The sequence below is a fragment of the Balaenoptera physalus genome (genome assembly GCF_965194825.1).
Source record: "Balaenoptera physalus genome assembly, chromosome: X".
Lineage (NCBI taxonomy): Eukaryota > Metazoa > Chordata > Mammalia > Artiodactyla > Balaenopteridae > Balaenoptera > Balaenoptera physalus.
This window is the reverse complement of record NC_138903.1, coordinates 43341690-43479355: the sequence shown is the minus strand read 5'-3', so window position 1 is coordinate 43479355 and position 137666 is coordinate 43341690. Positions and strand designations below refer to the sequence as shown.

At 48.7% G+C, this 137666-nt stretch overlaps 9 protein-coding genes and 1 long non-coding RNA gene across 30 annotated transcripts; 5 read left to right on the top strand and 5 right to left on the bottom strand.

Annotated features, from left to right (window-relative positions):
- Positions 1 to 256: 256 nt before the first annotated feature.
- PIM2 (Pim-2 proto-oncogene, serine/threonine kinase) lies at positions 257 to 5719 on the top strand. The gene is made up of 6 exons (XM_082446677.1): positions 257 to 542; positions 678 to 787; positions 1602 to 1652; positions 3547 to 3919; positions 4357 to 4533; positions 4631 to 5719. The coding sequence occupies exons 1-6, from the start codon at positions 482 to 484 to the stop codon at positions 4792 to 4794; spliced, it is 936 nt and encodes a 311-aa protein (XP_082302803.1). The 5' UTR covers positions 257 to 481; the 3' UTR covers positions 4795 to 5719.
- Positions 5720 to 5819: 100 nt separating this feature from the next.
- Positions 5820 to 15301, top strand: SLC35A2 (solute carrier family 35 member A2). Of its 5 annotated transcripts, none has more exons than XM_082446613.1 (5): positions 5820 to 7570; positions 9085 to 9267; positions 11830 to 11981; positions 13494 to 13640; positions 14999 to 15301. In XM_082446613.1, the coding sequence occupies exons 1-5, from the start codon at positions 7480 to 7482 to the stop codon at positions 15167 to 15169; spliced, it is 744 nt and encodes a 247-aa protein (XP_082302739.1). In that variant the 5' UTR covers positions 5820 to 7479; the 3' UTR covers positions 15170 to 15301. The 5 variants fall into 5 exon arrangements, with proteins under 5 accessions (XP_082302739.1, XP_082302736.1, XP_082302735.1 ...); XM_082446610.1 differs by having other exon boundaries at positions 12904 to 13640; XM_082446609.1 differs by lacking the exon at positions 14999 to 15301 and adding an exon at positions 14772 to 14847 and having other exon boundaries at positions 12904 to 13640.
- Positions 15302 to 15360: 59 nt separating this feature from the next.
- PQBP1 (polyglutamine binding protein 1) lies at positions 15361 to 19054 on the bottom strand. 3 transcript variants are annotated; one of them, XM_082446664.1, is made up of 7 exons: positions 18902 to 19054; positions 18411 to 18495; positions 16773 to 16884; positions 16464 to 16576; positions 15998 to 16282; positions 15742 to 15805; positions 15361 to 15575 (listed from the first exon to the last, which is right to left on the bottom strand). In XM_082446664.1, the coding sequence occupies exons 2-7, from the start codon at positions 18475 to 18477 to the stop codon at positions 15419 to 15421; spliced, it is 798 nt and encodes a 265-aa protein (XP_082302790.1). In that variant the 5' UTR covers positions 18478 to 18495; positions 18902 to 19054; the 3' UTR covers positions 15361 to 15418. The 3 variants fall into 3 exon arrangements, with proteins under 3 accessions (XP_082302790.1, XP_082302791.1, XP_082302792.1); XM_082446665.1 differs by having other exon boundaries at positions 18908 to 19032; XM_082446666.1 differs by lacking the exon at positions 18902 to 19054 and adding an exon at positions 18678 to 18697.
- Positions 19055 to 19096: 42 nt separating this feature from the next.
- On the top strand, positions 19097 to 32494 carry TIMM17B (translocase of inner mitochondrial membrane 17B). 3 transcript variants are annotated; one of them, XM_082446684.1, is made up of 9 exons: positions 19097 to 19265; positions 20064 to 20163; positions 21250 to 21313; positions 22233 to 22361; positions 22448 to 22558; positions 22649 to 24636; positions 26160 to 26500; positions 30115 to 30166; positions 32310 to 32494. In XM_082446684.1, the coding sequence occupies exons 1-6, from the start codon at positions 19240 to 19242 to the stop codon at positions 22735 to 22737; spliced, it is 519 nt and encodes a 172-aa protein (XP_082302810.1). In that variant the 5' UTR covers positions 19097 to 19239; the 3' UTR covers positions 22738 to 24636; positions 26160 to 26500; positions 30115 to 30166; positions 32310 to 32494. The 3 variants fall into 3 exon arrangements, with proteins under 3 accessions (XP_082302810.1, XP_082302809.1, XP_082302808.1); XM_082446683.1 differs by lacking the exon at positions 30115 to 30166 and having other exon boundaries at positions 26364 to 26500; XM_082446682.1 differs by lacking the exon at positions 30115 to 30166.
- A 9705-nt stretch (positions 32495 to 42199) lies between these two features.
- Positions 42200 to 47117, top strand: PCSK1N (proprotein convertase subtilisin/kexin type 1 inhibitor). Its single transcript, XM_082446630.1, has 3 exons — positions 42200 to 42411; positions 45919 to 46391; positions 46779 to 47117. Exons 1-3 carry the CDS (start codon positions 42298 to 42300, stop codon positions 46969 to 46971), a joined length of 780 nt encoding a protein of 259 aa, XP_082302756.1. The 5' UTR covers positions 42200 to 42297; the 3' UTR covers positions 46972 to 47117.
- A 945-nt stretch (positions 47118 to 48062) lies between these two features.
- On the bottom strand, positions 48063 to 51785 carry ERAS (ES cell expressed Ras). 2 transcript variants are annotated; one of them, XM_082446673.1, is made up of 3 exons: positions 51650 to 51672; positions 51325 to 51382; positions 48063 to 49070 (listed from the first exon to the last, which is right to left on the bottom strand). In XM_082446673.1, the coding sequence occupies exon 3, from the start codon at positions 49024 to 49026 to the stop codon at positions 48325 to 48327; it is 702 nt and encodes a 233-aa protein (XP_082302799.1). In that variant the 5' UTR covers positions 49027 to 49070; positions 51325 to 51382; positions 51650 to 51672; the 3' UTR covers positions 48063 to 48324. The 2 variants fall into 2 exon arrangements, with proteins under 2 accessions (XP_082302799.1, XP_082302798.1); XM_082446672.1 differs by lacking the exon at positions 51325 to 51382 and having other exon boundaries at positions 51650 to 51785.
- On the bottom strand, positions 49640 to 71056 carry HDAC6 (histone deacetylase 6; the record flags this gene model as incomplete). 12 transcript variants are annotated; one of them, XR_014258755.1, is made up of 31 exons in its annotated part: positions 70921 to 71045; positions 69758 to 69880; positions 69523 to 69651; positions 69299 to 69387; positions 67286 to 67370; positions 67157 to 67197; positions 66330 to 66426; positions 66086 to 66183; positions 64990 to 65094; positions 64797 to 64865; positions 61062 to 61188; positions 60900 to 60965; positions 60748 to 60807; positions 60580 to 60669; positions 60173 to 60279; positions 60016 to 60083; positions 59599 to 59770; positions 59378 to 59506; positions 59038 to 59206; positions 58587 to 58720; positions 57985 to 58053; positions 57683 to 57875; positions 56037 to 56186; positions 54539 to 54713; positions 53962 to 54428; positions 53773 to 53877; positions 53493 to 53639; positions 53263 to 53395; positions 52670 to 53051; positions 51650 to 51819; positions 49640 to 51382 (listed from the first exon to the last, which is right to left on the bottom strand). XR_014258755.1 is itself a non-coding variant. In XM_082446376.1 (29 exons), the coding sequence occupies exons 2-29, from the start codon at positions 69848 to 69850 to the stop codon at positions 52983 to 52985; spliced, it is 3432 nt and encodes a 1143-aa protein (XP_082302502.1). In that variant the 5' UTR covers positions 69851 to 69880; positions 70921 to 71044. The 12 variants fall into 12 exon arrangements, 10 of the variants coding, with proteins under 10 accessions (XP_082302502.1, XP_082302496.1, XP_082302500.1 ...); XR_014258756.1 differs by having other exon boundaries at positions 53267 to 53395; positions 69740 to 69880; positions 70921 to 71043; XM_082446376.1 differs by lacking the exons at positions 49640 to 51382; positions 51650 to 51819 and having other exon boundaries at positions 52625 to 53051; positions 53267 to 53395; positions 70921 to 71044.
- A 1786-nt stretch (positions 71057 to 72842) lies between these two features.
- Positions 72843 to 80905, bottom strand: GATA1 (GATA binding protein 1). Its single transcript, XM_082446707.1, has 5 exons — positions 80545 to 80905; positions 79657 to 80034; positions 79403 to 79548; positions 78745 to 78870; positions 72843 to 78322 (listed from the first exon to the last, which is right to left on the bottom strand). Exons 1-5 carry the CDS (start codon positions 80762 to 80764, stop codon positions 77951 to 77953), a joined length of 1242 nt encoding a protein of 413 aa, XP_082302833.1. The 5' UTR covers positions 80765 to 80905; the 3' UTR covers positions 72843 to 77950.
- A 9251-nt stretch (positions 80906 to 90156) lies between these two features.
- GLOD5 (glyoxalase domain containing 5) lies at positions 90157 to 117892 on the bottom strand. The gene is given in 6 exon segments (XM_082446713.1): positions 90157 to 90493; positions 91784 to 91814; positions 91816 to 91934; positions 96327 to 96464; positions 100632 to 105319; positions 117770 to 117892. Coding segments are annotated over 5 exon segments (480 nt in total). The 5' UTR covers positions 100695 to 105319; positions 117770 to 117892; the 3' UTR covers positions 90157 to 90364.
- LOC309652646 lies at positions 117884 to 122826 on the top strand. The gene is made up of 2 exons (XR_014258845.1): positions 117884 to 118013; positions 122529 to 122826. It is a non-coding gene; the product is annotated as an uncharacterized lncRNA (long non-coding RNA).
- The last annotated feature ends 14840 nt before the right edge of the window (positions 122827 to 137666 follow it).

Below are 137666 nucleotides of genomic sequence, written 5' to 3'. Positions count from 1 at the left end.
ACACATATATAAAAACAACTCCGCGCAACAACCAAAACAAACGCGCTTGCTGCAAAAGGGATTCCCAAAACCAGTTTCCTCTTCGCACGCGCCCCCTCATTTGCATGCAGACCCCGCCCCCGCGGAAGATCCGGGCATGTATTTGCATAAGGGGGTACTTGAAACGTTGAGGGTGGCATGCATATAAGAGCTGGCTCCGATTGGCTGGGGTACAGCAGGTGCTGCGTCCGGATTGATCAAAGCCAAGTGGGCGGGGCCGTCGCCCGGGGCGACTCTCTCGGGAGGCTCGTGCCCTGTCTCAGTAGCGTCGGGGCTGGCGCGCGCGGCTAATCTTCACGTTGCGCTGTTTGCCGGCTCTTCTGGGCCACCAGTTTCCTTACCTTCCACCCTGGCGCCCCCCAGTCCTGGTTCCCCGGCCTCGCTGCCCCGGGCGTCCACGCCTTGCGGGCTCAGCGGGCTCAATCTGCGCAGCTCCTCCTCCATGTTGACTAAGCCTCTGCAGGGGCTCCCGGTGGCCCCCATGACCCCCACGCCGCCGCCAGGTGAGAGAGGCTCCCCTACCGCGCTACCAGGCCGGGCGGGCTGAAGTGGTTGAGGGCGGCGTGGGGGGAGGGGGAGAGGGTCGCGGCCGGCCTCAGCACGCCGCCACCCTGACTTCCTCGCCTCCGCCTGCGTAGGAGGCAAGGATCGGGAAGCGTTCGAGGCCGAGTACCGACTCGGCCCCCTCCTGGGTAAGGGGGGTTTTGGCACCGTCTTCGCAGGACATCGCGTCACAGACCGACTCCAGGTATCCACCACGAGGGTCTTGGGAGGGCCAGGTGTGTGTGTGGCGGCGGCGGGAGCCCTGGGGCTGGGATGCTAATTGAGCAGGGAATGAGCCTACAGTGTGCGAGTGGTAGGGTCATGAGGGCCGGGATCCGGGTTGCTGAGGGTGTCTGAGTGCGCGCGCGCGCGTGTGTGTGTGTGTGTGTGTGTGTGTGTGTGTGTGTGTGTGTGTGTGTGTGTGTGTGTGTGTGTGTGTGTGTGTGTGTGTGTGTGTGTGTGTGTGTGTGTGTGTGTGTGTGTGTGTGTGTGTGTGTGTGGCGGTCCAGGTGGGTATGTGGGGGAAGGGGGGGTTTCAGGGCAAGGATTCTGGAAGTCCAGGGAGTGAGACTGGGGAGTGGGGGGTCGTGAGGACTCTAGACCTTGCGATCCAGGAGAGGTGGTATATATGTGGGAAGGTGGGGACCTAGAGTTGAGATTTTTGGGATTTTGGAGGCAGGTGTCCAGGGTGGAGCCGTGAGGACCAGGACTCCCCCCTACAGGGTTGGGGTGTCCTGGGGCTGGATGGGAAGATCGAGGGCTTGGGGTGTTAGGAAATTCAGAACTCGTCACGTGGAGTGAGGGGTCCTGAAGCCTTGAGAAGGAAGAGCCCAGGGCCAAAGATGGTGGGAGAGGTGTACTTGGTTTTGGAGACTTGGAGGGCAGGGGAGAAGCTCCAGCTCATTTGGGGTTGTGGTGTGGAGTGGTTGGTTGGGACCAGAAAGACTAGGGTGAGGGTCCAGACTGGGAGAGGTCTGAGGGTCATCTGCTGGTCCCCTCACCTCAGCCCGCTTCTTCAGGTGGCCATCAAAGTGATCCCCCGGAATCGCGTGCTGGGCTGGTCCCCCTGGGTGAGTATCCTTGGAGTCCTTTTTGACCTGGCGACGCCATCTCTGACGATGGATTTCGCCTTTCTATGGTTTGTATGACTCCTTGGGCCCTGTAACGGTGAGAGGAACACTCCTACCAGCCCATGTTTACTCCCCTGTGGTGATATCCACACCTCCATACAGTTCTGACTCACCCCAGTTCCCCTAGAGCCCTGGATTCTCCCCTCCCACCCTCCTTTCTCGCCTCCAAACATTGCTTCAGGGGCTGCCCGCAGGGCATGCTGGTGAGGAAAGAGGGGCAGAGGTCATTGGTTGCCATGGTGACGGTGGCTGCTTCTCTTCTGCCGTTAGAGCGCTAACGGACAACAGGGCGGGTCTGGGCAAGTTGTAGGGGCGGGAGCGCCCCCTGGCGGGCTCTGGGGAAACTGCGCCTGAGCAGGCTGTGGGACCCAGAGGGAGAAGGTGCGCCTGCGCAGTAGCGGAATTTTCATCACCGTGAGAAAACCTGTCTGCGGCTGTGCAAGTCAGCGCACTGGCCGGCAGAGGGCCCCAGCTCAGGCAGGAAGGCTGCTTCTGGCAATCCGTGTGCCCGCGCAGGGCTTCGAGAGTGGGGCGGGTTTTGTGACCACTAACATGTGTGCCTTTTATTGAGCACCGACTGTATGCCTCAGACTTTGCTTCATCATAAAAGCTTACTGTGTTCCAAGTTCCACTAAGTACTTTCATTCAACACGGTTCTAGATGCTTGGTGACAGTGACAAAATATCACATAATGACACTATTGAGTTCTCACTTTGTGCCAGTTCCTTTGCAGTTAATCACTTTTAGCTATTTAACAACTGTATATTAGCACCTAGAACGTGCCAGGTACAATTCTAGGCACTTGGCAAAATACTACATTTATTGAGAGCTCTTTTTGTGCTAGTCCTTTTCTACTAATTGCTTTCACCTATTTAACAACTATGTATTGAGCTCTGCTCTATTACCAAGCATTGTTCTAGTGTTTGAGCTATGGCAGTGAACAAAGCAGACAAACCATCACACAATAATAGTATTTATTGAGTGCTAACTGTGTCAGATTCTATGCTATAAAGTGCTTTTATCTATTTAACAAACATCTATCAAGCAACACTGTGTGTAAGGTACTATTCTAGTCTCTTTACAGATGTCAGTGGACAAAACAGATAAATTACTACATAATAGTGTTTATCAGTTGCTTCTGCTGAAGGCCTTTTGTTAAGAACCACCTTCATTTATTCCTCAAACATTTCCTGAGGGAATTCCCTGGTGGTCCAGTGGTTGAGATTCGGCACTTTCACTGCTGTGGCCCAGGTTCAGTCCCTGGTTGGGGAAATAGGATCCTGCAAGCGGCACAGCCAAAAAACAAAAAACAAAAAAAATGAACTGAGCTCCTATTACATGCCAGATGTGCAAAGGCTTTGGCTTTTTTAAAATTAATTTTTATTGGAATATAGTTGATTCACAATGTTGTGTTAGTTTCTGCTGTACAGCAAAGTGAATCAGTTATAAATATACATATATACACTTTTACTTTTTTTAGATTCTTTCCCAATATAGGTCATTACAGAGTATTGGGTAGAGTTCCATGTGCTATACAGTAGGTCCTTATTAGTTATCTATTTTATATATAGTAGTGTTAACATGTCAATCCCAATCTCCCAATTTATCCCTCCCCACCCCATAGCCTTAAGCTTGAATCACCTTCCCAATGGCTATGTGAGTTTAAGCCCTTAAGATGAGAGAACTGAGGCCCAGGGAAGGAAGTGGGTTGCTCAAGGCCACACAGTCAGGAGGCTGAGGAGCTATGATTTAAGTTCAGGCGAGAAGTCAGCCTCAAAGCTGCTAGCCTGACGTCTGTATTCTCTTTTCTCTCCCTGCTTCCCCCCCACCCCAGTCAGACTCAGTCACATGCCCACTGGAAGTGGCACTGCTATGGAAGGTGGGTGCAGGTGGTGGACACCCTGGTGTGATCCGCCTGCTTGACTGGTTCGAGACACCAGAGGGCTTCATGCTGGTCCTTGAGCGGCCTCTGCCTGCCCAGGATCTCTTTGACTACATCACAGAGCAGGGCCCGTTGGGTGAAGGCCGAAGCCGCTGTCTCTTTGCCCAGGTAGTGGCAGCTGTTCGGCACTGCCATGCCCGTGGAGTTGTCCATCGTGACATCAAGGATGAGAACATCCTGATGGACCTCCGCCGGGGCTGTGCCAAACTCATTGATTTTGGTTCTGGCGCCCTGCTTCATGATGAACCCTACACTGACTTTGATGGTAAGGCTTCCCTAAATCTCTGTGGGGGGAGTTTTCACCTTTTATCTTTTTGGCCTCTTGACATTTGATCTCCAGTGCTGGGGTATCCTGTAACCCTTGATCTATAGTACACCTTTATAAGGTTCTTGAATTTTAATATTAGGGGCTTTCAAGCCTTGCCCTCTAATAAGTCCATCTTCTGACAGTGCCCTGATCTTGTTCTGGGCTCTTATTCTGATGAGGGGATCCTGCTATTATCCTGAGTCTTCTTTTTCTGGTAAGGAGGTCCTACTGTACCTTTTAAGTGCTTTTATTCCATTGAGCTTCTATTCTGGTGAGGGGACCCTGCTCATACAGTGAATTCTCTTAATTCTAGTGAAGCAACCATACTTCCTGGGGGGGGTGGGATGGGAGAAGGGCATTATCAGAGAATGGTCTAACCTGTGGCTTGTGTGCAGGGACAAGGGTGTACAGCCCCCCAGAGTGGATCTCTCGTCACCAGTACCACGCACTCCCAGCCACTGTCTGGTCACTGGGTATCCTCCTCTATGACATGGTATGTGGGGACATTCCCTTTGAGAGAGACCAGGAGATTCTGGAGGCTGAGCTCCACTTCCCTGCCCACGTCTCCCCAGGTGAGGCCCCACCCGCCCTAGCCCACCAAACTTCATCCCTCCCAGGGATTGGTGCCCCCAACTCACTGCTAATCTCCTGTGTGCTTCTGATCTGCAGACTGTTGTGCCCTAATCCGCCGGTGCCTGGCCCCCAAACCCTCTGCCCGACCCACACTGGAGGAGATCCTGCTGGACCCCTGGATGCAGACACCAGCCGAGGATGCATCCCTCAACACTCCCAAAGGGAGTTCCACCCCTTTGGCCTGGTCCCTACTGCCCTAGTCCTGGCCAGGGCCCCCATTAGGTGGAATAGCCATCCCATGGCCACACCACAGGGATAGATGGACATCTGTTGATCTGGTTTTACAGGTCATTAAAAATCCAGTGTTACTAGGGTCAGAGATTGGGGATCAGGGGTCAGAAGACATAAGCCAAGTTTACCTAGTCCCCATCCCAATCCTGCTAAGGAGCCTTCCTCCCAGAACGTACGCTCTCTTATTCTGGAGGGGGTCCTTCTTTGCTTCTTGTTTTGCTAAGGGTGTTTATTTGGTTGAAATTACTTACATTCTGAGCCTGCAGGGCTCTTATTCTGATGAGCAGTAACCCCTACACTGGCACCTCCTGCTACCACCACACAAACTTAGTTTAAATGCTCTGACTTGGGCAAGGGTGCTTTCCTTCCAAATACCCCAGCGGCTCTTATTTTAGCAAAGGGACCCTTTCCCCTAGCCTAGGGTCCCATATTCAGTCAAGCTGCTTGCCTACCTCAGCCCAGGGTTGTTTATTCTGGGGGAGGTAAGCCCTATTGTTGTCCCAGGGCTTCTGTGTGTGTGTGTGAGGGGACCCTACTCTGTTATCCCAAGTGCTCTTATTCTGGTGAGGAGAAACCCCACTTTCATGATTTGGGAGGGGATGGGAGATGGACACTACTAGAGTCCACTAGAATGGGGTGGATGGTTTTTGGGGGGATGGGGTGGGGGAAATAAGTCTTGTTGTTTGTTCTCCTAGAGCCCCACCCTCCACCTTTTTTGGATTCTTGCTGCCTCCTTCTGAGCCAGGGTTGTCCAGTTGCTGAAATGTAAATACTTATGTATTGGGGAAGGAGAGCTCCAACTGTATCTTCCTCTTCCTTCTCCCCCGCCTGGATTATTTAAAAAGCCATGTGTGGAAACCCACTATTTAATAAACGTAATAGAATCAGAAGCGACTGGCCATTTGTAGATGTGGTGAGGCATTCGTGGAGCATCTACTGAATGCTGAGCCAAGAGGGAGATGGATTGGACCTCTCTGTCCACGGGAAGCCTCAGTCTTGTGGTGCCATCCTGAAGATCTTTTATGGGTTCATTTAAGGTGAAAGAAAAACTTGATTTTCCCCTCAGCTCTTATGTAGCACCCCGTATGTGCAGAAAGGCTGCTTTGGAGATACCGTAGACATTGAAGATGTCTGGGACACACTCCCAAATCAAAGATGGCCAGCTCAGAGGCAGAAAAAAACTCCTTTCCCCCAACCCCAGGGGAGGAAATACCTTCCCCATGGGAGAAGAAAAGCCCTTTCTGGGGCTTGGTGAGGGCAGGGTGGGGGTTGAGCGTTGACAGGAATCTTCCTAGCCCTTCCTTGTTTTCTAATAACGTCCAAGGTGGAGTCACCTGTTTTGCCCCTACCTTTTCACCTCTTCCTTGTCTTCTTACCTGTTCATCCCGCTCACTTCAACTTCCTCAACTCTTGACTTACCTGCCCTGCCCTATTCTATCATAGTTTCACTTGTCCCGACCTCAGCTGTACCTTCTCTTGCCCTGCTTTCAACAGCTAACCTAGGGAATTTCCTGGCGGTCCAGTGGTTAGGACTAGGCGGTTTCACTGCGGTGGCCCGGGTTCAATCCCTGGTCGGGGAGCCAGGATCATGCAAGCCAGGCAGCGTGGCAAAAAACAAAAACAAAAAACTAACCTGTAAACCTCTCACCTGCTGGCTTACCTACCCCCTTCTCACTTTTCCATTCATTTTTTTTTTTAAACTAGCCAAGGTATTTTTTTTTAATTTATTTTTATTTATTTATTTTTGGCTGTGTTGGGTCTTCGCCTCTGTGCGAGGGCTCTCTCCAGCCGCGGCAAGCGGGGGCCACTCTTCATCGCGGTGCGCGGGCCTCTCACTATCGCGGCCTCTCCCGCTGCGGAGCACAGGCTCCAGACGCGCAGGCTCAGTAGTTGTGGCTCACGGGCCCAGTTGCTCCGCGGCATGTGGGATCCTCCCAGACCAGGGCTCGAACCCGCGTCCCCCGCACCAGCAGGCAGGCTCTCAACCACTGCGCCGCCAGGGAAGCCCCATCACTTTTCCATTCTTAATGGTGACTCACTTGTCCTCCCTTCTCAGTCTAAACTCTCCTGTGCCATTTCATTAGTATATCCTCAACTGCCCTGCCTTTATCTGCTCGCTTACCTGCCTGACCCTCACCTGCCCTGCTCCCTCAAAGTCTCACTTCCCTCCCAGATGCCCGCTGTCTCTCCAGGGGGCGGGGGTTGGCCTCGCCGACAGAAGGGAAAAGAACTTCAGTCCAACCCGGAAGGACCCAGGAGTTTTGATGCAGAAAGGGCGGTGCCATCAGAAGGTGGCAATAAAGAGCCGAGATAGGAGACGGACAGCGGAACCAAAGAGACGAGGAGACAGAATGGGCGGGCGATATGGAAAGCGAGATCAAAGGGCGGGTTTAGTAACGGGAGTGGGCTAAAGAGGCTCTCTGAAGACGGCGGGAGACTGAGCCGGCTGCGTGCCCTGTCTCCGGATCCTGACGGAATTTGGAAATCCTGAGGCCGCTCTTAAAGTAGCGTTCAGGAGCGAACGAGGAGAGCCACTGCTCCGGGCAGCGTCTCGCTCGCCCCATCCCCACCCCACCCCGGGGTCCCGGAAGCGGAAGTAACGGACACGGAAGTGGCCTACTGTTGCCGAGGGGACGGGCCAGGCAGATGCCAACATGGCAGCGGTGGGGTCCGGCGGTTCCCCCGCGTCGGCCGGGCCAGGGGCGGTCTCCGCAGGGGCGTTGGAGCCTGGGACCGCGACTGCGGGTGAGACAGGCTGTGGCTGAGCAGTCGGCGGCGGGCCGGGGGGCGGGATCGCTGGGGGGTCAGAAAGGTTCCTCACTGAGGCGAGAGGGAGCATCCCGTACGGACCAACCTATGTGTGGCAGTGGCGGGTGGGAGGAGGACGTGTGTTTTGGGGGCGGGGAAGAGACCATTCTGAGGGTGATGGGGAGGTCCCTTCTGCAAATGGGGAGTAGAGACCATTCTGAGTTGGAGGCGGGTATTTCCTTTTGGGGAGGCTAAGACCACTAAGACCATTCTGAGTGTGCGTGGGGGTCCGTCCTTATACAAGGGAGAGACCATTCTGAGAGCGGGAGAGTTCTTCCTTATAGAAGGGAGGCGCTGTTCTGAGGGTAGTGGTTTCTTCCTTGTAAAGGGACAGGGGTATTGTGAGTTAGGGTGGGGCGGGTTCTTCCTTATGTGACTTAGAATATTTTGAGGATAGGGATGTCCATTATATGGGGAGAAGACCGTTCTGGGGGTCCCTTCCTGATGGAGATAGTTCATTGTATGTTGCAGTGGGAGGGGCCTTCCTTATATGGCGGAGAAAGGACGTTCTGAGGGCGCCAGGCCATTCCTTATAACGGGGAGAGTTCATTGTGAGTGTGAGCAGGACAAGGGATAATTCCTTGGCTGGAGGTGGGGGTATGCGGTGGTGGGAGGATGATTGGTGTATAGGGAAATATTTCCTTATATCGTTAAGGGACCCAGACCATTCTTAGTGGAGTAACCATTTACTACATGGGGTTCAATCCTTTGGACAGTGAGGGAATCATTTCTTATATTTGTTAGACCATTCTGGGGTTAGGGAGGAATCAGTCATCATAGGCGGGAGGGGTTGGAGAGACCATTCTGAGTGTAAGGGAATGGAATAATTTAGATGAGAGAAAGTTCCTTAGGGGATGGACATGCCTTATACAGTGGTCTCATTCCTTGTATTAGGGTATCATTTTTCACATGAGACAACCCTTCACTAAATAGAACCATCATTTCATATAAATCTTTGGTTGTTCATCCATAAAATGGGAACACTGATAGTTCCTTCAGAGGTCAGAGCCATGTAGGGGTCTGTTGAGGTGATCCATATAAATCCCTTATCCCAGTGATAGGCACACAGTAAGCACTCAATAAATGTCGAGGATGCAGTTGGTATTCTGTCCAGGGCAGGGTTGCTTCTCACTCAGGGGAGGGAGAGAGAGGGCTGAGGTGGGTGTCCAGGACCTGCCCCACCCATTTCCTGACACCTCAGCAAGGATTCCAGGTATGGGCTGGACAGGGAGAGGCCCACTTCTCCCTTTCTGGCTCTTCCTGCCTGTGGCTGAGGCAGTGGAAGCTGGCAGGGATCAGACTCACGTTGGGTCAGGATAGGCAGGCAGAAGGAGGAAGTAGCGGTGGCTAGGAGGATCCTGGTCAAGAAGGGAGAGGGGAGGGTGGTAGTGTGGTTATGCCACAGCAGCTTTTGACCCCTTCTTCCCCCTTACTCCTTCCATTCCCCACAGCTCACCGGCGCCTCAAATACATATCCCTAGCTGTGCTGGTGGTCCAGAATGCCTCCCTCATCCTCAGCATCCGCTATGCCCGCACATTGCCTGGGGACCGCTTCTTTGCCACCACTGCTGTGGTCATGGCTGAAGTGCTCAAAGGTCTCACTTGCCTGCTGCTGCTCTTCGCACAGAAGAGGGGTATGAGCCAGGGAGGGGGGCTGCAGGGAGGGGGGCTGCATTGGAGTCGGTGGGTGGCAGTGTGTGTATGTGTGCGTGTGTGTGTGTGTGTGTGTGTGTGTGTGTGTGTGTCTGTGTACATACCCACACCCACGTGGAGGGTTTGGTTGGTTGTCTATGAAAATGCCTGGGGACTGTGTAAGTGCGGCTTGGCCGCCTTGTACCTCCAGCTATGAGTAGCTGCATCCACATGTTTATACCCCTAACTCCCCAGGAGCTGGCCAGTAAACACTGAAGGAGTGAGACAGTCTGTGCCCATAAGGTAGCAGGTGACCCTTACATGATGATTTATTGATTTCTCTCTAACTTTTCATTATGGAGAATTTCAAACACAAAATCAGAGAAAATAATAAAATGGTAAAATATCCATGTCCCATCACCGAGATTCAACAATGATCAACTCATGGCCACTCTGCCATTAAACAGCATCAGTGATTATCCACTCACTACCAATTATGTGTCTGTTTACCTAGTCCTGCACCTTGTTATATTGAAGTATGTCCCACATGAAGTATGATTTTGAAGTAAATTCCCTCTTATTATCTTGAGTAAATATTTCGGTACATTTAAAATAATGACTTCAATCAGTCATGACTGCTAGAAATCATACATCAAAAAATTAACAATAATTTTTTAGTTTTAATAAAATAATCAAATATCCAGTCAGTGTTCAAATTCGTAATGATTTCTCAAATGTCATAAAAGTTTTAAAAATTCTGTTTGAATCAGGTTTATATAAAGTCAGTGCTTTGTAATTGGTTGGTGTCTTCTAGGTCGGCTAGCCTCTAGGTTCCCCTCCAACTGTTTTTTTTTTTCTCTCTGCAGTTAATTTCTCGAAGACATAAGGTTGTTTGTCTTGTAGACTTTGGGTAGCCTGGATTTTACTGAGTGCCTCCCAGTGGTCTCATTTAACATGTTCTTCTGTCCTCTATATTTCCTATAAGTTGAATTTATTTACTAATTTAAACACCTCCCCCAAAGGCCTTCTTCTTTAAAATGTTGCCCAGTCATTTCTCTATAAAGGCCTCGCATGCGGCTCTGCCCTAGGTATTTACAGTGAAGAAAACATTCTCACCCACTCATTAGCTCCAGGGCCCTGGGAGGCAGCAGTTTAGGAACTCATCTGCTCTGTTCTAGATTGATTCTGAGACGGTGCGAGTGAACACTGTGTGGCAGGCCGTGTTCTGGCTGTGGAGGTGGACATGTTAGCGATGCAGACGTGCATCTTGCCCTCAGGGGGCTGATATTTTAGATGGGGAGAAACAAATAGCTACAGGTTAATCACAGCTTTCATCTCTTATCTACAATTTCAGCAACCCCCCCGTTTTATTTTTTTAGTTTTCTCATTTGGTGTGAATGTGTCCACGAGTCACTGCAGAAATATGAATGTGCTTGATTACAGTGTGCAGCCCCATATACGTGATGTGTGTTATGTGAAATATATAGCATATATGCCGTGTTACCTTTCTAACACCTGGACATTTTTGAACACCCAAACCCCTGGGTCCAGGGAATTTGGGTAAAGGGTTAGAGATTGATAATTACTTCTGGGATTAATGCCATGAAGGGCAAGGGCAGGGTTTTGTGAATGAGCATCAGCAGGAGTTCCTGCAGTAACCTTGTGCAGTGGTTGTGGGCTTTTCCCTGAGGAGGGACACTCAGATGAGTCTTAAAAGATGAACTGCAAAAAAGTGGGCTGAGATTTGCAAAGGTCTTATTATATAGGAAAGTATTCTCATTTATTGATTGGAGCAGGTCCCAGCCAGACTTTCTGCTTTAGAGTCAAGCCTGCATTCTTCCATGTGACAGGGGCAAATGCTTGGTGTGTGTGGGGCTGACAGAAGGAGGCGGCCAAGTGGAAGATGGCCCCTGCCCTCAGGCAGCTCTCAGGCTAGGAAGGAACTAGGAAAAGTCTAAAAGTTGAGTCTAAGGGACTTCCCTGGCAGTCCAGTAGTTAAGACTTCGCCTTCCAATGCAGGGGGTGTGGGTTCGTTCGATCCCTGGTCAGGGAGCTAAGATCCCACATGCCTCGCGGCCAAAACACCAAAACGTAAAACAGAAGCAATATTGTGACAAATTCAATAAAGACTTTAAAAATGGTCCACATCAAAAAAAATCTTTAAAAAAAAATAAAATAAAAAAATTAAAGCTGAGTCTAAAACTTTCCCTCTGCTTGGTAAACAGCCTTCCACCCACACTCCTAGAGCTTCTACTTCACAAGCTCCTAGTTAGTGCTGATTATTTCATTGCACAAACTGTACTGAGTGCTTGCCCTGGGGCTTTGTGCCAGAGAGGTGGGCTCTAAGATGAGTGAAATGTGGTCTGTGATTCTCAGACTGAGTATCCGAAAGGCTTGCTGGAGACATGGTTGTACAGTAGAGAAACCGAGAGCGCAGACCTCATTCTAGCCCTCAGGGAGTCGAAGTGTGGTGGGGAGACACAGGACCAGGCGCAGTCGTGTCCTTTAGAGGATCCCCATCTTTGGAAGTCAGTGCTAACCAGGGATCTCCTCCCTCCACCTAGGTAACGTGAAGCACCTGGTTCTTTTCCTCCACGAGGCTGTCCTGGTGCAGTATGTGGACACACTCAAGCTCGCAGTGCCCTCTCTCATCTACACCTTGCAGAATAACCTCCAGTATGTTGCCATCTCCAACCTGCCAGCTGCCACTTTCCAGGTGAGCCCCAAGCCCAGGAACTGGCTGGGGTGGGGGATATAGGATGTTGGGGAGGGAGGGCTGCAGAGAGCAGGGGCTGTGTTTCCTCCAGAATGTCCTTGGATCTTCCTCAACCTCGGCTTCCTCATCTGTGAGAACTGGGAATGGAAATGGTAATAGTAGCTACTCACTGAGATTATTAAAAGAAGTAATATCTGGGAAGAGCCCTTGGTTGGTGATGGATAAGCTTTAGGCTATTTACAGGCAACCTGTAAGATGGTTAAAGAGCCTGGATTCTGGGGCCAGGCTGCCTGGGTTCAAATCCCAGCTCTGCTACTTTCCAGCTGTGTGATATTGGGCAAGTCACGTAACCTCTCCATCTCATCTTTAAATTGGACATTACAATAACACACTTCATATGTGAGGATTAAATGAATGCATGTGAAGTGCTTAGACCCACACCTAGCACACAGTAAGCTCTATGTAAATGTTTACTGACGTCATTTCATGGCTGATTCATTTGTATCAACACATACTTATCAAGACCTCCCTCATCAGGATGTTTACCATTCATTCATTACCTGCTGTGTGAGGTGCTTCACATACATCAGTTGTATTTACAGATGGTATGTCAGGGCTCAGACAGGGCAAGTGCTTTGTCCCTCATCACACAGCTAGGACATGGGGTTGGGATGTGGACTTGGGTGTGGCCCAGGACATCCTTGCACAGCCATCCTCCTGTGTACTTTCTGGGAGGCACCTCAGAGCTATTTAGCCGCATCTCAGTCAGTGGCCAGTGGCTGGATATTTTTGCTGTTTTTATGGTTATCTACCCCACCCTGTCCCTCCATTGTGCCTGGGGGCCCACAGTGGGTGCCGTCCCCCACATGTACATGTTGGGGGTCGGGAGCAGCCCTCAGTGTCTTCCACATACCACTCGCAGGTGACGTACCAGCTGAAGATCCTGACCACGGCACTGTTCTCCGTGCTTATGCTGAACCGCAGCCTTTCCCGGCTGCAGTGGGCCTCCCTGCTGCTCCTCTTCACCGGAGTCGCCATTGTCCAGGCACAGCAAGCCGGCGGTGGGGGCCCGCGGCCACTGGATCAGAACCCTGGGGCGGGCCTAGCAGCTGTCGTGGCGTCCTGTCTGTCCTCGGGCTTTGCAGGTGTCTACTTCGAGAAGATCCTCAAGGGCAGCTCAGGCTCCGTGTGGCTGCGCAACCTGCAGCTGGGCCTCTTCGGCACAGCCCTGGGCCTGGTGGGGCTCTGGTGGGCCGAGGGCACTGCTGTAGCCCACCGCGGCTTCTTTTTCGGGTACACGCCTGCTGTCTGGGGCGTGGTGCTCAACCAGGCCTTCGGCGGGCTACTGGTGGCTGTTGTCGTCAAGTATGCCGACAATATCCTCAAGGGCTTTGCCACCTCCTTGTCCATTGTGCTGTCCACTGTTGCCTCCATCCGCCTCTTTGGCTTCCACGTGGACCCTTTGTTTGCCCTTGGCGCAGGGCTGGTCATCGGTGCCGTCTACCTCTACAGCCTGCCCCGAGGTGCAGCCAAAGCCATAGCTTCCGCCTCTGCCTCCACCTCTGGGCCCTGCACTCGTCAGCAGCCTCCGGGGCAGCCACCGCCATCGCAGCTGTCTTCCCACCGTGGAGACGTCAGCACGGAGCCCTTTCTGCCAAAGTCAGTGCTGGTGAAGTGAGGGCTGGCGGTGGCGGTGGGGGGAGACAGGGAGGGACACTGGTTGGAGGGTGTTGGGCATCTGCAGGACCCAAGTTGCCCCCGGGGCCTGGCTCCCCTGGGGTTGGGTCTTTTCTTCCAGGTTGTCGAGACTTCCGGAAGCTTGTGGGACTAGGGCAGGGCATCACGTGAACCCTTCCTTGTAGCCAGGGGTTTTTAGAGCTGCCTCCTCTGTCTCAGTCTAACCCCTTCGGGGACCAGGTTGGGGGTGTTGTCATTCAAGGCTTTTTTTGTCTGCCTCCCTCAGCCAGAGGCGTCCTGTCTCTCATGCCTGGGAGAGTCCCTCCCAGCAATCCCTCCACCTTTGTAGGGACAAATTGGACAAAAATCCTACAGCTCTTTACTAATGACTGATGCCTACGTGTGGGTTTCCGATTCTGATAGCTTGAGGCCTTCTCTCCTCCCTGACAACCACACTGGATCGTATTAGTAGCTCTTTTTGTGGCCTTGGGGCAGCTTCCCTAACACAGGGACTTGAAAATGGGCCTCTTGTGAGCACCCAGGGAGAGAGGAAGGGGGGCGACAGCTGAGATTTTTGCATCAGCCCATTCAGGGGGAGGGTGCAGTAGGGGCCATTTGTTTGTGATTTGGGGGTTTGTGGTGTAATCAGATGAATGATCCAGGGTGTGGGAAAAATGGAGAAGGGAGGTCCTTGAAGTGGCCTAATCTCATGGAATCTAAGACACCGTCAGTTGCTGGATGCAGGGTTATTTTCTAAGATATCCTGAGAGGAAAAATAAAGCTGCCAGCCACACTCGTGATACCCAACTGGCTGTACGAGGCACCCTTACTTCATGGGGAGGGGTGTCTTTAAATTGCTGAAATGTGGAACCTGCCCCCTGCACTCCCCAAAGACCCCTTAACTGTCTCCCAGGGTGTATATGGTGTGTGTGTGTGTGTGTGTGTGTGTGTGTGTGTGTGTGTGTGTGTGTGTGTGTGTGTGTGTGTGTGTGTGTGTGTGTGTGTGTGTGTGTGTGTGTGTGTGATGCCTGGGCTGTCTTTGCTATATGTACATAGGGCCGTTGGATCTTTATTTTTGATTAATTTGTTCTGATTTTTTGGTTTGTTTTTAAGGAACTGTAATGAACAAATGTCAGGATACCCAATGCCAAATAAAGATATTGTATTTATTTAGTCCACGTGTAGCTTTCTGACCCAGGGGACCCGCTCTCTCCACGTGGGCTCTGTTACTAACCCTGGGGACTACCAGCCTCACTAGTCATCCTCGCTTGCTCAGGACGTCCACCTGCCAGCCCACCCCAGCTTTCTGTGTTTTTCTTTCCTCCCCGTTCCCACCACAGGTTGCTCACCAAGGTGAAGGGTTCCTAGCCGCTGGGATTGAAGACGCTGGCCTGGCCTCGCTCTCCCTTCTTGCCCTGGTCCAGCCAGGACCAAATGCTCTGATCAGTATTGGGGGTGGGGGTAGACACCGAACCCCCTGTCCCCACACCCCCTCTCCCACACAGGGCTGACATGACTAAACTCTGGCCCAGACAGGACCCAACCACCTCAGCCTCCAGCCCCTGCCACCCCCATGTCCCTGCTACCCCTACGGTATTATTTCTTAGGTGAGTTTTTGTAAATAAAACGTGTTTTGCATCTTGCTGGCTTGGGTTGGGAAGTCTCAAAAGTGTGAGAGAAGGAAGCACTCAGGTCTCATGGGCATGATCCACCGAAAAGCTTTTATTAAAAACCCCAGAGTGGGTGGGGGTGGGGAAGGTTCAGTCCTGCTGCTTGGTTCGGGAGGCCTCGGCATTGGCCCGGAGCACAGCCCCCGGGGATGGGTAAGGGCGCTGCTGGAAGAGGGGCCCGGCTGCTGTCGTGTCTGCACCCGTCTTGGCCTCATTCCGCTTGGGGAGTCCTGTTGACCACGTGCCTCTGGGGGTGACAAGGGGTGGGAGCGGGAATGTATAATATGTGTACTGTGGCAGGCACCTCCCACCCACAACTGACAAAGGGGGAAAGGAGACAGGAAGAAAGGAACGGTCAGCGGTGCAGTGAGTCAAGAGGAAAAAGGAAGGGCTCTTGAGGGGTGGTCAATTACCGGGGTGCATCTGAGTACGAGCTGGGGTCCATGGGGTCTAATTCTTCATCCTTCCGGCTTGCCACTGCAGAAGTAGGTGGCAGAGTGGGGTCTTCGACGGGGGCACAAGGAGTCCCGGATCACCGAGCTCTCCCATCCCCGGAAGAAATGGAGCCCGAGGCTGCCAGGCCCCAGGCTCAGGCACTCGCGTGAAGCCAAGCGAGGGCTTCCTTACACTGTGCACCCCTGGTGCCCCCCTTGCCTCACCCCAGCTTACCCTTCTTGCTCTTGGGGTAGGGAGCCAGCTCCTCCCGGCGATGGTGGCGCCGTTCTTTGCCCTCTTCCCGGTCCACCTTGTCATACCCGCGGTCCCGGTCCCGATCCCTGTCCCGCTCTCGCTCTCTGTCCACCTTGTCATAACCACGCTCCCGGTCTCTGTCAGACTTCTCGTGGCTCCGTTCTGACTTCTCATGGCTGCGTTCTGACTTCTCGTGACCTCGGTCCGATTTCTCATGGCCCCGGTCCGATTTCTCATGGCTCCGGTCCAACTTCTCCTCAGTATCTGGGGACACGAAAGCCTTGTGACCTTCCTGCTACCACCTCAGGACCCAGCAGCCTCTGCCTTCAACAGCCTCCTTTGCCTGGGGCTGGGCCTGCCTGGTCTTACCTGCCCCGGTCTTTTACCTGACCCCTCTCGGAGAACTGCTAGAACACTCGAGGCACCCTTGTATCTGCCAACTCACCTGCATTACTGCTCCTGAGCTTCTTGGCAGATTTGGAAACAACGGAGTTGGGATCATGTGGGGACAGCCAGGACACGAGGTCTGTGTCCGCATTCCAGTAGTAAGGGAGCCCGCTGCAGGGCAGTGGGAGGGAGGGAGGGAAGGAATGTCAGCACGGATTATCATCTCCTTGTAGCCTCAACTCTTGTCTCCCCAATCTCTGCCTGTACCTGCCCCATGCCAGGACCCTACAGGGAGGGCCCCCAGATCTCTTCCCTTGTGGCCCCCATTTACCCCCAGCCCGCCCCCCCCCCACGTCCCCAGACTCACCAGGAAGGGTCAAACACCTTATACCAGCTTGGCGGCAGGCCCTCCAACCGGGTAGCCTCATAGTCCACAGGGTCATCATCATAGTCCTCGGCAATGATCTCTTCCTCCGGTTCTGGCAGGACAAGGAGGGAAGGAGGACAGCAGTAAGGACCAGAGGGATCCCCATCCTGCAGTCAGGGCCTGGGGAGACACACTCACATTCACGTGGACCACGTGTGTGTGCCAGGTCTCAAGTGCCCTAAAAAATATTGCTCACATTCCAAATCCAAGTATCTGAGTATCAGGATTTACCAAAACATTTACCCAAATCTGTTCTGTTTCTGGGTTCAGATATGACATACTGTTACCTGAACTTATCTGGTTTCAGACTTTAGACAGGGATTCATTAAAAAACATGTATCCATATTTATTCCGTTCCTGAGTTCAGATAGTATGTGACACCATACTATCCAAATCTATTTGGGTAAAATTAGTTTCAACAAGGGGTTTATCTAAAAATATGTCCAAATCTGTTCAGCTCCCAAGCTTGGCAAATATGAGGTTTCTGACTCCGGTATATTGAGTAGCAAGTTTGGATAGCACAGGATTTATCCAAACACTTCTCTGAATCTATTCAGTTCCCGAGGCCTACAACTGTTGTCATTTACTATCAACAGAGTAAAAAAGGTGTATGAGTACCTGGACCTCCGTAGGTCTATCACAGATTTCACCTATGGATATAGCTAACAATGAAATGTATATGTCAGCAACAGCAGAGTGCCTGTCACACAATAGGCCCAAAATAGATGTCAGCTATAATCATCAGTATTGTTAGTAAGATATATACAATCAGCACAGGGCCTGGTACCAACAGCCTTAAAGTAAATATCATATCAATGATCATTATCAGTATTATTAACCAAAGATCTATGCTTGGCACACAACAGGCTTGTAATAGATGTCACTTATCAATAAAGTGAAAATAAGATGAGTTTTCCAGTACCTGGAACACCTTAGCCCAAACTAGATGCCAGCTTTTACTATTATTTACAATAAGTTAGAAATACTAGCAACAGCAGCACAGTAGGCCTAAATGATAGATCCTATCATTATTTTATATACTGTTCATCATAATGTGTATGACAGACACTTAAGAAGACCCAAAATACATGTCAGCTATTGATACGTTGAACAATAAGGTATATATCACCGGCACAGTGCCTGGCTCCACAGCAGGTCTAAAATAATGTTATCTACTAGTATGGTAAAGAACAAAGTATTAGCATCCTGCCACTGTGCTTGGCCCACAGGAGGCTGCGGTAGATTTCAGCTTCTGTCAACTGTTACTATCCTTACTATTAGATACTTTGTAACCACTTCCAGGGACTGATGGGTGGATTAAACTTGGGATATAGAAGACCCAAAAATACACGTCAGCTGTCAGTATTATTATGGATGAAATGTCTATTTCCCGTCCCCACCCGCCTCCTCATACGGTAGGAATGGGTGTCAGGAATACGCATTGTTAACAGTGAAATGCCTGCCACCCCACTGCTTGGTGCGAAGTAGGTCCACGCTAGGTATCAAGTGGCAGTATCAACAACAAAGTGCCTGTCAAGCCTGGCACATGGTAGGCCTATCTGCTCTTAGCTCTCTCACCGGGCTCCAGATGTTTGAGAATGCCTCTCTTGGCCAAGCGGGTCTGCAGCGCAACGGGCAGCGGCATAGCGGATAGCAGACAGACCTAGGGAAGAACAGACCAAAAAACAGCTCAGATGAGGACTGAATCTGGATCTTGTAACCAAGCGCCTCCCCCCAGCAAGTACTCATCTGGACCCCCACCTACCCACCTACACTAGGAGCTGGGCGACAGACCCTACGCTAAAAGGTGGAAGGGATAAATGGCAATATCACCAAAACTCTCACCAACCCTCCTCTCCCGGGCCGGGTGCTCCAGGACCGGGTTCCTCTCCCAGGCCCAGGCTCCGCCCATTGCCAAAGGGGCCAAACGCGGCTGCCCCTCGCCCCAGAAATGGGCTCACCCAACTTCCCCCGAAGACTACCGCGTGGAAGGAACCAAAGCGCTGGGATGGGGGAGCAGAGTGCAACACCTCCTCCAGCTCCAAAAAATGCGCCCACCCCGACATTACCAATACAGTCACGCGGGTAGTGGAAAGCTGATAGACTGGCCGTCTCTCTCTCTCTCGTCGCTTCTATGATTGCCAGGACTACACGATTCTCTTCTCCCAATGCCCAGAACGACGTCCTCTCTCTCCGAGCCTGGAGGAAACTGGGCTACGACAAGACTGCGTCGAACAGATGACACAAACCTAGCTGGCCAATGAGAGTGCGCCTTGGTCTGACTTCTGGCGAAACGACCCAATCGTTGCCCTGAAATAGGCAGAAAGCTCGGGCGTCTGCGTGTGTTAACGGTGGGGGTGTGGCCTGGCCGGGGTTTAGCCAGACTGCGCGGCCGGACGCCGGCGCCATGGAGGAGTACGCTCGGGAGCCTTGGTACGGCGAGGGGCGCAGGCCTCGGGACTGTTGCTAGGGCGCCACGGCCAGCGGTGGGAGGCGGGCGGGGGAGGCACCGGCCACACAGCGCCACGTCCCAGACTCGGGAGACTCTTAGACGTTTGTTGTCTCCTTCTGCTCCCCTCCACTTGCTTCCTCCTACTCGGGCTCCGTTAAGAGGGGCCACAACTGTGTGCCTAAAGGAGAAGATGCGGTGCAAGGACGAACCACTCCACGTTTCCCTTGCCTTCGTACCTCCCAGTCTCTCTTTGTTAACGAAAAGACACGCTGGTCGAATCCATTCCAGCCGAGGGGGTGGTGCGGTGTTGAGCGGTGCTGGATCATCCCCACGGTCTGCGCTTGGTTTTTCCCAGTTGTGCGGGTTATAAAAAAAAAAAAAAAAAAAAAAAAAAAGAGGGCGTGGCTTGGTTGGACGTGCTCACTGTGGGAAAAGGGGGTGCGAGCCCGTTCTGCTTTAGTAACAGTGCTAGCTTAACACTTCTGTAGCGCTTATTTAAACTTGCCAACTCTTTGCTTGTTATCAATTCATTTAATAATTGGTAGTAGTAAAGCGGTTGATTCCTTGGTTGGCTGCGAAGGGGAGGGGCGGACAGGGCAAAGACTAATATTTTCCCCCCTTCGCACTATTTCTTGCTTAAATGAGGGGGAAAATAATCTATTATCTGAAATTCTGCTTCCCATTTGGGTGACTTAAGTTTCTCCCAGTTGGAAAGAGTCCTCGTGACATGGCAAGAGGGAGGGCTGACATTAACCCCATCCTCCCCTTCCCGCTTGCAGCCCATGGCGAATTGTGGATGATTGCGGTGGTGCCTTCACTATGGGTGTTATCGGCGGTGGAGTCTTCCAGGCCATTAAGGGCTTCCGCAATGCCCCTGTCGTGAGTCCTGGCCTTCCCTGGGTGGTGCGGGGGTCCTGCCCTGTCCACATGGGATACTGTTCTGAAAACTGCTTGGAGCTGCCAGTCACATGCACTTATTCATTCTGGTGCCTGCTCACCTACTATATGCCAGGCCTGGCTCCAGGATCTGGAAGTTTGGAGGAACTGCAAACATGACCGCTGTCTGCCCCTCACCCCCCCACCCAACTGGAGCTCCTCTGTGGAAATGCTGTGATGTCAAAAGGGTCATCACCAAAACCTAAATGTGTGTGTGCAAAGCCAGTCAGATTTTACCTAGAGGCAGATTCTGGGTTGGAAGCCTGGATAGAGGGAAGTGACAGGAGTTTAATTGGCAGGAGGAGGACAGCCTTAAAGCTGAGAAAATACTTTTAATTTAACGTAATCGATTCCCTCTCTCTCTCTCTCTCTCTCTCTCTCTCTCTCTCTCTCTCTCTCTCTCCATCTCTGAGAACCCCCCTCCCCTTCCTGGGAGACCTCATCAAATGTCATGACTTTAAATGCCATGCATTTGTCAAGGTCTCTGCAATTTCTCTGTCTAGCCCTGTCCCTCCCCTCATCTCCTGGAGCTCTCTTTCCTGGATCTTTGTCCAGGTTTCTCCCTCTCATCCTCAAGGTCTCAGCATAAATGCCCCCCTCCTTAAAGAGGTCTTTCCTGACCCTTCAGCCACTGTTACAGCTCTTTATCCTATTTCCTCTAGGGTTCTTATTGCTGTCTGAAGCTATCTTATCTGTACCCTTATTTAGGATCTGTCTCCCCCACTATAATGTGAGCTCTGAGAGGGTAGGGGCCAGGTCTACCTTGTTTACTGCTGTATCCCTGCATACAGCATGGTGCCTGGCACATAGATGCTAAGTAATGAATGAATGAATGATTTCTCATCCCAGCTCTGGGAGCACCTATATTGGGGTGCTCCCCAGCCCCCTAGTTCTTGGCCACTTCCCCACATCTCTACCTCTGATACCCCTACAGGTTTCCTGCCCCCATCCTTCTCTTAAAAGCTAGAAACCTTGTCTGCCAGTGGCCTCAACCGGGCTCTGATTCCCTTCCTCCCCACTTTCCTCCAGGGAATTCGGCACCGAATGAGAGGCAGTGTCAACGCTGTGAGGATCCGAGCCCCTCAGATTGGAGGTGAGAGGTTTGGGGAGACAGATGTGATAACAGAGTTGAGGCGGTTGCTCCTTTGAGTCTAGACTGCAAGTTGGGGGTCCAGATTCTAGTCTCAACTCTGCCTGGGACTTCCTGGGGGAGTGACGTTTCCCAACAATTTCATATGGGTGAGTTCTGGAGTTTAAATCCAGGCCCTGGCTCTTCCCTGATGTGTGACCTTGGGCTAGTGGCTTAACCTCTCTGAACCTCATCTGCAACATGGGGATGACAAAACAGTAAGTTTTGTAATTTATGTAACTTAGGTAGTACTTACTAAGTGCTGGTTGCTCTGTTAAGCGCTTTGGTAGTATTAACTAATATAAATTTTCAGAAGTCAAGTAACATGCAGTGCGTAGATCAGGTCCTGGCACACAGTTAGACTTGAGTAAACATTTTAACTATTGTATTGTTAACTGGCTTTGCTAACCCCTTTCCTTCTCCCTGAAACCAAGGTCAGAATTCCAATTCTGTGTGGTAGTTACGAAGATCAAAGTTGCTCTGTTAAAAGCCATATAGAAGGGAGTTCCCTGGTGGCCTGGTGGTTAGGATTCCGGGCTTTCATTGCCGTCACCCGGGTTCAATCCCTGGTCAGAGAACTGAGAGGAATGAGTGCATGGCGGGGCCAAGAAAAAAGCCATATAGAAGCAGATAAATCTGCCCGTAAACACTTGTCAGCCCCCCATGAAGGTGAAGGGAGTGCGATGGCAATTACAGACAGATTGAAGGAGCTACCACAGAGACAGATGGGGGCTATCCCCTAGGAGTTTGCCATCTGCCCTTGCCTCTGGGTTTTTCTCCCCGTTCTTTGCCAGAGCGTTCAGGCCTTGGGAGTCCCTGGACCCTGAGCCGTATATTCTGGGGATTCCCCACAAACACTAATTAGGCCGTGATCCCCCAACAGGTAGCTTCGCAGTGTGGGGGGGCCTGTTCTCCACCATCGACTGCGGTCTGGTGCGGCTGCGGGGCAAGGAAGATCCCTGGAACTCCATCACCAGCGGAGCATTGACCGGGGCTGTGCTGGCTGCCCGCAGTGAGTGCCCCATCCCCAGGCCCCAGCCCCTTCCACCCTGTTCTGCCTGCTCTCACCTCTCTCCCCGTGCCTCCTCATTCCTCCAGGTGGCCCATTGGCCATGGTGGGCTCGGCAATGATGGGAGGCATTCTGTTGGCCCTCATCGAGGGTGTTGGCATCCTCCTCACTCGCTACACCGCCCAGCAGTTCCGCAATGGTGAGTTCCTGGTGAAGCTGGCCAGGGAGAGGTGGGAAATGCACTGCCTTGCCTCCTCCGCTCATCTTTATCCAATTCTCCCCGCTCCAGCACCCCCATTCCTGGAGGACCCCAGCCAGCTGCCCCCTAAGGAGGGTACCCCGGCCCCAGGCTACCCCAGCTATCAGCAGTACCACTGAGGAAGTGACCGCCTGTCATCGCCACCGTGGGAGCTCCTCCTCGGTTCCCCCCGCGATGATCTACCTCGAAGGGAGGGCTGGCTCCCAGTTGGCCCTGGGACCCTCCAGAGAGGGCCTCTACTCTGTTCCCTTATCCCAGGTTGGGGGTGGGGCACCCCAGCTGCCCTGATGGATGGGTCCCTTCTCTCTCAGGCACCCCAGCCCCCACTCATATGTAACAAGCTCTCACCCCAATCCCTTTGCATGGCGCCCTGATCAGTATTTAAAGCCAGTTTTGAAATGCCTATGTATGTACTCCTTGAGCCACCCATTGGAGCTGCTCACTAGGACAAGGGGTAGAGCCCTCTTCAGGGACTTGGGAGCCCTAGGATTTGGAGTCCCACAGAGAGTGGGCTCTAGTAAAGGTTTGTGGGATGAATGTGTAGGAGGGGGAATGAATCAAGATGTGAATAGTACATGAATAAGGGGGCCAAGTGTTGACTCACAAGCAGACAGAAGAGGAACAGGTTTGGGAAAGAAATGAGTGAGCACAGGATTGCTGGGGTGGAGGGGGTGGTTCCACATGGGGCACCTCTGACCCCTCTCCCCCATGTCCCCATTGCAAAGACTGGGAAATCTGACCTCACAGTGAACTCTGTCTTTCTGGATACCAGTCACCCCGTTTGTGAAGATAATTCCCCCTCCATGTGGCCTCACCAGGGACCTGGGGTGGAAGTAGGGGTCGGGGAGACCCAGCTTCCTTGAAGAAGGTACCCTTAATCTTCTCTTCTGCACTACAGAGAGATTTCTGCTCTGCGATGCTCAGTGTTGTCAGTATTTAAGGGTACCGGATGAGTTTTCGTTTTGGGGGTGGAGTGGGGGTTATGGGAAAGAGATTTTCTCGGATGGACATCGGCTCCAAACACTGTCTCTTGCATGCAAACACCTACATGTGTGGGGCAGACGCCTCCACTGGGGTGCAGATGGCCTCATGGGAGACACACCAACTGTCCCTTTTATGCAAGCCATTGCGAAGAGGTGGAAATGCCCTCTCTCTTATACAAACTCGCTCCCTGGGGGTGCAAATGCTGAGTTCTCAGGCCTCCCAAGGCCCCAACGAGGTCCTAGTGGTCCTCGGAGGTAGTAGAACTGCAACACTGCTTGATGGACTCAGTGGCAGGCGCGGGTAGCAGGCCCCGTGCACACAGCTCTCTCAGTGCCCCAGCAGGGCCCTGGCCTCGAACTTGCCGATTCCATGGCCACGCCAGCAGCAGCAACACACCTGCCTGGGTAGGACCGGGATGCCAGTCAGACCCTGGGTATCCCAGGCTGCAACCCTTGTATTTCCAGGCCACTTCCTTTGGTCCCGCCCATTCGGTACACCTAGGCCGCACCCTTCCTCACCTCCAGGCCCCGTCCCCGCTGTGTTTCCAGATCCCACCCTGCTCCTGTCAAACACAGGGCCGCTAGCTCTTCTGAGCCTTTTCCTTCCTTGAGCCCTCAGGTTCCGCCCGCCTCAGGCTGCTGTGATGTCCACAGACCCTTATGTCTCCAGGCCCCGCCCCCAGGTCCACCCCCTCCCTATCTTTCAGCCGTGCCCTCTAAGCCTCCTGCAGGCCCTGTCTTTATATATCGACTTGGACTCTTCCGAGGCCCTGTCCCTACTGTGTCTCCCTGGCCCCTTCCAAATAGGTTCCGCCCCGACAGGCCCCCTAGATCTGCAGGTTTCTTGCCCTCAGCAGCCTCTACACCCTACCTCTTCCCGCCTTCAGACCCCGCCCTGTCCTGCTCCTTAAGGTCCCGCCCCTTGGGGAACCTCAAACGCCCGGGCGCCCCGCCCTCCTCCCGCCTTTGGGAGCCCGCTCATGGTCTCCGGGTCTGGAAAGCTGTTGGAGCCGTGGGGCCGTGGAACGGTTCATGGTGAAGTTCAGGGCCTTGTGCTCTGGCTCCTGGGGCTGCTGGCTGGGCCGGGCGGGACCAGTACTGGGTTTAGTAGCGGAGGACTGGGCTTCGGCTGAGAGTTGTAGAGCGGCATCGAGTGGTGGTGGGGCTTCGTGGGAGCCTAGTGCCGCGGCGTCACCCGGCTCCTAGGTGGGGCTGGGGCGTCCGGTGTCGTGCAGGTCTCCGGAGTTGGGGGGAGTTGGGGCCAGGGCGAGTCCTCAGGCCCCGCCCCCTGACCTGACCGCGGGCCTGCTGCTCTTCCCAAAAGAAGGGAATGCGGGGTCAGACCCCGGATGGTTTCTACCGGGGGTGGGGGGGATTGCAGAGACCCAGAAAAGGCAGGAGACGGAGAAGGCAAGAGTGAGACAAACAGATGGCAAGAGTGAGACAAACAGATGGCGAGAGAAATAGGAATAGAGGGACATAGAGACACTAATGGACACGTAGAAAGACAGAGATAGAGGCTGAGAGACATACAAGTAATAAAGGAAAAGAGACAGAGACGAGGAGAAAGGGCAGAGACAGTAAGAGGAGCAAGAAGAAACTGTTTGAGGGTCAGTAATGCAGGTGGGAAGACCCTCAGCGTCAAGTGGAGGCCAAGGCGGGAGAGAAGGCGAGGTGGCGGTGCAGAGTTCTGAGCTGGTTTGAGGGGCTGAACCGACAAGGGTTGTCAGGCCAGGCCTCCTCAGGCTGCCTACCCACTTACCCTCTAGCTCAGGGGCCTCAGAGAGTCAGAGACATGCCCAAACTGCATTCTCTCTCTCTCTCTCTCTCTCTCTCTCTCTCTTTTCCAACTTAATCCCATCTGTTTCTAATAAGGATTTCAGTGGCTCTCCCTCAGTTTCTTCCTTCCTGTCTCCCTCCCCGCCTGAGCCCCAGCTCTGCCTCTATGTCTTGATCTGTCTCTCAGCTCTTCTTCCTCATTTCTCTGCTTTGATTTCTCTGGCTGGTGGCTCTCACCCTCCCTGAGTCCTGGGGTTTGCCATCCACCTGTCTGCATGCGGTGGGGAAGGGAAGATATTTGGTGGATGAGGAGGGGTAGAGAGGTGGACAGAATCAGAGAAGAGCAACAGGTTCCAGCCCTGACAGTGGAGTGGGGAAATCCCTTTGTCCACTTCCTCAGGCAGAGACCCTGAGAGGCTGGGGAGAGAGACAAGGGGAAATCAAAGACAGACAGACAGACAGAAAAGATAGGGAGAGAGACAGATAGCCAGTTTACAGAGACATCAAAGGAGAAATGGAGATGCAGAGAAAGAGATACCAAGAGAAAAAGCAGTACACATAAAAAAAAAGACAGGGAAAAGGGGGAATGAAAGTGAGGAGATAGAGATAGATATTGGGAGAGACAGAGATAGCAAAGAAAAAAAGAGAAACTGAGGGGCAGAGAAAGAAAAAGAGAAGTGGGAGAGAGAGAGAAAGTAAGACAGAAGAGTTGGGTGCATACCTTACTCTAAGTCTGGGAGTTGCCGGTCTGAGTGTTCTCATTTCCTCTGTTCTCTTAGTGGCAGTTGGAGAACGGGACCTGGCTGGGCAGGACAGCCTTGATAGCTCCACCCCTACCATCCCAGGTCCTCCAGGGGGGTGGGAGGGCTGCCTTCCCCAGGGATACACCTTTAGAGATCTACGCTCTGATGTTGGGACCTGGCAACCATCTCAAGGAGCTCATTTAGGGCCAACCTCTGGAACTGACCGATCGGGGCCATCAGGGGATCTGCAGTGTCATCAGATTACCTGCAAGCCTGTAGAAGAGGAAGGATATGCCAGTGATCACTTCGGAGGTGACAGAGGAACCTTCCTTTCCTTACGCTCATTATACATATGAGGAAACTGAAAGCACGAAAAGGTAAAGCAGCTTGCCCATGGTTATACTGCCTGAAAGTGGCAAAGCTGGGATTTATAGTCTTATTTACGGTGTATAGAGTTTCAGAGGTCACTTGCAACATAATTTCTGGGACAACACATTATCCATCCTAATTATGGGTGTTACTTGAAGGTTTTCATGGATGGTGTGAACTATTTTTTTTAATAAATTTATTTATTTTTATTTATTTATTTTTGGCTGTGTTGGGTCTTTTGCTGTGTGCAGGCTTTCTCTATTTGCGGCGAGCGGGGTCTACTTTTTGTTGCAGTGCATGGGTTTCTCATTGCGGTGGCTTCTCTTGTTGCGGAGCACGGGCTCTAGGTGCACAGGCTTCAGTAGTTGTGGCACACAGGCTTCAGTAGTTGTGGCTCGCAGGCTCTGGAGTGCAGGCTCAGCAGTTGTGGTGCACGGGCTTAGTTGCTCCTCGACATGTGAGATCTTCCCGGACCAGGGCTCGAACCCGTGTCCCCTGCATTGGAAGGCGAATTCTTAACCATTGCACCACCAAGGAAGTCCTCTAGAGTGGGTTTCTTGAGTGGAGTTAAACAGTAGCAGCAAAACAGGCTAGAGTGTGTCTGAAGAGAACAAACTGCCCCAACTGTTAGCTCCCATTCCTGATGGGCTGGGTCTTGCTGATAGGGTTGTAATGACTTCAGCAGAAGCATTACAATCTGAGACCAACAGCCAATTTTTACAAGATCAAGGTCTGGGATTATTTTTTTAAGGGAAATGTGAGAGGACCTATAGAAAGAAAGCTACCTTCTGAGGTATTTAAAAGAAGAGCTATTACATTTTTGCCAGTTTCAGGTAGGCGTGTGAGTCTGCATGAGAGAGAGAGAGAGAGATCCAGCAATCAAATTCATAGTAGCTGTAGTCTGAGAAGACACACAAGCTAGTTTCGTTTTTTCCGTAAGTGACGGAATCCATAGCAGGTCAAAAGTAACAGGGTGAGAGATATTTTACTTGGTTACTAGAAGGTGTCAAGGTACAGTAATAGTCAAGATTAATAGTGAAGTAAAAAGAAAAAAAAGGTGCTGAAGAATCAGAAAATTAATCTTGTTCTGTCACCTTGAGCAGAAGCCGTCCAAGTCTGCAGTCATCAGCTTCTGGAGAATTCCTAAGAATCCTCAGTTTGAAGCCTATTAATAAGGTCTTTTCCACTGAGGCTCAAGGGCAGTTTTCCCTTTGATCATGCAGACTTTTTTGGAAATGCAGCTTGAACATATTATGTAACCATCTGGAGGCATCACACGAGTCTCTAGTAGTATGAAGTCACATTGGCCTGTAAGAGAGTAGAATCTAGGATTTGAGGTTCAATTACAAAACACTTAGGGTAGTCTGTTATTAACTCAGAAGTAGCTAACTATAGGTGGTCCCCAGAGGGGTTAGAGCTTATTGCCATCAAGGCTAATGGCAATACTTTAGTCCCTGGAAGTTTGAGGGTTAGGGTTAGAAGTTTGTTGATTTTACTTTCCAAATTCCATTAGGTCTCTCTACTTTTTCTGAAGATTATAGGTGATAATGGTTGTAGAGTTTCTGAGGAAGTTAAAACTTTACAGAGCTTTTAAATAACAGAGTTCTTTAAATAAGTGCAATGCCTGTCCCTGCTACTGGAGAGGTAAGTTGAGTCGGGAATACGAAGGCAAGCAGTTTCCCTACCTTTACGGTGATAACTCTCTGGCCAGTAGGAAAAACTCAGTTCACCTGGAAAATAAACCACAGCCAGAACTTGCTCATAGCCCTTTGGAGGTGTTCAAAAGGGCCTCGAGCTATTGGTTTCTATCCACACCCTACCTTTTCAGTCTTTGTCATGATTGTTATGAGGTGTGACATGCAAGGGAACCGTCTCAACAAGACCCTTAAAGTTACCCCATCAATGTTGGTTCAGTGTCAAGGCCAATTTATCACTGCTATTGTGGCTATTATCATGAAGCATTTTTGTTAACCTCCACTCTTCTTATGGTGATCTCAAGTGTCAATTGGAGAAAAAACACACAACATAAGAGCTGTGAGTTGAGTTTTATTCAGTGTTTCCGAGAACTGGGAACTGTTTCAAAGAGGTAGGGGAGGAACTAGTAAATGTATAATTTTTTTGGCTGGGAAATACATGTAGTCAAGCATGCATCTTGGTAAAAGATTACTGCTAATCACACACACACACACACACACACACACACACACACACACACACACACACCATATCTCAGTTAAGGATTTTAGTGCTTATCTATATATGGGAAGATGCAAGAATCTGGGGTCATTGAAATTCTTCCTTAGATATGCATCTTAACTATCTAGGGGCCCATATATCCAAAACATAGAATGTTTTCCCCTGAATTCCTTTCAGGGTATACTTGTAGGTGAGTGATTGCAACGGCTAATGACTTGATCCCTGTAGAATTGGAATGGTAGGCAACATTCTTTGTTTACACAAGTAATGGAAAGCTATATAGAAATTCCTTCATTTGTTGTCCGTTTTGATAAGGGTTTTGTAGTGGCTTCAGATGAACATGAGATTATCACTGTAAAAGGCTAGTTACATTTCCCTATGAAAGGAGAAGGGAAGAATTTTGGCTGCAGGAAAATGCGATTTGACATAAACATACTCAAAAGAGAGTTATTACAGCTGATTTAAACAATAATTCAGGCCCTTGACAGTTTTATCAAGGCATAGCACTTCTTAATCCCCAAATACAGAAATGAAGAGGAAGGTGTCTCCTATGTTAAACAAAATGATCTCTCTCCTTGAGACAGATAAAACAAGCAAGCTCGGGACTCCTCTGGTGGTCCAGCGGTTAAGACTCCGCACTCCCAATGCAGGGGGCCGGGGTTCCATCCCTGGTCAGGGAACTAGATCCCACATGCCGCAACTAAAGATCCTGCAGGCCTCAACAAAGATCCTGAGTACCGCAACTAAGACCTGGTGCAGCCAAATAAATAAATAAATATTTAAAAAAAAATAAAACAAGCAAGCTCTTCATGTGGTTTTTCTGCCCTTTTTGTTCTAAGGAATCTCTCAAATGGACAATCTTGTTCATGGCAAAAGTTTCTTAAAGTGGTTATTTCAATTCCAAAATTTCCCTGGTGAAAATTGCCACTTAGAGAGGTAATGTGTTGACATTACAGTGAGAAAACATGAAGGAAGCAAGTGCTTGGCCTGCAAGGGGCACAGTTTTAGACTGAGAAGTTCTCCCGAGAACTGCAGTGTTCCAGAAGGGTGGTGCTTGTGTGACTTGGTGTCTCCAGATTTTGGCCAAAGGCCAATCATCACTGATATTGGGCCAGGAATAAAAACCCTCCTGATTCTGGGCAGATGAAACTAAACAAAGCAATTTTCAGGGACACAAAGACAAGACTGAAGAAAGTTCACGTAAGGTTTTCTTTTTCCAATTTTTTTTTTTTTTTTTTTTAGTGGTGAAGTATACATAACGTTAAATTTACCTCAACCATTTTTAAGTGCACAGTTCGGTGGTATTAAATACATTCATAATGTTGTTCAACTATCACCACCCTCTATCTTCCTAACTCTTTCCATCTTGTGAAACTGAAATTCTGTACTCCTTAAACAATAACTCCCCATTCTCTCCTCCCCCCAGCTCCTGGCACCCACCATTCTACTTTCTGTCTCTATGAATTTGACTACTTCGTGTAAGTGGAATCATACGGTATTTGTCTTTTTGTGACTGGCTTATTGCACTTTGCATAACAACCACAAGGTTCATCCATGTTGTAGCATGTGTCAGAATTTCCTTCCTTTTTAAAGCTGAATAATATTCTATCTTATGTATATACCACATTTTGCTTATCTATTCATCCACCATTGGACGCTTGGGTTGCTTCCACGTTTTAGCTATTGTGAATAATGCTGCTATGAACAGAGGTATACAAATAGCTCTTCAAGACCCTGCTTCCACATGATGTGATCCAGAGCAGGTTTGTCCAAAGGACGCTGGTCTGAGAAGACTTTTTGACTTCTTCAGCCCCCAGGGCCAGCTGGAGAACAGAGTATCACAGATATGCTCATTCTCTCCCTATAGACTTTCCCACTTGTTGCAAAATAACACTCATGTATGTAACTAAATATAGCACTCATACTATACAAGTGGACAGACTATAGGAGCAGTGGTAGAAAGGTAGGAAACAACTTTACCAAATAACAAAGCATATCTGATCAGGTAACCAAAGTCCCAGGGAACCTTTTTCCTAGGAAAACAAAGAAATCCAAGGCAGAAAGGTCTATATTCAATTCACTGTGTACTTACTCCCAGACACTGGCAAGGAGGTGTAACTCAATTAGCTGAAGGCACGAGGGGTTACAGATGTGTGCACTACTGCGTTAAAAAAAAAAAAAGTTATTGGATTTGAGATCGTGTTAGGTGGTTTTATAGTTTTCAGTGTATGAATCTTGCACTTATTTTTCAGTGTTTTATTCTTTTTTTAAAATTTTTATTTATTTATTTTTGGCTGTGTTGGGTCTTCGTTGCTGCACGCAGGCTTTCTCTAGTTGCGGCAAGAGGGGGCTACTTTTCATTGCAGTGCGCGGGCTTCTCATTGCGGTGGCTTCTCTCGTTGTGGAGCACAGGCTCTAGAGCACAGGCTCAGTAGTTGTGGCGCACGGGCTTAGTTGTTCCGTGGCATGTGGGATCTTCCCGGACCAGGGATCAAACCCGTGTCCCCTGCATTGGCAGGCAGATTCTCAACCACCACGCCACCAGGGAAGACCATTTTTATTCTTTTTGATGCTACTGTATTGTTGTTGTGTTTTGGCCACACCACGTGGCGTGTGGGATCTTAGTTCCCCGACCACGGATGGAACCCATGCCCCCTGCAGTGGAAGCACGGAGCCTTAACCACTGGACCACCAGGGAAGTCCTGGAATTGTTTTCTTTTTTTAAAAAATTAATTTATTAATTTATTTATTTTTAATTTTTTTGGCTGTGTTGGGTCTTCGTTTCTGTGCGAGGGCTTTCTCTAGTTGTGGCGAGCGGGGGCCACTCTTCATCGCGGTGCGCGGGCCCCTCACTATCGCGGCCTCTACTGTTGCGGAGCACAGGCTCCAGACACGCAGGCTCAGTAGTTGTGGCTCACGGGCCCAGTTGCTCCGCGGCATGTGGGATCTTCCCAGACCAGGGCTCGAACCCCAGTCCCCTGCATTAGTAGGCAGGCTCTCAACCACTGCACCGCCAGGGAAGCCCTGGAATTGTTTTCTTAATTTCATTTTTGGATTGTTCATTGCCAGTGTATGGAAATACAATTGAATTTTGTAATATTGACCTTGTATCCTGAAACCTTGCTGGTCTCATTTATTAGGTCTAATGGTTTTCTTGTGGATTCTTTAAGATTATCCGTGTACAAGATTATGTCATTTGCAAACAGAAATGATTTCACTTCCGCCTTTCCAATATGAATGCCTTTTATCTCCCTTTCTTGCCTAATTGCCCTGGCTAGCACCTTCAGCACAATGTTAAATAGAAGTGGTAGAGCGAACATCTTTGTCTTAATCCTGATCCTTGGGGGAAAAGCTTTCAGTCTTTCACCATTAAGTATGACGTTAGGTTCTTTGGAGCATTCTCTGCTGGGTCTTGGGGTGTGTGGATGGATTGGCTGTCTGATGGGATTGGTAACCCCTTTTCCATCCAGGATGAGTGGCTCCAACCACCTTCAGGAAAGGGGTTCTAGTTATCTTTCCTTTTCTTCTTTCTTTTTTAAAGAAACTATTTAATTTTTAAAATATTTTTGGTTGATTTTTGCACCATGAAGTTTCAGCTTCTCAACCTTTTCCCCTGCCCAGGGCTGCGGACCCAGACTGGCCTGGCAAGGATGTGCGCTCCACAACAAAAGAAGCCACTGCAATAAGAAGCCTGTGCACCACAACGAAGAGTAGCCCCCGCTCGCCACAACTAGAGAAAGCCCACGCCCAGCAATGAAAACCCAACGCAGCCAAAATATATAAATAAATAAATTTATTAAAAAAAATTTTTTTTTACTTGTAGTAAAATACACATAACATAAATCTACTCCTTTATTTTTAAAGGATATCTTTTCTGGATGTAGAATTCGTGGTTGACAGTCATTCCAGGGATTGGACCCGGGGCCTTGGCAGTGAAAGCACAGAGTCCTAACCACTGGATCACCAGGGAATTCCCTCTTTAAGCACTTTGAATATGTCACCTCCCTGCCTCCTGGTCTCTGGGGTTTCTGTTGAGAAGTCAGATGTTAATCTTCTTGTGATACCCTTGTACATGATGAATCATTTTTCTCATGTTGCTTTCAAGATGTTCTCTGTCCTTAGCTTTCAACAATTTGACTACTATGCGTATAGATATGGATCTCCTTTAGTTTATCCTACTTGGTTTTTGTTGAGCTCTTAGATGTATAGATTCCTGTTTTTCACCAAATTGGGAAGTTTCTTGTCATTGTTTCTGATTTTTTTCTTTCAGTTCATGCTTTTGCAATTCTTTCAGAGATGGTTTGTACATAATAATCAAAATTGTAGATATCCTAAAAGATCTTTATTTTGCCCTCATACTTGAATACTAGGTTGACTGAGTAAAGAGTTTTAGCTTAAAAATTGCCTCTCATAGCTTTTAAGATATTGCACCATTGTGTTAGAGTACTGTGCTGACCGAGAAAGCTCCGATACTCCTGTAATATTTTATGTGGTCTATTTCACATCTTTTGAAGCTTCTTCTTTACCTTTGGAGTTCTAAATTTCCCCAGGATCAATCAATCAATTAATTAATCAAATACAACATGCATACTTTATGTTGGACATAGTGACAGGGGGATGCAGCCATGAACATTACAGATGGCCTCCCCGCTATTTATTTATTTATTTGTTTGTTTGTTTGTTTGTAGCTGAGCTGCATGGCTTTTGGGATCTTATTTCCCTAACCAGGGGTTGAACCCGGGCCACAGCAGTGAGAGTGCCGAATCCTAACCACTGGACGGCCAAGGAATTTCCTCTGCTCTTATTTATAGAACTTTCATTCTAATGGGGGAAGGAGGTAGACAACCCACAAATACATGAATACAGGTTGCAATAAATGCAATAAAGGGAATGAATGAACAGGGTGTAATGTTAGAGAGTAATGTCTGGAGGACAAGGCTGATATTTATGCAAGGTGCTCAAGGGAGCAGCTGATTCTAAATAAGTATAGCATTTGCAAATGCACTGAGGAAAAGAGGATGCATGTTGAATTTTCAACATCAATATTTCATAGCCCTTAACTTCCCTTTTCCATTGTCTATCTCTTGGTCTTTTTGGATCCTCATACTTGAAAGACTTTTTCAAAATTATTTTTCGAATTACTAATTCTGCTTTCAGTTATGGCCATTCTATTTATTCAGCCCTGTGTCTGCTGATTGCTCGTTTCATAGCAGCCTCTTTTTTTCTTTTTAAAGACTATACTTTTGGGAATTCCCTGGTGGTCCAGTGGTTGGGACTTGGCTCTTTCACTGCCAGGGCCCAGGTTCAAACCCTGGTCGGGAAATTAAAATCCCGCAAGCCCTGTGGTGCAGCAAAGAAAAAAAAAGACTATACTTTTTAATTTTTTTTAATACTTATTTATTTATTTGGCTGTGCCAGGTCTTAGTTGTGGCACGGATCTTGGTTGCTGTGTGCGGGATCTTCCTTGCAGCATGCAGACTCTTAGTTGCGGCGTGTGGATCTAGTTCCCTGACCAGAGATTGAACCTAGGCCCCCTACATTGGGAGCGCAGACTCTTAGCCACTGGACCACCAGGGAAGTCCCAAGACTATACTTATTTTTTTGGCTGCGTTGGGTCTTCGTTGCTGCGTGTGGGCTTTTCTGTAGTTGCGGCGAGCGGGGGCTACTCTTTGTTACAGTGCGCGGGCTTCTCATTGCAGTGGCTTCTCTTGTTGCGGAGCACGGGCTCTAGGCGCGCGGGCTTCAGTAGTTGTGGTACGCAGGCTCAGTAGTTGTGGCTTGCGGGCTGTAGAGCGCAGGCTCAGCTGTGGTGCAAGGGCTTAGTTGCTCCGCAGGATGTGGGATCTTCCTGGACCAGGGCTCGAACCCGTGTCCCCTGCATTGGCAGGAGGATTCTCTTTTTTTTTTCCACACACACACACTGTATTTTATTTTTACAAGAGATAAGTAGACTGACACCAAGCATTGTACATGGATGACCACAACAAAAGCAACAATGATTGCAATTACCAAACATGAAACACACTCATACTATGTCATAATATTGACATTCAGTCCAGTAATCCTCCACTGTAACAGCTCCTTTACTTTGCAGTGAAAATTGATTTGTATATTCTTTGCCTCTGAGTCCTTGTTGGATTTTTTTTTTTAATTCAGACAGAAAGTCACAAAAATTATACTCATCCTCATCAGTTCACTCAGTCCCATGTAATTAATTTTTTTTTTCATCTTGATCTTTTGTTAGCACTTTTATGAGTTCATCAGTTTTTCATTAGAGTTCTGAAAGTTCAGTTCTGCTTATTCATTTAGTTCAGCAGTACAGTCAGTTACCAGAAACCTGTACTTGTCAGAGTCTTTTCCATGAATTTCTTAAAGATGAAACCCTTTTATAGGAACATATTTGCAAAAGCATCAGAGTACACGCAGAACTTTCTGTAAATGACAAAAGACTTAAAAGTGACCACAGTTAAAAATTTGATGAAAGTTCATAATAATGCAGTTGACAAGAAAATTAGTTATTTCTGAGATATACATTTTAAGGTAATAACTAGGATTATGACATAACATTATACCAGAACATATAAGATTTTTAGAAATTTCATGTAATGTCTGAAACATTTATATTAACATATTTCCATACAAATAACCCAATGAAAGTTTAGTATTAGTTGTTTTGTTTGTTTTTTTATACTGCAGGTTCTTATTAGGCATCAATTTTATACACATCAGTGTATACATGTCAATCCCAGTCGCCGGCAGGAGGATTCTTAACCACTGTGCCACCAGAGAAGTCCAAGACTATACTTTTTTAGAGCAGCTTTAGGTTCGCAGAAAAATTGAGAGAAAGATACGAAGATTTTCCAATGCCCCTTGCCCCCACACGTGGCCCATTCTTATTTTGCGAGTGTAGTATCATCAGTATTTAAGAAGTTTCCATACTCCTTTGATTACTTTTGTTTCCTCTCATTTTTTTCCTGTTCCATTTGTTCTTAGTCCTTACGTTTTGTCTTATTGGTTATTCTTAAATTAGTTAACTCAATGCTTTATACATACTTATTGAACTCTTACTATATTCCAGGTGTGGGGATGCAATGGTGAAGAGATTGAAGACCTGTCCCCGTGAAACTTACACTGTAGTTGGGGAGACAGTATATAAAGCATTATAGAGGTAATATGATGAAGGGAAGTTTTAAGTGGTACAGTGTAAAATAAAGCAGACTCTAGAGACAGGAAACTTGAGGTAGAAATATCAAGGAAGGCCTCTCTGAAGGGGCGATATCTAAACAGACCAGGATGAAATGAGGGAACAAGGCACATGCAAAGAGAACAGCAAATAGCAAAGAGCCTGAAGTTGTGAGCACACTCAGCATGTATGAAGAGCAGAAAGGAGACCAGTGCAGGTGCAGAGAGAGTGAGGGGGACAGTGGTAGGATGGGAGGTCAGAGAGGTAGCAAGGACTAGATCTCACAGAGCCTTGTGGACCATAGGCTTTATGTGGGACCATGGATTTTTGCTTTTATTCTGATGGGAGCCAGGAGGGAATTCTGAGTACATAAGAGAAATTACTTGAGCTAGAGTAGGATACCTCTGGCTGCTATGAGGAAAAGAAACTGTAAGCAGGCAAGGAAAGAAGCAGGGACACTAGTGAGGGAGCTACTGCAAGGGTCCAAATGACTGATGACAGTGCTGGCAGTGGAGGGGATGAGAAGGGGTTGGATTATGGATCTATTTTGAAGGTGGAGCCAAAAGGACTTCCTCAGAGACTAGATGTGGGGGTGAGAAAAAGAGAGGCATCAAGGATGCTTTATGATTTTTAAAAGAATGAAATAATGCCATTTGCAGCGACATGGATGCACCTAGAGATTATCATACTAAGTGAAGTAAGTCAAAGACAAATATCATATGATATCACTTATATGTGGAATCTAATTAAAAAATGATACAAATGAACGTTTTACAAAACAGAAACCGACTCACAGATCTCAAAATCAAACTTATGGTTACCAAAGGGGAAACATGGGGGGAGGTGATAAATTAGGAGATTGGGATTAACATATACACATTACTATATATAAAATATATATATACTGATTCACTTTGCTGTACACTTGAAACTAACACAACACTGTAAATCAACTATACTCCAATAAAAGTGTAAAAAAAAAGGATGCTTTATGGTTTTTGACCTGAGAAGCTGGGTGAATGATGGACCATTTACAGAGATGAGGGAGACTGAGAGAGGAATAGAGTTTTGTTTGTTTTGTTTTTGTCTTTGTCGTGGAAGGGCAGGCCTTGGAGGCAGTAACTCAGTAGTTCGATTTTGGGAAAGTTAGCAGTGAGATGCCTATGAAACACCAAAGTGGAAATGTTGAGGAGGCAGTTGGATTTTGAATCTGGAGAGGCCCAGGCTAGAGATGTGAATTTGGGAGTTACAGTGAATACAGGCTATTTAAAGGAATTAGAGGGACTTCCCTGGTGGTGCAGTGGGTAAGACTCCATGCTTCCAATGCAGGGGCCCTGGGTTTGATCCCTGGTCAGGGAACTACATCCTGCATGCATGCTGCAACTAAGACCCGGCACAGCCTAAATAAATAAATAAATACATATTTTTTTAAAATAAAGGAATTAGAATGACAGAGCTCTGGAGGAGCTCATACTGGCAATTAAGTGCTCCAGCCTGAAGCCACACAGTCTGCTTCCACTCAGGATGGACTTCTGCAAAAGTCCATCCTTGCCCCTTGTATTTGGATTGTGGTTCCCTTAGCTCTTTTTTCCACATGGCTTGACTCCATCTGCAGTCTCCTAGAGAATATTCGGTCCCCTGATGGCTCCCTTGAAAAGCACCACTGGCAACATGGATGGACCTGGAGATTATTATACAAGTGAAGTAAGTCAGACAGAGAAAGACAAATATCATATGATATTGCTTATATGTGGAATCTATAAAAAATGATACAAATGAACTTATTTTCAAAACAGAAATAGACTCACAGACTTAGAAAACAAACTTATGGTTACCAAAGGGGAAAGGTTGAGGGAGGGGAGGGATAAATTGGGAGTTTGGGATTGACATATACACACTACTATATTTTAAATTTTAAATAGGTAACCGAGAAGAACCTACTGTATAGCACAGGGAACTCTGCTCAATATTCTATAATAGCACAGGGAACTCTGCTCAATATTCTGTAATAACCTAAATGGGAAAAGAATTGGAAAAAGAATATATATATATATATATATATGTGTGTGTGTGTGTGTGTGAATCACTTTGCTGTACACCTGAAACTAACACAACATTGTAAATCAACTATAGTTCAATATAAAATAAAAATTAAAGAAAGAATGAATGAAACAGAGAAAGAAGGAAAGAAAGGCAGCACCGAAGATTTTCTTTTCAGGGTATTTTTGGGGTTGCTTTGGGGGAATTTGGGGAAGGAAAGGAGGTATCAACAGATGTGTGTGCTCATTAGACCAATTTGCTACACTCTTCCAGAAGGCTTCAAAATACATCAAATCAGAACATGTCCCTGCTGTGCTTCAGGCTCACTGGCCTTACTTTATGTGCCATGAATGTGCCATGCTGCTTCTCACCTTAGATCCTTTTCTTGTGCAGTTCCCTCTGCCTGAAATGCTTTTCCCTTATACCCAACTTCCTGGGTAACTCCTCCTGGACCTTTAGTTCTCAACATAGATACCCTTTCTCAGGGGGAATTTTCCCGGCCCCGCTTCACTATGGGTGGTAGACCCTCTTACCGCTGGGTACTTGACAACTCTGGTGTAGAGGCTAAATTTGGTTGAGTACTGCCAGACAACTGTCCAGAATGGCTGCTCAAGCCCAGACTCTCACCAACAGTACATGAAGGTTCTTGTATCCCCACATGACTGCCAGCACTTCGTGTGATTTGGTTTTCTAATTTTTGCAAATATGATGGGTGTAAAGTAATATTTCACTGTTTTTTCTAAAATTTGCACTTCTCTAATCATTAGTAAAATTGAACATGTCTTCATATGCCTGATAACCCCATGGGTTTCCTCTTTTGTGATCTGTCTGTTCCTATCCTTTGTCCATTTTTCTTTGGGGTTCCTGTCTTTTTCTTGCTGATTTCCCAAAGCACCTTTATATTCCAGATGTTTAACCTCTGGTGATTTCAGCCATAGCAAGTAGATATTTGCTGTTATGTTTTTTTTTTTTTTTTGGCCGTGCCGTGTGGCTTGTGGGATCTTAGTTCACCGACCAGGGATTGAACTCATGCCCCCTGCAGTGGAAGCAGGGAGTCCTAACCACTGGACCACCAGGAAATCCCCCAGAAATTGTAAATTTTGATGTGTATACTGTCATTAACATTCTTCCTTGTGGTTTGTGCTTTTGAAGTTTTGTTCAGGAAGTCCCTCCCCATATCAAGGTCACATAGGCTATTTTTTTCTATTAATTTATAGCGTTTCCTTTTACATGAAGGTCTTTAACCCGTCTGGAGTTACTGTTTGTATAGGGTGTGAGGTAGGGCTCCAGCTTATTTTCTTCCAGTTTTCCAAGCACCATCTACCTTTCTGGCCTTAGAACACATCCTAATACCTGGTAAGTAAAGTCTACCTTCTTTACTTCTCTTTTTCAGAATTAATTTAGCCCTTCACAGACCTTTATTCTTTTATATAGATATTTATTTATTGAGATATAATTCACATACCATAAAGTTCATCATTTTAAAGTGTACAATTCAATATATTCTCTCAGAGCATTAATGTCTTCATCTGTAAAGAGAACAATTCCATCTCAAGAAATTGTTGTTGGGACTAAATGGTATTTTAAAGTTACTTTTGAATAAAAGAACATTGTTAATTGTTAGATAAAGATATCTTTACCTGAAATGAAGATAAGTCATATATTGCCCTAAAAAAATAATAAAAGTGTACAATTCAATGGTTTTTAGTATATTCAGCCATCACCACTATCTAACACCAAAACATTTTCATCACCTCAAAAAGACACCCTGTACTTATTTGCGGTAACTGCCCCCCGCACCCACTGCCATTCCGTTCTCTTCTCCCCTCACCCCCTGTCAACCACTAATTAACTTTCTATCTGCATGGATTTGCCTATTCTGGGCATTTCACATAAATGGAATCATTCAATATGTGGCTTTTTGTGTCTGGCTTTTTTCACTTAGCATATTTTCAAGTTTCATCCATATTGTAGCATGTATCAGTACTTCATTTCTTTTTACGGACAAGTAATATTCCATTGTATGGATGTACCTCATTTTGTCTATCCATTCATCAGTTAGTAGACATTTGAGTTGTTTCTATTTGGGGGCTATTATGAAAAATGCTGCTTTGAACATTCATGTATAAGCTTTGTGTGGACTCTTTATATACATTTTGAAATGTTTTATTGATGTTCTTTAAAATATTCAGCTGGGATTGAAATTAAGATTATATTGAAATTATATATTAATTTGGATATAATTGAAATATTTATAATATGAAATAGTCTCATCCAAGAGCATGAAATGTGTCTTCATCTATTCAGATCATCTTTTATAACTATTAGTGAAGTTTAACATTTTCTCTATAGAAGTCTTCTTTTATTTTTTTTTGGCCACACTGTGCAGCGTGTGGGATCTTAGTTCCCCAACCAGGGATCGAACCTGTGCCCCCTGCATTGGAAGCATGAAGTCTTAACCACTGGACCACCAGGGAAGTCCCTCTATAGAAGTCTTATTATCCCATTTATACTAGTTTTCTATTGCTGTGTAACAATATTACCATAAGCTTCTTAACTTGAAAAAACATTAACTCACAGTTTCTGTGGATCAGGAGTCAGGGTGTGGCTTAACTTGGTTCTCTGCTTAGGGTCTCACAAGATTGAAATGAAGGTGTTTACCAGGGCTGCAATCTCATCTGATGCTTGACTGGGGAAGGATCTGTTTCCAAGCTCACTCAGGTTGTTGGCAGAATTCAGTTCCTTGAAGTCATAGGACTGAAGGCTTCAATTTCTTGCTGGCAGTCAGCTGGAGGCCACCCTAGGCTCTTAAAGGCCACCCTCTATTTCTTGCCATGTGAGGTTCCCCAAAGTGGCCACTCGTTTCATCAAAGCCAGCAAGGGAGTGGGAGTTGCCTCACAAGTTAATCATTTCAACCTCATTTTTAACATAATTATCTACATGTAATCATGTACATCTGGTCACCTTTGGACACACACACACACACACACACACACACACACACACACACAAAGGGAGGGGATTACCCAAGGATGTGAACATCAGAAGGCAAGGATCATGGGAGTCATCTTAATTGCATGTCCATTACATCATCCCTGGGTATATACTCTTCAGGTCCAAAGGGGATTTTCACTGTAAAGTTGTGTGTAATACTGAGGAGATAGAGGCAGTTAGAATAAATGGATTAGATATATTCACAACATAAATGGATCTTTCTTTTCCTCACTTTTGATTTATGTCATGTTACCATACTTTGTTTTAATTCCAACCAAAATGAAAATATCTTATTTTTTATCTGATTATAATAGTAATACCTATTCATTGAACCTTTTTTTTCCAGACAACTGAGAAAAGTGTAAAGGAGAACGTGACAAACCATCAGTTATCTCTCCCTGCCCCCAGTGACATGCCCTTCCATACCACTGACATGCCCTTCCTAACATTTTTCCCCCTATGGATACACAAATTTTACCAAAGTTTTGTTTCCTTTGATGACGGAATGCAAAGAACTCCTTTGAATCCGTTTGATGCTTGAAATCCTTTTGGAACGATATATGAGTAAAATCTATCAATGTATCTATCTATATATCTATGGTAAAACAAGTAGATACAGACAACAAAATAAAGACAGAGACGGGAGGAGTGTTGTGGAGATGAAGGGAGAAAGAATCAGAGGCAGGGAGAGACAGATGGGAGGGGAAGACAGAGAGAGCTATGGACACATAGGGTCAGAAAGAGAAACACAAAGCCATGGAGAGATGAAGATACTGGCAAACAGACAAGGAGAGGATAGAAAGGAACTTTTATTGAGCTCCTGCTGAATGTCATTCTTATTAAACCTTCAAAGCCACTCTGGGAAGCAGTTACCAGTAACCCCGTTATGCAGGTAAGGGGCTGCACATTAGAATGGTGAACTGACCTATATGTATGGTCACATCACCTGGAATGAACCCATCACCCTGTAAAGGCCCTGGTCCATAGGGCATCCGTAACTGTTTATCCAATGAACAAAGTCATATATCTCCTCCCCAAGGAGGGAGAGGCGGACACCAGACCCTCATTCCCCTCCACTGCGTCAATTTTTCCTGCCTGTCTGCTGAGGCGACAGCAAGGTCTGTTGCCCTGGCAACTGCCCTCCGACCGCCATGGCAACAGCCATCGCAGTCTCCAGCTCGCCACCTTGCCCCTTGGGCATCTCCATGGCAACGGGCGGGATGGAGGGGCTGCGGGGGCTCCTAGGCTGCGCCTGCGTAGAGTGGCGGGAGGGGGTGGGCAGGGTTCCCCAGCGTGCGCAGCCGCAGAGCACCGCATCCGTGTCCGCTAGCCCAGGCGCTGCGCACTTGCCAGCCAGTCCGCCCGTCCGGAGCCCGGCTCGCTGGGGCAGCATGGCGGGGTCGCCGCTGCTCCGCGGGCCGCGGGCCGGGGGCGTCGGCCTTTTGGTGCTGCTGCTTTTGGGCTTACTCGAGCCGCCCCCCGCGCTCTGCGCAAGGCCGGTAAAGGTGCGACCCGGGTCGGGCGCGGGGTGGGGGTGGGGTGGAGGATGCTACCGGCGAGGGTCGGTGCCCGGCCTCTGGCTCCTCATTCTCGCTGGTCCTGCTCCCGGGACGTGCGGAGAGATCGGCCAGGGTGGCCCGGGGTCCAGCCGCCAGTCTGCACCCAGGCCATGCCGGGGTTGGTCTCTTGGGTGTGCGGGTGGCAGTGTCCGGGGCTAGTCGGGCCGCTGCACTCTGCCGGTCCGCCCGGGCTCGCCCCGCCCGCCGCCTGTGGCGCTGTCCATGGGACTAGCGCGCTTTAAGGCAGGGGGTGCGGGCATCAGTTTGTGTGCGCATGATGTGATGATAGGGACGTGAGGGTGTGCTCTCCCTGTGTCTTTTCATGTAAGCGCTTCCGAGCGTCCATACAAAGGTGCCAGTGTGGGTCCGGGTGTGCAGTGTGTGATGCTTCTGCGTGTGACTTTTCTCAGTGACACTGTGTGCTTGTGAATTCTGTGGTAATGGCGTGACTTATGGGCGTGTCTTTCTGTGTGTCTGTGTGATCTTGTTTTTGTTTGGGAGAGAGTGGTCTTTGCATCCCTGAGTGCACATCCCATTTTGGTTCTGTCGAACTGAGTGACTAGGATTTTGTATGTGTGTTCACGAGGCTGTTCCTCCCTGCTTCTTTGTGGAGCTGTGTCATTGTGGGGAGAGGAGCCATGATGTCTCTTTCTGTGCTGCGTTATGTCTTTAAGGGTGGTGCTTGTTCTTGCATCTGGATGGCTTGGCGATTGTAACCGCATGAGCATCGGTGTGCATGAACATGTGCAGTTCCTTGCGTGTGGATGTGGCAGTGTTGAGTTGCATATGTGACATCTCAAGGCCTGTCAGTCCAAATGAGTGTGTGTGAGGCCATGATTGATGTGTGTGATTCCCCGGGGTGTCTGAGGGGTGGTGGGCATCAAGGGCACTTGGAGCACATCCTCTTCATGAAGAGTTCAAGGCTGTGTCAAGGATGGTTTTTTTCTTAATTAAATATTTTTTATATATGACATAATACATTTAAACATATGTATATACAATGTAAGAAATAATGATAACCCTCTTGTGTACCCATTACTCAGCTTAAGAAATCGAGCATGACCAATCGTTGGAAGCCCCTGGGTGCCTCTCCCTAAGGCAGCCCCTCTCCTCCATAATTATCCTGTATTTTCTGTTAATTGATCCCTTACTTTTGTTTGCAGCTTATCACATATGTATGTATCGCTAAACAATATCTTGTCTAGTTTTTCCTCACAGAAATGGAATCATACTGGGTGTGTGGCTCCTGGTAGTCACTAGGGGTCACTAGGAAGTCATCAGGGTGTCTGGTAGTCGCAGGCAGTCTGCAGTGGAATTCTGTAACTTGCTTTTTTTTTTTTTTTCCCTCTACACTGGTTGTGAGATTCATCGCATTGAAGTATGTGGCTATAATTCATTTATTTTTATTGCTGCATAATATTTTATCCCATGAGTATATCATGGTTTATAGATACATTCTCAATACGTCAGCAACAACATTTGGGTTGTTTCCAGCTTTTCTTTCTTATTTTTCCTCCCTTCACTTTTATGTTATTACAAAAAGTGCTGCTGTAGTTCTTCATGCACTTGTGTCCAGCAGTATATGTGCAAAAGCTACTCTGGGGTGTAACACCCCAGGAGTGAGGCATAGGATATGTGCATCTTTTAAGACATTGCCAAATTGTTTCTCAAAGTTATCTTAACAATTGAGTTCCCAGCAGCAATGTATAAGAGCTTCCATTTTTTCTACATCCGTGTCAACATTTGACATTATCAGACTTTAATTTTGGCAATCTTTTGGACGTATTCTGCATAGTGTATCTCACTGGTGTTTTAATTTGCATTTTTCCTGATTACTAATGAGGTTCACTATTTTTCATTTGTTTAGTAACTGTTTTTTTTAAATTAATTAATTAATTTGTTTTTGGCTGTGTTGGGTCTTCGTTTCTGTGCGAGGGCTTTCTCTTGTTGCGGCGAGCGGGGGCCACTCTTCATCGCGGTGCGCGGGACTCTCACTATCGTGGCCTCTCTTGTTGCGGAGCACAGGCTCCAGACGCGCAGCCTCAGTAGTTGTGGCTCACGGGCCCAGTTGCTCCGCGGCATGTGGGATCTTCCCAGACCAGGGCTTGAACCCGTGTCCCCTGCATTGGCAGGCAGATTCTCAACCACTGCGCCACCAGGGAAGCCCTAGTAACTGTTTTTGGTTCCACTTTTGTGAAATACTTGATCATCAATTTTGCCTATTTTTATATTAGTTTGCTTTTCTCCTACTGCTTTTTAGGCATTCTGTTTATTGGACATTAATCCTTTATTGACTGTGCTACAAGCATCTTCTCCCACTCTGGTTTCACTTTTCATTCTTTTTAGGGTGTCTTGGGATAAAAAGAAATTCTTAATTTGAATGTAGTTAAATTTATTTGTCTTTTCCTTTCCATTGTTCCCAAATTTGGATCACTTGTTGTTCCTGCACAATTTATTGAAGGAGTTGGTCCTGTCCCCACTGCTCTGCAGTGTCCCCTCTGTCGTAGCAAGTGTCAATGTGTGTGGATCTGTTTCCAAGCTCTGTTCAATCCTATTCCTTCCGCTGCAATCGAATCTGCGGTTTAACTTGCCCATTTAATTTTTGATTTCATTAAAAGTATTTTTCTAGATGTTCTAGATGTTTCTTTTTCAAATCTTCATGGTCATTTTAATGGTCAGTTCCTCTCTCATACTTTTGATAGTCTTTTATTTCTTTAAACTTATTGAAGTTGTTTCAAAACTGCCTGAACTGAAAATTAGTCATTGGGTAATTTATTTTACAGATAGACTTGCACACATGCCAAACGATATATGAACATGGTTATTCATCCCAACATTATTTATGAGAATAGCAAAAGATTGGAAGCACCCTAAATGTTCATCAATTGGGCTGGTTAAGTAAACTATTATACATCCATACAAAAGGGAATCAATACAGAAGAAAGGAAGGAAGAGAGAGAGAAAGGATGCTCTTAAGGTACTGATCTAGATACAGATTCCAAAAAGCAAGGTGCAGAACAGTCTGCTACCTTTTGGGTAAAACAAGTGGACAATAGGAATCTATAAAATGCAAATACAGGTTCCTGTTGTCCACAACATTAATATAGAAAAATCCATAGCTGTCATATCTACCATCGCTACTCCTATAAAACAAACAAACAAACAAACAAACAAACAAACGCTGGTCTTCAGCAGCCCTGGGGCAAGTTCTGAGTCACTAGGAAATCGTTAGGGGTGGTGAATCTAGGGGTCTTTGGTGGTCCTAAGAGTGTCCAGAGATATTTGGGGGTCTCCATTGACCTTAGGGGTGTCTACTCATATTTGAGGGGCCACGGCGCCTTTGTTGGCATGTTGGCGTCTAGGGATATTTGAGATCCACGGAGTCCCCCGGGTTGGGGGTCCCTGGCCTGACGGACGCTGACGACCTCTCGCTCCCCACCTGTCTTCCCGCAGGAGCCCCGCAGCCTGGGCGCAGCCTCTCCGCCCAAGGCTGAGGCCAGCGCTCCCCGCCGCTTCCGGCGGGCAGCGACTCGAGGAGAGGCGGCGGGGGCTGTGCAGGAGCTGGCGCGGGCGCTGGCGCACCTGCTGGAGGCCGAACGGCAGGAGCGGGCGCGGGCCGAGGCGCAGGAGGCTGAGGATCAGCAAGCGCGCGTCCTGGCGCAGCTGCTGCGCGTCTGGGGCGCACCCCGCACCAACGACCCGGCGCTGGGCCTGGAGGACGACCCCGACGCGCCAGCCGCGCAGCTCGCCCGAGCCCTGCTCCGCGCCCGCCTGGACCCCGCCGCCCTCGCAGCCCAGCTTGTTCCCGCCCCTGCCCCCGCCGCGGGACTCAGACCCCGGCCCCCAGTCTACGACGACGGCCCCACGGGCCCAGATGCCGAGGACGCCGGCGACGAGACGCCGGACCTGGATCCGGAGCTGCTGAGGTCCCCCCAACAAGGGGTGGTCGGGGCGGGGGCGGGCGCCTACATCCCGGGAGGAGGAGGGCGAGGAGCGGCGGGGGCCTGCTTCACGGGGTGGAGGTGCGAACACCTAGGTCTTGGAACCCTGGGAGGGAGTTTTCTAGTCCTGGACCTAGGGTGTGGAGGCAGAGATGCCTGGCCGGCTTCCTTCGTCCGAATGGGAGGCGGGGAAACTATAGTTTCAGGGATGGGAGGCGGAGACATCTGTCTCCCGGAAGCAGTGGGATGCCTGGGTGGGAGGAGGCTGCCAGGTCCCCAGGCGGTCAGGGGTAGCGGCGTTGTCCAGGTCCTAGGGCCGGGGCGTTGACGCACGGACACGTCCTCACTGCATTCCGCTCTGCTCACCTGCAGGTATTTGTTGGGGCGGATCCTCGCGGGAAGCGCAGACCCCGAAGCTGTGGCTGCCCCGCGTCGCCTCCGCCGAGCCGCTGACCAGGACCTGGGCCCTGAGGTCCCCCCTGAGGGCGTGCTGGGGGCCCTGCTGCGTGTAAAGCGTCTGGAGACCCCCGCACCCCAGGCCCCAGCGCGCCGCCTCCTGCCCTGAGCACCGCCTGGATCCTGTGCGTACTCTGGCGGCCCAGAACCACTCCGCCCCTGACACCCCGACAGCTCCCGACAGCCACAGTTGCTGCCCTGGAACCCCAAGATCCCCACCCCTGACCCCACAATAAATATGATCTGAAGCAGCTATGTGCTTGTTTGAGTGGCAGTGCCTAGGGGGCCGGTGGACTGGGTGGGGACGGCTGCCCTCTGACGAGGGAAAAGGGGCCCCTGCCCTCCATCCTGCACTTTTGAGACAACCCCTGCCTCAGTCTCTGCCTCTCCTCGCTGGGGAGATACCCATATGGACAATGGCAGTGCCCACCCAGACTCTGTGCCATTTCTAGGCGTTGCTTGGGAATGGGGAGCCCAGAAGGCTTTGAAGCCACTTTCAGCAGCATCTTCTGGGGGTCCATCCTCCTGAGGACCAAGTGGTGGTCAAGGGGTGGCTGTTTGTGAGGCATGTGAGTAGAGCTTGGGCGGTGCTGGCATGACCACTTGCACACATGAGCGCCTGCCTCCTGGTATGGGGAGGGGCTACCAGCAGGAAGAGAAACGGAGTAGGCTGCCGGCCAGGGGTCAGCCCTCCCAACACCATCACCTCCTGGCATGGAACTCTCTGGGCTTTGAGAAGGTGTATTAGTCAAGGTAGGAGGATAGGATGTATTTTGTTAGTTTGATATGTAATGTTTAGTTATACAGTATAGAAGCCACTCTATCTGTACTCTTAGCCCAGCCCTGAAGGTATTGGGAGTTGGTGTGGTAACTGGTTTGTGGTCATGGCCTGTGCACTGGCTATTCCCTCTGCCCCTAGTTATCCACAAGTTTTTGCCCAAATGTCACCTACTCAGTAAGGCTTTCCTTGACCCCCCTGTCACTCTATTCCTTTGCCTGCCTTTAATGCCTCGCCTTATGTTACATCTACAAGGGCAGGGATTTTTAGTGTCTTGCTTGCCTCTATATCTTTTGTACCCAAAGCAGGACCTGGTACACAGGGGTCTCCCCCACATTTCTTGAATGAAATAATTCTCACAATTCAAGTAACATTCTCCCCAGTCTCATTCCCACCCACATAACACTTGGCATGGAGGCAGCTTTGAAACCTAAGCACACTTTAATTTTCCACACAATCTCTCAACTTGACATGACATATAACCAACGCTACGGCCCCACATTGCCAAAAAGCCCATCACCAAAAGAAAACCTCCCCAGGAGAAGGGTCCATCTATCCCCAGTACACCGACAGTGTCCCACACAGCTAGTTGCTGGGGTCGGGGAGGGGGGGGGCAGGCGGGTCTCAAGTGAAGGAACCACCACCCTGGTCTGGGGGAGGGTCCACTTTTCTAGACCAAGAACTTCAGGCCACGGAGCAGCCACAGCGGCACATGGCCTTCTGGTGCCGGCCTTTATCCCCACCTGGCCCTGCCATGGCCTCCTTTGCCATGGCCTCCCGGACTCTTTGGATCTCATGGATGAGCAGGGAAAAGGCCTCCTCCACACCTTGGCGTGTCTTGGCTGAGGTCTCCACAAAAGGGGCCCCCCAGCTCTTTGCGAGGGCTGCAGCAGCAGCACGAGCATCTCCGGTGCTGGTCACAAGGTCACACTTGTTGCCCACAAGGACGAGGGGCTGGGTGTGGTGTGGGCCCCAGGTGGCCCGCATCTGCTGCAGCTGGGCTAGAGACGAGGGATCATCGAGGGCGAAGACACCCAGCACACCATCCCCGATCGCCACACACTGGTCACGCAGGGCCCGATGAGTGGCCTGCCCTGCCGTGTCCAGCACATTCAGAATGCAGCCTCCGTGATCCAGGGCCATCTCCTTCCAGTAGGAATCCTGGATGGTGGGGTCGTGGTCTTCCACGAAGCGCTGGTGGTTCAGCTGGATGGTCAGCGCGCTCTTTCCCACGCCACTCGCGCCCACTACCACGGCCTTGTACTCAGGCAGCTGCTTGCCAACACCCCTGGAGGGTGCCCGAGCCCTGTGGCTCTGCTCCTGGGAGCTAGGGCTCCAGGTGCCCAGGCCCAGATCAATCATGCTAGGCTTTGTTGGCAGCGCCATGGCCCCAAGTGGGCAGCTCAGGGAAGAGATGTGGACAGCAGGCCCTGCAGGTGGAAAGAGAAGAAAGACAATGGGGGTGGGGGGTTGGGAGGTTAGGTGAGACCATTTAGGGGCAAGGGGACAGCCGGGTGTCATCGAATCAACATTTATTGAGTGCCTAGTGTGTGCTAATCACCTAATATACTATATACATTATTTATGTTGTTTATTCTCTCTCACTCCCTTTTACAACGTAAACGCTGTGAGATTTTTAAAACAGCTTAATTAATTTATATACCATAAAGTTAACCTAGCTAAAGTGTACAATTCAATGTTTTTTAGTACATTCACGGAGTTGTGTGACCATCACCATAGTCTAATTTTAGAACATTTCCAGTCACCCGGAAAAGACACCCCCTGCCCATTAGCTGTCCCTCCGCATTCCGGAGGGAGGGCAGGGATTTCGTTTGTCGGTTTTGGTTTCGGATTGTGTCACCATTGGACCCCAGCCTGGCACACTGCTAGTCATAGTTTGTGCCGAGCAACATTCCTGCCCCCAGGAGTTTACGTTTTAAAAGATGGAGACAATAAACCAAATAGGTAAGCAAATGATGAGGTCTGTTAGCCATTGTCATTGGAATTTAGTCTTTATTACTTATTCAACATACAGCTGTTGAGAACCTACTGTGGGGCAAGGACAAAGAGGTGGGGAAAAAACAGATTAAGAAACCCCTGACCCTCATGAACGTGACATTCTAGTCAGGAAGACAGACAACAAAGATAAATCAGTAAAATATGTTTCAGCAATAGGTGGTGATAAGCAGGCAGAAGGTGCTTGGTTAATGTTAGGTATTTCTATTATAATTTAATTTTCATTCATTAATTCGAGGACCTTCCTGGGCGCCAGGCATTGTGATGGGTGCGGGGATGGGGGGTGGGGTGGGGGGCGGGGATATGGCTGAGAACAAAATAAAGTCCCTGCCCTTGGGAGGGTTAGATTCTGAAAGTGAGAAAGAGACAATAAACAAGATAAGCAAGTAAATTACCATGTAGTTAGAAGAGGATGGGCACACAGCAGGTACTCAATTAGCGTTCACTATTAATACTAAGTCACCATTAACCCATTCAATACACATCCTGGTCTTGGTTCGGTGTGTGGCCTCAGGAAATGCATCATAATGGCTGCGGCCCCGAGTGTCCCAGGAAGCCCTGCGACAGTGGCAGCTGGGGGGCAGGTGGTGGGTTTGAGGGATCCACAGGGGGTGGGGGTGGAGGGGGGGTTCTGTGGAGTTTGGGATCCGGGGGTCAGGGTTGGGGGGCTAGGTCCCAGGTGGGGATCCAGCTGTGGGGCCCTCAGCCCAGAGAAGATCCCTGAAAAGAGTTGTGGAATGCGCTCGCCCAGGAAGAAGGGGGCCATGATGAGGAGATGTAAGCAGAGGACAGAGCTGAGGGGAGGGGGGCAGCGAGGAGGCCAGGGCAGTAGTGCGGGCCAGCAGTGGGGGATCTGGATGAGCCGGGCGGGATTCAGAGATGTTCCGAAGGCAGGCCTGACAGGATTTGCTGAGGGACTGGGAAGAAGGGGAGGGAGTCCAGGCGACTGGAGAGGTGGGTGCCATCACCCGAGGCAGGGCCAGGTGAGGGGGCCCTCGCTCTGGGCGGGGGGGTCGCTGGGGCTGACACTGAGAGCACCCGACACTGGCAGCGGAGCGCCGGCCGACCTCCCGACACCTGGCGGGGCGCTAGGCAGACGCTGCCACTGCCGCTTCGTCAACAAGGAACCGTGAGGCTCGGGGAAGAGAGACGCGGTGACTGGCCCGAGGTCACACAGCCCATCGCAGGGCGACACGGGAGTATGGAAGTACCGCAGTGCCAAGTGCCAGTGGGGCACTGTCGGTGGCCCCTTCCCCATGCCCGTACCCATTCCTTTGTGTCACCTCCCTGACCTGAGCGGAGCGGGCGGCGCCCACCCCAAGCGCAGTCCTACCCCTTTCCGGGCTGGCCCGGGCCCCGTACACGTGTCCCCTAAGCCCGGGCGGCTGGCCAGCATGGGGCTGGGAGGGGGGACCCCCAGTTTCACCCCGAAGCCGTGACCCCGTGCTCGGCCTGGACCTCCCCGCTCAACTCCCGACTCCCCGCTCGGCGCCCACACCCTCACCCAGGCCCGTCCTCACAAAGGCGGCCTGGGGTTGCTGGCCCCTGAGGATGGGAGGAGACAGGGGAGGGTCCCCGACACCCGACCTCGGCCATACCCCCACAGCCCTAAGTGGAAGGACCTCCCAGGTCGGTGCCGTGGGGCCTGGGTGGCCCGGCTCACCTCACCTGTGTCCCAGGAAGGCCGGTGGCGCAGGTACCCGAACCCTCCGCTGCTCTGACAGGACTGACAGGGGAGGAGACGCTGGTCCCAACGGGGGGTATGGGGCGGGGGTATGGGGCAAGGGGGGGATGGGGATGGGGGAGGGAGTGCGCATGCGCAGCCAGCTGCCCTCGGGCCCCTCTGCTGGCTCACCCCTGTCCCCCGCCCCCGGGGTGAGTGCTGGGTCACTGCCCGCCAGGCGAGTGTGCGCAAAGGAGGTCTTCTTGGGGTACGCTGTGAGCGCTGACCCCCGCTGTGTGCCCCGTGCATCCCGCTGCACCTCTTCCTTACCTTATCCCCATCTGGGACGTGATTTCGTGTTTTTACTGCGTGGGGGGTGTGTCAGATTTTTGACCTGAATGTCCAGACTTTGCCAAATGTTTTGTGAGGGCCTGAGGCCCTGGAGCTTGTGCTGCCTCAAGTGGGCTTTTTGGTATCATGGGAGAGAGTTGCGTCTGGTCCTGGAGGGAGAGAGTTGCAGAGGAGGGGTTATTTTGTAAAGGCAGAAAGAACCTGATTTGAGGTGGATGTGTTCCAAGCTACAACATTTCTTAGACTCCCTTGCAGCTATGGCAGTCAAGTGACACAATTCTGACCAATGAAATGTAAGCAGGTGTTGTGGGGCAGGGGCAACCACAATGCTCCTTCAAAGAGGATGACTGAGCTGACCCTTCCTTCCCCTTTCCCATTCTCCTCCTCTTGATTGGGTGGGGCTCTGTTGGCCATCTTGGGGTCACAGGGTGGCCATGAAGAAAAGCCCAGGAAACCTCAGCCCAGACTCCTTTGAGTTGCCGAAGCAATTCTCATTATATGGGAGAAATAAAACCCTAAAATTATCCCACAATTCCCCACCCTTGGTCAGTGGTAGACACTCCTTCCCCCAGGAAGCTACCCATGACCACCAAATCCAAGTATGTTAAACCTGGACACCCCCCCCCAGCCCCCAATCAAGACAAAGACAGATGGGGAGACTGAGGCCTAATGAAGACACTTCATGATAGTTTTCTTGCCTTCCCAGCCAGGGTGTAGCTGGGACTGGCTGTGAGGCTCCTATTTCTAAGGCAGGAGCTCATTTTCTCACAGATTCCCACCATTTAATCTCTTATGGAGCCAGTCAAGCTGCTTGCTCTATTTCCAGTTAGTTTTTGGATGAGCAGGGGGTTGACCTGATAAAGACCCACACCCTCATTCCTTCATTACTCATCAGCCCTGTTGGCCAGGAGGGTGGGCTTCTTTACCCACTCAAGATTAAAAGCTTTCTCCAAGTTTTGTAATAGCTTGTACTTTATTACATATGCAACCCCGCCATACCTGCCAGTTGATCCCCCTTCCCTCCAAAGTATCATCTTTATATCAGCCCCCTCTTGGGGTCACTGAGCTGCTCCCCTTGCCTTCTGGGGCAGAGTAGATGGAGTCCCTTGAGCAGGCAGTGGGAGATCTATAATTGATCATCACAGTCCTCTTACAAATATATACACTTAAATCAGCACCCTGGGCGAGTTGTAAAGGGTCTTCAGGATGGGATGGAGTGAGGCTACCCCTCATCAAAGGTATAGCTTGGAATGAACTCAGGTTGGTCTATCTTGGGTCTCAGAAGGTGAAGAAGAGGAGCACACTCTGGGATTTAGTGTGAGTGGGGCATGTTCTCCCCAAACTTGTTCTGGTGGGCGATGTTCTTCACAGCTAGGAGAGCCTGAGGAGGAGGCAAGAGAGGGGAGGTAAGAGTGAGCACCCCTCTACCTCAGCAGGAGGCTGCCCCCACTCCAGCCCTCAACCGCCCTGTCTCTTGGCCTATCCCACATGCAGAAGGGTTTCCATTCGCCCCTTATGCAATCACAAAAGGTGTGGGGGGGGGCGGGGGGAGTGTGAGTGAGTGTGCACACATTAGAGGGTCTGCCCAGGGCCCACCTCGTGGTGAACGTAGGCTTGACAGTGGTAACACCAGGTAGACAGGTCGGCGTAGCTGAGTACCAGCGGGTGTCCCAAGCCTTCATGGTGTTGGAGCATATGGGCGTTGATGTAACGACTGCAGTAGACCTGAGGTTGGGGAGCGAGCATTGGGTGGGGAATCAGCACCCACCTGTGGTTTGCTCCTGGGCCAACCTCCACCCTATCCCTTTCCTCGGCTGCATACCTGGTAGCAAGACAGACACACCCAGTTCTCCTGGGGTGCTCCACAGTCCTGACAAGGTTGGGTCACATCCAGGCCTGCTTCAGGTACGGGGCATACTGCCACCAAATGGGGACACCAGGGCAGTGGTGTTACAGCATAAAACATGGCCTGCGGGTGGGTGAAACTGAGTAAGGTAGGGACTCCACCTCCCCATTATATGTTCCTATAGCGCATGCTCCTACGTGGAGGCACAAACGGGCATGAGAAGGAAGCCACTGTTCTAGCCTCTCCCAGAGCTCACTTGGTCAGTGTCAGCATGGTCTCCAGTGACTTGCATCAGTACTGACTCATTAATGTCCTGACCTCCAGCTGCCTCTCCTAGTAGCTCCTCCTCTTCTGGGGGTTCCTATACACACAGAGATAAGAGATGTGTCCGGGAGGCCTGATTCTTGTCCCTTCTTCCCCCCTACCTGGGTGTGGTGGGCCTTACCTGTGCCTTGTCTAGTTCCAAGGTCCTGAGATTTCCAGTCAGCTTACTGGGGGATATCTGGGTTGTGGCTCCTTGCATGGGTGACGCTGGAGGAGTCTGACTGTCAGCGCATGAGGCTGGAGGGCTTTGGATCAGCTCAGCTCCCCCCACAGCCTCCTCCGAGGTGGTCTGGTCCAGCGTGGCATCCCCTGTGGCTGCCTCTGAGGTGGCCTGGTTCAGCCCAGCAGCTCCTCCCAGGGCTGTCTCTGATGACTGGTCCTGAGTGAGTTCCATCACAGCTGTCTCTGAAGTAGTCTGGCGTGGAGTGGACTCTTTCACAGATGTTGCTGAGGTGGCCTTCCCCGTGCCTGCCTCCAGAATGTTCCCTTCTGGCATGGTCATCCCCTTGGCTGACCCAGGATTGGCTGGCTGGGGTGCCTTCTTGGTGATCAACTTAGAACTGGAGGGTCCCTCTTTACCTTTGACCTCTGGAACCATGGAAGGGAGATCCTTGAGTGTGGGTGCTATCCCTTCTCCCGCCTCTAAACCCTGCCCTCCCCTGAGCCCCCACTGCCCACAGTTCCCCTTACCCACTCACTTGTGACCCGCAAGCTGCACCAGTATCTGCGATGGACTTGGATGGTCTCGGTGACTGAGGCCAGGGCCCCTGACAGTGGGGGCCGCAGCAGGGTGAGCAGGGGTGGCGGGTCCCCAAGGAGGGAGTGGGTGCAGGCGGCCATGGACTCCGAGATGGATGTCAGGTTATAACCACCCTTTGTTAAGGAAAAGAGGAGGGAAAGGTATGACGGGGGGGTCCTCAGGGAATTTGGGAGACGAGATGTCCTGCCTCCCAATCTCCCCTTGGGGTCCTGCAAGTCTGGAGGGTAGGTACTGGGGGACAAGTAGAACCCACATCTGTCAGATGGACAGCACCCACTGTGTGAGGTGGTCGTTGAGGGGGATAAAATTGTGACGTAAAGTGCAAGATAATAATAACCACAAGAATGACAGTACTGATGGCAACATTAGTAAGCGCTGACGTTCATTAAGTGCTTGCTGTGTGCTAGACCCTATTCTAAGCACTGAATCCTCACAACCACATGTGCTGAATCGGTGCAGCAACCTGCCTTCACAGTATGGGAACCCCTGGCCCCACCCACACAGAAGGCCCTGCCCTGCCCTGGTACAGGAACAACTGGTCTCTCTCTCTACGTGAATCTCTATCCTGACCTGGTATGGGAACCCCCTTTTCTCACACTCTATAGGAACCCCAGTCTCTGCTCTTTTTCCAGATAAAGAAACCGTGGCTCAAGAGTGGTTAGATGACTTGTCTGAGGTCTTAACAGCTGGTAAGAGGCAGCACTGAGGTTGGAACCTGGGCTACCTGAGGAGAGAGTCCACCACCCTGCTCCACCACAGGCAGGCCTGGGCACACGGTGGGACATCTTACCAGCCAGTTAATCTCTCTGTGACTTACTGTCCTCATCTGTGAAGGAGTACAAATAACAGCACAGAAAGTTGCTGAGTGGGTTAAACTAATGTACGAACAATGCATAACCATAAGAAGCCACAGCTCTTATACAGGGCTTACCATGTGCCAGGCACCCCTCCACGATTAGCCAGCTACATCTTACAGACAAGGAAACTGAGGCACAGGGGGCGGGGGCACTGAGTACTTTACAAAAGGTCAGTGAATTTCCTTTGTCTCAGGATTTTGTTGGAGGTAGTTCAAGTAGAGGTAAAAAGCAAAGACTCTGGAGCCAGGCTGCCTGGGTTCAAGGCCTGGCTCTGCCATTATTAAATGTGTGACCTCCGGCTAGTCACCACAGCTCTCTGTACCTCAGTTTCCCTGATCTTGAGAGAGGAAAATGATGAGGTCAGTAGACCTTACCTCACAAGGCTGCTTTGTTAAGTAAATGCATTAATAATGCACGTAAAGTGCCAAGAAGAGTGTCTTGCACATAGTGAGTGCTCAATTAAAGTTGCTAATGCTGGTGTTATTACTAATGCCCAGTGTGTGCCCACAACCCCAGGTGGGGACACCCAAGTCTTCCCGACCACCCTCCCACCGCAGGAAGAGGGACCGAGACAGCTACCTCTAGGATAAGGATAATGCGGCCATTGGCCAGGCCCATCAGCAGGTGGGTGAGGTGGGCATAGCCCTCAGGCGACACCTGGCAGCTGCCCAGTGGGTCCCCCCGGGCAGCATCGAAGCCAGCTGAGACCAGCACCAGTTCCGGGTTAAACTGAGGCAGGCAGAGAAGAGACACGTGAGCATGAGGGTGGGGGCGTGGGGAGGCAGCAGTTCAGGGAGACCCAGAGACACAGACAAGGACAAATGAAGACATGGCAATGCAAGTCAGAGAGATGGAGACATGGGACCTGGAGCCCGGGAGACACAAGACCAGAGCCCTGAAAATAGGGAGGGGAGGACATGGAGACACAAGAGAGATTCAGAGATGTGGACACATCAGACACAGATTTAGAGACCCGAGATACAGAGATATGGAGATGTGAGAAACAGACGGACAGGGTCATGAAGCAGAGTTGTGAGGTGTGGAGACTCATGTCAAGAGATGGTGACATGAGACGGAGAGATATGTCCTCACATACACACCCAAGGGTGAGACCAAGAGGCACACACTCCCCTCCCTGTGTCAAACATGGGACACATGGGCACAACACAGGGTTTTATACACACGGTGCCAAAGAGAGGTGCACACGTTTCCATCACAGAAGATGACAACACAAGTGCCACACACAGAAGATGGTCACATACAGTCACATACACCCACACACAATCAGACAGTCTCACACAGACCAGACTATACATGGTACTAGTCACGCACGCACACACAGTTTCTCAGAGGGAACAGTAATCCACAGCTACCCCTGCACAAACACAATCATACACATGCCACCACCACAGTCACAATAGTCACATGTGCTGTTGCACCCACAGGAGGTGGTCGCTTGCACATGGTCACACACACTATTTCACAGAGTTACACACACACAGAGATAGTCACAGCCAACTGTGCACAGACACACATACACATCTGAACACGCATGTCTGCACAGAGGTCACAGAGATGGTGCTCACGTTCATCCACCCTCAGAGTTAGTCATGTACACATGATTTGCCACACATACACACAGTTTACACACGGAGGAAGCAGTTACCTACAGCCACTCACACAGAGTCAGGGAAATGTATATAGGCCATAGGAGAGACAGATGACTGTCACACACAGCCTTCCACATGCAGAAAGTCACACACTGGCTGTCACAGAGAGAGCAATGTGCAGTGACTCACAATATCACACACATCACACAGAGCAGCGGTAGTGACAAATAGCTCCCTGCGCAGAGTTTCACACGTGCTCGAACCCCTCCCCACCTGGCACGTGCATTTCCACAGAGATGGCAGTCACATGGGGCTACCATCACACACAGATAGGCACTAGTGATGGTGTACACACAGGACAGGTACACAGCCAGGCACACCCCCAGGCAAGACCATCCCCGCACACTCCCAAGTCCTCACAGTTACACACAGAAGGCAGTCACATACAGCCACTGCACAAACATACCCAAAGGCCATCACAGAGTCACATCCCTCCCCCAAAGCCATCACAGCAGCCACCCGCAGGTCCTCTCACAGGATCAGTCACTGAGATGTCGGACACATGCACGCCTGCTGCCACCCACACAGTCTTGTCACGTGCATCCTAAATCGTACCTCATAGGCAATGGGAAGCACCAGACGATGCCAGGCAACCAGGTAGTCGGCGTCACCCAAGCGGGGCCCATTCCAGGCCACATTGACGGTGAAGCCCGTGCCTGCAGCCTGACCTATCTGGCTGCTGGCACCCTCGTCCCCCATAGGAAAGAAGGTGCCATGATCATAGCGGTGCAGAGAAATGTACAGCACGCTGCAGGAACACGGTGGGAAGGAGGGATGTGCCTGGTTAGCGAGGCACCCATGAGGCATGGCCCGCCCACCTCCCTGACCACACCCCACCCCCTGCCCCAGCCCCTCACCTGGGGTCCTCCTCAAATATGTGCTGAGTTCCATTACCATGATGGACGTCCCAGTCCACGATCAGGATCCTGAGGAGGGAGGGGACAGCTTCTCAGTTACCCCGGGACACTTGCCCCCTGGGGGAGGGCAGGGACTAGACCTCTGGAGTCTGTATGCAGGGGCATTTATTGCGGATGGGCGGACCCTGGGTCCCTGGGGAAAGCACTGGGTGGCAGGCTTGTGGGTCCTATCAGAGTCCTAAGGGCTTCACTGTGGGCCCGAGCGAGTGCTCAGGGCCAGATCCCGGGCCTTGTGTGGGTAAGTGCCAGGGGCTAGATCGTGGGTCTTTTGAAGGAAGTACCAGAGGCCAGACCCTGGGTTCTGTTGGGATAGTCATCAGGGGCCAGAAATTCTGGGGAAGGGGACCCTGGATTCTGTTTTATAAGCACCTGGGTGCCGCAATCTGGGGATCCTATCTGGGTAAGCACTGAGAGGCTAGATCCTTGGTCCTTTCCTGGAAGTGCTGGGCAATTGGACCCTTGGGTGGTTCGGGGTAACTATGGGGGCTGCACTATGGGGCCTGCTGCATAAGCACCAGGCGGTGGGGGCAGGGAGCCCTCACCGCAGCGCACGCCCACTGACGGCCTGGGCATGGCGAGCAGCCACAGCCACAGAGTTGAAAAAGCAGAAACCGCAAGCGGCATCCCGCTCTGCATGGTGGCCGGGGGGACGCACCACAGCAATGCCATTCAAAACCTAGCGGAGGGGCAGGGAACAAAGATTAGACCACCCACCCTCCCCGCTTTCCCTTCCCTTTCCTCTCCTCTTCCATCTCTCCTGTCCCTCTACTATTCCACCAGCTGCTAGGGGCCCCCAACCCTGTAGCCCCCATCCTGCTGGGTGCACTTCCCCAGGAGCCAGGCCTCTGGTGAGCTAGGATCTCCTCCCATTGCATGCCCCCTTTCCTCAGGCCTGGCCCACCTCTCAGAGCCGCCTCTTTCCCCACCCCCCACCCCCCACCCCCAGGACTTCCTCTCCTGGAGCCCAAGGTCCCCTCCCCAAAGTGCAGGCACCTCTCCCGCCAGCACAGCCTCCACCAGGCGGCAGGCGGCGCCAGCAGCCAGCTGTGCACAGGTGAAGGTGCTGGGGCAGATGTAGATGGAGTCATAGTTGGCGCCCTCGCGGTGCAGCTCCCGGATTTTCATCTTCTCCGTGGCCCGCAGACGATCCACGTGCTCAGCACTGGAGGCACAGAGGGGGCACTCAAGGGGACAGCCAGGTAACTCTGTCCCCTCCACGTCCTCTCCTGTGTCTCGCAGCAGCTCCACGTAACAGAGGCAAGCCCAGGCTCCAGCCCCCAGGGTGGCTTGTGTGCTCTGAGGCCCCATCCCACCCCAGCCACAGGGGTCTGACCTGTGGCAGGCGAGCAGCTCAGCGTCCGTGGCTGGACGTGCGGGCAGGGCGAGACAGCGCCTGGCAAGACCCAGCTCCTCCAGGCGGTGCATGATACGCTGGATGCGCTGAGGCGTCTCGGGGTGGTGGCTAGGAGTGGGGAATCGGAGGCAGGGCTTAGTGTGCTTGAAGTGGGGGGTCCCTCCCCTCCTCCCACTTAGCCCATCTCTCTGACTGCATACTTGTCCCACAAGTTGTAGTGATCCATCATCTGTTGGTCATAGACCAGCCCTGTGCGAGCCTGCAGCACCGGCCACGTCAGGATTGGGAGCTCAGGGGGCTGCCACGGTCCCTCCTCCTCCTTCTCCTCCACATTGTCCCCCTCCACAGTGTCCTCCTCCTCCAGGGTCTCAGCTGCATGGGGAGGCCACATTCACCCTAGTCCTACTCCCCCACCCTGGATCCCCTTAATACTCTGGCACTCAGTTTACCCAAACCTAAAAAGGGGTGGGAGGCCTGAAACCAGGGCCCAGTGAGAGAGAGGGCCTGACCCTCCCCCACCAAGGCAGCGAGGAAAGTCAGAGTGGGGTCTGGAAGAGTCTCCTCCCACAGCTCATTCCCTGCCCAACCCCCCACCCAGCGCACTCCCTGCCAACTACCTGATCTCACAAAGACCTTCCAGAAGGGCTCAAGGGCTTCTAGAACACAGGAGATCGACGCCTGGGCACTGGAGGGCAAGGGAGGGGAAAATGTGACCAACTGGCCCCTGAGTGGGCAATGAGGGGCCTACTTCTCCCCTCCTCCACCTGGGCTCACCTCGGGCAAGGGGTGCCAGGGAACTCCAGCATGGGGCAAGGGTCTCCCAGAAGGGTGTGGAGAGAGGTGCTGACGCCCTCAGCCAGGGAGCGGAGGTTGTAGCCACCCTGGGAGAAGGAGTTCACATGAGGGAGGGCAGGAAAGAACCAGATGTTACCAGAGAAGAGTAGGGTGTTGTCAAGCAACAGGGCATTTGAAGGCTGACTTCATTTCATGTGCTGGACAGTATCACGGGGTGATTACTACTATTATAATGCCCATTTTACATAAGGAAAGCAGAGGCACAGGGAAGCTGAGTGACTTAGGAGAGGTTGTCCAGCTAGTAAGTGGAAATGCTGGGACAGGACTGAAAGTTGTTCTTACGTCTTCCAGGATCCATGGGCTGAGAGATGAAGTGAGTCACTCACCTCCAGTGAGAGGATCAGCTTGCCTCCTGCCAGACCCATGAGGAGGTGGGTTAGCTGGGCGAACCCTGCCGGAGTGGCAGCCATCTCGCCCTGGAGGGACGTGGAGGGTCAGCCCTGCTCCGTGCGGCCCCCTTCTGCCCTCCTGCCATCCCAGTGCACCTGCCTTACCTTGGGGTCCCCTTGGAGGGCATCAAATCCAGCAGCTACCAGGACCAGCTGGGGCTGGAACTGAAGGGGGTAGGAACTACATGAGGCCACCTGCCCTCACGGCCCTTCCCTCAACATCGCCTCTGCCCCAACACACCCCAGACCCACAGGACCTCAAGGGAAACTGGCAGCAGGACGTGCAGGAAAGCGGCGATGTAGTCGGCATCTCGCATCCCCACCTGCAGACAGGGAGGCATGATGGGGACGTCCTGCCATCTGCCCTGAAGGGCAGGGCTGGGCCTCATTTTGGGGGCAAAGGGTGGGCAGATACTGACCTGGTTCCAAGGCACATTGATGGTGTATCCCTGGCCTTGGCCAAAACCTGTGGTGGACCAGTTGGAGGCTGTAAGGTGGGGCCAGAACCGACCCTGCTCGTAGCGGTGGATGGAGAAATAGAGGACGCTAGAGACAGAGAAAAAAAAGAGGTGAGGGTTGAGGAGTCGGTCCCCCCAGAAACCCCCAACCCACAGCTACCACAGTTGACTCAACCATTCACTCATTCTCTCAGTAATTTCCCCATGAATTCTTTAATTCATACATTCATTCATTCTTCCATTCAGTTGCCAGCTTATTCATCCTCTCATCCATTAATTCTTCCATTTATTTATCCATTACCTCACTCACTCATTCATTTGCTCTCTTACTGAAATTGCTCCCTCAGCAAACACTGCTGCCCCTCTCAGTGCCCACCCAGTTCTAGCTCTGAGGCCCTGAGAGCTATCAAGTCTATCCCACCTCCTAGGGCTCCTGACCCCGTGGGGGACTCTAGATCATGCCTGCCCACCCACCAGCCCCTGTGACCAAGATAGTGACAGCAGGACAAACCCTGTGACACTGGAGGCCCACAGAGGCATGAGGCTCTTAGTTGGCGGGAGCCAGCTAAGGCTGAAAAGAACGCCAGGCGAGGCTAGGGAGCTTAGTATTTTCCCTGAAGGAAGTGGGGAGACTCAGGGCCTAGGGGTTAGGAGGGGTGGGACTTGGTTCTGTATGTGGAGCTGGAGTGGGGATGCTGGCTGGGGCTCCATGAGGCCAGTGAGGGGGCAATTCCTTGTCTCCAATACCTTACAGGCTACCTCTACTATTTCTTCTATTTTCTAGGTGAGAAACTGAGCACTCAGAGCAGTGAGGGGGGCTGACACAGAACAGATACTGAAAAGACACAATGGTATATGTTCTGATAGTAAGCCAAGTAGGAGGGCTTGATTCTGACTGAGGTGATCAAAATGAATATCTCTCATCCATCCTTCCATCCATCTGTTCATCCACCCCCTGCCTTGTTCCAGAAAGGACTTAAGGCAGCACTTTTTTCCTTTTTTAGGGAAATGCAAGAAACAGTGGTAAGCAATAAATCTAGACAAACTTAACAGTCACATTTTAATAAATGTTGATAATATAGTTGTGAAATTAAATGCAATTGGTATACAAGGATTTTTGGAATTGGGGGGATAAAGACCATGTGAAAGCTCTGGTCTTGAGTAGATGGGGGATGACTGTTTTACTTTTGACTCTAACAGATAAACGTACAGTAGAACATAAATATTATCATCGGGAAAGATAGGAATAAAGAAAAGATTTGAAGAAAGTCCACCCCACAAGAGAGCCACCAAAGTCAACAAACAGAAGAACTAACACCCAAGGAAATTAAGTTTATAAAGCAAATAGAAGGAGATTTAAAAATAAGTTCAACTGACTTCCAGTAAAAGAATGGTGGACTGATAGTACAGGTTTACTTCCTCATTCTCCTACAATCCTAGTCAAAAGATAGTAAAGGAATTTTAAACAAGTATCAACCCAGGAAGACAGAGAGTGGGAGAAAGGATGTCAGACAATTAGAGACTTCAACAAATCTCTGGAAAGTAGTCTGAGGCTCCAGGGGCCCCAGCAGGCCCTCTCCCATGCTGAACAGGTTGGGAAGTCACCCAAGACAATCTGAGGTTTCCCTTCTGGAGAAGTCAAGCACAGATCCAGGTCAATGCTCACAAAATCAATTCTGAATAGCCAATTCACTGAATAACCAACTCACTAAATTTACTTGTTCCTTTTAACTACTAAGCTTTAGTTTACTAAATGAATTCTTGTTAATTTTCTTAGGCATAATAACAAGAATTCCTTAATATCATTAATCATTCTTTTTGTTTTAAAAGTGCATTGGAGGCAATAGCTGTGTTATTTTGTGGATATATGACTATATGCATAGATATGAAGAATTGTGAATATATTCAATGCATTCTTCTTTATGAATAAGAAAGTATAAATGAAAAAAAAAATCTATCCATGACCTTCAGTCTCCCAGCTCCCCATCTCTCAATCTCTTAACTCCATCAGGAGGGTCCTGGCTGGAGACAAATTGGATAGCCCTTAAAATACTATTATGAAGACAAGGAAAACAACTAAACTAAAGCTTAGTAGAGCATAAACACAGAGAGGAAGAAAGTGCTCTTGAAGCTTAAAAGAAGGAATGCAAGGTAAAGTTGAGGAAATCTCCCAGGACACTGAGCAAAAGGAAAAAAGAGACAGAAGACATGAGATAAAAAATAAGAGACACAGAGGATCAACCCAGGAAGTCTAACATCTGACTAACAGAGAGACCAGAGAGGACACAGTAGAAGAAACCATCAACAATCTGATAGAAGAAAACTTCTGAGGATTTAAGAAAGGCATGAGTCTTCAGATGTAAAATATCTACCACTGGTAAGCAGAATGAGGGGCAGGGTGAAAATTCAGAACGCCAGGGATAATGAGAAGAACCTAAAACCTTCCAGAGAGGAAAATATATTGGAAAGGAATGAAAATCAGACTGACATCTAGACATCTGTCAGCAACACTGAATGGTGGAAAATAATAAAGCAATGTCTGGAGAACAACCAACCTAGACTAGATAATGGGCCACAGGAGCTCAGGAACCATGGGAAAAAGTGGAATTTATGCAGTCAATTCAATAAAAGGCTGGATAAAACAACAACTATTTAGTAGTGCCCCCTACTGACAAGGATGGGCTCAATCACTTTCTGCAGGAAGGGTAAGGTGGTTCTCTTTCTGGAGGGAAGTCTGGCACTAGATTCTAGACTTTCAAGCACAGTGACCCTCTGACGAACTGGAAATTCATCCTACAGATATACTCAGAGGAGTATAAAATTATATATTTACCAGACTATTCACTGTAGAATTATCTGTATAGCAAAGACTGGGAAGACCTATAAACATCCTGGGGTTAAATGACCAAAGGTATAGCCATACAATGGAACACTGTACAACTCTTACAAAGAACGAGATGCTTTTCAGAGGCACTAACATGGAGGTGTCCACACCATGCTGTTAAATGCAAAAAGCAAGTTGTTGAAGAAAATGTAGTGGTAGTATGTTAATAATAATAATGATAATGATGAATATTCATACATCTACAGGAAAAATTCTGTAACTATCAACAGTTACTTTTGAGGTGATAGGAATTACAGGAGACTCACTGCTTTAGACATTTCGATATTTAATTTTTTTGTTTGTTTTTGGCCATGCCATGTGGCTTACGGGATCGCAGTTCCCCGACCAGGGATTGAACCCCGGCAGAGACAGTTAAGGCCCGGAATCCTAACCACTAGGACACCAGGGAACTAACTCCCTTTAATTCTTTAAAGAAATAAAATTTGCAGTATTGTCATAATCAGAAAACATAAAGTAGTAATTTGAGGTTCACTCCAGCTCCAGGATAAATTGGTGAACGAGATCTCCAAACATTTGTGGGCTCAAATCTCATCTCTTCAACTTCTTCTCTCTATGACCTCTTAACCTGTAAGCCTCAGTTCCCTGATCTGTAAAATGGGGAACCCAACAGTCCCTGCCTCAGAATGAAATTAAGAGACAGCAGACACGCAGAGGGCAGTACCGAACCCGTTGCCAGGGCAGGCCCAACAAATGTGAATGCTTCCCCTTCCCTCCTGGGCCCCTTCTGGCTGGGCCTGTAAAGATGGCGGGTGGCTGGGAGTCTAGCATCTAGGGTGGTACTCCGGGCATACCTGGGGTCTTGGTCAAAGGTGAACTGTGTTCCTTGACCATGGTGCACATCCCAATCCACGATAAGGACCCTGTGAGTGGGAGAGAGGGGGGCACTATGTAAGCAGATCAAGGAGCATCTGGGGGAAGTGCCTAGACCAAGATACCCAACCCTGCGCCACCCTCATTACACCCACCCTGCTGCTTGCTGCTGACCTCTGAATGTCATGCTTCTGTTGAGCATAGCGGGCAGCCACAGCCACGTGGTTGAACATGCAATACCCGTCCATAAGACTGTGCTGGGCGTGGTGTCCAGGAGGCCTGGGAAGGGCAGGGAAGGCCACAGATTAATGGTGGTGAGGGGTCCTCCTCTTCAGAGATGGACACTTCCCTGCTCTCTAATCCTGGACCACCAACTCCCCCAGTGCTGATGCCTGCACATCTGCCAGGAACTGAGTAATTGGGTCCCTCAGACCCTCACCCCCAGTCTACTCTTCTCTCTCTGAAGGAAATTTGATAATGCTCATTAAAATTATCAATGCATACACCCTCATACCAAGTCCTTCTGCTCCTGGGGACTTAGGCCACAACCTATATAACAAAAAGGGTGAAATAACATGTTTATAAATGGATGATATTTGCTGCAGCATTTTTTGGAAACAGCAAATGATTGGAGAGAACCAAAATGCCCAATGGTAGCAGGCAGGTTAACTTACTGTGCATTTGTATAATGGCGTTCTACATGGGTCTAGGCTATACACTGTTAAGAGAAAAGCTTTCCAAGATATATAAGTGAAAAATGCATGATACAGGGAGTGTGTCGAGTGCTACCATAATTTGTGGCTAAAAAAGGGGAGGTAGGAGAAAAGCTACATCTTCTGCATTTCATCACTTCTGGGATGCCAATGATGAGAAGATGTACTGTGATTTTACATGCCAATAACAAAGCAGAAAATGCTGCCAAAGGAATTCTGAGTCACCATTGTTTATAAGATGCATCCAGATTTCAAGATGTTTCAAATATGAAAAAAATATACATCTTAGAATCAACAAAGTATGGTATTTATTCCATGAATGGCACAGACTATTTCTGGGAGGACACAAGAGTCGTTGGTGACAGCGACTGCCTCCAGGAGAGGAAGCAGGTGTCTGGCGACGGGGGTGGGGAGGACTTTTACTTGTACCTGACCCCTAACCTTTTTTAACATTTGATTCTTGAACCATGTGAATATACTTCCCACACCATTACCTTTTACATTTGAGAAAGGAATTTTTTTGTAATGTAAAAAAGCCTTATGCTAGTGGGTCCTACCTGATTATCGCCATACCATTCCGGATCTCAGCCCCCAGGACTGCATCCACCAGCCTGAGGACGGAGCCTGAGGCCAGGCAGGCACAGGTGTATGAGTTCTGGAGAGACAGTGGGGAGCCAGAGAGGGAGTGAGGGAGACAGCAGCCCTGTCCACTCAGCTGCCCCCCTCCAAGGTGGGGTGGATGTGGGGATGGGGGACCCCGGGATTGCCACCACCCTCTGCCCTCACAGTTCTCATCCATACCGGATGCAGATAAACTGAGTCATAGGTATCTGCTAGGACACGGAGTTCCCCCTCATTCATGTACTGGGTCGTCTCCATCAGATCAATGTATTCTAGACTGGGTATATAGATGGGGGATGGGATTCAGGGGCCCGCCTCCCTCCCTGGCCCTGAACCAGGGCCCTATTCCCTTCCCAGCTGAGTCCTCCATGCACCAAACCCCTGGACAAGTCAGGCCTCCTCAATTGTCAATCTGGGGAATAGCTGGGATGTAGGATACCTTCCCTGCTTCTTCCCCAGCCTGCCTCATTTCCAGTAACAACCCTTGCCCTCTGCTCTGGCCACATCAAATCCTACCTCCAGGTCTTTGGCCAGACAGTTGCAGCTGTCTGCATCTCCCTTTCCTCAGCCTTCTGCTTCATGGGACTCATTCTTTTTCTCCTCTTAAAGCTCAGCTCAGATACCCCCTCTGCCACACTAACTTTCCTTGAGCCATACCACATCAGGCCTCTTACTCTGGGTTCCTTCAGCCCCCTGGGGGAACCCCCTGATCACTCTGTCCACATATCCATCATCTGTTTACACATCAGATTATAATAACAAAAAGAGCTCATCAGGGACTCATGATATGTCAGGCACCATTCTAAGCACCTGACACTATCAAGCCCTCCTGAGGAGCTCATGTTTACTAGCCCCCAAGTTACAGGCGATGACACTGAGATTCAGAGAGGCTCAGTGACTTGCCTAAGACCACGGAGCCCATGACATTCCTTCCCAAAGCATCTGGCCTGCCCTGGTTGGCCCAGGGCAGCCTCCTCCCCATCCCTACCAGGCTCCCAAGCCTTCACCTGTGAACCAACATCAGCTCCTCCTTTTCGGCGAATCGGGCCTGGGGAGACATGAGGAATAAAGGGCTAAGGCTCTGGCTGTCCCACCAGCTGCTGCCCTCTGCCCAGGATGTCGGCTGGGGGACTCACCTGAAAGGACACACAGCGATCCAGGAGGCCCTCCTGGATCAGCTGCTCCTTGATGGCATGGAGCCGCTCAGGGCCTTCAGGGAAGCTGGGTTGACAGAGATACAAATACAGATATAGATACAGATACATATGACACTGGTGAGCACCACACCTGCTTCTGCACATCTTCCCCATCTTCCCTTCCACAGCTGCTGACGCATGAAACTTTGGAGTCATCCCTGGCGCCTGCTGGTTTCCGTTCTCATGATATGTGCAGAGCCTGGCCCTCTCCTATCACCCCCACTGCGGCTACCATTACCTCTCGCCTGGGCTATTGCACTCAGCTGGCCTCCCAGCTTCTGCCCTTGCTCCCCCAACAGTCCTTTCTCTGCACAGCAGCCCAGACACTGGTTAAAACTCAAATCAGGTCATGTCCCTCCTCTACTCAAAAAATTCTCCTGGCTCCCAGCTCACTCAGGGTAAAAGCCAAAGTCCTCCCCATGCCCCAGAAGGCCCTTCACGACCTGCCCCATCCCCTCTTTGACCCCTATCTCCTACTGCTCTCCCCCTCACTCACTCTGCTTCTCCTACACTAGGCTCCTCCCTGTTCCTCAATCAAACCAAGTACGTTTCCGCTAGCTCTTCTTCCTGCCCAGGACAATCTTCTCCCAGATGTCTCCATAGCTCACTCCCTCACCTCCTTCAGATCCCTGCTCAGGTAGTAAGGCCTTCCTTGATCATCGTATTTAAAACTGAAGAGTCCCCTCCACTGCACTTTCTGCTACTCTCCCTCCCGCTTCTCCACAGCACTTCTCTTTCTAATACACTTTATCACTCGATTTTTGCTTGTTTACTATCTGTCTCCCTCCTCTAAAATGTAATCTCCACGAAGGCAGGAGTTTTGTTTGTTTTGTGTACTGCCTGTCCCTAGCGCCTCAGGAGACGGTAGATATGTATTCAATAATGAAGTCTTTTGCCATCCTGAGTCTTCCACTGGGATAGGGGAGATAGATACTAAACTAGTAAACACATAAGTATAATAATGGACAAACAATGGCATGGGCTAGGAATATCTTGACGCTCAGGTGTGGGGGAAGGGGAGTGGCTAGGCAAAGCCCTCTCCGAGGGTCTCCTTGAGATGTGAATATTAACTAGGAGACGAGAAGGTGGAAATGAGTCTCTGGAAAAGGGATTGGCCAGGGTAAAGGCGTGAGATGAGAGAGTGCCTGGTATGTTGGAAGAACAGCAAGGGGATCAGTGTGTGTGAAGTGAAGCGAAGCGAATGAGGGGGAGGATTGGCTGACGAGGTCATCATGGTGATATGGAGCCAGATCACATGGAAGAGGCCAGGATGAAGAATTTGAACTTTACCTTCAGGGCAACACCCTGCCCTTGAAGGACTTTAAGAGAGAGAACATCATCTCGTACATATTTTTTTAGGCTGTTGTGTAAAGAACAGGCAGCAGGGGTGAGGGTGGAAACAGGGAGGCCTCTGCAAGTCTAGGTGAGTGATGATGGTGGTGGTAGTGGAGGCGGTGAGGAGAGGTCAGATACTCAATACATTTTGAACATAGAGCCAAAAGAATTTGCTGATGGATTGTAATGTGTGACTGAATGGGAAGTGTAATTCTTCCATTTCAGCACAAACATCCCTTCTTCAAGGAATCCTTCTGGGAACCCTGGATGCTAGTCTAGCGTTCTCTATTAAACACTCTTGAAAGCTCTGGTCTTAGGTCCTCCTTCATTAAACACCTCACACTGCTGATGGCGGTTTAGTGACCTGCTCTCCTACTCCCCTGTCAGCTCCCTGTCTGTCTTGTCTGACACATTTGTATCACCATCTCCGGCACACAGAAGGCACTCAATAAATGTTTGTTGGCTAAATGAAAACAACCCATTCAAGCCTGAGCCCCATCTCCCTAAATCATCTGCTTCCAGTCTCTAGGCTAAAGTAAGACAGGATTCGTTCTTCTAATGGGCTCTAAGTGTATGTCTTTGTATGGCTTGGGTATGGCCTGGAGGAGCCAGCCTCACCTGTCATCCCAGAGGCAGTGGAATTCATTTAGCTGCTCATCGAACACCAAGCCAGTGCCAGACGGTGTCCTGGACTCCCGGTTCAGATCCTGCAAGGAAAAAAAATGGAAGAGACTGATGCATTGAGGGCCTGAGTCAGAGGGAACATCCCACACTGTCCAGGATGGAGAAGCTCAGGGTTTTGATTGTCACAGGAGGTTAAATTGCGGCCAGGCCCCTCTCACCAGCCCTTGCAGCCCCACGACTAGGTCTTGCTCGGCTGCTTGACTAAGCTTCTTCATTCTGCCTTTCTTCTTTACCTCCGCTAGATTGGGGCTGGAGCGGAGTACGGCACCCTTTTTAACACCTCGCTTCTGCCAAACAGAGAGAAGGGTCAGAGTCCAACGCACGCACGGCCCGCTGCTCCCCCTCCCCCTCATTAGGGCAGGTCTGGGGCCTCACCGAGGTCTGGGGCCTCACCGAGGTGACGCTGGAGTCCTGGGGGGGGGAATGGGGATTGTGCCTACTCCTTCGCTGTCTGGTTGTGGTGGAATCCTGGCCGGTGGAGGTCATGGCTGGGGAGACTTCACCCCTGACGCGTTTCTGGGGGGTGGGGTGGAGGTGACTCCGAAGGGGCCCAACGCCATGAAAACGCTACATCCCAGCCCTTCCCAGGCCCCGCCCCCTACGCTAGTCTCTATCCCTCTGCTATCTATTCCCCACCACCTTCTAAACTCTGCCTCTTAAGGCTCTCTCCCTCCAGCAGGGTGTCCATTCTACCTGGTCCCGCCCATTCCACTAGGCTCCACCCCTTTGACACTATTCATTCTCCTTTCAAAGTCTTGCCCTTTCACAGAGCAATTAACACCCTGGCTCAGCCCGTTCTAGAGCCTGCCCTTTCCAGCTAATCACCGCCCCTTCCGCCCTATCAAGCCCCATTCCCAGACCCTTTCATTCCTCAAAGCCTCGCCCAGACCCCACCCCTTCGCAAACCTGCCCATTCCAGCCAATCTCCCGGGATAATCACCCACTCTTTCACTCAGCCAGACCCAGCCAGGGCCCCGACTCCACCCTTAACGATCCACTTAACTCCACCCCTTATTGGCCCGACCGGCACCTTCCACTTGGCTAGATCCCGCCCCTAACGTTTCAACAAGCCCAGCTCCTCAGGGGACTGCCCCTTTCCTTCCACCAGGCCCCACCCCCTACCCAGGCCCAATCCCTAACGCTTCACCAAGCCCCTTCAGCCAGTTCCGAGCCACCTCCCGCTAGCCCCTCCCCCTTCTCGCCCCCGCTGTCGACGCGGGCGCAGCCCCTTTCTCAAACTCCGCCCCTGGCTTACGCCTCAAAATTCCCTGAGCCCCCTCTTTTCCGTTGGGCAGGGGCTCTCTACAGCCCGCCCCAATCCCTCCCACATTGGGGATCTTGCCGCAAGGCCGCGCCCCTCGTGCGGGCCACACCTCCCGCGAACTCACAAACTGCGGGTCTGCGCGAGAGCTGGCGACACGGGCCGTGCTGCGCCCGTATGAAGCGCGCGCCAGCGGCTGGACGATGCACTCGGGGTCAAACTCGCCCCTCCCCCAACCACCGCCGCTGTCGTCCTGGCGGCCTTGGCCGCCGTCCCTCCGTCCCTGTCCAGTTACCTTAGGAGCCCTCCGGACCGGCGCCAACTGTACCGTGCGATCAACTCAAGAGTGCAAGCAAGCAACCAAGGCCGTTAGGAAGGGGCGTCTTCTCTCGTCCCAGTGGCTTCCCGCGTCGCGCGCCGTGATGACGTAGTGAGGGCGGGCTGGTGGGCCTGGAGCACGGTGGAAACTGGACAAGGCTGGTGGCGGCCAAAATGGGAGTGGTGATGTTAATAAATGTGAGGATTTTCTGAGTTCATATTCACTAAGGTGGTACATAGGAAGCACTCACCAAATGTTGGCTATTAATATTCTGCCGCGAAAATGAATGGTGGAGCGGAAGGAGTCTTAGTAGAGACAAATAACTGTGATGATAGCAAGTATTATGTGACAGGCATTGTCGCAGGCCACAGTTCTATGAGGTAGTTCCTTAAGGCTGCTTTGAAGATAAGGAAACTGAGGTTATGCGACTTAGCCATGTGACCTTGAGCAAGTTACTGAGCATCTCTGGGCTTCAGTTTCTTCATCTGGAAAATTGTGGTAATTATAGTGCCGGAGCCAGAATGGACCTCAGGAGGGGAGTTTTTCTTTGGGTGGCGGCTCTCCCTGTCGGCCCCCTCCACTGGGTCACCTCTGCTCCCAAGCTGTAAAAGAAAGTGTGTGCCTAGGGGGTAGGGGGAGTTGCCACTGTGCACCACCCCCCAACTCCCCCCACACCGTGTCTAAATGCCTAAATGTCAGCCCTGTAGGAGGCCGGTTTGTCCTCCTAATCTCCCTCTCTCATTCTTCACCATTTCCTACCGGGCTGTAGGCTGGGGCGGGAGAGATAAGCGGTCTGGGGTTCAGCATCGCTGACTAACAGATTGACAGCCCCGCCGCCCAGTAGCCGGGCCCTCTTACCCTCTTGCAAACCCCAGTTCCAGCCTTCTCTTCCCTTCCACTCTTTTTCTAACTGAACGTGTCTTTTTGTCCCAGTGGAAGAGGGTCACAGCCCTAAGACTTTTAAATCTCCAAATACACCAGAGAAAACATATATACAATGATACACACTGAGGAACGTTCTAAGGTTGTGATGCCTGCAAAGTAAAAGAGTAGGAAGTCTTGTAAAGGCCAAGGCCTATTTTTTCTGTATAGTCAGAAGAGAGGATCCTGTAGAGCTGAGGTTGGCAAACTTTTTCTATAAAGGGCCAGATAATGAATATTTTAGGCTTTGCAAGCCACGTACTGATGCTGTGACATTTTCTTTCTCCCTCCCCTCCCCTCCCCTCCTCCCTCCCTTTCTTTCTTTGTTTTCCTTTCTTTCTTTTCCTTCTTCTCTCCCTCCCCTTCCCTCCCCTCCCTTTCCTTCCCCTTTGTCTCCTTTATTTTCTTTCTTTCCCTTAAAAAATGTAAAAACAGGCTGCAGTCTAGCTTTGGCCTGAAGGCCATAGTTTGCTGATCCCTGCTGTAGGGTGTCAGTCTTTGGTTTCCTTTATCTAGCTGGGATTCTTTTACAGGTTGAGTGCAGAGGTTACATGTTTCCTGAGGAGAAGTATTCCTTTTGTGTGAGGTGTGAGGACAGGGATTCATGGACAGGGTCAGGTCATTTCTGGTGTTCTTGTACTGGGTCAAGCAAATGTTCCTGGACAGAGTGAGGATAGGGATTCCTATAGTTTCTATAGTGTTGTTCCTCTACTGAACTAAGCAGGGGTTTCTATACAGGGCAGACCAGTTGTTTCTAGGGAGCTCCAGACTAGGGGTTCCCATACAAATTCAGGATGGGGCTCCTTAGACTGCATCATGACAGGTTCCTATGAAGAGATTAGGCAGCCCAATTCAGGGTCAGCACAGGTGTTTCTGTACAGGTTCAGAGCTGTGTTCATATAGATATTAGGATTAGGTGTTCATGTCCAGATTCAGTCAAGAGATTGTTATTAATTGGGGTAAATTATGTTAGCTGCTGTAAAACCCAGAATCTCGGGCTTCACAAATACGTTTCTTTTTTTTTTTTAATAAATTTATTTATTTTATTTTTGGCTGCATTGGGTCTTCATTGCTGCGCACAGGCTTTCTCTAGTTGTGTCAAGCAGGGGCTACTCTTCGTTGTGGTGCGCGGGCTTCTCATTGCAGTGGTTTCTCTTGTTGTGGAGCACGGGCTCTAGGCGCGCGGGCTTCAGTAGTTGTGGCACTCAGGCTCAGTAGTTGTGGCTCACAGGCTCTAGAGCACAGGCTCAGTAGTTGTGGCACATGGGCTTAGTTGCTTCGCGGCATGTGGGATCTTCCCGGACCAGGGCTCGAACCCATGTCCCCTGCATTGGCAGGCAGATTCTTAACCACTGCGCCAGCAGGGAAGCCCCAATACATGTTTCTTACTCATACAAAATCCACTGTGAATATTTATTACTGGTCATTCATGGACCCAGGCAACTTCCATTTTGCAGTTCTGCTCTCCTCTGAGCCCTTGGAGTTCCCACTATTCAGCTGGTAGATGGGGAAAGAGAAAGTGGGGGATTGTGTGAGAGACTTTTATGGGCCAGGCCTGGAAGTGTGATATGTCATGCCCACACTCCATGGGTCAGAGCTCTGTCACATGTCCACATCTAACTGTAAGGGAAGTTGGAAAAGTGTGTGAGCTTAGGAAGAAAAGGGACAGGTTTGAAGAGCCCATAGCAGTGCCTGCTACAGGATTCTATAGACTTCACAGAGCTATGCTGTCCAATGTGGTAGCCACTAGCCACGTGGGGCTGCTGAGCTCTTGAAATGTGACTAGTCCAACTTGAGGTGTGCTGTAAGTGTAGAATACACACTGGATTTCCAAAAAAATTAGTATAAAAAATTAAATATGTCAATAACTTTTATATTGATTGCATATTGAAATGAAATACCATTGATCCTTGAACAACATGGGTTTGAATTGAGTGGGTCCACTTATATGCAGCTTTTTTGCAATAAATACTACAGTACTACATGACCTGAGGTTGGTTGAATCCATAGATGTGAAACTGCAGATATGGAGGAACCGAGGATATGGAGGGATGACTATAAAGTTATACACGGATTTTTCTACTGCCTAGGGGTGTCAGCACCCATAACCACCCTCTCGTTGTTAAAGGGTCAACTGTATTTAACTATATTGGGTAAAGTAAAATATATCATTAAAATTAACTTCACCTGTTTTTTGTGGGGTTTTTTTGCTTTTTAATGCAGCTACATGAAAATTTTAAATTACACATGTGACTCAAATTGTATTTCTTTAGGACAGCACTGCTATAGAGAATTCTCTTTAAAGTATCAGCACAGGGGTTCTTGTGTAGGTGTAGGGGTTTCTCTATAGGGTCAAGTTAGTGTCTCTTGTCTGGGGTCAGGAGAATGATTCTACTATCTGGTAAGGCAGGTTTGTAGAAAAATATGAAGGTTGGAGACATTGTAGAGTGAGAGGGAAGAATGTGAAGGCATTTTTTTCTCGTGCAGATTAAGATTAGCTGTTCCTTTAGAGGCCAGAAGGGTGGTTTTCTGTAGAGGGTTAGGCCAGAGGATCACAACATACTCAGGCCAGGTATTTCTGCATGGGATCAGAGCTAGGTTCCCAGAGACGCAGATCAGGTGATCCTATTAGGGGTTAGGCCTGGGGTTCTTGTACAGGCTCGGGACAGGTGATCATGGTCATTCAGATTCTGGATTGTTTAACAAGGTCAGAGCAGAGGTTTCTATGCAGTACAGGTGTTTTTATGCTGGTTCATTTCTTGGATGTCTCTCAAGTCAGAGGTTCCTGTTGAGGGTGAGAGTGGGGTTTTCTGTACCAGCTCAGGACACAAGTTCCTGATGGGACTCAGAGGGTGGTCCCACGCAGGGTCAGGACAGAGGTCCTGTGCAGAGGTAGGACACTGTCACCTTCAGAGATTCAGATTAGTGTTTCTACTGTTGGCTCAGGACGGTAGCTCCTATGCAGGGCGAGTGTGGGGCTTCTGGGACAAGCCCAGGGCAGGGGCTGTCATAGAGAGTCACAGGGCTTCCTGTGCAGGGTCAGGAGAGTATTTCCAGAGGGGACGGTTAGGAGTTGCTATAAAGGATCAGGTCAGAGTTTCCTATAAATGAGTCAAGTTAAGGATTTCTGTTGAGAGTCAAGAAAAGGTTTTCTGCAGAGAGTCTGGTCAGAAGTTCCAGTACAGTTGTATTCAAGGCTTCCTGTAGAGGGTCAGGGCCATGGAGCTAACACAGGATGAGGATGAGAAGCCCTGTACACTGTCTGGGAAGGGAGTCCTGTGCCAGGTGAGGCCATAGGTGCCTGTATCGGATGAGATACGGGCTTAAAGTAGAGGGTCAGGACAGGCGTCCCTGACACAGGGTCAGGAAAGGGTTTTCTGTGTAAGTTCAAGACTGAGGTTCATGTTGAGAGTTAGACCATGGGTTCCTGCGTACTCTGTACTCTACGGGGTGGGTCACGAGATCAGGATTGTTGTGCAGAGTGACGTCGGGAGGGAGTCGTTGTCAACCGTGGAGGCAAGGGCTTCTACACTCAGTCTAGATTTTCTGTACTCACTAGATTTTCTTGTGAGCGAAGTATTTTAAAAATGCTACCTGGAGGGCACGGCTCCAGTACAGTGTGAGGACAGAGGTGTCCTGTCCAAGGTCAAGACAGGATTCCTATAAAGAGATTGAGGCTTGGGGAAAGGGTCAGGACAGGCATTTCTGTTAGGGGTGGTACAGGGACTTCCTTACAGTGTGAGCTCAGAGATTCCTAACCAGAGTAAGGCAGAGGTTCCTGTGCCATATGGGAGGACTGGGGTTACTCCTGTGCAAGGTGAGGGCTGGTGTTCCTGTCTGGACTCAGGATGGGTTTCCTGTTGATAATTAGAGAAAGGGTTCCCTTAGAGTTCCAGAACCAGATTCCTGTACCAGGCTAGGGCAGCCGTTCTTATAGGGAGTGAGGACTGGGGTTCCTGAACAAGGCGGGGCCAGGCACATTTCCACACAGGTTCTGAGAGGGGTTTCTTTTTTTTAAATATTTATTTATGTATTTATTTTATTTGGTTGCGCCGGGTCTTAGTTGCGGCAGGTGGGCTCCTTAGTTGCGGCATGCAGGCTCTTTAGTTGTGGCATGCGAACTCTTAGTTGCAGCATGCATGTGGGATCTAGTTCCCTGACCAGAGATCGAACCCGGGCCCCCTGCACTGATAGTGTGAAGTCTTAGCCACTGGACCACCAGGGAAGTGCTGTGAGAGGGGTTTCTGAGACGTCAGAAACGTTTCGTGAGACGAAGACAGGGGCTCCTCCAGGGTAAGAGGGCTGGGGTTCCGTGGGGCAGCCCGGCAGGAGGCTTTTACAGGGCCAGGGCACGCTCCTGTAAGGAGCGTGGACTACTGTGATTCTCGAGTGGGCTAGTGTGGTGACTTGCTGAAAGGGTGCTGTTCTGTTGAGGACAGCTTCTCACCCATACAGTGTCCAGGATGTGAGGGCCCGCAGTCCCCACCTCTGGGGCTTCAGGGGGGAGAAGCTGCAAAGAGAAGCAGCCCAGTTAAGTGTGAGCAAGGCTCACTTTGGTGGGGGAGGGTCGCCCATCTAAAGTCCACTCCTTAAACTCAGCGTGATCAGGGCAAGTTCTGAGCCTCAGTTTTTCATTAGTAAAAGGAGCATGAGTGTACTTCCCTCAGTCTTTTTTTTTTTTTTCAGGTATTCATGAACTAAAACAACTGAAGCCTCTCAGCCATTGCCGACTCACAGTGAGCACTCAATTAAAGGCGCTGCTTGCTGTTAGGAGCCGTTGGGAAACCTGAGCCACGGAGCCCGGCTAACCCTGTGCCATCAGCTGTGTGGCCTCGGGCGAGCCACTTAACCTGTCTGGCTTAGGATGTCACCTGACTGGGTGACTGTTTCTGTGTAAGGGTTTGTTAAATGGAAGTACAGATTCCACCCTGGGGGGAGCAGTTCACCCAGGTGAGTAGGTGCGTTGGGGAGGGAGATGGTACTGTGGGGAGCTCCCCGACCTCCAGGGTCTAAATATCGCCCCCAGAGGCTATTTTGTCCTCCTAATCTACCCCTCTCGTTCTCTACCATTTCCCACAGGGCTGCAGGCTGAGCTGGGCTGAAAGAGATAAGAGATGAGTGACAGGAAGGCCTATGGACAACCTCATGGTCCCATACTGGCCTTCTGACCTTCTTGACAGCTACCATTCCTGCCCCACCCCTTCCTCCCTTTCCTGTCCTCAGCATGTCTAATGTCCCTTGGAAGAGGGTCCCTAGCTTACACCGACTGAAACTATACATGTTGACACTTCCATAAATAAGTGTACGCAGGGCTGCTCCCATTGTCAGCCACTTAGAGACACTGACATGGCCCACGCCACACAATATGCTCACACACACACAGACTTGCACAGAAATACTGTCATCACCAGACCCACAGAGACATCCTGACACGCAGACCCTCATGGTCACACTGATATGCCTCACACACTGTCACACAGTAGTTCTTGTTCAATGTTCCAAAATGTGTATGGATCCACTTCTGTGCCCAGTGCATATGCTGTCATGCTGTCTCAAAGGTCACCCCGAGTGGTGCACAACCCCACGTGTTTCCTCAGCACACGCTGTCGCAGGCACACCTCCACGTCCTCTCACACAGTCACCCGTGCCCGGCCTCTTGCAGGCGTCTGGAGTCACGCACATCGTCTCATACAGCCTCATCCCCACTGCCCGCTGCACACCGGCTCTCACCATGACGTGTGGCTGCACGTGCTGTCTCATACAACCTGGACGCTGTCACACGCGGTGTCACATATTCTGTTACAATCGTGAAGCGTCGCGTGCCATCTCACATGGTCACACACGGCAGCCACACACTGTCACCAAAGAATCATGGACACTGATACACAACCCCCCACCACTGTTCTTTATTTAGTCCCACACAGACTCACACATTCAATTTCAGGACTCTGGTGGTTTTATTTTACAAAAGCTTTGAATGTCCACGCCAAGGCTTGTCTGGGGCCCAGAGGGTTGGGTTGGACAGACATCTGGCTACAAGAGGGGAGGGACACCAACCCCTGCCCTGAGGCCATGCTCTGTGCCCTCATGAGCTGAGTGGGGCCACCACAGTGGTGGTGGTGGTGGGAGGCATGGGACCTGTGGGGAAGGAGCCTGTGGGTGAGCCCAACAGGGGCCCTGGGAAAGGCATGAGGTGGCTAACAGGCCCTGACAGCACCACGGGGCCCAGGCCTTGGTAGAGGTGGGCAGTACCAGGCGGGCCCAATGTCAAGCCTGAGGCCACCTCCCCACAATTCCCACTACTGCTGCCCCCAGCCACCACCATGAAGCTGCCAGCTGGCCCTTCAGCTGCTCCTGTACCTCCTAGACTCGATCCCCGTTTCTTTTTTCCTTTTCCAGATGCCTTGCGGTTTCGAGTCTGGATACCATCCTTCCGCATGGTCAGTGGTCGGTTCACCTGCCAAGAGGGAGGCCATGGGTGTTTCCCAACTCCACATCTTGCCTCTATGTCTCCTCCAGGGATGCTCTCTCCACCCCACTTCTTAAGAATAGGGAATTGGTTCAAGGACTAGGGAGTGCGCCCCTGGTGTGGCACAGGTATCGTTCTCAAGAATCCCGAGGTTGTGAGGCCCTGAGCTTGGGAAAGCCTTTCAGGCTAATCGGAGCTGCCCCTGGTCTAGGACGGGGGAGTGGAAGTTAGCTGATGGCCAAGGGAGGAAGAAGGAGGAGGGAGCAGGAGGAAGAAAGGCGATGAAGGAGTGGAGGAGGGAGGGGTGGGGAAGGTGGAGGGGGGAATGGAGGAAGAGAGAGGAGAGTAACAAACGGAGAAGGAAGGGAAGCGGGAGGAGAGGAGGGAGGCTCCGAGGGGCCCCGGGGCACCTGGTGTAGCTTGTAGTAGAGGCCGCAGGCATTGCACACAGGGTCGCCACTGGCATTTCTCCGCCACAGTGTGGTGGTGGTTGTCTGGCAGTTGGTGCACTGGGTACCTGCCCGTTTGCTGACAATCTGGGGGAGAGAGAATGTGAGGATGAACACACTGGTGGGTGGAGGACTGAAAGAGGTGAGGGTCAGGTTAAGGCAGGGTTTCCGACAGGGCGAGGGCTGGGGGTTCTGTGTGGGTGAGGACAGGACTTCCTGGCCGGGGTAGGGGTTTTGGGTACTATATGGGGGAATACACCAGTAGTACCCAACTTTGGCCATCCACTGGAATCACTTGGGGGTTAGAAACGGTCCTGATGCCCAGGCGGCATCCCAGACCAATTAAACCAGCACATGTGGGGAGGGCCCCAGGCCCTAGTGGTTTCGAAGTGCCCCAAGGTGATCCCAGTGTGAAGCCGAGGATGAAAACTGCAGTGCAGGGAGAGGATGGGGTTCCTGCTTGCAGACCGTGAGGATAGGTTGAGGATAGGTGGCCCCGTACAAAGCTGGCTTCCTGTGTGGATGGGGAAGGGGTGGGGGATGTGGGTTCTTGTAGAGCATGTGGACTGGGATCCCTGCACAGGGTGAGCACAGCGGTGGAGGCAGGCCTGGGTCTTACCAGGCGCTTCTTGGGCCGGATGAGGGGCCTGTTCTGCCCATTCATCTTGTGATAGAGGCCACAGGCGTTGCACAGGTAGTGGCCCGTCCTGTCCCGCCGCCACAGCGGGGTGGCCGTTGCTCCGCAGTTCACACACTCTCTGGCCTCTGGTGGGGTAGACGGAGGGGAAGAGGGAGCCAGGCTCAGTCCAGCTTCGCCCTGGACACCCCCGCCCCCCCAACCCCCACCTCCCAGTCCCTTTTTGAGAACCTCACCACAGGGGGTTAGGGGCAGAGTTCCACGAAGCTTGGGGGAGGAATAGGCTGCTGGATTGAGGGGGCTCCCAGTGGGAGAAAAGAAGGTACTGGAAAAGTCAGGGCCCCCATAGGCACTGCTGGGGACCGGAATTGATGAAGGCAGTGCAGGCCCCAGTGTCAAGAGGTCTGGACTCAGCCGCTCTGTCTTTAAGGTCTCCAGGAAGCTGCCGCCGCCTTTCCCATCCAGATCTTCTGGGGCCTGGGGAGGGGAGTCCTCGCGGGTGGGGCACGCAGTCGAGGCAGGGTAGAGCCCGGTCTTGCCATAGGCCCAGCCAGCATATGGTGAGTTCCCTGGGATGCCTTCCATGCAGTTGAGCAGTGGGTACACCTGAAAGACTATTGGGGGGTATGGAAAAGGAGGAGGAAAGAAGAGGAGCAATCAGTCTAAAGTCATCTTGCTTTCAGGGTCTAATGATGCCCAAGAGCCCCAACATGGTGGCCAAGTTTCCAACCTTTCTACAGGTGACCAGAATAGCTACTGGCCATTGGGTGACTCCTGGGTCCTGAGCCCCACTGGTCACTCTGGCAACTGAAATAACCTCCAGCCATTTCCAGGTGGGCTTTGAGGATGACTTGTTGGGATTTGGAGCCCATAGATCAGTTGGCAACTCGGGCCACCACCTACTTCCAACATTGCTTCCCAGTATGGCTATCCCAAGATGGCAGGCTGGGGAGCATTGGCATTCCCAGGTCTGGACTTAACTAGGGGTCAGCACAGCCACGTGAAGGCTTCCGGCCATTTTCAGGATGACTTCTTAGTAGGATTCTGCCTTAGCTAAGGGTCTCCATGGCAACCCCAATATCACGGAACCAGTGCCAAGACAGCTACCCAAAGAAGTTAGGTACCTGGGGAGTGTCTGTAGGCCTCAGCATCCCTGTAGTAGGCCAGTGCAGCAGCTGCAGCCGTGGCAGTGCTGGGGGCGGTGGAGGAGGCTGCTGTATCCAAGCCCTCAGGCCCAGAGGGGAAGAAGACCCCCGATTCTGGTGGTGAGGACACCAAGGCAGGATCCATAAACTGGGACAGGGGCTCGGAGGTCCCCAGGGCCCCGAGGCCAGGGAACTCCATGGGGCCTCTGGGGTTTGACCTGTGAGCACAGGAGGGGTCTTCAGACACAGAAGCCCTCCTCTCCCCTCTCCACCCCTTCTTCCCTCCTTTCTCCCTCTTCCCACTCCATCCCCTCAATCCTCTTATCCCCCCTTTCCATCTCCCTAGTACCCTCCTCTTGCCTCCTCTCCCCCTCCTCTTCCTCTCTCCCCTCCCTCATCTCTCCCTTATCTTCCACTCCATCCTCTCACTCCCCATCCTGCTCCTTTCCCCTTCTTCCTCATTTATCTTTCCTCTCCTCCTCTCCCTCTTCCACACCCTCCTCTTCCTCCCCTTCCCTTTCTTCTCCTCGCCCTCCTCCCTCCCCCGTCTCTTCCTCCTCCCTCCTCTCAGCTGCCCTTCTTTCTCCTCTTCCCCTTCTTCCTTCTCTTTCTACTCCTGCCTCCCTCCCTCTTCTCTCTTCTTCCCCTCTTCCTCTCCCCCTCCTCCTCTTCTCCCTGGTCCCCTTCTCTCCCTTCATCTCTTCCTCCTCCTCCTCCTTCTCCACCTCCCCTTTGCTCAGCCACCTCCCCCTTCCCCTTTCTATATCGGCTCCACTCCTCCTTCTCCTCCCTTTCCCTCCCCTCCCATCTTTTGTCTTCATCCTTCTCCTCTCCCTCCCTTTCTGCTCATCTCTTTCTCCCTCTCCTCATTTTCTCCTCTCCTCCTCCTCCTCCACTTCCTCTTCTCCCTCTGCCCCCACACTTTCTCCCCTCCGCCTCTAAAAGAATCGAGGTGGGGTGGGCTGGGGTGTGGAACCAGAGTCCCTTGAACTCCTTGGTCACCCCCCTGGACCTTGGGGTTCACCCTCCTGTGCTCCCCAACTTCATCCCTATCTGTTGCATCTTGCCTTCTGACTTTCTCAGAAACCCCATGGTTTCCGGCTTGACTCTCCCCTCCCCCACCTCCGTTGGGTCTGCAGACGGAGGGCCCCTCAGTTCCTCCCTGCTCCATGGGGGGGTCAGTACCCCCACTGCTTATCTCTGCCATCCCCGCCCAACTTTTGAAATCACCCCAAGGCCACTGGCTTCCTCTGAGGAGGGGGACAGGTGGGAGGTTTTCCCTCTACCCATACCCTGTCCCCTGGGGAGGTCTGCCATAGTTCTGCTTTCAAGTTCCTTCAGTCCCCACCATCCTCAGGCCTCAGTTTCCCTATCTGCCGGTTAGGAGGTGGTGACAGGGCTCGAGCTAGGACTTAGGAGAAGGCAGCTTGGTCTCTCTGCCCCTTTGCCTCTGTCCTTCCCTGTGTGTATCTCTGTCTCCCTGTGTCTCTTTTTCCCTGACCCTGTTTCTTCTCAAGTCTGGCTCTCTGTATTTCCCTCCCATTTTTCTATGCTCCCATGATACATCTTGCTCTCTCTTTCTGTGCTTTTATAAATGTCTAATGTTTTCCCCCTCCCTTTCTCTGTCCTCCCATGTCTCTGTCTGATTGTCTCTCTCCTTCTTTATCTCTCTTTTTATCTCCTTGTTTCTCTCTCTCTTTCTTTGCTCTCTGAATCTTTTTCTGTTTCTCTTTTTCCCTCTCCATTCATCTCTCTGAATGTCTGTACATCTCTCCCACTCTGTTTCTTTCTGCTTGTTTGTCTCTTCCTTAGTTTCTGTCTCTGGGTCCTCTGGCCTTATTTCCATGTCTGTCTGACTATTCCCATACCCATGAACACACCCTCTTGCACACAGCCCCAGATGAAGAGCCGAGAAACCTACCCCTGCCCCTGACTTGCCCAGTGAATCTGAAGGCCTTGGTCTCCCTGTCTGTAGGGTGGAGTGACGAATATAGAGAAGACCATCTTCCCCCGCTTATGTGACCCATTGTATAGACAGGCTAAGAGTTGGGCCCGGGGTTAGGGGTCGTGCTGGGCTAGAGATGGGCCTGTCAGTGTGCCCACCACCAACCTCCTCTAGGGCCCAGGGCACCTGCTGTTTCTCCCTAGGGAGAGTGTCTTGCCTCCTCATCTCCTCATCCATCTCTTTCCTCTCTGTCTCACCATGATTCTATCTGTATCTCTCTCTGAGTTCCTGTCTCGCTCTCCTTTTCTGTTCCTGGGTCTCCCCCTCTTTCTTGTCTCTCTGTCTCTCTTACTCTTTCTTTGAGTCTCTGTTTTTCTTCTTTCTCTTCATGTCTCTGTCTTTTGCTTCTTTTCTCTCTCTCTCCATCTCTCTTTGTTTTTTCCTCCCTTCTCTCTGTCTCTGTTTGTCTCTTGCTCTTTTTGTCTCTATCACCACTCTTCCTTTATCCCCTCATTCTCACCTCACCACCACCCCCAATCTCCCTCCAGCCCCACTGCCCCCCGTCCCTGCACCTTGTACCTTGACAGGTCCAGGACTGCCCACCCCTCCCATGGCAGGGGCCCAGCCCCCCCCCACCCCTAGTTATCACTCTCCGGACAGAGATAAAGTTTATCTCGAGGCTGGGGGATATGAAAGCTCCTTATCAGCTGCCCCACTAGAGTAAGTGCTGCCCCAACGGGCAGCAGGCAGCAGGCCGGCACCCTCAACTCTCCCTCCGCCCAGCCCCTCACCCCAGGTAACGTCCCTATCCCAGCCCTCAAGGGAGGGTCCCTCGGGACTGAAGGGAGCAGAGCTGGGATATGGGGGCAGATGACTCTTGGGAGAGTTTGAGGTGGAGTTTGAGGATTAGGTACGGGGTTGAGGAGTCAGAGGTTTGGAGAACAGCTATGGAGTTTGGGGTAAGCAGATATGGGTTTGTGGAGCAGAGAAAGGTCTGCTTGAAAGGTCCCATTTTGGGATCAGAAATAAGTTGGGAAAGCAGAGACAGGGTTGGGGATCAGAGGCAAAGTTTGAGAGAGAGAAAGTTGAGAAGTTGGAGATGTAGTTTAGGGGTCGGGGTGGATTCCAAGAGTCATGGAAAAGTCTGAGGGTCCAGGGGTTTTGCTGGAGCGGAGGTGGAGTTTGGACAGGCAGGCAGAAATGTGTCTGATGATTAGAGATGGCTTATGGAAGCACAGGAGGAGTTTGAGAACAGAGATAGGATTGGAGTACAGAAAGATTTGGGGCCAGAGAGGACACCTGGGGAGACACAAAAATATTTGGGGGCTAAGATGGGGTTTAGGGAAGGCAGACATGAGGATTCATGTGACAGAACAGATTTTGGGGGGGTAGACTTGGTGTTTGGAGTGACAAAGGGTTGGGGCAGAGATGGTTTTAGGGCATCAGAGAGAAGTCACAGGGAACAAATATGGGGTTTGAGAGGTGGAGATGGTGGTAAGAGCATGGAGCTAGGGTTTGGCAGGCCAGAGACAGGTTTGGGGGGTCAGAGAGAGGATTGGGGGCAGAGACAAGGATGTTGTGGAGTAGACAAGGGCTTGGGGAGCAGAAATAGGTATGGGGGGGACAAGAGTGAGCCTTTGTGGAGAATTCAGAGACAGAGACAAGTTTGGGTGAGTGAAAGTCAGATTTGGGGCAGAGGTAGGATTTGGCAGGATGAAAGCATGTTTCAGGGGGCAGAGGTGGGGTATGGTGGGCAGAGTTAAGGGATCGGGGGAGCATAGATATCTTGGAAGGAGTGGATGGGAGTCAGGGCAGAGAGAGGTGGGGTTTGGGGAGTAGATTTGGGGTAGAGATGGGGGTTGGAAAGACAGAGGTGGTCTGGAGGAGCTGTCAGGGGATTCAGGGGTGGTAGACACTTTGGGGACCAGTGGTGGGTTGGGGAGCCTAGAGCAAGCTGGGGGAATAGCCTTGAAGTAAGGGGCAGCAGGCCCGGGCTTTGCCTTGCTGGGGGCTCTTGAAGGGCTGAGACTGACCTGGGCTGGTTGGTGCGGAGGGTTCAGCTGCTTTGGGGATGTGGCGAGCTCAGTGTGATCCCAGGGGGTGTCCTGGCTGGCCTTGGCCTTTGAGGCTCCCTTCCTCCTTCCCTCCCTCCCTCCCCTCTCCCTCCTCCCTCCTCCCCAGGGAGTGGCTGGTGCCCCAGTGGGTGGGGCGGGCCAGGGGAGGGGGCGGGCCCCCCTCCTGTGGGGCACCTCTTGGGCAGTGGGGGCCTTCCTCCACCCCACCTGCCCACCCCATGGATTCTTGGACCCTGTTTGACTTGGGCTTCTGTGGATTTCAGTGTCCAGCCAAACAAAATGGGCTGAAGCCAAGATAAAATGAAAATAGCAGATGTGGTTTCATGACCCCTCTGGGCTTTTCAGTGAGTGTTTGTAAAGCCCCTACTGTGTGCTGCCAGGTGTGGGCTGGGCCCTTATGTATGTGTCCTCCTGGCCAAAGGGAGAGGAGGTATGTGACTGTACCCATTTTGCAGGTGACAAGAATGAGGCTCAAAGAGGTTTGGTGGGAATTTGAATCAAGATGTCCGTGGGACATCTTCAGGACCCAGGCCCACCCTGGGGACCAGGCCAGGACTGGAGGGAGGCAGAGGCACATTCACTCAGCGCCCCACTTGGGGCTTACGCCAGCTCCGGCCTGCCCTGGGGCAGCAGATAAGTCTTATCAGATGGAGGCCAGTGTGGCTGTTGGCTCCGCGGTGGTAACAGGCTGTCTTGGGATGGGGGGCGGGGCTCGGTGGGGGACACCCAGGGACAGCGGCCTCAACTCCTTGCCCTCAACTTCTTGCCCGCCATGCGGCTTTGGAGGCGGGAAACAGGTGGGACTTGGGGCTGGTTCCTCTGTGGGCCCTTGAGTAGGATAGGGTGGGGGAAGGGAAGGAGGATTGAAGGGATAGAGAAGGGAGAGAGGCAGAGAGACAGAGAGATGGGAATGGGGAGATGCAGATAAACAGAAAGAGATCTAGAGCTGGGAGGAGACAGAGGGCACAGAAAGGAATGAGAGACAGAGAGGGGTGAGAGATGCACAGAGAGAGCCGGAGACAGTTAAGGACAGATAGAAAGAGGGGCAAAGAGAGTGGGAGACAGGTAGAGATGGACAGAAGGGGAAAGATAAAGCCTGAAAGTGACAGAGGCCAAGGATACAGGTGGAGAAACTGAGAAGGGAGAAAAAGATGATGTAGAGAGGGGGACAGAGACAGAGATTCAGAAACAGAGCGTCTGAGAGGAAGTCCATGAGACTCCAGGCAGCAGCCTGGGGTATGCCCTGGGCAGGTGGTGCCAGGGTGGGGTGGGAGGGGGTGTGGATTGATGTGGACCCATGTGGCCTGTGGCTCTGCCCTCAACTTGCTGAGAGGGAACTCCAGAGAGTCACTGGGCCCTGCGCCTCAGTCCCCACCTTCTTGCCCTGTCCTACCTCCCCCAAATAGTAACAACGGTGACAAGGACCAGTGTCTCGTTGCTGGCACAGACCTGTGCCTGGCCTGTTCTGGGCACTTTCCCCATGTAAAATCATTGAACACACATGTATGCAGTAGGTGTCCAACTTGGGTCCCTGTAGGACAGTGGGTAAGACTAACCAGTCAATGGCCCTGGGACTCCATGGGACAGGGAGCTCCCCTGACCACCCGTTCTGTAGATGAGGAGACTGAGACCCACCAAGGGCAGAGGGCAAGGATGGAGCCCTGGGTCAGTAGGGTCTGCTCACTCACTGGCCCACCCCAGAGGGAGTTTACCATCCTCATCTCACCTCTCTGGGCCGCAGTGTCCTCATATGCAAACTGGGAGATTTGAGGAGGAAAGAGAGCAAGGCCATTTATTGAGCTCCTGCCCTGTGCCCCACTCTGTGCCAAGCCCTCGTCAGTAAGAACAAGGACAAAGACTCCTCTGACTCAAGTGGCGATGGTTTCAGGACATCCACTCTGGAGCCAGCCCACCCTCATTTATAGGCTGCCCTTATCACCGACTGGCGTGTGGCCTTGGGTGAGTTACCGTCCTCTCTGGACCTCAGTTCCTCATCTGAAGAGATGGGGTAATAATAGCGGCTACTCCATAGGGTGATTAGGGTGACTAAATGAGATTTAATCCATTAAGTGATTTTAACTCATTTGATTCTGAAATCTCAATAAATATTAAGTATTCTTATTTATTCATTGAGTACCTACTGTATACGAAGGATAGTATTTGGCCCTTTTTTATCAGCACTACTACTAATTCTAGTACTAATGCTAATAATATGCTGACACCAATACCAGTACTAATTCTAATTACTAATGTTCTAATATTGATATGAGCACTAATGCTAATTTTAATAGTGACAGTAATAATAATACTAACTGTAATCTAACACGAGTACTTTATGAATATTAATACTAATTCTAGAACTAATAATTATTATTCATTTTAATTCTATCGACAACTCTAATGGTAATAATAATAATAATTCTGATACTAATACTTTTCCTAGCATTAATATAACAACAACAGCAGCATTATTTTGCCCTGCCACCTCAGGCACTGTGCTAAATGCTCTCCATGCATAATTTTATCCTATTCTCACCAGGTCCTTGTGGTATAAGTGCATATAATTGCCCCCATCTTCTAGACTGGGAGTAGGTGCAGAGAAATAATGTTCGTCTAAGGCCCTGGCTTCTTGTCTCAGCTCTGACTGATTTGCTGCGTGATTCCTGGGGAGGCCACCCTCTGAGCCTTAGTTTCTTTGCCTGGAAAATGGGTATAATCATAGAATCCACCTCAAATGTTGTTGAAAGGCCACTCAACACAGGGCCTGCCCGCACGCCATAAATGGTGAGCTCTGTAGTGGTAACTCTCCTCATTGTTACTATTACTAGAAATAGCAGTTGCAATGTTGGGATGAGGTAGGGAAAGCTGCCCCCCCTTGGGAAGGGCAGGCTGGAGGCATGTCTCAGACAAGGGTTTGGCTGCTGGACCTACAGTCCATTTCTTCATAACTGGAGCAGAGAAAGGGCTCAGGAAGGGAAGTAAAGGGTGGGGAGTGGGGGCCTCAGGGCTCTGCCTCCATCAAGGGCCAAAACCCTGTGGCTCTGAGGCCAGGCCTCACCCCATTCCCTCCCCCATCCCTGTGGAGGGGGCATAGGCCCAGAAGCCTGTGGCGGCAGTTCAGCCAGCAGGGAGGCAGCTGGGAGTGGGCAGATAAGGGAATCGGCAGGGCCAGGCCAGGCTTTGGGGGACACCGACGAGGGCGGGGGCAGGGGTGGGGGTGGGTGTTTGGGCCAAGCATCCTTTCCATCAGGCCTCCATTTGAGACTCAGCCCCAACGGCCTTTCTTCCTCTCTCTTCCCGGAAGCCTTCCCTGACTGGTTCCCTCCCTCCTGGCATCTTCTGGGGCTCCAGAGCTTGGTCCAAGCCCATGGCATTTGGACTATTCTTGTCTAAATCCTACTTGGTCATGGTGTATAATCCTTTTATATGTTACTGAATTCTATTTACTAATATTTTGTTGAAGATTTTTGCATCTATATTCAAAAGAGATATTGGTCTATAATTGTCTTTTCTAATTATGTCTTTGGTTTTGGTATGAAGTAATGATGGCCTCATAAGTTCCTTCCCTTTTATTGCCAAGTAATAGTCCATGGAATCGATATACTATAGTTTGGTTAACCATTCATCTGCTGATGGACATCTGGGTTGTTTTCAGTCTTTTTCTTATTACAGCAAACCTGTAACTTACAAACTCATATGCCTCTCTCTGTTCACACACACGTGGAAGAGTTTTTTCCTGGGGCAGGGGATACCAGTCTATCCATCCATCCACCTACCCAACCATCTATCCATCCATCCATCCACCTACCTATTCATTTATCCACCCATTTGCTGCCCTTCCTTCCTTCTTTCCTCCCTTCCATTCTTTCCTTCCTTCCTTCCATAAATCATCTATCTCTAGACATATAACATCTGGGTCCAAGGCAAGCTGTTTTGTAAAAATAGGCAAGAAACCTGCTACAGCTTTTGGCAAAGCCTTTCGTGTGCTGAAACTCATATCCTTAACCATCCTCTATTCCCAACATTTTGGGGGCTCCCTGGGAGTTTACTCATAGGGCATGGCTGAATTACCACCTGGAGACTGTTTAGAGACCAGAGCCCACAGGACTAGGGGCTCCCTCACCTCCGGGAGATCCTCATATGTACTCCTTCATCCATCTCTTACTTGCTCGGGGACCGTACTCTCCCCTTTCCTCTTTTCCTACCTCATTTGCTGGTTCCTCCTCTGGATTCCGAACTCTAAATGTCCCTGGGCCTCTTCTCTAGTTGACATTTTCTCTCTTGGTGAACTCATCCAGTCTCCGTCTTCAGAGTATCTCCAGAATCTAACCATTTTTTTTTATCACTTCCCCTGCCAGCACCAGCATCGCTCACCTAGACCACTGCAGTGGCCTCCTCCTCAGGGTCCCCCGGCTTCCACCCTCAACCCTGCAGTCTGTTTTCCTCGCAGCAGCCAGAGGAAGCCTGTTAAATCCTAAGTCAGATCATGGCCCTCCTCTGCTCAAGACCCTCCTGCGGCTCCCCTGTCATTCGAGGTAAAAGCCAGAGTCCTCTGCATGGCCCGTGAGGCCTCACACGATCTGTGCCTCCACCTCTCCCACCTCACCTCCTGCGGTTCCCCCTCACTCACTCTGCTCCACTGCACGGCCTCCTCCTCCTCGCTGTTCCTCACACACACACACGCCAGGCCCCTTCATGCCTCAGGGCCTTTGTACTGGCTGTGCTCTCTGCCTGGTAGGCTCTTCCTCCAGCTATTGGCGCGGCTCCCTCCCTCATCTCTTCAGGTCTGTGCTCAAATGTCTCCTTAGTGAGGTTTCCCCTGACCATCCCATTACACATTGGAAACTGCCCCAGTGATTTTTATCTGTGTCACCACTTTTCCATATTTTCTTTTTCTCCAAAGCACTTATCCTCTAACACACTTGACATTTTCCTTACTTAATATTATTTCTTTTCTGTCTCTCCCACTAGAATGGCAGCTCCACGAACATAGATGTGCTTATCTCTTCTGTTCAACACTGTGTCTCCAATGCCTGGAACAGGGCCAAGCACACAGTAGGTGCTCAATGTATGTTTATTGGTTGACTGACTGAGTGAATGGTGGGGGAAGGGGACAGAAACAGAGGAAATTTGTTCTTGTCCCATCTGTCTACTCTGTCAGGAGCTGAGCCTCAGTTGAGATGAGTCTGAACGTACCAGATCCAAAGGTAGAAAGTGCCACATTCCCTGGGGATGAGACCAAGTAAGGCACTCCAGGACAAGGCAGTATCATCTGGGCTGTGAAGGCCCCATGGTAATCACAGAGATCTTGGGGTTCAGTCAAGCCAGTGTGGTGGAGGAAACAGCAGGCAGCACTTGGAAGGAGTGAGGTGAATCAAAAAGGATGAAGAAGGATGGGCTCACTGACAAGGAGAAATCTGTCAGGGGCCTTGAATCCGAAGGCGATGACCCTAAATTTGGTCCTCAGCGATGTCGTACCCTGGTCACTGACCCCCAAACAGCTCAGAGACCTCAAGTCCTAGACAAACACCCATACATAAAGCTGAAACAGTAATTAATGAAGAGCTCATATTAATTGAAAGTTATTAATTTATTGGGGCAGCTTGGATGGAGGACACTCAGACATGTTGGTCCCAAACCTGCCTCAGATCCTCCAGCAGGATGTGTGAAGTGCCTAAGTCCTCAGTCCTTAGAGGTTTCTGGGCCTGGGCGAGGGTTTGCAGGAAGGAAGGGAGAGGGCGACATAGCAGGGGACAAGATGGCAGAGAGCTAGCCTTCATCACAAGGAGATGTAGTTGGACACCTCAATCAGGTTTCCGTCAGGGTCTTGGAAGTAGGTGGACATACTTTTGCCCCCTTTTGCCCCCATTCTGGGGACTGGGCCCTCCTCAATGGGGACATCACAAGCCTGAAATGGGAGGAGAGAACAAAAGTCATTCGTCACAGTCCATGTGTGGGACCAAATTTCATTCTTTTCAGTGGCCTAGAAGACCCCTGTATCTTTCTCACTTCATCTCCTACCATTCTCCCCTCCCTCACCCTGCTCCAGCTACTTACTAGCTGTATGACCTCAAGCAGAGTACCTAACTGCTCTGTACCTCAGTTTCCTCATCTGTCAAATGGGGATGATAATGTACCTAGTGTTATCTAGTAAGTGGCAGAGTCAGAATTCAAACCCAGGCAAGTCTGGGCCAAAGTCCGTACCCTTAATCCCGATGCTTTACCCACTTTCCTTCCAAACCAGACTTTTTCACTGATATTTTCCAAAGGAGTCCAGGTCAGTTTGCATGAAGTGTATTTAATACCTCAATCTGTGTTCCCCAAAAGGAGAACCAATGACCCCTTCAAATGAAATCATTTTAAGTATTACAAGGACACTAAATTAAATAACAGGAGTCAGAAATTATTCCCTCTTCAATCCTCTTTCAATCCTCTGATTATACAAAGAAGAAAGTCTCTGGTGGATGTGAAGTCCTTAACCACTTGCCAAATCTAAATTTGTCAGGCCCAGAGAGTGGGGGCAATGGAAGTGGCTATAATCTAATGACATTGTGATGCTTTTATAGCTGTTTGTTTTTTACAGTTACCTCCCCTTTATGCCAAGATATAATGGGTTTTCATTTACTTGGTTGAACATTGTCTTTTTACATAAATGTATTTATATAAATAGAGTTTAGGTATAATTTTTTTCACAAGGGTGACGTAAAGTTTTCTTTTAAAATACATTTGTGGGCTTCCCTGGTGTCGCAGTGGTTGAGAATCTGCCTGCCAATGCGGGGGACATGGGTTCGATCCCTGGTCTGGGAAGATCCCACTAAGCCTGTGTGCCACAACTACTGAGCCTGCGCTCTAGAGTCCGCGAGCCACAACTACTGAGCCCACATGCTGCAACTACTGAAGCCCGCATACCTAGAGCCTGTGCTCTGCAACAAGAGAAGCCACCGCAATGAGAAGCCCACACGCTGCAACGAAGACCCAACACAGCCAAAACTAAATAAATAAAATAAGTTTATTAAAAAAAAAATAAAATACAGTTGTTTACAGGGAAAAATGATGTCAATAAAAATAGTGAATAAACAATTGTGCATAGATCTTATCTGGATGTTATGAAACCTGTTATGTCTGAAGTTTGAATCATGCTTCTGTTTTCACTGCATCTGCAGCAGCTTTCTCAAAAGAGGATGGAAGTCTGACTCACCGCAAGGTGCTGGACCATTTCCTCCGAAGGCTGTGATCAAGCATATATCCAGGGAGCCAGGAACTGGGTGAGCGGCTTTGGGTTCAAATTCCTTTCCCGCCTCATGGAGGTTAAATTTCTGGTCTCCAAAACACAATGCTTTCCGGTCTCCCTATTTGGTGAGAGAAAACAACCTGGAACTAAACCTCCAAGATGAGTGTGAGGCAAAGCCCCCTACCTACCCCAACAAGGTTAAAAAATAAAAAGTAGAACAAGGTTTTTGATGAAAAACAGCAGCCCATTGTCCCACGCTTGTCTCATTCCCTAGAGGCAACTGCTTTCAACGTGTGTATGTGTTTCTTCTGGAAATTATTTCCATACCTCCAAATAATATGTTTATACTACCCATGGCAGAGACTGCAATCTGTCTACTTAATATACATTTCTCCCCTTTTCTTTTAAACACAACCCAAGTTTCAGTGGGGTTTATTGTACACCCAGCTTTAAAAACCTGCATTTCCCAGCATTCCTTGCTGGGTGACCATGTAAGACCAGACAATGAGATGTCAGTAGAGGCTGTGAGCAGTGCTTCTGGGAACCTCCCCACCCCACTAAGCTGATGCTTTTTGCCCACTCACTTCCTCCTTCCAGCCACTGCCTGAGCCCTGCCTGCCTACCTCTGGACTGATTGTTGAATGAGAGAAAAAGAAAACTCTATTTTATTTAACCCACTGGTAGTTAAATTTTCTCCCACGTGCCTCCAAACAATCCCTAACTGATGTGCCACTATGTCTTGATTTGGCAACTTCAGACATTTTCTATCCTTTTCACGCTAAGATAAATGAGAATTTAGCTCATCCACATTACTACCCCTCCCAACAGAATTCTGTCATTGGTTTTAGCTCCTCTTTTGTTTCCTTTACAATTTTAAAATAACCCACTTTCGTCTTTATGTTTTGATGGACGAACATAGTATCTCATTGGCCCGACTATCCTCTTCATCCTGCCTCCCTCTCCTGAGCCTCTCAACTTCTGCCATTTTAAAAAAAATCATTTTTATGTTCCTTTCATCTCACCATGATGGATACTACATCCATTCTATCAGAAAATGACTTTATTTCACTTGAATGATAGTTCGGCTGAGTATAGAATTTGAGGTTGTAGGTTATTTTCCTGCAGCCTTTTATTTTTTATTTTAAAAGTTTTTTAATTTTTTACTTTTTAAATAAATGTATTTATTTTATTTATTTATTTTGGGTCTTCATTGCTGTGCTGGGGCTTTCTCTAGTTGTGGTGAGCGGGGGCTACTCTTCTATGCGGTGCGCAGGCTCTAGGCACACACAGTAGTTGCAGCACGCAGGCTTCAGTAGTTGCAGCACTCGGGCTCAGTAGTTGTGGCTCACGGGCTCTAGAGTGCAGGCTCAGTAGTTGTGGTGCACGGGCTTAGTTGCTTCGCAGCACGTGGGATCTTCCCGGACCAGGGATCGAACCCATGTTGCCTGCATTGGTAGGCGGATTCTTAACCACTGCGCCACTAGGGAAGTCCCTGTTTTTTTATTTTTATTTTTTTTTCACAAACACACACACACACTGTATTTTATTTTTACAAGAGATAAATAGACTGACACCAAGCATTGTACATGGATGACCACAACAAAAGCAACAATGATTGCAATTACCAAACATGAAACACACTCATACTATGTCATAATATTGACATTCAGTCCAGTAATCCTCCACTGTAACAGCTCCTTTACTTTGCAGTGAAAATTGATTTGTATATTCTTTGCCTCTGAGTCCTTGTTGGATTTTTTTTTTTAATTCAGACAGAAAGTCACAAAAATTATACTCATCCTCATCAGTTCACTCAGTCCCATGTAATTAATTTTTTTTTCATCTTGATCTTTTGTTAGCACTTTTATGAGTTCATCAGTTTTTCATTAGAGTTCTGAAAATGCTTATTCATTCAGTTCAGCAGTACAGTCAGTTACCAGAAACCTGTACTTGTCAGAGTCTTTTCCATGAATTTCTTAAAGATGAAACCCTTTTATAGGAACATATTTGCAAAAGCATCATAGTACACACAGAACTGTCTGTAAATGACAAAAGACTTAAAAATGACCACAGTTAAAAATTTGATGAAAGTTCATAATAATGCAGTTGACAAGAAAATTAGTTATTTCTGAGATATACATTTTAAGGTAATAACTAGGATTATGACTTATAACATTATACCAGAACATATAAGATTTTTAGAAAAAAATATTTATTTATTTGGCTGTGCCAGGTCTTAGCTGCAGCGTGCAGGATCTTTTTTTTCAGTTGTGGCATGCAGGCTCTTAGTTGCGGCATGCATGTGGGATCTAGTTCCTTGACCAGGGATCAAACCCAGGCCCTCTGCATTGGGAGCACAGAGTCTTAACTGCTGGACCACCAGGGAAGTCCCCTCACAGCCTTTTAAATATGTGGCTTCGTTGTCTTCCTGAATCTGGTATTGCTGATAAGAAGTCTGATGTTAATCTGTTTTTCATTCCTTTGATAGATGATGAATCCACCCTCCACTACTGCAGCTCTTAGGACTTTTCTTGATCCTAGATGTACTGAAATTTCACTCAAGTGTGTCCAAATAACGGCGGTTGAGGCTTCATATGCCTCACTATCATTATTGGGCCACGCAAGACCCTTCTCTAGTTTTATTTGTATGTTTAATCTTTTTATCTCCATTCTTCATTCCTGTTACCACCCTGGGCAATGATTTTAATGTGTTTGATGTTCATCCTTTGGTTTTTCATAAGTTATTGTAAAAGGTGTATTTTTTTTATGTGTGTATGTTATAAATGGTACCATGCTATAGACCTGATTTGGCTTCTTCATTTTTCATTCAGCATGATCTTTTTAAGAGCTGTCCATCTTGCTATGTATATATCCAGTCTGATATTGCATAATTCTGTTTTTATGCATAGCATTCCGTGTTAGTTTTACATTTTTTACCCTGTTTGCCATTCCATGGGCCCTTTCAATTTAAGACACATTCAGTGTCTGTGCATCTCCCACTTTTGAAGTTGTTCCAAATTCTCAAGGATTGTAGTCAATCTCTGGAAACCTCCTTTTTACCTTGAAGCTGTTTTTCTTGAGACCTTCCCTTCTCCTGATCCAAACTGGACTGATTGTTTTCTAGGTAGCTTTCTGGATCTTCCTCTTGGGATCCACAGTGTCCTGACTTTGATGTCTTTCTTATTCCTGGATTAATCACTCATTTTGATATAGCATATTCTCAAGTAATTTTCAAAGCAAGTAGGCAAAGTTTCTGCGTCTTTTTATGTCTAAGAATGTTTCCTTCTACACTCACCTTGATTAATAGTTTGGTCACAGAATTCTAGGTTGAAATGTTTTCCCTCAGAATCTTGAAGTTGTTCTTCAGTTGTCTTCTGGTCTCTGACTCTTGGGAAATCTGAAATCTGCCTATTTCCTTTTCCTTTGTAGTTGAACTACTTTTCTTTTTAACCTCTCTGAAAGCTTCTAGGAGATTTGTTTTTATTTTGATGTTCTGTAATTTCATAGGAACATATCTAGGTGTCAGTGTGCCGGATACTCAGTTAACCCTTTCCATATAAAGACTGGAAAGTTCTCTTACATTATTCTATGGTAATTTCTTCCCTTCCTTTTTCTCCATTCTCTCTCTGGAAGTCCTACTATTCAGAGTTTGGAATCTCCTCCATTGATCCTTTAAATTTTTCTCACAGATCTTGTGTGTGTGTGTGTGTGTGTGTGTGTGTGTGTGTGTGTTTTGGTTTAAAAAAATAAATTTATTTATTTATTTTTGGCTGTGTTGGGTCTTCGTTTCTGTGCGAGGGCTTTCTCTAGTTGCGGCGAGTGGGGGCCACTCTTCATTGCTGTGCGCGGGCCTCTCACTATCGCGGCCTCTCTTGTTGCGGGGCACAGGCTCCAGACACGCAGGCTCAGTAGTTGTGGCTCACGGGCCCGGTTGCTCCGCAGCACGTGGGATCTTCCCGGGCCACGGCTCGAACCCGTGTCCCCTGCATTGGCAGGCAGATTCTCAACCACTGCGCCACCAGGGAAGCCCTAAGTTACTTTTTTTTTTTTTTTTTTTTTTTTTTTTTTTTTTAAAATTAGTATGCATGCTTTTTTTTTTTTTTTTTTTTTTTTTTTTTTTTTATAGCTACTTTTTTTATTTTTATTTATTTTTGGCTGTGCTGGGTCTTCGGTTCGTGCGAGGGCTTTCTCTAGTTGCGGCAAGTGGGGGCCACTCTTCATCGCGGTGCGGGGACCGCTCTTCATCGCGGTGCGCGGGCCTTTCACTATCGAGGCCCCTCCCGTTGCGGGGCACAGGCTCCAGACGCGCAGGCTCAGTAGTTGTGGCTCACGGGCCCAGCTGCTCCGTGGCATGTGGGATCTTCCCAGACCAGGGCTCGAACCCGTGTCTCCTGCATTAGCAGGCAGATTCTCAACCACTGCGCCACCAGGGAAGCCCCTAAGTTACTTTTTAAAATAGTATAATCAAGTTTTACCCCACCTGCAATTTGGCATTTGGGGAAGTGATTGCCTTGAAAGTCATCACCTCCATGCCCAGGATCTGAGAGTAAAACATAGAGGTGTCTTTGATGCTCTTTACTATCATCACAATGTGGTCAAGTTTATGGATAAGACACAGGGAAGGGGCCTGACTGTTGTCCCTCCATGACTAAAAAAAAGAAAAAAAAAAGAGAAGAGACCACACTACCACTGGTCACACCCGTGTTTCCTGTGTTTCCTTCTCCCCGCCTCCTCTCACCTCCTCTGTGACTATACTTCCTTCTACCCCCGTTTCAAGGGGAAAGTCCTGGGAGGAATCTTCAGTACTTATTGCTCATGTGTGGATTCACAAGAGTCCATGTGTCTGCCACGACCACTCTCCACTGTTTTCTTGTTCTTTTCCTCTTTCCAGAGGGATAGAGGTGAAGATAGGGGAGTGGAGACCAAAACCAAACTCTCCCTTGTTTTCCCTGAGCTGGAATTGATCTCTTTTGTAAGAAATGATAAGACACAGAGGAGGCCCAACCCCATGAGTACAAGCCCTTTATTGGCCAATTTAACCCAATCCCCTCCTTTCTCACTCTACAGTTAAGATAACAGAGCACAGGACAAGAAGGGAGCATCTCAGATGCAATAAATGTTTCTGGGCATGTGTGCCTACAGATCAACCTTGACACCCAGTGGGAGGGCACACCGCCCCACCCCTCATTCCTGCCTTCAGCACACCTCCCACCAGATCTTTCTCTTGATTCGCATTCTTTAGTAATTTGTATATTTACATTTCATCTGCTACAGGATTATAAGATGCCTGTGCACCATAAATTGCAGAGTATAGTGGTTAAAATAAAAGATTCTGGAGCCAGACTGACATTTTACTCTCTGTGCCTTGGTTTCCCCTTCTGGAAAGTGGGCATGATTTTATATGTGTTTTATAGGACTGTTGTGAACAATTTAAAAAAAAGAGTTGGGGGAAATTCCCTGGTGGTCCAGTGGTTAGGATTCAGCGCTTTCACTTCCAGGGACCCAGGTTCGATCCCTGGTCGGGGAACTAAGATCCCACAGGCTGGTGGGGGGGGTTGTGAGGGGGGTGACCAAAAAAAAGGAGGGGGCTTAGGACAATGCCTGACATAGCAAGTGCTGTAAGGGTTAACAATGATGATGATGATGATGATGTCGTGGTCATCTTGTTAAAATTCCAGACTCTCTACCACGACCCCCAATCTCTATGGCCTCATCCATTGCTCTTGAACTCCAAGCCACATTGTCCTTTTGCCTGTTCCTCATAAGGGCCATCCTTGTACCTTTAGCCCTCAGGCCCCTTTTTTTAAATTAATTTTTATTGGAGTATAGTTGCTTTACAATGTTGTATTAGTTTCTGCTGTACAGCAAAGTCAATCAGCTATATATACACATATATCCCTTCCTTTTTGGATTTCCTTCCCATTTAGGTCACCACAGAGCACTGAATAGAGTTCGCTGTGCTATACAGTAGGTTCTCATTAGTTATCTATTTTATACATAGTAGTGTATATATGTCAATCCCAATCTCCCAGTTCATTCCACCCTCCCTTTCCCCCTTGGTATCCATACGTTTGTTCTCTACATCTGTGTCTCTATTTCTGCTTTGCAAGTAAGTTCAGCTGTACCATTTTTCTAGATTCCACATATAAACGATATTATATGATATTTGTTTTTCTCTTTGTGACTTACTTCACTCTGTATGACAGTCTCTAGGTCCATCCATGTCTCTGCAAATGGCACAATTTTGTTCCATTTTATGGCTGAGTAATATTCCATTGTATACATGTACCACACTTCTTTATCCATTCATCTGTTGATGGACACTTAGGTTGCTTCCATGTCCTGGCTATTGTAAATAGTGCTGCAGTGAACATTGGGGTGCATGTATCTTTTTGAATTATGGTTTTCTCCAGGAATATGTCCAAGAGTGGGATTGCTAGGTCATATGGTAGCTCTATTTTTAGTTTTTTAAGGAACCTCCATACTGTTCTCCATAGTAGCTGTACCAATTTACATTCCCACCAACAGTGTAGGAGGGTTCCCTTTTCTCCACATCCTCTCCATCATTTATTGTTTGTGGATTTTTTGATGATGGCCATTCTGACCAGTGTGAGCCTCAAAGCCTTTTTCACATGCTAATATCTGTCTCCCTGATTAGAATATCAGCTTCGTAAGAGTAGAGATTTCTGTTTTGTTCCCCACTGAATCCCAAACAACTAGCAGATGTTCAATAATATTTGTTCAGTTAATGAATATCTACTACAATAATTAGGCCCAGTGCCTGGCACAAATCTGACTTCTATTCTATTCTATTCCATTCCACCATGCTATACCATTCCACCCTATGCTATTTTATCCTGTTCTATTCTACTGTGTTCAATTCCATTTCAAACCATTACATTTTAAACAATTGATTTCACTTGAGCCCCAGCTTTAAAAAAGTACTGTGCTTTTCTATTTTCATGAGTGAAGGAGGCATTAGCAAAATTCCTGAGTTCTGCTGTCCTCATGGATATAGAGGATCCATATGAACACAGAAGCAGTAGAATGAGTAAATGACTGATGTTTGGGCTTCATTGAAAATAAAGTCATATGTTTAAAAAAGTCTTATTAACCTTTTAATGTCTGTAGGATTCGTAATAGCACTCCCTTTTCAGTCCTGATATTGGTATTCTATATTTTTTCTCTTAATTTATTAAGAGGAAAAAACAGAAATTACTAATAGGTTATTAATCTGTTCAAAGAACCAATTTTTGACTTTATTGATTTTCTCTGTTGTATGTTTGTTTTCCAATTTACCAGTTTCTGCTCTTATCTTTATAATTTCCTTCCTTCCACTTTCTCAGGTTCAATTTGCTGTTACTTTTCCAGATTCCTGATATGAAATCTTAGGTACTTGATTTTCAACTTTTCTGATCTATACGCATTTAGAGCTACAGATTTCCCCTAAGCACTGCTTTAGCCACATCCCCCAACTTTGATCAGTTTTTGGAAATCAGCTCAACCTACTCCTCCCATTATTCAATGCCCTGCTAGCTCACATTCACTCCCCGGATTCTGCTTTGCAGATGCAGAGCTCCATCCTTGCAAATTCAAGGATAAGCAAAGCTGGCTCTCTTAAGGAACTGGAAGAAGGCCCATGTGGCTTAGAATCCAAGAGTGAGGCAGGAGGAGGAGGGGAAGGCAGGGCCAGATCATGCAGGGTTTTCAAGGTGAGGTTCTGGAGGCTGGTTTTGAAAAAGATGACTGAAGAAAAATGCACAACCTAAAAGTTGCGAGTTATGCTTTATCTCAGGACCTTATTGAGGACTGAGGACTGTAGCCCAGAAGACAGCCTCGCAGATAGCTCTCAGGAACTGCCCCAAAGAGGTAAGGGAGGAGCCTGGATATATAAGAGTTTTTGCTGAAAAAAAACCCCAAAACAACCATGTAGTCAAACATCAAAAGATTACTGCTAATCACAAAAAGCAGACATTCCAAGTTAATGATTTTAGTGCTTTATGTATGAGAAGATGCAAGAGTCTGGGCTCATTGAAATCATTTCTCAGATATGCATGTTAACTCTCTAGGGCCAGTATCCAGTTTTTCTCTGTCCTAAATTCCCCCAGGGCGCACCGCTGGGGGTACCGTGGCTGATGGCTTGAGGGCAGGCAACATTCATTGTTTACTGGAATGGCAGGCAGCATTCCCTTTCCACAAGCAAGACATAGTAATCACTTAAGCTTACGGTGTGCCAAACCTTGTTCTAAGCACTACACAAAATATAATCTATTTTATTTCTCACAACAACCGTATATGTATATACGTGTATTATATATGTAAATATATATAAACTAGAGTATCCAAAATATGATTCTCTCCCTCCTGCCTCCTCCACAGGGAAGGCTTCTATCTTTCAACAAAGTCCTCTTCAAGGTCTCCTTCAGGGAGCCAGGGACCCCTGGAATTCTTCTAGCAAGCCTCAAGGTCAGCGCTGTTTCCTGGCCCCTCCCCGCCTCACCCCACCCCATCCAGATGGCCCTGGCTGAACTGGCTCCCCGGAACCGCCCCGAGGGAGCCGGGAGCCGAGTGCAGCAGCAGCCCACTCCTGGCGGACGTGCTGACGGCAGACTGTGTGTTAGAGCAGGGGCTTTCCGTGTCCCTCTGCTGCCCTCTGCTTGTCTTTGAAAGAGGAAGGAAGAGAGGACGGGAAAATGGATGAAAGCACACCGGGATAGCCCGCGTGAAAGGGAAGCAGGTTACCAGGTCCGGCTGGGAATACCCAGCCTCAGTGCCAATACCCGTGCCCCAGACCCCCATGGGCCACCCTGTTCACCTGCTTCTCCGAAATCCTGCTCCACATCCTGGCTGGCAGCCTGGAGGGCAGATGGTGCGGCATGGTAGGCTTCCTTGCCCCCGGCCTCCAGACAACCCTCTGGCTCAGTGCCTGGAGATCAAGGGGCAGGAATGGGAGGGCCACGGGCTGGGGACTGCTGGTGGTGACCGAGGTAGACGGGGCAAGTATAAGGACTCTGACATAAAACTCAGGGCCTCAAAAGTAAAAGCTTAAGGTGTGTCTTAGCCAGCTCAGGCCGCCATAATATAGCACTATAGACAGGGTGGCCAAAACAACAGAAATTTATTTTCTTACCATTCTGGAGGCCAGAAGTCCAAGATCAGAGTGCCAGCATGGTTGGGTTCTGGTGACATCTCTCTTCCTGGCTTGCAGATGGCCACCTTCTTGCCATGTCCTCACATGGCATAGAAAAAGAGCAAACTTTCTGGTGTCTTCTTATAAGGGCACTAATGCCATCACCAGGACTTCACCCTCATGACCTCATCTAACCCTAATTACCTCCCAAAGTCCCCTAGTACCGTCACATTGGGGGTTAGGGCTTCAAGGCATGGATTTGGGGGGGGACACAAACATTCAGTCCATAATAAGGGATTACTTTGTAATATAGAAAAACCACCCATCCCAAAGTTTTGGGGGGGACCTTTATGCTAGGGTGTGAGGCCTCTGATCTATTTAGAGTGTGTCTCCAGAATGTGAGATCTTTGATCTGTTTGGGAGTCTGTGTCCAGGGTATGAAGTTAGGAACAGTCCGAGTTAGAGTATAACCACTCTAACTTATAATGGGTCTGTTACCAAGCCAAGATGGCGAAGCTATTAAGTGTTCTCTGTCCCAGGGTGCAATGTTTCTGAATCCTTTTGGGGTGTGAGCCCTGGAGTCCTCCCCGTCCCCACCCCTCTCTCAACCCCACCCTCACCCTTCACTGCTGAGAGGGAACATTCATCAACCCCATTGCTGTTCGCCTTACCTTGAGCTGAGTGCCCTCTCTTTTGAGGATGACCTGTCCAGCCCCTGGGGCATGTGAGTTTCAGATTCTTGTACCTAGACACACCCCAGATACCCACTCAGACAGACACACAAATGCTCTGTGCTATGCATATTGTTTTTTGCATAAGATTTTCCTTTATGAAGAGTTACACAAATAATATGTGAATATAAGTTTGTATAAAAGGTTCCAACAACACATGAAGTATATGGACTACACAGATGATCCCCATTCCACTCTCCAAAAATGACCACTGCTGTCAGTTTCTGGTGTTTCCTTCCAAACACAGGCCCGCACACATGCACACACACACAGACACACACACGAGCATGCAGTGTCACCATAACCATCTCCCACCCACTACTTTTCCTTGTCAACAGCATGTCCTGTGGAAGGCACGCCCACCCCAGAGGCACACACAGGTCCCACTCATTCTGCATCACATCGGGCAGGGGCTCTGTGGTACATTGTAAACCCCCACCATTCATTTCACTCTGCAACAGTCATTGGCTAGAAATGGACATTTACAAGGTTCTCCCAGTTGTTTGCTCCTACCAGCCTTGCCCACACAGTTCTGTGCATGTGTGTACATTTCCGAGTTAGAAGTGGGGTTGCTAGGTCAAAGGGTTCATTCGTTCAATAGACACCTAACGAGCGAGGTCTGTGTACCAAGCACTGTTCTAGGTGCTGGGGAGACATCAGAGGACAAGACAGACAAATGTCCCTGCCCATGTGGAGCTGACATTCTAGTTGGGGAGGAGGGTGTCCAATTTTAGATGTTTCACAAGGTCCTGGAAGGTTTCACTCTCATCAGTGGTGCCTTTACTGGCTTCTTCTCCACTGCTTTCTGTGGGGCAGGGTCTGCAGCAGGAGGCTGGCTGCTTTGGCCTTTGCTCTCTACAAGACCTGCAGGGGCTGAGGCTGGGACTGTCTATTTGGCGATGTGGGTGTGCACGCGTGCGTGTGGCTGGGGAGGGGGATATGGAAACCAAATGGTCCCCTGGAGAGCGTGAGGGGAAATAAGGATAGAAGAGACCACTTTATGGTGTTGGAGGGAGCTAGGGACAGAGGGATCCCGTGAATCAGGCCTGAGCAGCAACCCCCCAGGTCACACCCACAGAGGGTGTGCAGGAATGGCAGCGCTGAGGAATCTAGTACCGTCTCAGAACATACCATTGGGTGGTTGCTGTGTGGACAATCCTAGGGCCACACAGACTGGTCTGTGGACACCCTTGGGGTCACAGAGACAGGGGTGTGGATAATCCTGGAGTCACACAGCGTGGGGTGTGAACACTCCTGGGGCCACATAGACAGGAGTGTGGCGTCCACATGAGGCAGAATACACAGTGGACAATGGGGGTCGGGCTTTCCAGAAGTCACACACATTGGGGCGTGGACACTCCTGGAGTCACACACACTGGACACGGCACACTCTTGGGATCACACAGAGTGGAGTGTAGACGCTTCTGGGGTCAGATTGGTTAGTGTTGTCAACACGGTTACAATCAAACAAACTAGGGTGTGGGTGGTCCTGGGGTCAAACAGATCTGTATGTGGACACTTCTGGGCTCACACACACTAGGGGGTGGATACTCCTGAGTCACGCAGAGTGGTTAGTGGATATTCGTAGGGTCACACATACTGGGGAGTGGACACCCCAGGGCTCAGTTAGCCTGGGTCATGGACACAGATTGTAGAATAGAACCTCTTGGGTCACTCAGACTGGGATGTGTTTTTCTGGGGTCAGACAGCCTGAGGTGTGGGCAGCAGTGAGGTCACATAGAGTGGGTGTGGACAGATGTGGGGCCACAAAGATGGGGGTTTGGACACTCCTGGAGTCACTCAGGCTGGAGTGTAGACAGATGTGAGGTCACTCAGAGGCGTGAACACTCCAAGGGTCACACATGCTGGAGAGTAAACATTCCCAGGGTCACACAGAGGGAGTTTGGGACACTCTGGAAGTTAAACACACTGGGAAGTGGACACTCCTGAAATCACACATGTTGTGGACTGGACACTCCTTGTGTTGCACAGACTGGGGTATGAATATCCATGGTGTTCACAGAGGACGGGACACTCCTGGGGTCATAGTGACTGACGTGGGGACAGTCCTACAGTCACATAGGCTGTGTTGTAGACACCACTATAATCTCAGTGAAAGGGATGTGGACATTCTTGTGGTCAAAGAAATGATGAGTCGGCACCCCTGGGGCTAGAGACTGAGGTGTGGACACTGCTGCGGTCACACAGAGTAGTTGATGGACACTCCTCGGTATAGACTGGGGAGCAGACACTGCTGAGGTGACAGGCTGTGGTGTGGGTGGCTCTGGGGTCACACACATGGGTGTTTGGACTCTCATGGGGGTCACACATATTGGGGAATGGACATTCGTGGAGTTACACACATTGGGGAGTCAACACTCCTGGGGTCACTCATATGGGGGTTTGAACACTCATGATCACTGGGACTGGGTTGTGGATACTGCTAGTGTGACACAGCTTGGGGGGTGGGCACTCCTGGGGTCACACATAATGATATTTGGACACAACCGTGGTCACACAGATTGGCGTTTGGATACCCCTGGGGTCACACACTGGGGTGGGGACACCTCTGGCCTCACACAGAGTAGTGTGCACACTCATGGTGTCACAGAATAGGGAGAAGACTCTCCTGGGGTCCAGACTGGGGAGAGAATGATGCTGAAGGTGTGCATTCGGGGACCACTGATGAAGAAGGGAAAGTTCAAATACCACCTGTTCAAGTAGTTAAACAAGGAGCCCATTAGATTGAGGCGGCTCTGATGCCTTGCAGCCAACATGAGCCAGAGTCAATGCACTTGTATCCAAGAAATCGAAATTTAAGAAAAACCAATCACAAACAGCCAACTGGGTTTTCCCAAATAAACACCCTCTTCAGCTCTAGCCAATCAAATAATCTCGCTTTGCTTCTACATCTGCCCTATAAAAGCCTTGCCTGGAGCTCCTGTCGTGGAGCACTCCTAACCACTTCCAAGCACTGCCCAATTCCAATGTTTGCTCAAATAAACTCCTGAAAATTTAAATGTGCCTCAGTTTATCCTTTAACACACGTAAGCCACACGCATGACAGGCTCTACAATGTGTGCTTCACTTTTAATCACCACGTAAGACCCACAGACTGCCTCTTTTTGTCCACATTGGGGATGCCCGAGGAAGGGAAACATCTATAATCTATTGCTTGGAAGGTCTGTAGTGCCTATGACCTGGGCTTCTCACTTATCTTCAGAGTTTATCTTACTGTTTCTTTCTTTTTTTTTTTTTAATTTCATTGTATAGTCTTACACCTCCACTGAGATTAGGAGAGCAAGGACACTGAAATCTACTGTATTTAGGATTTTTGAATGTACACATATACTTTTTTTTGGGGGGGGGCTGTGTTGGGTCTTCGTTGCTGCGCGCAGGCTTTCTCTAGTTGCAGCGAGCTGGGGCTACTCTTCGTTGCGGTGCATGGGCTTTTCATTGCAGTGGCTTCTCTTGTTGCGGAGCACGGGCTGTAGAGCATGTGGGCTTCAGTAGTTGTGGCACGTGGGCTCAGTAGTTGTGGCTCGTGGGCTCTAGAGTGCAGGCTCAGTAGTTGTGGCACATGGGCTTAGTTGCTCCGCAGTATGTGGGATCTTCCCAGACCAGGGCTCGAACCTGTGTCCCCTGCATTGGAAGGCGGATTCTTAACCACTGTGCCACTAGGGAAGTCCCCTATCTTACTGTTTCTTTATCTGTGAAATGGGGATCACTTATTTCCCACCTCCTTTGCCAAGACATTTTGAGGGTGAAGTGAAGTTCTCAAGTTAAAACTGCTTTGTAGGGACTTCCCTGGCGGTCCAGTGGTTAAGACTTCGCCTTCCAATGCAGGGGGTTGCGGGTTCAATCCCTGGTCAGGGAACTAAGATCCCACATGCCTCATGGCCCAAAACATAAAACAGAAGCAACATTGTAACAAATTCAATAAAGACTTTAAGAATGGTCCACATTAAAAAAAAAAAAAACTACTTTGTAAAATAAAGCACCAGGCCTAAGACTTTTCCTAAAATTCAAAGCAGTGAACTGGCTGGCCCAGTGGCATGGGGCAAGGATCTGGGAGAGTGGACACCAAGTTTGTAATCATGGATCTGACTGTGTGACCTTGAACAAGTCACTTGCTTGCACCAGCCTGAGATTCCTGGGGGTAATACCCATCTGACAGGGTATCACAGTGACAGTTGGCTGTCTCCAAAAGTCATACTTCATCTTCCCTAATGTTGAGCTGTTGCAAAGCAGCTGCCCAGCCAGAAATTACATTTCCCACCCCCACTTGCACCGGGATGGGGTCATATGACCAGTCCTGCTGAATGGAACTTGAGCTAAAATGACGTGTGTCCTTAACGAACAGTGGTGTTTTCTCCATTTGCATTTGTCCATCTTTTGGAGGTCTAGAGCCCCAGCAGAGAGTGAAGCCACAGTGTACCAGGACCCCGGGGTTCTCAGCCACCACATGGAAGTCCACCTATCAACCAGGAACACTCACAGTAGTCTGTGATGTTTATTATTGTGTGAAACCATTGACATTGTGGTGTTGGTTTGTTACTGCAAGAGAATTCCTGAACACATACACAGTGTTGTGTGGATCGAATCCTCTGTGGAAATGGGCTCTGCAAGCTGAGGAGCCCATGGACAGGGGAGGCTTCTTCTGGGAGGGCCTACTGGCTTCTAGGAGCTGCTTGTCCTTCCTTTACAGCAGGCAGAGCTCTGGCCAGGGTGAGGGGCTGGGAGGGCATTTGCACCTCCAAGCTGGACACTGGCTCCATTGCCGGGGGTGGGGGGGCCCTGGACATGGGACCCTGTTCTTCAGAGACCCAGAGGTGAATGAAGTGGTGGTGCTCCGAAGCTTGGTTTGGCTTTAATAATGGGTTTGGGGGTACATCTAGAGTTGGTAGAATTCAGCCACAACTTTCTATAGATGGATTAAAGACAGCTTTGATTTCACTAAATGTCTCCAACAGTGGATTTCTTCTTCTCCTTAGAATGAAGGCACTTTCTGTTGTTGTAACCGAGACCTACCATGCTCCTTCCCCCCAGTGCTGGCCCCAGTGCTTCTTCCGGGACAAAGCCCCCGGGGCTAGTGGGGCAGCAGCCAGGGTTTCCCAAACCATGCCACCTTCAGGGCCATTTGATGTTCCTATGACACAGGCCCACACAGTGTGCTGGGACAGTGCTTGTTTAAAGAGTGTTATTTCTACCCCAAAGAAAATTCCTGCCTGAATTCCCCGGCTGTCCAGTGGTTAGGGCTGTGCACTTTCACTGCCAAGGGCACGGGTTCAGTCCCTGGTTGGGGAACTCAGATCCTGCAAGCAGTGTGGCACGGCCAAAAAAAAAAAAGAAAAAGAAAAGAAAATGCCTGCCTTTCCACCAGATCCAGACATTTAAACCACATAGGCTCTGTAGCTCAGTTTCCTTGTCCATAAAAAGGACATGCTAGAACCTAGCCTGGCCATCTCAAAGGGTAGTTAAGAGATTATGTGAAAAGGGTCTTTCTCAGTAAAGCATTCTTCTCCCTGCAAGTAACAGAAAGCCCTATTAGAGTGCCTTCAAGTGAGAGGGGTTTATTTCCTCCCATTACCAGAAAATTTGAGGTGGGCAGTCCCAGGCTCAATGATATTGTAAGCAGGGTCAAATTTTTCCTTCCCTCTTTCATCTTGACTGTCTTTTAGCATGCTGACTTTTGTCTTCATGCTTATTGCCTTGTGGCCCCAAGATGGCTGCTGCACTTCCAGCCCTTGACATCTGTATCCAGTGCAGGAAAAAGGGATCAGGACAAAGGCTTTCTCTTAATGATGCATTGTCTTTTTATTTGAGATGGACAGCCCTCCCTATAGATTATCCTTCATATCTCATTGGCCAAAACAGCATCAAATGTCCCCCTCCCCCAATTTATAACTCTCCAAAGGAGGCAAAATAACTATGACTGACTTAGATGAATCATAATCTATTCACTTGGTCTGGGGGAGGAACTTATCCTCTTTAAGGACAGGGGGTCTCCATCTACCATCTGAAAAGAGTGGGAACGAGGTAGTAGAGAGGGAGGGAATGGGGTAAGGACAGTAGGGGAGGCAGTGGGAAGCATCTACCATAGAACCACAGAGTGGGAGGCAAGGTGAGTCGAGTTCTAGCCCTAGTTCTGCATTGGAGTTGCTGTGTGGCTTGTTTTGTCCCTTGCCCTCTCTGGACCTTGGTTTCTCTTCTGTACCAGAGGGAGTTGAGGTCAAAAGTTTCAAAGGACACACCATGTGTTGGTGGCCTTGTAGACTTGACCTGGACATGGGGGCTGGGCTGTGGAATTCACTACATGACAGCGAAGGTCCACTGACTCCTTCAGTGGGGAAGGTCCAGAGGCTACTTGGCTCGTGTCTCCTTCCACCTGGCAGGGGCAAGGATCTCTCGTCCTTCTGGGATCAAGGTCATTTTGGTTGTCCTTGAAGAGGTCATTCTGAGTGTGTACAAGGGACTCCTGGGGAAGAGCAGGGGCTCACATCTGGGTCCAGTTTTCAGCTTCCAGCTTCAGTTCTGTTACTGATGTCACACTAAGTGACCTTGAAAGGTCCCTGGCCCTCTCTGTCCCTCAGTGTCCCCATTTGTTCAGTGAGGAGTTTAGACAGGATGGCCGCTGCTGGACTTTACAGCCCTAAAGTCTGCTGGACTTTACTGCTGAGGCTAAGTGGGTTCAAGAAAGACAGAAGAGAAAGATGAGGTCTGCATTCCTGGGACCTTGGGAGGCCCTTGGAGGCAGGGATGGGGGAGTTAGGAACTGCCAGTGATTGCAGCTGAAGCTTTGAAGCTGATGCCCACTCAGTGTCCCTACTCCTGCCTCAGAGTCCTTGGGGGAAGGGCAGATTCTCTGGTGGCCCTTCCAGCCTCCCTCTGTCCACTGTTTCACTGCCACCTGCGAGCAGGGCTCAGTCAAAGCTGTTCTTCTGATCTTGAGGCTTTGTCCCCACAGCTTCCCTCTCAGTAAAACCAGAACTTTTGTGGATGGCCTGCCCCCTCCCTCCCTTCCTTCCTTTCTTCCCTTTTCAGTATTTATTGGGTGCACTGGTGCCGGGTGCTGGGGATACAACAGGGAACTTGGCAGACCCGCTTCTGTTCTCCTGGAGCTCAGAATCTGCTGGATGAGTCTGCAGCTAAGCATTAATATTCCTCATCAGGAGTGTTCTAAAGGGGGGCAACCAACAGAGCCAAAGAGGGTATACTGGTGTCCTAGGGCTGTTGTAACAAGGTACCACAAACATGGTGGCTTAAACATAAAAATGTATTCACTCATAGCTCTGGAGGCCAGAAGTCCTAAGGCAAGGTATGGGCAGGGCTGTGCTCCCTCCAGAGACTCTAGGGGAGAATCTATTTGTTGCTTCTTTTAGCTTTCGGTGGCTGCTGGCATTCCTTGGTTTGTGGCCCCATCACTCCAATCTCTGCCTCCATGGTCACACTGCCACCTCCTCTGTGTGTGCATCTTCTCCTCTTCTGTCTATGTCAAATCTCCCTCAGCCTCCCTCTTATAACGACACTTGTGGTTACATTTAGAGCCCACCAGATAATCAAGATAATCTCCCTGTGTCCAGATCCTTCACTTAATCACATCTGCAAAGTCTTTTTTTTTTTTTCCGTATAAGTGAACATTCACAGGTTCCAGGGATTAGGAGGTGGATAACTTTGTAGGGCCATTAGTTAACCTTCCACAGTTAGGGATGCCAGGAAGGAGTCCTTGGGTAGGTGACATATCAGTCGAAATCTGAAGGATAAGGAGTTAACGGAGCAGAAGACCGGGAGACAGAATGTGCCAGTGGCACGTGTAAAGCTCTTGGAGATGAGAATGAACAATTTTAACGTGGGAAGACCAAGGAGTTGAGGGTAGCAGACTGTACCGTAGAGCAATAGGCAGGTTGCAGAGGCTCAGATTAGCCCAGCCAGGCAGAAGCAAGATAAGGAAATAGGCAGCCTGACAATATCCCAGCGCAGCTCCACAGTCGTGTGTAATGGACAGGCTGAGGGCTGGCTTGTGCCTGAGAGACGCAGCCCCTCACCAGACCGGGAAACTTGGGCCACCAGCCCCCACTCACTCACTCAGGAAGGCAGGTCTCTGGACCGGGGTGCCCCACCAGCACAGGTCAGTGTGGACTGACAGTGGTTAAGAGCCTGGCTTCTAGCGTTGGATGGCCTGGGCTGGGATCGCAGCTCTGCCACCCCCTGGCAGGATGACCTCGGGCAATTTAGCCACTCTGGAGCCCCCTCCTCCCTTTCCTGCACTCGAGGTAGTAGGTACTTTGCAAGTGTTAGTAATTATGGACACCAAGAAGTCCTGTCAGCCTTGGGATATTTCAGGGGAGAGAGGTAAGAGGAATCTGGGGCCTCTAGGTCAGCATTAAGTGAGCCCAAAGCCCACTTGCTCTTTTGTGAACTGATCTAGTCTCTTATTGGTCAAGCTGGTTCAAGTTGGTTTCTGTTACTTGCAGACAAAAACATCTTATCTGATAAAGGTTTTTCATAATCTTTTTTAAAAATTAATTTATTTTATTATTTATTTTTGGCTGCATTGGGTCTTCGTTGTTGTGTGCGGGCTTTCTCTAGTTGCGGCAAGTGAGGGCTACTCTTCTATCTTCCCATTGCAGTGGTTTCTCTTGTTGCGAAGCATGGGCTCTAGGTGCGTGGACTCAGTAGTTGTGGTGCACGGGCTTAGTTGCTCCGTGGCATGTGGGATCTTCCCAGACCAGGGATCGAACCCATGACCCCTGCCTTGGCAGGCGAATTCTTAACCAATGTGCCACCAGGGAAGTCACTTTTTTAAAAAAAAAATTATTTATTTGGCTGCATTCGGTCTTAGTTGTGGTGCGCGGGCTCAGTAGTTTTGGCATGTGGGCTTAGTTGCCCCACCGCATGTGGGATCTTAGTTCCCCGACCAGGGATCGAACCCATGTCCCCTGCATTGGAAGGTGGATTCTTAACCCCTGGACCACGAGAGAAGTCCCTAGGTCTTCTTAAGTTCCTTAAAATAATGATTTATTTCTTTTACCAGACAATCCCCTTGTTTGGGTTCAAACCACAAGTTTTGTCTCGCCTTTTGTGGACAGTAGTTCTGATATCAGTTCCATTTTCGAAGTTTTGCTATCCTGTTTGGGTCTACTCATGCATGTACAGCTCAGGAGCAAGCTTGAGACTTGTGTCAGTTTATGCACAGAATTAGGGGATTCCTTTCTCTAGCTCTCGCTTCTATGGAATTGCCCTCTGCATTCTCCAGTTTTCAGGGGCCTGTTTTCCTGGTCCTCTGGCCAGAATGATGTCATTTCTCTTGGAAATTTAGCTGCCTACACTACTGCCATATGGTTCTGGACTGGGGCTACCACTGGGGGAAAGCCAGGAGAGAAAAAAGAAAAAAAAGTCCCCAGAGATTCCCACCCCCGCTCCTCCCCACACTCTTCAGATTATAGTTGGGTATTGCGGTCCTGGGTATCATGGTTCTAGGTGGAAGATCCTTATACTGTGTGAAGATCATTTTCCAGAATATGTGATCTCTCAGCTCTTTTGGAGTTTCTATCTGAATTAGGATTTATTTCAACTATTTGGGCACCTGTGGCAAAGAATTTGAGAACTCTGAACTATGTGTGTGTGTCTGTCCAGTGGGTGAGGTCTCTGAGAAACTTTGGTTTCTGTGTCCCATGACATGAGTTCCCTAAGTTGTTTGGGGTATATTTCCAGGTGTTAAGTCTCTTTTTCATTTGGGGGTATCAGTCCCAGGGTGTGATGTTATTAAAGTACTGTTTCTAGTGACTGAAGTCTCTAAGCCATCTATGAGCCAGAATCCCAAGGAATGACAGCTCTAAGGTGTTTGTAATTTGTATACTTGGGTGTGAGGTCTTTGAGCTATTTTGGTGTCCAGATCTTAGAATGTAAATTCTCAGAACTCCTTTGGCATCTGTCTTGCATAGTGTGAGTTTCCTGAACCATTTGGGGTATGCTTTTAGGCATGATGTTTCTGTTCCTTTTGGAAAATCTTAATTCCAAGGCTGATACTCTATGCCTTATGGTATGTTGTATCTGAACTCTTTTGGAATGTGTGTCCAGAATATGAGATATCTGAAATTTTATGCATTTTTTCTTAAGAGTTTGAGGTCTTTGAACTACAGTATGTGTAGGACTTTGTCCAATAGCGTGAGGCCACTGATTCATCGGGGTGGGGGACTCTGTCCCAAGACATGAGCTCTCTGAGCTGTTTGAATTACTGCATCCCTGGGTGTGTTCCACAGTGTGCTGTCTTGGAAGTGGTTTCATATCTGTGTCCCAACACATGAGGTCTCTGAGTTTCTCTGGGTTGTGTGTTAATGGTATGATGATTATGAATTATTTTTTAGTCAGGGTCCAAGAAATGAGGTCTTTTAGCTGTTTGGGGATCTGAACTGTCTGAAGGGTATGAGTTGTCTGAGTTCCTTTGGGTCTGTGTACCATGCCATGAAATCCCTGTGTCACTTGGGGTATGTTCCAAAGTGTGAGGTCTCTCACAGTTTTGGTGGTTTCTGTGTAAGGGTGTGATGCCTCTGACTAATAAGTGGTCTGTTAGAATTTGATCAGGTTTGTGTCTCAAGTTGGAGCTTTCTTTGCCAAGTGGTTTCCATGAAGTTTGTGAGCTATTTAGGAGCCTGTTCGAAATCTGTTACCAAGGTAGGAGGTTTCTGAATTGGTTTGTTTGTTTGTTTGTTTGTTGTGGGTTTTTTTTGTGGTCTGTGTCCAAGGTGTGAGATGTCTGAACACTTTGGGTGACTGGTGACTATGTCTAGGCCGCAAGGACTCTCTAGGGGGCATGTACCCCATAGTGTGAAATCTCTGGGAAATTTTGGATCCTGGTCCCAACACATGAGGTCTGTGAACTCATGGGCATCCGTGTTCATGGCCTGAGGTCTCTGAATTGTTCTGTGGCCTGTGTCCAAGGGTGTGAGTTCTCTGAGCTGTTTGGGGTCTGGGTCCCAGGATGTGAACTTTCTAATATTTGGGGATCTATGTCCAGGCTATGAAGTCTCTGTGTTTTTTGGGGTTCTGTGTCACATGATGGGAATTCTGAGCCATTTGGGATGTTTCCAGGCGTGAAGAGTCTGTTCCTATTGACAGTCACTGTCAAGGGTGTGATGTCTCTGACCTCTGTTCTGTTTCCAAGGGATGGGGTCTATTTAGCCATCTGTGTGCCTGTGTGGGATCACTGTCTGTTCATGGATTGGGGTTCCAGAGTGTGAGATCTCTGAGCTGTTTGGGGTTTTGTGTCATGTCCTCTGAGCTGTTTTGGTTAGCTGAATCTCAAGGAGATGAGATCGCTGAGGTACTTTCCATCTATGCCCCAGAGTGAATTGTTTGAGCCCTTGAGGGGTTGTGTATCCTAGGGTAAGAGTTGTCAAACCTTTCTTGGGTATGTGTTCAGGTCTGAAGGTCTCTGAGGTACTAGTATTCTGTGTGACAAGATGTGAGATCTCTGTTCTGGATTTTCTGTGAACTCGCGAGGTCTGTGAGGTTGGGTGGGAGTAGGGGGTGGAGAGAGTGGTCCAGGTCCAAAGCTTAAGGCCTCAGAATTGTTTTCTGCTATGCCCAGAGTGTGAGATCTCTGAGCTCCTTGGGACACTGTGTCTCGGGGTGTGAGTTCACTGCAGTGTTTCTGAGTCATTGTCCCAGCCTATGAAATATCTGAGCTTCTTGGGAATCAGCGTACAAGGACTTGGAATTGTTTTATGTCCTGTGTCCAAGTGTGTGAGGTCTTTGTGGTCTGGGAGTCTAGTACCACAGAATGAGATTGCTGAGGTGTTTGTATTTCTTTTTGTCTCAGTGTAAGTTTTATGAGCTGTTGGGATGTATTTTTCCCCATGCATGTGAGGATTTGGGCTTTGGGGGGATGTGGGTTCAGAGTTTAAGGTTTCTGAACTTTGTGGAAGTCTCTGTCAAGGATATGAGACCTCATAACTCTTATGGATCTAAATCCCATCATGTGAAATCTTTGAGCCATTTGGCAGATGTTTCCACGTGTGAGGTCTTTGATGTTTGTGTGGGTCTCAATTACAAGAATGAGGTCTTGTATTTATTTCTGGTATATTTCCAGAGCCTGGGGTTTCTGAGGTATTTTTGTTGAGTGTGTCATGCCATGGTGTGATGCCTTTAAGGTGTTTCAGGGTCTGTGTCCTGACGTGTGAGGTCTCTGAGCTGTTTGGGGTCTGTGTCCAAGGTGTGAGTCCCCAGAGCTGTTTCAGCCTTTGTGTTCCAGGGTGTGAGGTGTCCAAGGTCTTTGGATTCTGAGCTCGTTTGGGATGTGAGATTTCTTTTCCTTTCAGAGATGTCAGTCTCGGGGCGTGGTTTCTCTGTCCTATTAGGGATTACTTCCTTTTTTTAAAAAAATAATTTATTTTATTAAAGTATAGTTTATTCACAGTGTTAATTTCTGCTGTACAGCAAAGTGATTCAGTTTTATATATATATATATTCTTTTTCATATTCTTTTCAATTATGGTTTATCACAGGATATTGAATATAGTTCCCTGTGCTGTACAGTAGGACCTTGTTGTTTATCCATTCTCTATATAATAGTTTGCATCTGCTAATCCCAAACTCCCAATCCATCCCTCCCCCACCGCGTCCTTGGCAACCACAAGTCTGTTCTCTGTGTCTGTGAGTATGTTTCTGTTTCGTAGATAAGTTTTAGATTCCACATATAAGTGATATCATATGGTATTTGTCTTTCTCTTTCTGACTTACTTCACTTAGTATGATAATCTCTAGGTCCATCTATGTTGCTGCAAATGGCATTATTTCATTCTTTTTTATGGCTGAGTAATATTCCATTGTATATATATATATACCACATATTTTTTTAGCATCTTTATTGAAGTATAATTGCTTTACAATGGTGTGTTAGTTTCTGCTTTATAACAAAGTGAATCAGCTATACATATACATATATCCTCATATCTCCTCCCTCTTGCGTCTCCCTCCACATCTTCTTTATCCATTCACGTGTCAGTGGACATTTAGGTTGTTTCTATGTCTTGGCTATTGTAAATAGTGCTGCTATGAACACAGGGTGCGTGTATCTTTTCGAATTAGAGCTTTATCCAGACATATGCCCAGGAATGGGATTGCTGGATCATATGGCAACTCTACTTTTAGTTTTTGGAGGAACCTCCATACTGTTTTCCATGGTGGCTGCACCAATTTACATTCCCACCAACAGTGTAGGAGAGTAGGGATTACTTTCTTGATTGTGATGTCCCTGCCCTATTTGGGGTCAGTTTCCAAAATTATTTATGGGGATGTGTCACGCGAGGTAGGGCATCTCTATTCTCTCGGCGGGTCTCTTTCCCAGAGTGTGTGAGCTCGGAAATGTTTTAGAGGCCTGTGTCTAGTGTATAAAGTCTATCAGGTTCTGGGCACCTGTGTCTGGAGATCTGTGAGTGGTTTGGGATTCTCGGTCTTCGTGTGCAAGTTGTCCAAGCTCATGTGCATCCTGAGTTCCATGATGTCGCGTTTTTGAGTAATTTGGGTTTTGTTTCCAGGCATGAGGTTTCTGATCTTTTTGGTGGTCTCGGTTGCAGAGAGTGATATGTCTGATCTATTAGGGTCTGTGTCCAGGCAGTGAGGTCACTGAGTTGTATCAATGTCCCTTTTCTCAGGTGTGAGGTGTCTGTGTTTTTTGAGTGTCTGAGTTCTTAAGTATAAAGTCTCATAGGCTATCTGGGGTTTGTTTCTAGGGTCTGAAATCTTTGATCTATTTATTTATCTAACTTGTGTGCCAAGTTGTAAGGTCTCTGAAATGTTTCCAGGTCTGCGTCCAAGGTATGAGGTCTTTACGTTGTTGTGAACTTTGTGTCTCAGGGTTTTGGGGTATCTGAGATGTTTAGGGGCCTTTGTTAGAGGGTATTAAGTCTCTGCACTGTTTTGGAAACTTTCTTCCAGGGTGTGGGGTCTCTGAGTGTTTGGATGTCTGTGTTCCTGAGTATAAAGTCTCATTAGCTGTTTAGAGATCTGTTTCCAGAGTCTCAGGTCGCTGTACTATTTTTGGTTCTGTGTCTTGTCCCAGGGTGTGAGGTTCCTGAGTTGCTTAGGAACTTATGTGCAGGATGTCACCTTTCTGAGATGTTTGGGGTCAATATCACAGGGAGTGGGATCACTGAAGTGATTATGATTTGGGGCACAAAGTTTGTGTCACAGCTCTCTGAGCTGTTTGGGTGTGAGGTCTCAGAACACTTTGCAGGGCCGGTGCTCATCTTATGTCTTTGAGCATTTTTTTCCCACTTGCTTTCCCACTTGCTCGCCCATTAACATTATGTCCTTTAGACAGTCCTTCCTGCAGGTACATGTGTGGCACCCTCATTCTGTTTGTGTCCAGGCCTCTGCATTGTTTTGTGGTGTATGTCAAGAGCGTGAGGTCTTTGTCCAGATTTTAAAACAAATTTATTTATTTATTATTTATTTATTTTTGGCTGTGTTGGGTCTTTACTGCTGCACGTGGCCTTTCTCTAGTTGCAGCGAGTGGGGCTACTCTTTGTTGCGGTGCACAGGCTTCTTATTGCGGTGGCTTCTATTGTTGTGAAGCACGGGCTCTAGGCACGTGGGCTTCAGTAGTTTGGGCACGTGGGCTCAGTAGTTGTGGCTCGGGGACTTAGTTGCTCCGCGGCATGTGGGATCTTCCCAGACCAGGGATCGAACCCGTGTCCCCTGCATTGGCAGATGGATTCTTAAACCACTGCGCCACCAGGGAAGTCCTGTCCAGATTTTTAATGTAAATCTCAGGTGGCAAGGTGTCTGAGTTGTTTTGGGGTCTGTGTCCGTGGTATGAGGTATGTGAACTATTTGGGGTTCGTGTCCCAGTGTGGAGGGTCCCTGAGGTGTTTTGGTGTCCCAGGGAGTGAAGTCTCTGAGATGTTTGTAGGAGTCTGTGACTGGAGGATAAGATCTGTGAACTAACTGGTTATCTATGCCTCATTGTGTGAGTTCTCCAAGCTCTTTTGTGCTCTGTGTCCAATGATGTGACATCCCTGAGCGATTTGAGGTATGTTTCCAGTGTTGGGGTCTTATTCTGTCTCACAGCCAGCCCGTACTCCATGGTATAAGATGAATCACCCTTCCCCGCCAGTTGTGTGCTCCTCCCATTCTTGTGCACACAGACCTGTGCATGTGTATTTCCTTAGAACACATACTTAGAAGTGGAACTGCCGGGTCAAAGGAGTCACTTATTCAACAACCCCCCTTTGAGCACCTACTGTGTACAGGGCACAGTTTTAGGACTCAGGGGAACTAGAAATCCATATACACCCTGCAGGTACTGCCGTTCTAGTGGGAAGGGGGTGCCATTTTTTTATTTTGATAGATACTGGCACACAAATCCACACTTCCATCAGTGGCATCAGGGGAACGAATGCCTTTTCACGGGCCACTGCTCTGCAGCAAGGGGTCGGATCCCTTGGCATGGCTCTCAACAAGATCATCAGATTATGGGGCTGGAACGGTCTATCGAGGGATATGTAAGAGGGAGACGGGGATGGAACATGGGCCGGGGGAGGAAGATATGAAAGAGAGAGTCTAGTTGTTTTGGCGTGAACCGAAGTTTGAATGACCCTTAGGACATTGACATGAAACAGCCCTTCTTAGATCGCACACACGAAGAGCGTGAGGGTTGGGAATGAAGAGTTAAGCATGAGATTTTGCAGCTCCGGGATACACTATTGCGCGATGCGAAGATGGAACAGTCTGCTCTGGGAGGTACCACGGGGGTGGGGGGTCGTGTATTTTGGAAGAAACCACTGTATGTCTGGGGACACGAAAGATCCCACGCGTGGATCGGCCCCTACCCCAGACGGAGAGAATGGCGATGCCCTGACTGGCCTTGGCCCCGGGGGCTGGGGTGGGGGGAACTCCACCCTCGGCATAGAGCCCCCACCTATCTGGAAGCCGCCGTCTGGTCCCGCCTGGGTTGGCTCTACCGATTCTAATCAACAGCGGGGGTGTGGAGTGGGTGGAAGGGCGCGGAGCGGTGATTGGCTCCTGGATGAGTAGGGCGGGATCAAATCCTGCTCTGAGGGTCTGACTGGCCGCCGCTAGATTGCTTACCCAAGCTCTTCCAGGGTACCGAGGTTTTCCGGAATCACGTATAGGCTGCAAGCTGGGTCCTCGGGCTCCGGGCTGCCATTGGCTGCTGGTTCGGCGCAGGCGCTGTGGTTCCCGGGTTGGAGTTCGGGGTTGCTGAGGCAGGGCTTTGGCTACTGGAGACTGTAGGTTCGAATCCTATCTAGGAACTTCAGTTTGCGCACCTGTAAAAGAAGCTGGCATTATTGGCTGGCACAGAATGTGTCGGGTAATCTTTTCTATTCTCTTCTACCTGTTCTGTCTCTTTTTAAAACAATGCTTATTACGTCCCATTATATTGATGAGAGGATCCATTCACCATTCACAACAGCACTGAGAAAAATTCTTCTCCAGGGTTCCTGACATCGTTGTATCAGGCTGCCTCTGTAGGTCTGAGTCCTGCAGCGAAGGTTCAAGGCGACCTCATGATCCTCCTTCAAGCCATCCCCTCCTCCCCGCGGAGAGGATGACTTGGAGGTTTCCTGCCCCCTCTGGACCAGGCCTGACTGGGGGTGTGTGGTGGTGGTGTGTGTGTTGGAGTAGGGTGAGGGGTTGGGCCATAAATGACTAGAGAGCAATGCGTGATTTCATGCTCTAGGATAGAGGGGTGTGTGGCAATTAAAGGAGAATTTTGAAGGGAAGCAAGTCTTAAGTCAAAGGAGTAAACTTTTTAATGATGGGATTTTAAGCATCAGGCAGGGGAGGTGTTTGGCTGAGTGTGAGTAGGAGGAGAGTGGTTCTCAAGTCAGTCAGCTCATAAGGTGGTTATTATATGCTGTGTGCAGTTTGAAGGACTGTGTCCAGAATGTGAAATCTCATTTTTTGGAATCTCAGTTCAGGGTATGACATCTATGAGCAGACTGTGAAATTTCTCTCAGCTGTTTTGGGGGTCTGCGTCACAGGGGTTTAGGTCTTCCAGACGTTTGTGGATCTCTGTGCCAGGGTGTGAAGTCTCTAAGCTCTTTGAGGGTCTTTGTCCTTGGGTATGCCGGGGGTTTTTTTTCCCTTAAAGTTGAATTTCATTTTTGTTTTTTGGTATTTCTCTGACTACTAAAAGGGCTTAATATTGTTTTCTGAGCTTGTGGAACGATGTATTTAAGTTTTATAAATTCCCATTTGTGTTCTTTGATCTTTTTTTCCTTTAAAAATTTATTTTAAAATCATTTTAGACTTAGAGAAAAATTGCAAAAATAGTGCAGAGTTCTTGTATACCCTTTGCTCAGCTTCCCCTAATGTAAAGAACTCACATAACCATAATACAATTTTAAAAGCAGGAAATTAATGATACTATTGTTCATGAGGTGTTGTTCACCTATTTGGTGTGTGTCCAAGGTGTGAAATATCTGAGCTCTTGAGACTCAGAGCTCTCTTGGGGTCTGCGTCCCATGCTATGATATCTCTGAGCATTTGGTGTCTGTTTCTAGATGCTAGGTTTTTCATCTTCTTGGTGGTTTCTGCCCCAGAGAATGTTGTCTTTGACTTGTTAGGTGTCTCTTGAGGGCATGTCTTCTCTGAGCTGTTTAGGCTTCTGTATTCAGGGTGTGAGGTCTTTGAGCACTTTGGGGGTCTATGTCCAAAGCTGTGTGTACTCTCAGTTACTTTTTATTGGTCTTTATCAGAGATTCTGAGGTTAGTAAGTACTTTCGGGTTCTGTATCTAAGGCAGGGTTCCTCAACCTCCGCACTATTGACAGTTTTTGGGGGTTTTTTTGGATATTGCTGAAATTTATTATGTAAGTGAAAACTCAGACCATGAATGTTTGGATTATGGTATTCTAGATGAATTTTCCCCAAATCAAGAATAAGTGGATATGTATAGCACAGGGAACTCTTCTCAGTATTCTGTAATAACCTATATGGGAAAAGAATCGGAAAAAGAATGGATATATGTATATGTATAACTGAATCACTTTGCTGTACACCTGAAACGAACACAACATTGTAAATCAACTGTACTCCAATATAAAATAAAAAATTAAATTAAAAAACGAAATAAAATGTGTGAAAGAATAAGAAAAACGCTCTGTGTTTTAAGCCAGTGTGGATAGATTTCTGTTATTCATAGCAGAATTAAAACAATCGTTAAACTTAAAAAAAAAAAAGACGAATACACTGAAAAAAAAGAATAAGTGGATAAATAATACATTTTTAAATTGAAGTATAATTGACCTACAACACTATGTTAGTTCCAGGTGTACAGCATAACGATTTGATATTTCTATACATTACAAAATGATCACCATGCACTACTGACATTTTGGATTGGAAAATTCTTTACGGAGGGCATTGTAGGATGTTGTATTCATTTGCTAGGGCTGCTGTAAAAAATAGTACCGCAAACTAGGTATCTCAAACAACAGAAATTTATTTTCTCACAGTTCTGAAGGCTGGAAGTCCGAGATCAAGGTGTCAGTCACGTTGGTTCCTTCTGAGGGCTGAGAATCTGTTCCATGCCTTTCTCCTAGCTTCTGGTGGTTTGCTGGCAGTCTGATGTTCCTTGGCTTTTGCTGCATCACCCTGATCTCTGCCTTAATCTTCACATGACGTTCTCCCTGTGTGTGTCTCTGTGCCCAAATTTCCCTTTTTATAAAGACACCAGTCATACTGCATTAGGGGCTCACCCCACTCCGGTATGACCTCGTCTTACATCTGCAATGACCCTATTTCCAAATAAGGTCACATTCTGAGGTCCTAGGGATTAGGACTTCGACATGTGAATTTTGAGGGGACACAATTCAACCCATAACAGATGTTTAGCATGAGAAAGAAAGGAAAGGAGGGAGAGAGGGAGGGAGCAGCCCCCAACATTCAGAAGCTATCCTGGCACTCACAGCTAGGCTATGTTATTCTCTTATTAGACATAAACAATCTCACAGAATACTAACCTCAGACAAGGTTATTCTGAGACCATGCTAAAATGAGACAAAGCAAAGCCACTTTATAATGTTATCTAAGCACAGACAAAAACAAGTTCGCTGTGCCACCCACAAGATACCAAATATTCCCCTCTTTTGGTTAAAATGAGTGACTGCTGCTCCTCTATCAATTTCAGCTTTATCCTTACTCTAGTCTGCCCTCCCCATAGATTTAAAGGTTTACTGAGATACCCAATCAAAGTTTCCCTCACTTTCTGACAGCCTCCAATCTAGAGTGAGCCACCACTTCCTTAGACCCTCCCCCAAACCACTCAACTGAAGCCCAGATTCTGTGATCCATTCTTTCGAACACCGTCTTACCAAGATGTCCCATGGTTCCCCACGTTCTTCTTCACTGCGATGAGTAATAAGCCCAACTTGTTTAACTACAGGTATGTTCCTGGGGGTGGGGGTCTTTGGCTAAAGAGCACTGACAAGCATCACCCCTGATCTCCACTCACTAGATGCCAATAGCACCTCTGCCCTCCCAGCCTTGACAACCAAAACTGTCCCTAGATATTGCTACATATTCCCTGGGGGCTAGGGTGTGACGTGTTTGAGCAGTTAGGGGTCTTTTTCTGAGGTTTGTGTTCTCTGAGAGATGTTTGGATCTGTGTCTCAGAATGGGAAGTCTCTGGTCTGTCTCCGGGTCTCTGCCCCAATGTTTGAAAGCTCTGAGCTTTCTAGGGTGCTGTGTCAGGAATGAGTGACCTCATCATGTACCAAAATCCAGACATGAGGTGTTTGTGGCACCCCCACCATCCCTGGCCATTTCAGAAAGGCAGTGAGAGGTGGGGGTCACGTGATTGGTTGTGAACTCCTTCACATGGATTCATAGCAAGCCCAGCTTCCTTGTCTGGATCATGAAGTATAGGTGGTCGGATTCCTTCAGAACCTGTCTTGCCCTTTGTTCTGGAGGTCACAGGGTCTCCTTTGACACGCTTTGTGGAGATCGTATTATAGGGAGGTATTTGTTGTGTCTCCTGACACCAGCTCCAGAGTGGAGACCCCTGTCTCTCAGGATGGACATTGCTCATATGGATGTTGGGGTCCATCTCCCCTCAGGCCTTGTTCACACCTAGTACTACCAGTTCACACCCAGTACACATGGGTTTTGGAGCCTGGTAGACCCTATTTCAGAGTCTGGAACCCCCAAGTCCTGGTTGGATGGTAGGAGAGTCTAATTTTTTGGATCATCTTTCTAAACCTTAATTTGCTGAGGTTTTACAAGACTTCTCTGAGTCAATAGGACAATGTACAATCCACGCACCTACAATCCCCTGACTTCTGAAAGCAGAATTCAGGGGTCAGGGGAGGGATGCAATCCAGGTAAGTGCCATCTCTGGCCAGGGGCCAGTGTGGGTCTGAGATTGTCTCAGTTGGAATGTAGGAGTAACGTGCACATATCATTTACTAAAAATATATGTTGGGTTCAAGAAAGAGTAGACACTCTCCAGAATTGTGTCTCCATCTCTACGAAATCCACAATTTTACTTCAGCTGTTCTCTTGAGAACAGACATAATAGGCTGTATACCATGAGGCAAGGATACACAGTGAGGAAAAAATGTTCCTTTTGTGAAAACTGTTAAGTCTGGTTATAAGAGAGACAGGTTGGTGCATTTATGCAAGAGGCAGGGTCTGAGGGGGAGGGTGCAGAGGCTCAGTGAGTCAAAGAAGCCTGAAGAGAAATTTTAAAAATAGTTTGCATGAAATGAAAATGATAATAAAACTTACCAATTTGTGGGTGCAGCAAAGCATTGTTTACTTAGAGGGAAGTTTAAAAGGCATTTTGGCTTCTGCCTTGCTCTTTCTTGGATCTCTTGCTCTAGTGGAAGCCAGCCACCATGTTGTGAGGACACTCAAGCAGCCCCTTGGGGAGACACCTGTACCACAGAACTGAGGCACCTCAGCCAAAAGCCAGCACTAACTCACCAGCCATGTGAGTGATCCAAAATGGAAGTGGAGCCTCTGTCCCCACTCCAGCCTTCAGATGACTGCAGCCCAAGAGACCAAAGCCAGAATGATGCAGCTAAGCTGCTCTGAGTTCCTGACTCCCCAAAACTGTGTGAGATAATTAATGTTTACCATTGTTTTAAGCTGCTAAATTTTGGGGTAATTTGTGGTGTTTCTGAGCTCTTTGAGAGTCTCTGTTCAGGGTTCCAGTTTCCTGAGTTTTTTGTAACCTGTATCCATATCTGCATGTTTTAAGCATTCAGTGTTTCACATTTTTAGGTCTCTGATCTCTTTGGGTTCTTTCTCTGTGTTTTAGATCTCTGAACTATTTGAGGATCTAGGTCCAAAATTAAGGGAGTTCTGGGCTGTTTTTCTGTTCATGTCTAGAATGTGATCATAACTATTTGGTATCCTTAATCCCGGGGTATGATGTCTCTAAAATACTTTGTACTTGGGTCCAGGATTTGAAGTCTCTGAGCCCTCTAGCAGTCTGTTCTGGATATGAGGGCATTGAGGTGTTTGGGAGTCTGTGTCTCAGGTTTCACAGCCTTGAACTCTTTGAAGGACTGTGTACAGGTTTTGTTTCTTCTTTGAGGTATATGTATTTTTATGTCCTAGAAAGAGATATCACCAAGGTGACTAGAGTCTGCTTCCAGGGCACTGGGTGTCAGAGCTGTTTGGGCCACTGAGTTCCTGGATATGAAGTTTCTGTGGTGTTTGAGGGTCTGTGTCCAGATATTGATATTACTGATTTTGAGGGCAGGGGGAATCTGTGTCCTAGGGCTTCAGCTCTCTAAACGATTTATCTGTGTTGTAAGGTTCCTGTGCTGTTTGTGGATGTATGTCCCAAATGTGTGGGATCCCGGACATGACTGTGACTGAATGTTGCAGTATATGACGTCTCTGTTCATGGGTATATATACCAGGGTGTGAGGTATCTGAGCTCTTTGAGTGTGTGTCTCAGGTTATGATGTCTCTCTGATCTGTTTGGGTGTTTGTTTCCCAGGATGAGAGATTTCTGATTTAGTTGTGGGTGTATATTCCAGGGTGTGAGTTCTCTGATCTATTTGGGTGTATATGTCCAGGGCGTGAGGTTTTTGCTCTGTTGTGGGTATATGTCCAATGGTATAAGGTTTCTGATCTGCTTGTGGGTATATATCTCAGGGTATGAGGTCTCTGATCTGTTTGTCATTGTATGTCACAGGATGTGAGATCTCTCTTCTTGGGTGTATGTCAAATGTATAAAGTCTCTGATCTGTTTTTGGGGTTTATGCCCTTGGATGTTAGAGCTCTGATCTCTTTGTGGGTGTATGTGCCTGTGTGTGAGCTCTCTGATCTCTTTGTGGTATATGTCCCAAGATATGAGGTCTCTGAGCTCTTTGTGGATATATTTCCCTGGTTGTTATATTTCTGAGCTTTTTTGGTTGTGGTTTTCTGGGGGTATAAGTACTCTGGTCTGTTTGTTAAGTGTGTGTTGCAGGATGTGAGGACTATTCTATCTGAGGGTGTATGTCCCAGAGTGTGAGGTCTCTGCTGTGTTTGTGGGTGTGGGTGTGAGGTCTCTAAAATGTTTGTGGGTATAGTTCCCCATATGTAAGTTCCTTGAACTCTTTGTGGGTGTATGTCCCACAATGTGAAATCTGTCATCTATTTCTGGGTATGTGTCCCAGAATGAGGTCTCAGATCTCTCTGTCCCTGTATATGTCTCAGTATGTGACGTCTCTCTTCATGGGTATATGTCAAGGATATGAGCTCTCTGATACTTTTGTGTTCATATGTCCCAGGGAATGAGGTCTCTGACCTGTGTTTTTTTTGGGGGGGTTGCATAATGTGAGTTCTCAAGTATGTTTGTGGCTGTATGACCTATGATGTAGGTGTCTGACCTCTTTGGGCATGTGTATCCCATGGTGAAAAGTCTCTGAGCTCTTTGTTGGTATATATCCCAAGGTGTGAGGTCTCTGGTCTGTTGGGTGGTATATTTCCTAGAATGTAAGGTCTCTGATCTGTTTTGTTGCTGTACACTAGTATGTAGGTCTGTCTTCCTTTGTGTATGTCAAGGTCTGTTGGTGGGTGTATTTCCCAGAGCATGAGGACTCTGATCTGTTTCTGGGTGTGTGTCCCACAGTAAGAAGTCCCTGATCTGTTTGTCCATATAAGTCTCTGTATGTAAGGTCTCTGATCTTTTCATAGCCGTATCAAGAGTTTGAAGTCTTTCATCTCTTATGGTTATAATTCCCAGGTGTGATGTCTGTGTTGTGTTTGTGGCTTTATGTCTTGGAATTTTAGGTATCTGGATTGTTTCTGCAATATCCCAGGATGTGAGGTCTCCAATCTCTTTGTGTGTATAGGTCTCAGTTGTGAGGTCCTGATCTATTTGTGGGTATATTCACCAGAATGGGAGAGCTCTGATATATTTGGGGGTGTCTGTCCCAGAGTGAGAGGTCACTGATTTGTTTGTGCATATTGGTCCCAGGATCTGAGATCTGTGATCTGCTTGTCACTGTAATTACCAGTATGTGAGGTATCGTTCATGGGTGTATGTCAAAAATGTAAGTCCTCTGATATGTCTGTGGGTTGAATGAACCTGGTTGTAAGGTTTCTTTCTGTTTGTGGGTTATGTCTCAGTGTGTGAGGCTTATGAGGTCTTTTTGGGTATAGGTCCCATGGTGTGAGGTCTCTGATCGGTTTGGGGGATTATTTACTGGTTTATGACCTTTTGAGGGTTATGACCTTTTTTGTCATTGTATGTTCCAGGATGTGAGGTCTGTGACTGTTTGTCACTGTATGTTCCTATATGTGAGGTCTCTTACATGGGTGTGTGTAAAAAAATGTCGTCTTTGACCTATTTGTGGTTGTGAGTCCTTGGGTGTAAGGTTTCTGATTTATGGATTTAATTCCTAGAGTTGACATTGCCAACTTGTTCGCAAGTATATGTCCCATGATGTGATGTCTCTTATCTTTTTGGGGGTGTATATCCCTTGGTGTGAGGTTCTCATCTATTCCTCAATGTATTTCCCCAATGAGAGAGGTAAGGTCTCTCACCTGTGTAAGGGTGTATGTCCTGTGATGTGAGGCCCCTAATTTATTTGTAGGTGTATTCCCAGGATATGAGCTCTCTCCTCTCTTTTGAGTGATATATTCCAATTTGAGAGGACTCTGCTTCGTTTCTGAATGTTTTTCCCAGTATGTGGGGTCTCTAATCTGTTTTTGGTGGATACTGCAGGATTTGAGTTCTCTGGTATATTATGTATGTATGTCTCAGGTTGTGAGGTTCCTAATCTCTTTGTGGGTGTACATCATAGAATGGGGGTCTCTGATCTGTTTGTGTGTGTTTGTCAAGGGTGTAAGGCCTGATCTGATTGTGCATTTATGTCCCAGGATGTAAGAACCCCAGCTGTTTGTAGGCATTTGTCCCAGGATGTGAAGTCTCTGATCTGTTTGTGTATGTTTGTCCAGGGGTGAGATTTCTAATCTGTTTTAGGGTACATATCCCAGGATGTAAGCTCTCAGATCTCATTGTGGGCCTAATTCCCAGGATTTAAGGTCTCTGATCATTTGTGTGTTTCTCTACTTTTTAATGGGTGTACATCCCACGCTGTGAGTTCTCTGATCTGCTAGGAGGATTATTTCCCAAGATTTGAGATTTCTGATTTGTTTTTGGGTACATACCATAGAATATGAAGTCTTAGATCTCTTAGGGTGTGTACGTCCAGAGAGTGTAAGGTTTGTGACCTCTCTGTGGTTGTGTTTCATGGTATGAAGTCCCTTCTCTGTTCATTCCTATGTTTCAGTATGTGATGTCTGCTCACGAATTTTGTCGGGGATGTAGGTGCTCTGATCTGTTTGTTTTATATTCCAGGACTTGAAGTCTCTCATCTGCTTGGTGGTAAATGTCCCAGAGTGAGGTGTCTGAGCTCTTTGTGTGGGTATGTCCCAGGGAGGGAGGGTCGTGACGGGTTTGTGGGTATATATTTTGAGGTTTCTGATCTGTTTAGAAGTGAATTCCAGCAAGTGATATATCTGAACTCTTTATGAGTGTATGTACCAGGCTTTGAGGACTCTCACATGTTTGTCAGTATATGTGATGGTGTGAGAATGCTAATCTATTTCTGGGTGTACTACCCCGCACGTGAGGTCTCTGAACTGTTTGTAGGCTTATGTTGCAGGATTTGAGGTCTGTGATTTTTTTTTTTTATTTTTTGCTGCGTTGGGTCTTCGTTGCTGCACATGGGCTTTCTCTAGTTGCGGCGAGCAGGGACTACTCTTCGTTGTGGTGTGTGGGCTTCTCATTGCGGTGGCTTCTCTTGTTGCAGAGCACGGGCTCTAGCGCATGGGCTTCAGTAGTTGCAGCACGTGGGCTCAGTAGCTGCAGCACATGGGCTCTAGAGCGCAGGCTCAGTAGTTGTGGTGCACGGGCTTAGTTGTTCCACGGCACGTGGGATCTTCCCGGACCAGGGCTTGAACCCGTGTCCCCTGCATTGGCAGGCGGATTCTTAACCACTGCGCCACCAGGGAAGTCCCTGTAATTTCTTTATGGCTATATTTTCCAGGTTTTTAGGTCCCTGATCTGTTTGTGGGTGTATATTTCAGGTGTGAGCTCCCTGATTAGTTTGTGGATGTGTGTATCCCAGGATATGCGTCTATGCACGTATGTCTCTGTTCAGCTGAAGACTGGCCCTCAGCGATATCCATGTCTCAATCCCTGGAGCCTGTGACTATGGTAACTTTCTGGCAGAAGGGACTTTGCAGATGCAGTTACGTTAATCACCTTAATGCTGGGAGTTTATCCTGGATTATCCAGGTGGGCCCAGTGTAATCACTAAGGTCCTTATGTGTGGGAGGCAGGATGGTGAGAGTCAGAAATAACACTGTGACAATGCAAGCTGTCAAAGAAGGTGATGTCATGTTGGAAGCAAAGTCAGAAAAGGAGATATGACACCTGAAGCAGAAAGCAAAGGGATCAGAGAGACATTTGAAGATGAAACACTGCTGGCTTTGAAGATGGAGGAAGGGGCCATGAGCCAAAGACTGCAGACAGCCTCTAAAACTGGAAAATGCAAGGAAGTGCATTCTCTCTTGGAGCCTCCTGGAGGAAGGTAGCTCTGCCAACAACTTGATTTTGTCTCTGTAAGACTCAATTTTGGGTCTCTGACCTATAGAAATGTAAGATAATAAATTAGTGTTGTTTTACGACACTAAGATTGTAGTAATTTGTTACAGCAGTGATAGGAAATGAGCATAGTGTCCCGGGTTGTGATGTCTCTATCTGGTTGTAAGTGCACATCCCAGGATGATAACTCCATCATCTGTGAATGTGCGTCTGATGGTATGAGGGTGTGTGTCCCCAAATTTGTGGTCTCTGAGCTGTTTGTTGGTTTATGTCTCAGAATGTGAGGTCTCCAATCTGTATGTGTCCTAGGATGTGAGGTCTCTGAGCTGATTCAGGGTGTATGTTCAGTATATGAGGTCTTTTTTTGGCCTTGTGGCTTGTGGGATCTTAGTTCCCTAGACCAGGGATTGAACCCAGGTCCATGGCAGTGAAAGCACTGAGACCTAACCACTGGACTGCTGGGGAACTCCCATAGTATATGAGGTCTTTAAGATGTCTGTGGTTTGCATTCCAGGTTATTAGGTCTCTGGTGTGTTTTGGAGGTATTTCTGATGATAGTGAACTTTCTGCTTTCCTTGGTGGTACATCTACCAGAATATGAGGTCTCTAATCTGTTTAGTTATGAATATCCAGGTTGTGAGGTTTCAAAGAGCTCACTGTGAGTGTACGTCCCTTGGCCCGAATCCTCTGATCTCTTGTGAGTACCTGTCCTTGTCTATGAGCTCTCTGATCTCTTTGCAGGTATATGTCACAAGATATTCGTTCTGTGATCTATTTCTGGCTCTTTTTCATAGCATGTCTGGTCTCTGATGTGCTTGTGTGAGTGTACGTTGCAGGATTTGAGATCTCTGATCTAGTTGTGGGTGTCTGGTTGTATACGGTCTCTGATGTGTTCTGGAGTATATCCCGTGACGTCCCCTGTTCTGTTGGTATATTTCTCAGAGTGTGAGATCTCTCATCTTTTTGAAGGCATAGATTGCAGGGTTTGAGGTCTGTGGTCTCTTTGTGGTTACATGTCCAGGTTGTGAGGTCTCTAATCTGTTTGTTGAGGTGTAACCCAGGATGTGAACTGTCTGATCTTTGTGTGTGTGTCAGGAGGGGGCAGTGTGGTATATGTCTAATGGTGTGAAGATTCAGATCTGTTTTCTGGTAAATGAACCAGGTTAGAAGGACTCTGATGTGTTTGAGGATGTTTTCCCAGGATGTGAGTTCTCTGATCTGTTTCTGAATACAGGTCCTAGGACGTGAGGTCTCAGAGCCCTTTGTGGATGTACATCCCAGGCGTGAGTTCCCTGAGCTGTTGGAGGTTGTATACCCCAGGGTGTTAGATCTCTGATGCTTTCGGTGTTATTTGCAAGCGTATGAGATTTCTGATTTATATGCGCAAACATATAACAGGATGAGAGGTTTATTATGTGTTAAAGTGTGTATAACCAAGGTATGAGGTTTCCAAGCTCTTTTTTTTTTAAAGGAAAAGTTTTTATTTATTTATTTATTTATGGCTGTGTTGGGTCTTCGTCTCTGTGCGAGGGCTTTCTCTAGTTGCGGCAAGTGGGGGCCACTCTTCATCGCGGTGCGCGGGCCTCTCATTATCGCGGCCTCTCTTGTTGCGGAGCACAGGCTCCAGACGCACAGGCTCAGCAGTCGTGGCTCACGGGCCCAGCTGCTCTGCGGCATGTGGGATCTTCCCAGACCAGGGCTCAAACCCGTGTCCCCTGCATTGGCAGGCAGATTCTCAACCACTGCGCCACCAGGGAAGCCCCCAAGCTCTTTTTGGATGTATGTCTCAGGGTTGAGGTCTGTGATCTGTTTGCAGGTATGTGCCCTAGGATTTGAGCTCTCTCATCTCCTTATCGGTATATGCCCCAAGATGTCAAGTATCTTTAATTACTTATATGAGCTCATTACTTTATATGAGCTCTCTAACGTGTTGTAGGTTCTTATTGCTGGGTTTGAGGTCTCTGAGCCATTTTTGGTTGTATTTCTCAGATGAGGTCTTTGATCCATTTGTGTGTGTATCACAGTATGTGAAGTTTCTTTTTCTGGTCTCTTTTACGTGTTAGTCAAGGGTGTGAGGTCTGTCTGTTTGTGGGTGTGTGTCCCAATTTGTGATGTCCCAGACCTGTTTGTGGGTATATGTCCCACAATGTACATCTCTCTGCTCTCTTTAGATATATGTCTGAGGGTAGAAAGTCTCTGATTACTTTCTAGATGCGTGACTCCAGATGAGGGATGTGAGCTATTTCTGGTGTATGCCCCAGGATTTTAGCTTTTCGAGCTTTTTGGAGGTGTGTGTTTTGTGATGTGAGGTCTCTAATTGTGTGTGTATGTCTCTGCTCTGCTGACTTAAGGCCTCCTAAAGATGTCGTAATCCTTGTCTCATGTTCTCATCCTTGGAAACTGTGAAGATGTGACCTTACATGTTAAAAGGTACTTTGCAGATATGATTAAGTTAAGTATATTGAGATGGGGAGATTTTCTTAGATTTTCTAGGTGGGTCCAATGTAATCCAATGAAATGAGGGGGACAGGATTGTTATTGTCAGGAACGCAAAGTAATGACACAGGCCAGGTCAGATACAGTGATCTCATGATGGAGATGTTTGTGGGTATGTGTCCCAGCTTGTGAAGTCCTTGAGCTGTTGATGGGAGTATATTCTAGGATGTGACATTTCTAATTGTTTGTGCATATATGTCTGTAGTTGGGCAAATAATAGGTCCCAGCAAAGGGCATGTGACCAGGGAGCCCTAATCGGGGAGGAGATATGATGATGGGAGCAGAGTCAGAGATCAGTGAGATTTGAAGATGAAGTGATTATGGCTTTGCAGGTGTAGGAAGGAGCTAGGGACCAAGAATGCAGGCAGCTCTGGAAACTGGAAAAGGCAAGGAAATGGATTCTCCCTAGAGTCTCCAGAAGAAAGACAGCTGTGTTTGCACCTGACTTTAGGACTGTAAGACCCATTTTTGGGTTTCTGACCTACACAAATGTAATATAATAAGTAAATTTGTGTTTTTTCATGATACTAAGATTGTGGTGATTTGTTAGAACAGCAATAAGAAACGAGTATGGTGTCCCGGGTTGCAGTGTCTCTATCTGGCTGTCCGAGGATGTGAACTCCACAGTGTTTGTGAGTGTGTGTCTGATGGTGGGGGTCTCTGATCTGTGTGTGGGTGTGTGAACCAGGGCGAGAGGTCTCTGACCTGTTTGAGAGTGTATGTCCCCCTAAGATTGTGGGCTCTGAGGTTTTTGTGGGTGTACGTCCCAGAACATGCAGGCTCTGGTCTGTTTGTGAGTGCATGTCCCAGGATATGAGGTCTCTGCACTGACTTTTTTTTAACTTTTTCTTTTATATTGGAGTATAGTTGATGAACAGTGTTGTGTTAGTTTCAGATGTATAGCAAAGTGATTCAGTTATACATATATATGTACCTATTCTTTTCCAAATTCTTTTCCCATTTAGGTTGTTCCATAATACTGAGCAGAGTTCCCTGTGCTATACAGTAGGTCTTTGTTGGTTATCCATTTTAAATATAGCAGTGTGTACATGTCAGTCCCACACTCACTAACTATCCCACCCCCCCACCCTTCCCCCCTGGTAACCATAAGTTTGTTCTCTAAGTCTGTCTGCACTGATTTTGTGTGTATGTATATGAGGTCTCTGAGATGTCTTTGAGTTATGTCTAGGTTGGTAGGTCTTGGATGTTTCACAGGTATTTCTGAAATAGGAGATTTCTGATTCATTTGGTGATGTATGTATATACATATATAGATACACATATATACATATACATATATATAAATACATATGTATATGCATATATACATACCAGAATGAGCGGTCTCTGATCTGTTTCGGGGTGTATATCCAGGTGTGAGGTTTGAAGCTCATTACGGCTGTATTTCACATGGCTTGAGGTCTCTGATCTTTCTGTGGGTCTGTGTCCCAAGACACGAACCCTTGGAACTCTGTGGGTGTTCTGTGAAAATGTCAGGTATACAGTCAGCCTCGAGGTGTTTTTCCTAGAATGTGAGGTCTCTTCTTTGATTGTGGGTGTGTGTTGCAGGACTTGAGATCTCTGATCTGTTTGCGGGTGTATGTCTCGGGATGCAAGGTCTCTCTTCTGTGTGTGGGTGCATTTCTCAGATGAGGTGTCTGTTCTGTTTTCGCCTTTCTATCTCAGTATTTGTTTCTGATCTCTTTGTGTGTGTTTGTCAAGGATGTGAGATGTCTTCTATTTGTGGTTATATGTACCAGTTTATGAGGTCCCTACCCTGTTTGTGGGTAGGTGACACAGAACGTGTGCCTCACTCCTTTTTTGGATGTATGGCCAAGGTTGGGAGGTGTCTGACCTCCTTGGAATTGTATGGCACGGAATGTGAGGTCTTTGAGCTACTTATGCGCATACATCTCAGGATGGGGTGTTTTTAATTGCTTGTGGAAGTATATCTGGGGTTGGTGGAATAAAGGTCCCTGAAAGCTGTCCATGTCCTAATCTCTGGAACAAGTTAAAAAGTCCTTTGTAGATGTGATTAAGTAATCATCTTGAGATGGAGGAGATTATCCTGAATTTTCCAGGTGAGCACAGTGCCATCACAAGGGTGCTTATAGGAGAGAGACAGAGCGGTCAGTCAGAGAAGCAGATGTGATGACAGAAGTAGAGATCAGAGAGAGAGATTTGAAGATGAAACGCTGCTGGCTTTAAAGTTGGAGGAAGGGGCCACGAGCTAAGAGACGCAGGCAGCTTCAGGTACTGGAAAAGGCAAGGAAACAGATTCTCCCCGAGAGCCTCCAGGAGCAATGAAGCTCTGCCCACAACCCATTTTTTGGCTTCTGACCTATGGAAACGTAAGGTAATGAATTGGTGTTGTTTTATGACACTAAGATTGTGACTTGTTACAACAGCGATAGGAAATGAACAGTGTGCCGGGTTGTGATGTCTCTATCTGGTTGTCAGTGCACATGCCAGGATGTGAACTCCATGATCTGTTTGTGAGTGTGTGTCTGATGGTGGGAGGTCTCTGATCTGTGTGCGGGTGTATGAACCATGTTGAGAGGTCTTTGAATGTTTGAGGGTGTGTGTCCCAGAACTTGTGGTCTTGTAGCTGTTTGTGGGGATATGTCTCAGAATGTGAGGTCTCCACACATTTTGTGTGTGTGCGTGTCCTAGGATGTGAGGTGTCTGAGCTGATTTGGGGAGCACATTCCAGTATGTGAGGTCTCTGATCTGTTTCTGGTGTTTTCCTACCCTGAAAGATCTCTGACTTGATTGTGATTGTGGGTTGCAGGACTTGAGGTCTCTGATCCATTTGTGGGTCTCAGGTACCTATGACCTCAACATTGTGGAATATATCCCAGGATGTGAACTTTCTGATCTGTTTGTTATATATGACCCAGGGCTTGAGGTTTCTGATCTATTTGTGGGTATGCGTTGCAGAGTTTGAAGTCTGTGGTCTTTTTGTGACTTCATGTGCAGGTTGTGAGGTCTCTAATCTGTGTGTGGATGCATATCCCAGGATTTCAGCTCCCTGATCTGTTTGATGGTGTATATCACATGGTGTGAGGCCTCTGAGCTATTTGTTTGAGGTCTCTGATCTGTTTGTGGTTGCATGGCCGGCTGGTGAGGTCTGTAATCCCTTTATTGGTCTATTCCCAGGATGTGAATGCCCTGATCTGTTTGTGGGTAGCATCTGATGGTGTGAAATGTCTGATGTGTTCACTGGCCAGTGAACCAGAGTGTTAAGTCTCCAACCTGTCTGAGGGTGTTCTCCCAGGATCTGAGTTCTCTAGTCCATTCGCTTTTGGCTTGTCCTAGGAAGTGTCCGGTCTCTGAACTCTTTATGAATGTTCATCCCAAGGATATGAGTTCTCTGAGCTCTTGGGGTGTGCATGTTCCAGGTTGTCAGATCTCTGAAATTTGGGAGGATACTTCCAAGCTTATGAGATTTCTGGTTTGTTTGCTGATATATGTGTGAATCTGTGTCTATATATCTATATCTATGTCTATATCTATATACTTATCTGATCTGAAGGTGTTTATGTCCAGGCTGTGAGGTTACTGAGCTCTCGGTGGGTCATTTCCCTTGTTTTGAAACCTCTGACCTGTTTGGGAGGGTGTCCCAAAATACAAGCTCTCTGACCTTTTAATGGGCATATGTTGTAAGATCTCAGGTCTATGATTGGTTTCTGGTTCTTTTTTTTCCTAGCATATGAGGTCTCTGACTTGATGGTGGGTATATATTGCAGGATTTGAGATCTCTGATTTGTTTGCGGGTATCTATCTCAGGTTGTGAGGTCTCTGATCTGTTTGTGAGTGTTTATCACAGTATGTGAGTTCCTGATCTCTTTGTGTGGGTTTATCCAAGGTGTGAGGTCTGTACAGTTTGCTGCTGTTTGTGGGTTTATGTCTAAGAGTGTGTTTCTCTCTGCAATTTGTGTGTGTATGTCCCAGATGGTGAGTTTAATTCCAAGTGATTGAGGACTCTGAGCATTTTGGGGTATGTGTTCCAAAATGTGTGTCTCTCTGTTCTTTTTGGAGGAATATGACAGGGTGGGAGGTGTCTCATCTATTTGGAAGTGTATGACTCAGAACGTGAGGTCTGTGAGCTGTATGTGCATGTATGTCTTTGGTGTCTGAATAACAGCCCCCCACCAAGAGGTCCACTTCCTAATCCCTGGAAACTATGATTATGTTAATTTACACGGAAAAGGGGACTTTGCAGGTATGATTAAGTTAAGCATCCTGAGATGAGGAGGTTATCCCAGATTACCTGGGTAGGCCCAGTGTAATCACAAGTCTCCTTATATGAGGGAAGCATGAAGGCAAGAGTCAGAGAACACAATGTAGTGACAGAAGTGGAGTCAGAAAAGGTGACGTGATGACATAAGCAGAGATCAAAGAGAGAGACATTTGAAGATGAAACACTGCTGACTTTGAAGACGGAGGAAGGGGCCATGAGCTCGGGAATGCAGGCGGCCTGTAGGAACTGGATTCTCCCTTAGGAACTCCAGAAGGAGGCCAGCTCTGCTGACACCTTGACTTTTACCTTGCAAGACTCCTTGCCAGTCTTCTGATCTGCAGAAATGTAAGATAACATATTTGTGTTGTTTTATGACAATGAGGTTGTGGTGATTTTTTACAGCACCAAGTCCTGAGGAGATAAAAGGCCTGCACCTTCAAGAAATGGAATAGGGAATTCCCTGGTGGTCCAGTGGTTAGGACTCCACGCTTTCACTGTCGAGGGCCCGGGTTCAATCCCTGGTCGGGGAACTAAGATCCCACAAGCCTCATAGTGCAGCCAAAAAAAAAATTAAAAAAAAAAAGAAATGGAATAAATGTGGCCTTCTTTTCAGAAAGAAGAAAGGAAGGAAGGGAAGGAAGGGAGGGGAGAGAGAGAGAGAGAAAGAGGGAAAGAAAGAAAGAGGGAAGGGAGGAAGGGAGGGAGGAAAGGAGGGAGGAAGGAAGGAGACGAACACAATGTCCCAGGTTGTGATGTCTCTATCTGGTTGTCAGTGCACATTCCAGGATGTGAACTCCGCCATCTGTTGGTTTGTGTCTGCTGGTTGGGAGGTCTCTGATTTGTGTGTGGGTGTTTGAACCAGGGTGTGAGGTCTCTGATCTCTTTGATGTTGTGTGTCCCAGAATTTGTGGGCCCAGCTGTTTTGGGACATATGTCCTAGGAGAGAAGGTCTCTGATCTGAGTTTGTGTACAGGTCCCAGGATGTGAGTTCTGTGAACTGTTGAGGTGTGCATGCTCAGGGTGTAAGGATTCTGAGCTCTTTGTGGGTACATTTCCCTTTGCTTGAAACCCCAGATCTGTTTCTAGGTCTATGTCCCATGATATGAGGCTTCCTGATCTGTTTGTTTGTCTCATTCTCATGGTGTGAGGTCTCTGGTATGTTTGCTGGTGAGTGAAGCCAGGTGTATATGCCATGATGGGAATTCCCTCATCTGTTTGTGGGTACTTGTCTCTTGTCTGATAGTGTGAAGTATCTGATCCTTTTGGTTTTTTTTGGCTGTGCTGGGTCTTCGTTGCTGTGCACGGCCTTTGCTCGTTGTGGTGAGCAGGGGCTACTCTTTGTTGTGGTGCGTGGGCTTCTCATTGCGGTGGTTTCTCTTGTTGCGGAGCACGGGCTCTAGGTGCACGGGCTTCAGTAGTTGTGGCTCGCGGGCTCTAGAGCACAGGCTCAGTAGTTGTGATGAACGGGCTTAGTTGCTCTGCGGCATGTGGGATCTTCCTGGACCAGGGCTCGAACCTTTGTCCCCTGCACTGGCAGGCGGATTCTTAACCACTGCGCCACCAGGGAAGTCCCTGAAGTGTCTGATCTTTTCACTGGGGAATGAACAAGGACATGAGGTCTCTGATGTGTCTGAGGGTGTTTTCCCAGGAGGTGAGTTATCTGATCTGTTTCTCAATGCATGTCACAGGATGTGAGGTCTCTGATGTTTTGTGAATGTACATCCCAGAGCGTGAGGTCTCTGAGCTGTTTGTGGGTATTTATTCCAGGTTGTAAGACGTCTGATGTCTTATGGGGATATTTTAAGCACTTTTTACTTGTTTGTTGGCATATATGCTGTGAAGTGAAATTCTTACCTATTAAAGTCTATGTATATCAGTATTGATATAGATATAGATAGATAGATCGATAGAGGTAGAGATAGATATATTCCAGGATGTGAGATTTCTAAGCTCGTTCTGGGTGCGTATTTCAGGATGTGGGCCTCTGATCTGTTCGTGGGTGCATGTCCCATGTTGACAGCTCTCCGATGTGCTTCTGGGTTTATTTCCGTGCACTTGTTGCTGGGAGGATCTCTGTTTGTGGGTGTGTATCCCAGGATCTGAGTTCTCTGATCTCCTTGAGTCTGTGTGCCCCAAGATTTCCGGTGTCTGTATTTATCTGGGTGCATTACCAGCATGTGAGGTCTGTAACCTGTTTGTCAGTTCATGTTGCAGGATTGGAGGTCTCTGGTGTGGTTTGGGTTGTATTTCTCAGATCGGGTCTTTAATCTGTTTGTGCGTGTATGTCACATGTGAGTGTATCATCTCCTTGGGTGTGTTTGTAAAAGGGTATATGAGGTCTGTTCTATTTGGGGTTATATGTCCCAGTTTGTGAGGTCCCTGATCTGTTTGTGTGTATATGTCAGAGAATGTGGGCTTTTTTTCTGATCTTTGTGTGTGTATGTCCCAGAGTCAGAGGTCTAGTCTATTTGGGGCTTCTAGAATGTGGATCCTTGATCTCTTTGTGGGTGTATATCCCAGCATGTCGGGTCCCTCTTCTCATCGGGGGTGTGTGTCCCAGAGAGTGCATTCTCTTATGCCTTTGTGAGTTTAATTCTCAAAGTGTGAGGACTCTAAGCATTATTTGGTGAACGTTCCAGAATGTGCGGCTCTCTCCTCTTTTGCATGTATGTCCCTGGGCGGAAGGTCTCTGATTTCTTTGGAGGTGAGTGGCTCCAGATGCGAATTTTTTGAGCACTTCATGGATGTATGTCCCAGGATGTGAGGTTTCTTTTTGTTTGTGCGTGCATATTCTGTTTGCTCAAGTAATGGATCATCAGATATGTCCTCACCCCATTCCTGGAACTTGTTAATGTGTTGTCTTACCTGGAAAAGGGGACTTGGCAGATATGTGTTAGTAAGCATCCTGAGATTGGGGCAGTTATCCTGGATTACTTAGGAGGGTCCAGTATAGTCACAGTATAATCTTTATATGAGAGAGGCAGAACCTGCAGGATCAGAGAAGACCAAGTGACTGTGTATGTCGAGACAGGGAGGGCTATGTGGCGACATAAGTAAAGTCACAAAAGGTGATGTGATGGCAGATGATGTGAGGTCAGAGAGAGAGATTTGAAGTTACAATGCTTGGATCCTCTGACCTGTTTGTGGGCTATGCCACAAGATGTC

Bases quoted from the DNA above. Each gene is read 5' to 3' on its own strand.
- TIMM17B (XM_082446683.1), top strand. From the start codon at position 19,240: ATGGAGGAGTACGCTCGGGAGCCTTG. The intron at 21,314-22,232 runs GTGAGAGGTTTG...ATCCCCCAACAG, and splicing joins CCGAGCCCCTCAGATTGGAG to GTAGCTTCGCAGTGTGGGGG. The intron at 22,362-22,447 runs GTGAGTGCCCCA...TCATTCCTCCAG, and splicing joins GGCTGTGCTGGCTGCCCGCA to GTGGCCCATTGGCCATGGTG.
- GATA1 (XM_082446707.1), bottom strand. From the start codon at position 80,764: ATGGAGTTCCCTGGCCTCGGGGCCCTGGGGACCTCCGAGCCCCTGTCC. The intron at 78,871-79,402 runs GTAAGACCCAGG...TCTCTCCCCCAG, and splicing joins TCCGGCCCAAGAAGCGCCTG to ATTGTCAGCAAACGGGCAGG. The intron at 78,323-78,744 runs GTGCCCCGGGGC...CCCTCTTGGCAG, and splicing joins TCTACTACAAGCTACACCAG to GTGAACCGACCACTGACCAT.
- ERAS (XM_082446672.1), bottom strand. From the start codon at position 49,026: ATGGCGCTGCCAACAAAGCCTAGCATGATTGATCTGGGCCTGGGCACC.
- PCSK1N (XM_082446630.1), top strand. From the start codon at position 42,298: ATGGCGGGGTCGCCGCTGCTCCGCGGGCCGCGGGCCGGGGGCGTCGGC. The intron at 42,412-45,918 runs GTGCGACCCGGG...GTCTTCCCGCAG, and splicing joins TCTGCGCAAGGCCGGTAAAG to GAGCCCCGCAGCCTGGGCGC. The intron at 46,392-46,778 runs GTCCCCCCAACA...GCTCACCTGCAG, and splicing joins CTGGATCCGGAGCTGCTGAG to GTATTTGTTGGGGCGGATCC.
- PIM2 (XM_082446677.1), top strand. From the start codon at position 482: ATGTTGACTAAGCCTCTGCAGGGGCTCCCGGTGGCCCCCATGACCCCC. The intron at 543-677 runs GTGAGAGAGGCT...CCGCCTGCGTAG, and splicing joins GACCCCCACGCCGCCGCCAG to GAGGCAAGGATCGGGAAGCG. The intron at 4,534-4,630 runs GTGAGGCCCCAC...TCTGATCTGCAG, and splicing joins CCCTGCCCACGTCTCCCCAG to ACTGTTGTGCCCTAATCCGC.
- SLC35A2 (XM_082446609.1), top strand. From the start codon at position 7,480: ATGGCAGCGGTGGGGTCCGGCGGTTCCCCCGCGTCGGCCGGGCCAGGG. The intron at 7,571-9,084 runs GTGAGACAGGCT...CATTCCCCACAG, and splicing joins GCCTGGGACCGCGACTGCGG to CTCACCGGCGCCTCAAATAC. The intron at 9,268-11,829 runs GTATGAGCCAGG...CCCTCCACCTAG, and splicing joins GCTCTTCGCACAGAAGAGGG to GTAACGTGAAGCACCTGGTT.
- PQBP1 (XM_082446664.1), bottom strand. From the start codon at position 18,477: ATGCCGCTGCCCGTTGCGCTGCAGACCCGCTTGGCCAAGAGAGGCATT. The intron at 16,577-16,772 runs GTGAGTCTGGGG...ACTGCCCTGCAG, and splicing joins AAGGTGTTTGACCCTTCCTG to CGGGCTCCCTTACTACTGGA. The intron at 16,283-16,463 runs GTGAGTTGGCAG...TCGTGTCCCCAG, and splicing joins GCTCAGGAGCAGTAATGCAG to ATACTGAGGAGAAGTTGGAC.